Source organism: Myotis myotis, unplaced genomic scaffold, assembly GCF_014108235.1.
Source record: "Myotis myotis isolate mMyoMyo1 unplaced genomic scaffold, mMyoMyo1.p scaffold_m19_p_12, whole genome shotgun sequence".
NCBI lineage: Eukaryota > Metazoa > Chordata > Mammalia > Chiroptera > Vespertilionidae > Myotis > Myotis myotis.
In genome coordinates this window covers 70,576,089-70,719,589 of record NW_023416316.1, presented here as the reverse complement: position 1 = coordinate 70,719,589, position 143,501 = coordinate 70,576,089, and the positions used below count along the sequence as shown (strand labels likewise).

Here is a 143,501-nt window from a genome sequence, read left to right as displayed (position 1 = left end):
ATCAGTCAAATATCCCCCAAGGGCTCCCAGACTGCTAAAGGGTGCAGGCCAGGCTGAGAACCCCCACCTTCCAAGTGCACGAATGTCATGCACCAGGCCTCTAGTTAGATTTATAAAAAATTGAGTTGTATATACACCATAACTTGTTTTTTTATTTTCATTTTTTAGTGCATCTGATCTTCATCTTTCTTAGCCACTTCAGAACTTTCCCCCCTCCTCTTTTATATTTAGTTGTCACAAATTCTCCCTGTTTATGTTGTAAGTTTTTTTGGGATCTTACTTATAGTGTTGTGACTTTATGGTCTTTGTTTCAAGTAGAATAACTCCTTGAGTATTTCCTGCAATTGAGCTTTTCTGGTGATAAAATCCCTCAGTTTCTGTATGTCTGGGAACATCTTTATTTCTCCTTCATATTTAAAGGATAATTTTGCTAGATATATTATTTGTGGCTGGTAATTTCTCTCTTTCAGATGTTTGAATATTTGGTTCCACTTTCATCTGGCATGTAGAGTTTCTGCTGAGAAGTTGGATGAAATTCTGATGAGTTTTCCTTTGTAGGTCAACTTCCTTCTTTTCCGTGACTGCCTTGATAATTTTTTCTTTGTCATTATTTTTGACAGCTTTAATACCAAATGCCTTGGAGAGGGCCTCTTTGGATTGACATAACTAGGTATTCTGATTACTTCTTGGAATCAAGGATCTAGTCTTTCTATGGTTTTGGGAAGTTCTCGCCCACTATTTGTTTTAATAGACTCTCCATTCCATGCTCCCTCTCTTTCTCCTCCACAACGCCTATACTTCCAATATTGCCTTTCCTGATGGAGCCAGATAGCTCCTGTAGAGCTCTTTAATTTTTCTTTATGCTCAGGTCTCTCTCTTCTTCCCTCTGCATCATTTCTTGCTTCATATCTTGGATATCACTAATTATTTCCTCCATTTTGTTGCTTCTGTTTTCTATACTCAATAGTTTACTCTCCATCTCCTTAACTGCACTCTTCATTTTCAGAATTTCTGATCAGTTCTTTTTGAAACTTCTAATCTCTTTGGTAAAGCACCCTTTTTGTGTATTGATTTGTTTTCGGAGTGCACTGAATTCCCTGTTGGTATTTTCTCTCATCTTGTTGAGTGTTTTCAGAACTGCAATCCTGAAATCTCCATCATTTATATCACATGTTTCCATGTGATTCAGTTTTCTTCCTGGGGGTTTTTCATTTCCTTTCTTGTCATCTCCGTTACTGTGGTTCTTCATGGTACTTGCTGTCCTTTGCTTACACATTTATCTCTGAAGAGGTCTTTCTATTTTCCAACAGATGGCACTGGATTGGAAGATTTTTTTTACCTCTGTGGTCTTCCAGTCTTGAATCTCTGCAGCTTCCATAGGCAATACAGCTGCACTGCTTGGGGTGGTATTTATTTTGCCATCATCATAGTGGCAACCCCTGACCTTCATGGGGTCCTGACAACACCTGTTTTTACTTTCATTATGAGAATTTTTTGTTTTGTTGTTAATCCTTACCCAGGGATATTTTTCCATTGATTTTTAGAGAGAAGAGCAGGTGTGAGACAGAGGGAGAGAAACATCAATGTGAGAGAGACACACCAATTGATTGCCTCCCACACTCACCCCACCCAGGATACATGCCCTTGAGTGGAATCAATCTCATGATCCTTCATTCCAAGGGCCAATGCTCTAACCACTGAGATAAACATGCTAGGGCAAGAGTTTTTGTTTGGTTTGGTTTGGTTTTCATATTTTTCTTTTTTTTTCTGGTGGGTTTTTGGTGTTTGTTTTGATCATTCTATGAGGTGGGTGGTATCTCCTTGTGGTTTTAATTTGCATCTTTCTAATTATGTTGAGCACCTTTTATAGGCTTATTTCTCATCCACACAACTTCTTTGGTAAAATGTCTGTTCAAATTTGTTACCACTTATATGTTTAGTTATTTATTTTCATCTCATTGAGTTTGGAATTTTATATATTCTGGAACCAAGCCCATGAATATGTGATTTTTTAATATCTTCTCTCTATTTGTGGCTTGTCTTTTATTTTATTTACAGTATCTTTCACAGAGCAAATTTAAATCCAAATCTTCCTTTTTTTTTTAATGACTCATGCCTTTTGTGTTGTATCTAAGAACTCTTTCTGGACCAAGGGATATAATAAAGAAAACCTTTTGTGGGTGTTTTCCTAAAAAGTCTTAGTCTTACATTAGATCAATAATTTATTTTATATAAGATGTAGAATATGGGTCAAAGTCCACACTTTCTTTTGAATATGGATGTATGATGTCCTAGCCCCATTTGTGTATATATATATATATATATATATATATATATATATATATATATGCCTTCCTCCAATGAGTTGTCTTTGCCCTTTGTCAAAAGCAATTGGCCATATTTGTGTATATTCATTTCTGGGCTCTCTATTTAAATCCATTGATCTATTTGCAATAGATCTTCACCAACGGCATGCTGTCTTGATGGTGATAGCCTTATATTAAGTCTCAAAATCATGCAGTGTGAGTCCTCCAACTTTCTTTTTCTTCAAAATTGTTTTCGCTAATCTATTTCTTTTTTCTTTCCATACAAAATTAATATCCACTTATTCTTATCTACAAAAGATGGGACATTGATTGAGATTACATTGAATCCACACAGAAAGGAATACACTTTGGGGGGAAATTATATATTCAGAGGCTTTGCTCATTTGTCTATTTACTTTTCCCTTCACTAATTTGTAAAAGTCATATGTTTCTCTTAATAATGTTCTTTTACAAGGAAAAAAAAACCATCGTGGGACCGGCAGGCATGGAGGCCAATGCACTAAGCCCAGTGTACTGTTTCTCCCCTCAGGCTCAGAGAAGGATGGAAGCGGAGACTGGAGGAGAGACTGCGCATGCTGGACCGTCCTGAGGAGAAGCCGCAGGAGGCGAACACTGTGGGCTGACAGCCTCCTGCCTCCTCCACTTCACAGACAACAAGCCAAGGGCACTTTCTAGGAGATAAACGGATGCTTCCTTTCTGTCCACTTACTGAGCAGGACACTCAGTTTGCTCTCCCATTTACATGCGAGTCCTTCCTGTGCTCATGGAGGGTCCTACCCAAGGCGTCCTCCCTGCAGGAGCATGATTGCCAATGGGGTAGGAAGCTCCGGTGGTTTAATATAAAAGCTCCTGGAACTAGCACTCCCCCGCTTCACAGATCCACACAGTGCAGCTTATTTCCACATTTCCTTCTCCTTGTGAAAGCTGACTGCCTTCTCCAAGCTGAGGGAGGGCAATGATCTTGATGGGAATCTGGTTTCCTCAGTCTTTTGGGAAAACAGTCATATAATCTTTGCTTCCTGTCTCCCCTGTGTGTGAAGACAAAAATGAAACCACTTACAGAAATAAAGCAATTACTATAAAGAGAAGATATGGTTTGAAAATAAAAGGAACTAATTTATTTTCTCTTCGTATGATTTGAGTTGCTTTTTTTTCCATGAACATGCTTAATTAGAAATAAGCAGTGAAAACAAGATAATGCTCAGTACACATGTTTGCGGTGCCCTCGCTGGTGTGTGCCTTGTGCTAATTCCCCGTCTTGGTTAGTTCTCAGCTGCAATAGCAATGCCAGCTCCAGTTGTCCCCAGACATGTTCTGGAATTTCAAGCCACCCTCACTGCAGCTCCTCTCAGGCCCAGGTCATGGTCACAGGGCAGGAGGGATTCCAGCAGCCACTAGGGCTCCTCTGCCCAGGGATTCCGCATTAGGGGAAAGGAGCAGAGTGGGGAGCCCTGGGCGGCCACGGAACCCAGATGACCTGAGGTACAGGGGGTGAGGTGGCTGATACTCTGAGACAGGCTAGGGATGCCATCTGGGGGTATAAACTGCTCCCCCTGGAAAACTGGAAGAGCTCGTCATGGCTGAGAGAGCCATGGGTGGCAAGAGGGCTAGAGAGGTGGTTCTTGGTCACCACAGTTACCAGAGCCAGGATGCAACACTCAGGACCCTGCTATGGGCCCTTATCCAATCTGCATACAACAAAGAAACAGCAAACATTAAACAGCAGCTGGGGAAATGTGTGCAATGTTTTTTGTTTTTTTTTAAAAAGTGGCTAATAGTAAAATGGAATAGTAGCAAGGACAAAGCATCATTGGGAATATATATCAAGGTGCCTAACCACATCTGGGGGTCATGAAAAATCCCCGAGAAACTGCTGTTGAAGCTGAGGCCTGTAAAAGTGAGCAAGAGTCATCCAGGAAAATGGGCACGGAGGGATGCTCTTGGCAGAGAAGAGCTAGAGGAGCAGAGCTGCAGGGCAGGGCCTGGGGTCCTGGGGAAATGTGTGCCCATGACACAGAGGAGGAGGGGAGCTGCTCTGGAGGAGGGCGGGGAGCTGAGCAGGGGCTTCCGGAGCCCAGGCTGAGATTCTGGATGGACCCACAGGGGCACACGAAGCCTTGGCAGGTTTTAGGAAGAATGAGCTGATTAGCTTTGCATTTCTAATTTTTTCAGATTTTGTAATACACATACATACATGTATAGAATTTATAGAAGTTCATAAGTATGGTCCTATCATACATGCTGATGTGATTTTATTACAGTTGAATATTAACCTTTTCTCCTTTGTCTTGGCTGTCTCCCTCCCTTTCTTCTCTCTCTCTCTCTCTCTCTCTCTCTCTCTCTCTCTCTCTCTCTTAATATATACTAGAGGCCGGGTGCACAAATTGGTGCATGAGGGGTAGGAGGAACTGTGGGAGGTTGTCCAGCAGGCCCCAATCTGGTTGTGTAGATGTGCTTAGGTAGCAGCAAGCAAAGACCACAGACTGGACGCCCCAAACAGCCTGAACACCAGCTATGCTCTGAGGTGGAAATACAGTTCTTCTTCCCTGTCTGTGCTCCAGCAGCCTCACTCTCCCAGGATGGGAGTTGCTGACAGACAGGCCATCTGTCCTACCTCAGCCACACATTTTCTCAGGGCTCCAACCCCAAGCATGATAGGTAGCTGGCTCTGCCAATGGTGGCACACCACCATAGAAGTGCTAGGCAATCAGTGGTTGGGAGCCCAGAAACATGTGGGCTGAGCTAGAAGTGGCTAACAAGGGCAGGAGGGCGAGTGGCAGGGTGTGGTGGCAGAGATGATGGTGGTGGTGTTTACTTTACGTCTTTGCAGTTAGGCTGCTGCCTTGCCCCTTCTGCCCCCTCTGAGCTGCTACTCTCCCTTGACCAGCACCTGGGCACTCTCTTCCTACAGACTTCCGGGACCCAGATTCTCTGGTGACTAGAGTCTTAGCAGGAGAGAGAGACCATGGGAGGTTGGCTGTGGGAGCGCATTGACCACCAGGGGGCAGCTCCTGTATTGAGCATCTGCCCCATGATGGTTGGTATGAGTCATAGTGACCAGTCATTCCAGGCGTTCCGGTCTTTTGGTTGTAACAGTTGCTTAAGCTTTTATGTATAGAGATTTTAATTGATTTCAGAGAGGAAAGGAGAGGAAGAGAGAGATAGAAACATCAATGATGACAGAGAATTATTGATTGGCTGCCTCCTGCATGCCTCTCACTGGGGATCAAGCCTGCAATCCAGTATGTGCCCTTGACTGGAATCAAAACTGGGACCCTTCAGTCTGCAGGCCAACGCTCTATCCACTGAGCCAAACTAGCTAGGGCCCCTTTCTTCTCTATCATCAGCAACCCTGGCATCCCCTAATCCGTGGTCCGAAAACTGTGGCTCGCGAGCCACATGCGGCTCTTTGGCCCCTTGAATGTGGCTCTTCCTAAGCCTTAGGAGTACCCTAATTAAGTTAATAACAATGTACCTACCTATATAGTTTAAGTTTAAAAAATTTGACCCTCAAAAGAAATTTCAATCATTGTACTGTTGATATTTGGCTCTGTTAACTAATGAGTTTGCTGACCACTGCAACCCATGTTAATAGCCCAGTGTGGGTCCTCATGCAGGTTCCTCTGTGCTCACATACACACTCACACTAAAACACATCACATAAACTGTGCATCTAAAGGGCTTCGTGTGGGTGTGTGTGTGGAAGCATTTTACAAAGTAGGATCATCGTATCACACGCTCTGCATCTTGGTTTACTCACTCAGCTGCACCTCCTGCAGCGTCAGGACAGTGCAGCTGTACTTCACATTTCTCATGGATCGTGTGTCACTCTGCTGTGGGTGTTTCCTAATAATTCTTTTCCTAATAATTTCCTCAGCAATTCGTTCAGAGACAGACAGTCACCCAATGTCCAGGTGTTCGCTATTGGAATAATTCAGCAGTAAATAGTCTTGTTCACAGGTCCTTTATGCTAGTGGTTTTATGCTGGGAAGTAGATCCCCAGGAACGGAGGATGAGAACAAACAGCATTGCCTTTTCCACTTTTAAAATATTTCTGGAATGCTTTCCAGAAAGGATGGTGAAATTCCCACTGGAGCCAGCAGCTCAAGAGAGTTCCCTTCTCCCTGCCTCACTGCCAGCAGTAAGGGTGACAGCCATTCTCAATTTCTTCTAGTCAAGGGATGTAGACATCACTTCCTTTCTTTGACCTCCAGTGATGAGGTTTCTTTTCATTTGTTTGTTCATTCATTTAATTTCTTCATCTTTGAATTGCTCATGAAGCCCTAGTGCCCATTTATCTAAGGTTGTCTTTCTATGTCAGTGTGTACAAACTCTTTACACATTGTAAAGTTTAACCCCTGGATTGCCATTTGCATTAAAAATCTAGAGGCCTGGGAAGACCTGCCTAGACATCCATTGTAAGTCTGAAAAGCTCAAAGACATAAAGGAAAGACAGACATAGCTGCCTGTGTAAAAATGAAAAGCTTATATGTGGCCACAGGTACCATAAGCAGAATGGCTTTGGCAGACTTTCAGGCTTAAATGATCACTTGTCAGCAGTTGGGAAAGTGGATTAGAGGGGAAATGGCCCGAGACGGGGAGAGATGAAGGAAGAGGCAGTTTCTGATAAAGATGAGCAGAGAGGCTAGGTCTTACAGGTTCCTAAAACAAGATGTTAATTTATTTTAACTGGCATTTAATTAACATGAGTTAAGTAAAATGAATAGGGCCCGACAGGTGTGGTCCAGTGGTTGAGCATCAATCTATGACCCAGAAGGTCACAGTTCAATTCTAGGTCAGGGCATATGCCCGAAGTTCTGGGTTGATCCCTACGGAGGGGGGAGAGGGGGTGCAGGGGTAGGGCATGCAGGAAGCATCCAATCAATGATTCTCTCTCATCATTGATGCTTCTAACTCTCCTTTTCTCTCCCTTCCTCTCTGAAGTCAATAAAAATATATTTAAAAAAGAATAGGAGCCTAAAGAGACCGCAGAGCTGGTCCTGTTACATGGGACCCGAGCTGTGGTTTCTTCATCTGTGGTTTCCTGTCTGTGGTGATGGGCATCCTGTCATCTCTCTTCCCCGTGGCTGAGATTAAGTAGCAGATGTAAGAGCTCCCAGAGCAGGACCTGGCCTGCAGCGAGGCCTCTGCATTCCTCAGCTCTGCCTCCTTCCAGCCCCGCTGCCACTCGATGGGCCCACTGGATGTGAGGGCTCGTTGGGGCAGCGGCTACCAGCCTGCCTGCTGACCACCGTCACCTGGAACAGTTTTTAAATGTATGCATCCCTGGCTCCACTCCCATGTTTCTAATTCCGTGGCCTGGTGTGAGGATCAGGAATGTTGTATTTGTATCAAGCTGCCCAGCAGATCTGGATGCTTAGCCAGACGTGGGACCTGCTCCCCCAGAGGGTGCAGGGGCCAGTGGAGAAGACAAACAATTAAAACTGATTGGTCGTCAGGCTGCACACCAGATCTCTAGGATTTAGTCATCAGAATGAATAAAATTGTGACATCTCCCCACTTCCCTGCCCCCAGCCCCTAGCAGCCACTATCCTATATAATAAAGAGGTAATATGCCAATTAACCCTCATGCCCTCACAGGATGGCTGCCTAGGACCAGGCCAGCAGGAGGGTTAGTGAGGGATGACCAAATGACTGAACAAGCAGGCTGCATGAGGCAACCAGGCCGGTGGGGGTGCCGTGAGGGGTGACCAGGCTGGCAGGGGGGCAGTTAGCGCTGATCAGGCTAGCATGCAGAGACAGTGAGGGGTGGTCAGGCCAGTAGGGGGGCACAGTTAGGTGTGAACAGGCAGGCAGGTGAGCTATTAGGAGCCAGTGGTCCAGGATTGTGAGAGGGATGTCTGACTGCCATTTAGGCCCAATCTTCAGGATCTGGCCTAAACTGAAAGTCAGACATCCCCCGAGGGGTCCTGGATTGGAGATGGTGCAGGCTGGGCTGAAGGGACCCCCTCACCCCCATGCATGAATTTCATGCCCCGGGCCTCTAGTAATTAATAATACTGTGTTATATACTCAAAATTTGCTAAGACAGTAGATCTTGGGTGTTCTTACCACACACAAAAAAAGTAATTAAGCTGATGGAAATGTTAAATAGCTTGATTTTGTTAAGCATTTCACAAAGAATACGTGTATCAAAACACCACATTATATACCTTAAATATATATGGTTTTTATTTGTCAATTATACTTTAATAAAGGGAAGAGACAGGGTCAGTGTGGTAAGAGGAGCACGCATGCTGCTATGGTGGTCAGGCCTGGGGGAGGGGGGTGTGGAGGTCTCCCAGACAGAGGGGAGCGGAGGGAGGAAGGAAAGGAGAGGGAGGTTGTGGTTAAATGGGGAAGCCCTTGAAATGCTGGCTAAGGACGTTGGACTTTATCACAGAAGCAATGGAGACTCAGCAGAGGTTTCTAAGCACGGCAGTAACTTGCTAAGATCTGGTCTTAGTGGCTGAGTGAGAGCACCCTGGCAGCCGGTGGGGAATGCTCTCTACAGATGTTAGGGATTGTCTTTGCTAAAACTGCGATTACCCAACCAGCCCAACTGGAAAATGTACTCCTTATGTGACCTCCACTCTGTTCAAGGTGAGGGACAGTGCACATAAGAGGGCGTCTAAATGCTGGAGTTTAGGGGGAAACGTGGCAAATATGCCTCATGCTGAGACTCGAGGTGAACACCTTTGTACTTCCAGCTTACATTTGAAAACTGATGCACACTTGTCCTTTAATAACCTTGTTGACATGTAGGCTGGAAAATGACAAAATCTTGGAATGTACCAACTGAGAAGTGAGCTCAGCTGCTCAGAAAGGCTTTACTGAACTTAAGCCACAGCTTTACTTATGTTTGACTGATGCATAGCAACAAAGGTCCTCTTGACTTGGGGACAAATGAGTCAGTAGCAGTGACAGAAGAAATGAAAGCAGAACACCTCTTACTTCACAAAACAATTCAATGGTAAAATTAAGAAGAACTCTTGCTTCCAGGACCACAGCCCAGACCCTCAGGCCGCTTCTGGTGCAGACAAGCTGAACATACACGTGCCCAGCCAGGAGAGCAGCAGGCAGAGGCTTTGCTTCAGGAGACAGGGAGAGGGGAGGGAGGGAGGGAGGGAAGGAGGGAGGGAGGGAGACACTGGTCAAAGAAGATGTTCTGTCCTAGCATTCAGAGAGATGGGCAGCACCCAAGGATTGGAGGCGAAATCAGAGAATGACTTGAAATGCTGGGCCACCTTACCCAGACACCATGAGCATGGGACTGCTGGGAAAGTTTAAGCCAGGCCCAAAACCAGGCCTCCCAGGTGACCGTGACAAGGACAGGAGGCAGTACATTAGGAACAAGGCATTCCAGGCCATCCCTTAACCCTGCTGGCCAATTGCTCCTTGAGAACATACAGATTCTAAAGATAGAAATGGGCTTGCCCATGCCCAGAATCTTACATTAGATTAGAGTTCTCTGAAAGTAATAAATAATTGTACTTTTTCCAATTGTAAAAATATACATGTGTGTGGTAAAAATTCAGGAAAGTAAAAAGCTTGTAAAAATTACCCAAAGTCCACCATGAAGCAATGAACACCATAATGCAATATTTAGAAAACTGTTGAGCAGCTCTTTATTCATGTAGAATAAAACTGATAACTTTTCAAAATTGTAATCTTAACACAAATTATTTTTATAACCTGTGTTTTTAATCACCACTATGTCTGGAAATCTCAAAATTAATGCTTACAGATTACATCATCGTTTTCATGGTTGCATAGTATTTGGGTGTCAATAACTTATTTAAGAAATTCTCTTTATAAAGACTTCAGTTTCTCACTATGATAAGCAACATTTCAAGAAACATCATGCATGCACACGTATATTTTGCATGTCTGTCCCATTATCTGCTTAGGATAAATTCTAAGAACTGGATCTGCTCTTAGAGGTGAGTAGACAACTCCTTGTCACAGCACCTCCCCTCTAACTGGAGCTATTGGCTTTGCCTGACTGGTGTCAACCCCCCTTCCCTTTCAGCAGACTGAAGTAGGTGCTTTAGGGAAGATGCTCACCTTTAACTCACCTTCCTGTGGTAAGGGAGTGCTAACTCCTGTGGTAAAGGGAGTGCTAACTGTTGTGGAGGGCGAGCGACAGAATGAGCAGAACTCCAGGCTGATTAAAATGTAGAGAGCCTTTATTGGCTGGCCAGTGTCTGCTCCTCCACTCGGGAAGCCCAAGAGAGAAGCAGCCCCGACCATCTGCCAAGTCCAATGTTTAAAGGGGACAACTACATCCATGTTCAGGTTCCCATAGCAAGCAAAGCCAAGTTACAAAAGCTAATGGCGTAGTTTTAGCCAAGCTACTCATCATCCTCCTGTCACTCATTTCTGGGTAACTTAAAGGTCAGGACTGGTCTTAATTGTGACATGTCTGTGCCTTGTAGGCCGTGGCTCAGGTGTGTGAGCTCAGTTCCTAGAAACTTTGCACAGGCTGTCAAGCTGCTGAGGTGGCTAGGTAATTAAGCAGGCCTAAAAATGTTCTACTCTGCAACACTAACGCCACCTCTAGGCCTGTCACACAACCTGCCCCATCAGAGATTGGATCATGGATGGCCCAGGGCCTGGACTGGAACTGTAGGGAAGGGACAGCAGTAATGATGGAGACTGGAACTGCTGTCGGTCACTGTGGCGAGAGTGTTGCCCAAGCATGAAGCCAACACACGGGGAGGGAAAGCTGAGAGAAGGGGGTGGGTGCTGAGAGTTCCTGAACTCAGACAGATCTGGAACAAGCATTATCCCCGGGATTTCTTGTCAGTGGAAATTGTGTTCTTTCTCAGAATCCCAAGAAAGGCACGCCAGGGACCCATGTATGGGCGATTGGGGCATGGTAAGATTTATTTTGGGTGGAAAGAGAGGGCTGCCCCTAGGTACCCAATGTCACATCTCCGTTCATCCCACTGTGGCAAAGTGCAGCCTAGTCTTCACCAGCCCCAGAGGAAAGACCAGTTCCCAGAGATTCTGTGCCACGCTAAAGCTCAGTCCTTTGCAGGAGGTGTGGTCTGCTGCAGGCCCCAGGCGGCTGCTAGACCCACATGGCTACTGCAAAGTGGCAAAGTAAGGGGGCAACTGCATGTCACCAGCAAGAGACAGAGAGAGAGAGAGAGAGAGAGAGAGAGAAGACACTTGTTAGTTTGATTATATTATCTCAGGCTTGGAATTGACCAGGTGCTCCTTCAAACTAACCAATCAACTTTCCAAACTTTTGTGGACGAAAGGGGCCACACGCTGACCTGACAAGCTCAGGGAAGGCCTGCGTGGCAGCCTAGCAGACTCAGAGACCTAAAATAACCACAAAGGATGGTCTGAAATTAAACTTTGACTAAAAGCAGTTATGGTGGGCAGTTATGTCCTAGGCCGGTATCTTCACTGACAAGATCAACTTTGATCCTTACTGAGCCCATTTGCCTTTTTGCCTCTAAGATAACATTCCTTTGAAATGTCTGGGTAACTTGTAACTTCCCTTTTTCTGGAGCCCATGGGGCACAACCAAATGTTCTGGGCGCCAGGACAGATACTACAAATTCCTTCATTATCATGTTAATTGATCCTGCACCCACCTAAGTAAGTGTCCATCATTTTACTTTTTATCCTATCACAGAGGTTTCCCCGCTTCGCTTAATCCCACCTCCTTAAATCTGTCACCAATGAATTTCATGTATAAATACGAATGTAACCCTGCCATTCTCCGGAGCACTATCTCAATTCATTGAGGTTCTGCTTCCCGGCATATGTCGACAGTTTGGCTCAAATAAACTCACAAAAATTCTTTACAGGTTTCAATGGTTTTTTACGTTAACACTTTCATGAGCTTGGGCTGGTCCCACCCTCCAACCAATCCATTTCCTAGGGTTCTGTGTCCCTTATCCAATCTGATCCTCTTCCCAAGCTAGACTGACAGGCCTCTGTGGTCACCATCTTGACTTGTGCTGAGATGTGCCCAGCAGAGGAATTTCTCCTGCTGTTTCTATCTTCCTGCCTCCCCCCCTCCTCCATGATCCTTCCTGAGGACCTGGGGGGATTAGGTCCTGGGGGCCAGGATGCCCTGGGGAGTGTGTGAAGCTGTTCCTTCCTAGTGAAGCAAGCCTATGCTCCCGAGGTGATTGTGCTGAATAGTATGACCCCCTTGCTCTCCTCCTTTACTAATACCTAGCTATCTGCACTCACACAGCCTGTGATTTCTTGAGCAGATGTACACATAATCTCCCTCCATTCTTTCTCCCTTAAATCACTGGAGTTGCCTTTTTCTTATAGTTAAAAAATGTCCTGAATAAGGAAAAAAGTCCTTTTCTGGGTGGGTCCCCAGTAAACAGGCAAGGACTCCAGGACCTAGACTAGGTGGCACCAGTGATCCCTTCTGGCCCTCAGGCCACAGTGACTGATCCCAGGCTGGATGGAGACAGAGTGCTGGGGGAGAGGCCCACCAGCAGCTGAGCTGGGAGGGGAAGCTCTTCCCACAGCTTCACAGAGGGCTCTCAGAGGCCTGGCTCACTCCCTTCTATTTTCTGGAATATTAACTCTATTCAAAAAGGCCTGGGCTAGGGGACTCATTGTGAACTAAGGGTGAGAAACTCCAGACTGAAGAACAGAAGCACTTCATTTTTAAGTGTTTACTGCTGACCTTCTCAGACTCATTATGTGCTGATGGGCGTCAGGACTCTCCAAAGCCCCCTGTGCTCTGGGCTGCTGGGCAACTCTGGAGCAAGCAGCTCTGGGCTGCCAGGTGAGAGGCTTGGGGCTGCACCTCTGGCCTCTCTGAACCTCAGGGCTGCTGTGAAGGTGACATAAGCAAAGTGTTTGCACAGCACTTGCACACAAAAGTCTGCAATAAACGTTAGCACAAAGTCTACAATGTACTTCCCCCCTTATGGCCTCACCTGAGGACTCTTATTTTCTTGACCAGAAAGCAAACTTCCTGCATTCTATTTGTACTTGTTTTCCCCCAAGTACAACCAGCAGTGAGCAAGTCATGCTCTGCTGTCAGGTGACCTGTCAGGAGGCTGGTTTAAAGGAGATGATAGTAGAAGGTGTAGTAAAGGAGCCATTTGGGAGTCAAGGTCACCGTTGGCTTCTAAACTGACTGAAGTGTCCACTGAGCTTCTTCATGTGTAAACTGTGGTCACAGTGCATCTTGGGAAGTGGGGCGGGAGGCGACCTCCTGCCAAGGTTGCTCTTTGTGGCTGTTTGTTCAGGGCTGAGTTTCAGTATTTCTTTTCTGTGTGTGTGTGTGTGTGTGTGTGTGTGTGTTTGCGCGTGCACACACACACACCTTTGGAATTCACAGTCTCAGAAATGTTGGCATTCAAAATAAAGTTTTTGACTAGAATGGTACACACTGAAGTAACTGGAATAAATGGAAATGTGCACACATTCTACTTACTGGGCTGGGAGAAGAGGAGGCTGGTGGGCAAGAGAGTGGGCTGTTTATCATACCATTGCATCTCTGGATGCTTCCCATGGTGATGCTCTTAACAGTCCCTATCAGGCACTCCTGCCTGTGAACTGGTGCCACGGGGTCAATAATTTAAACATAGTTTGTTCTTGGCCAGTAGGAAAACGTGTTACAATTCCTCCCAGGGAGAAAATGCTCAGCCCTTCAGATACCTCCGTGATGCCCAGGATGTCACCCCAGGGCCATAAATACAGGCTGAGCCCTGCAAGGCCCATGTCCCCCCAGGGAGGGGGTGTAGCCTCTCAGAAGCCTGGGGCTGGGGGACTGTCCTTTACTTCACCCCAACTGCGACCAAGTTTCTTCAGTCTTTCCTCACCACCAGTTCCTCCTACTATGTGACAATCAGACCAAGGAGGTGAAAGGTCTTTAAAAATGCTTAATGTGAATGCACATTCATATAATATTGGTAAAGCCTGGGTGAGACCTATAAAGGTTTTATTTTTTGTTTGTTTATGTTTGAAGATTTTTATTGATTTCAGAGGAAGGGAGAGGGGGAGAGAGACAGAAACATCAATCATGAGAGAGAATCATGGATAGGCTGACTCCTGCATGCCCCACACCTGACCACGCAACCTGGGCATGTGCCCTGATCGAAATCGAACCATGACCTCCTGTTTTGTAAGTTGATGCTCAACCACTGAGCCACACCACCAGGCCTATAAAAGTTTTTTAAAAACCCATTTGCTTGCCTTGTCTGGTGTGGCTCAGCTGGTTGAGTGTCATCCTGTGCACTGAAAGGTTTCTGATTCAGTTTGCAGCTGGGGCACATGCCACGGTTCACTGTTCAGTCCCAGGTAAGGAGCAAACAGGAGGTGGCTGATGGAGGTTTTGCTCTCACATTAATGTTTCTGTCTCTCTCCCTTCCTCTCTCTGTAAAAATCAATTTAAAAGTATAAATCTATAATAATAAAAGCATAATATGCAAATCTACTAAACTACTGAGCAGCAGAATGACTGTCTGGACAACCTTCCAGATGACCATGCTATGACACGCACTCGCGCAGGCCAATCACGGGGGGTGCAATGCAATTGGTGGGGGGACCTGCCATCGATTGCCTCAAAGAGGAAGGACCAGGCTACTGGCCAGCAGCGCTGCAATGGGTGGGCGTGGCCTCCTTCTGCAGGGCAATTGATCTGGGAGCCTGGAGATAGATTGCCCCAGAGAGGCAGTCTCAGGCCACTGGCCAGCGACCCTGTGGTGGGTGTTTGGGGCCAGCCAGCGGTTGCCCTGCAGAGGGAGGCCCAGACCAGCCAAGCGATCCCACCCATGCCTGTCTCCCACAGAGGGAGACGACCAGTGGCAGGGAAGGGGGGGGCAACACCGCACAGATGACAAGCAGTGGCAGTGGTGGGGGTGGGGTCAGCTGCCAGCAGCTGGGGGAGGGAAAGCCCCAATAGGCCCTGATCCCTGGCCAGACCTAGGGGCCCTACCTGAGGGGTCCCAGATTGTGAGAGGGCGTAGGCCGGGCTGAGGGACACCCCACCCCCCTGCATTAATTTCATCTAATAAGTAAATAAAGAATAACACATTTACTTATGTAAAAGAAAGTGAGCATATTGTTAAAATATTATAAACAAGTAAGACAGCTGGTGCACAGATAAGTCAAAACTTGTGCCAATGGTATTGCAGTGGGGGTTTGGGACCCCTGGCACACAGCAAAGACAGGAGGGGAGTTCCCCCTTGCTCGGGGCTGGTAGATGTGTGTGAAAGTGTCCTAGTCACCCCAGAGCACTAAATAGGCGTTGGGCAGTTGCATGTTTATATCAGTATATTAAAAACTCAAAGAGCATACACCCATGGTAAGAGAACAATTCAAAGTATACCGAACAACACCGTGCAGAGGGAAGCCCCCTGCTGTCCCCTCCCCTGAGGCCCCCACAGCACAGGAAGTTGGGTGAGCTGCCAGGGGAGGCTGAGTCCTGGAGACTGACCGAACTTCTTCCAAGGACCAGCATTTTACACATTGATCTTTCCTCCCCTGGCTCTCTCCCGTGACTCTGTCTGCTTTTCTCTACTAACTCTGTTCCACCTCTTCCTCTGGTTTACATAAAAGGAGGAGGAGAAGCAGCCTGAGCTTTCTAAGACCAAGCAATCAACTTTCTTTCTGTCAAGTTCACTTCTTTGCTGGCACCATGTCCCTTGGAGATTCTGCTGAGAGGCCCTGCAGCGCCACCTCCTGGACAGCATCTGTTCACCGGCCCTGGACACCTCAAGCTGATCCATGTCTTTCCAGGTGAAGCAGCACATGCCTCTCCTTCCTCCCACCCTTCATTCAACACACAAGGTCTGACAGCTGAGAATTGAGCCAGGACTCAAGAGAAACTAGACTGGGTGCAAAATCGCAGAATCAATGGCGACACCTTCAGGTCAGGCGAAAGCTGAACCTTCTCTGGTGGACCTCACACTAGAAGAGTGTTCAGGTCAGGACTGGGCACTGCCTTCCTTTACCCGGAATCAGAAGTGAAGAGCCTTCAGCTTTCTTATAAGATCATTTGAGAACAAACAGAATGGGAGGGCTGCCCCTCTGCGTGAGTGCCAAAGACTGGGCAATGCAGCTGCCGAGTGGGAGAATGTGTGTGTGCAACAAAGAAATCAGAGATTATAGTTATTCCAATATTAATATTCCCACCCCAGCTTTCTTTGGTTGGCACTTGTTGGATATGCCTTTTCTGTCCCTCTATTTCCCAGTGTCCTGTGTCTGACACACATAGACATAGGATGAAACGTTGTGAGTTGAGATTATTCTTGTCCTTTCTTCCTGCCAACTCAGCCAAGTGCAGTCAACTAAGTGCTCCCAAACGCAGCACAGGGCAGGACCCTGGGGTGCAATGGACGTGGGAATCCAGAAGATGTCGCTTGAATTCTCACGTTTGATTTTTCCCCTGTGGAGCCTACTGTTGGGGAGGACTTTGCCAAGTGGTTGAGTTTAGGTGTTAAAAGTTGGATAAAAGCTAAAAGAGACTAATAGAGCAAGTGTGGCCTGATAATATTTATCTTCCCAGACCTTTCGCAGGATTAAAGTCACAGTATTAATTTTTTTACGTTTTAATAACTTTATTTTTTTTAGAGTAGTTTTAAATTTACAGAGAAAATGAGAACTTAGGACAGAGTTCCCATGTACTTCACACCCAGTTTCTCCCTTAATTAGCATCTTATATTAGTATGATACATTTATTGTAATTAATTAATAAATATTGCCTATTTTAAGTAAATATTTAATAAATATCAGGGGCCAGTTAATGTGCAACTATCCTGTGTGGAACAGTGGCTGGGAGAGTAATTAACATAGAAACAGGAATCTACAAATGTGTTGCTTGCTGGGACTGTGAGCCTAGGGAATGAGTGCATGGGCTTTGGAGGAAGACGGACCTGGGAGCTGATCTCAAGTCTGCCACTTGCGAGGCAAGTCAGCTAAACTCCTTCCGCACCAGTTTCCTCGCCCTCAGGGTGGTGACAATCATTCTCTACAGGAGCTGTGGAAGGATCTCATGAGGAAAGGACACGGTCTATTTTAAAATTGGAATCTTGGTTCATCTGGAGCCACCATTGATGAGGATGCGGAGTCAGGCCTTGGAGTGAATAGGGGGCTGTGTCACATATGACAGCGAAGCTTGGAGACAGCTCACGTGAGGACAATAGGTGATACTGCTGTTGGTGGTGGGATGGAGCGTGAACTGATGCAGCCACTTTGGAAAGGGCTCAGCACCGTCTACTAGAGGGAAGATGAGCCCATGGCCCAGCACTTCCTGTGTGAGCGGGAGATGCATGCAGGGATGCGCATAACAGCATTGCTACAGTGGCCACACCCTGGAATTGGCTCAGACGTGAGCAATAGAGTGGATACTAGCCATGTGAGTGGCTGATCCCCAAAACTGCCTCCCTACATTTGTTTCTTAGGGCATCAGAGCTTCTGTGTTCATGATTATCCCCTTTTATCCCCTTCAAATGCTTCATCCTGGAATTAGTTTTTCCGAGAAGGGCACCAGGATCATTGGGCTCAACCTCATCCTGAATAACAGCCCAGGCGCTGGAGGCACTGAAACCCGTTGTTAGAAATAGGATTTCTTAGGCCGCCTGAGAGAATCTGACTACTTAGAAAAGGAGGAGTTACTGGCTGTTTCAACAACAACTAAAAACTTATCCATTTATGAGTCTTTCCCAAGACACATGTGCCACTAAAGACAAAATACATAGGATGATGTGAAGTTAAGGGAAAGAAGTCTTACCTGGGAGCTGTGATCCTCCTAAAATCCTGGGACACCGGGGTAGGGCAGGCCCACCTTCTCCCCAGCCATGAGTACAGCCTTTGTATGTGGCAACACAGTTCAATTCTGATGGGAACACCCAAAGTTAGCATCACACTCCACAGGTTAAAGAGCACGGTCCCCAACAAGGCTTTCCCCATGTGTCTGAGGTGACAGCCACAAGTTTGGGGATCTCCAGGACACCTGTACTTCTGATCAAATGGCGACAAGTCCAGGAGGTCCCTGGGACCCTTCTTGGATTCAGTCATTCACTACAATGCATTACAGAACTCAGGAAAGAATGATATTATACAGTTTTATTATAAAAAATTCAAATCAGGACCAGACAAATGAAGATGCCCATAGGACAAGGTCTAGAAGAGTCATGCACACAGAGCTTCCATGCCCTTCCCCATGAAACAAGGTGCCTCGCCCTCTCAGCACACCCATGTGATCACTACCAGGAAGCGCCACCAAACTTCAGTGTCCAGAGATTTTATTGGGGTTTCCTTATGCATCTATGATGGATGGAATCACTGGCCACAGGGTTGAATTCAATCTCCAGCTCCCCTGCCCTCCCTGCAAGCTAGGCTGGCTCAAAACCTCAACCCTCTCATCACATGGCCGGTCTTCCTGGTGACCAGCCTCCATTCTGATCATCTTGTCTGGGGCAGGGGCTCATGAATAACCAATATACTCCTATCGACCCAGGAAATTCTTAGGATTTAGTCTCCCTCCTGGAAAACAGGGACAAAAGCCAGTCAACTTTTTTGTTATACAATTGGAGGCCCAGTGCACTAATCTATGCACGGGTGGGGTCCCTCAGCCTGGCTGGGGTTGGCCAGGGGGGCCTTGGGAGGTTGGCCTGACTTGGGGAGGGGCTGAGAAAGGTTGGCCAGCCAGAGGGAGGGGCCAGAGGAGGTTGGCTCTGGGAGCGCACTGACCACCCGGGGGCAGCTCCTGCATTGAGCATTGAGTGTGTGTCATAATAACCGGTCCTTTGGTCACTTATGTTTTTATATATATAGATACCCATCATACTCTGGGTTACCATGTTGTAGGAGAGGAAAAGCAGAGATCTCAAAGGGTGCGCTTTTGTCCAAGAGAAGAGTTAAACCAGCCCTGATATAAAATGGGTCTTTAAACCAAGCGCTCACAATCAAAATGTTCTGTTTAAAGCAAAATGCTGTTAATCGCACGTCTAAAGGGACTGCCAACCTTCAGATGGTGGGCTTCCGCGGAAGGTCAAAGCAGTTTAGAGGCTGTGGAACTGACCAGCACCTCCCAACTGACCCAAGAGTTTGTACAAATCTGAGTAACAGAGTAGCCATTTACAATAAGGAATATTCTGATTAGGTGATTCAAAGTCATGGTGCCAGCTGGTTGGTACCTTCCTCCACCAGTATCAGAGCCGAACTCCAGAGCCAAACTAATAAGAGGTTGGTGCTTGGTGACTGCGGGCTCAGAGCAGTGAAACGCCGCACACATTCGCACACTTTGACCACTTCCCACAGCTGAATCCACCCTCGGCTTTCACAGTGCAATGCTTTCCTGAGATTTGCTTATGACATTTACTTACTCAGATTTAGACTGACTTACATCGAATTCCATTTTCTTGAAGACACATCAAGGTCATCAAGGTTGACCTTTTTAGATTAACAAATTTCCCTCAGTCCATTTACCCTCAAGCCAGAGGGTTTATTTCATACTGTTCTCCCCTGTTAAACTGGTGATGACCAGCCACTTGCTGGGCATTAAATTTCAGAGGTTGGCCCAGAATTTGGCCTGTATACCTTCATCCACTGTGAGAGAATTCAGTCAGTGAGCAGGATTGAAAATAGCCATTCGGTCCATTACTCTCCTGGACCGCCCTTGTTCCAGCCTCACCCTCACCCCACACACTCCCCTCCACTTTCAGCCACCCGCTGAGACAGAGGGTGCTCCTCCTGCAGGAGGCCCATGGGGGACAGGTGCCCCTGAGGCCCAGCCTTTCCCTCTCGGGTCAGGACACAGTCCGGCCTTGGGAGCAGAAGTGGTGGGAGGGGTCCCTGGGATTGGAGAGCTGTGTGCTCCCAGGAGCAGGAAGAGGTCCCTGTCAATCAGGAGGAGGGACTGAGGGTCCCCAGTGGATGCAGAGCGCCCAGGACCTCCCGCATCCTCCCTTCCTCTCAGGTCCCCTCTCCAAGGAGCAGCGCAGACCCGAGTACAGACACAGCGGCCCCCAGAGCATTTTCAAACAAAATTATCTTTATTCATAACAGACCCACAATGCCCCACAGGTGCTACTCCTACCCCCACCCAGGCCCACCCCCACCCTAATGGTCCTGTCCTCCCTCCTACCCCCACTTCAGGCCCACCCCCACCCTAATGTTCCTGTCCTCCCTCCTACCCCCACCCCTGGCCCACCCCCGCCCTAAGGGTCCTGCCCTCCCTCCTATCCCCACCCAAGCCCACCCCCACCCTAAGGGTCCTGCCCTCCCTCCTACCCACACCCCAGGCCCACCCCCACCCTAAGGGTCCCGCCGTCCCTCCTGCCTCCCATCCTCCAATGTCAGTGGAACAGCAGGATCAGCCCTGCAATGAGAAGCAGCCCTTGGCTCCTCTGGGGGACAGCCAGGCCCCATGCAGTCTGGGCCCCTCGGGGCGCTGGCAGTGGGGGGCACACCCCAATGCTCCATCCTGGCTGCAGTGCCGCTTCCTCCCACTCCCTGGGTCAGACGGGTCACTCTTCCTCTTGCGAGGCTGTGAGGAGGGCACCAGCCCCAGAGCCAGTGCTGGCCGCCCACAGACCCCGAGGTCGGCCCCTGGGCGGGGGGTCTTCTTCTGAGACTTGGACGCGGCAGGTGCAGCTCGGCTGAGGCCTCGTCTCTGAAGGGGCTGGGACTGGGCCGCGCCCCGGGGCCCCCGACGTCCAGGGCAGGCCAGGCCCGAGGCGGGGACAGGACTCAGAGAGAGCGCGCAGGGCAGCAGGCGGCCGGGAGAGGCCCAGAGGAAGGCCAGGCTGCGGAGGTCCTCCTCCTCCTCACGGGGCCTGTCCGCTGGCCCGCGAGTCTCCCTGGCAGGAGAGGCCTCTCTGGGGACGCAGGCCTCCCTGGGGCCCAGTGCGCAGTCAGCAGGCCCGTGGCCCTGGGGAGCAGCGGGGGGGCATCGAGCCCGGAGTGGTGGGTGCTCCTGACGCCCCGCAGAGACAGCAAAGGCCTGGGGCCTGGGCCGGTGGGCGCCCGCTGGGCCGCGCCTTTGCTGGTCCTTGAAGTCAGTCTCTGGTGGGCAGGCTTTGTCACTGACCCCCAGCTGGGGGCCACGGTCACGCCTCTGGGCATCTTGGCTGGTTGCAGACTCAGAAGGACTTGAGCCCCACAGGGGAGCACCATGACTTGGGGGTGCCTGCACGTCCCCCTCCTTGGAGGCCAGGAGTTGCTTCTCTACCAGCTGGGAGGAAGAAGGGACAGTGACTGGCGCAGCACACGTGTGTGTGTGTGTGTGTGTGTGTGTGTGTGTGTGTGTGTATGTGTGTGTGGAGGAGGAGCGTGGGTGATGGGACAATGGCACTGGGGGGAGGAAGGGGAGGTGACACTGTGACTGGAATCCATGACAGTCATGTGTCTCTCCTCTGTCCCCTGTGCCATATTCCCAGCTTTGTGGCCCCTCCCCTTCTGGGCTCCCACCCCCTCCTCTCTGTAGCCCTCTCCTTCTTGTCGTCCTGCCCTGCTCACACCCAGGGCTGGCCCCTCGGCCTGCGGTGCCTACAGGCAGGGGTGGTGTGGACACAGGCATGTGTGTCCTGGTTCTGGGCTGCTCCCTGCCCTGGTTTACCTGGGTGCGCCCTCCCTGGCTCCCTGAGGGCCCCCAACCCGATCTACCTGGATCTCTCCCTCCCTCCCTCCCTGACTCACTAGGGCCTGTCCCTCCTCTAACTCCCCTGGCGTCCCTGGGTCCTATGGCTCACTTGGGGACCCCCTCCCATCGCCCTAATGTCCGCCCTCCCCTGGCTCACCTGGGCAGCAGTGAGCCCTTCCTCCTGCTCCAACTCCTCAGCTAGGGCCAAGGGATCCTGCTGTGCGTCTGGGGACATTATTTGTTCCATGAATTGGGGGTGAATGACCGCCTCCACCTGGGACAGAAGGAAGCGGCTGTGAGCCCCTTGGCAGGGAGCAAACTGGGAGTCAGCGGGGCCTGGAGCACAAGTGGGAAAGCCAAGACCCACCCGTCCTCCTGCTCAGGGGGGTGTTTTACTCCATCATGGTCATCAGGTGCACACACACACACACACACACACATGCACACACAGAAACACATACATGCACATACACACACAGGGGCATACCCACAGGAACACAGCACACACACCACACCCACACAAAGCGCACACATGCACACAGACACACACACTCTCACACGCCCAGCTCAGGAACAAAGAGCAGAGCCCAATCCCATCAGCCTGGGAGAACCCGGGTCTGGGTGCCGCAGCGCCTCCCTCTGGGACCGTATAGACCCGGAGCTGCCAGCCAGCCCACCTGGGTGACAAAGTCTTCCTGGGAGCACAGCTGGTCCAGGTAGCTCAGGAGACCCTCGTCCTGCAGCCACTCCTTTTCTTCATCTTCCCGTCCTCCACCTGGCGCCCCCACGGGCAGCTCATCCATGATGTCCATGTCCTCTTGCTCGGCCTCAGGGGGCATCCCATTGCGGGACTCAGTCTCCCAGGGCGGCTGGGGTGTGTGGGCGCACTGGGCGCTGGGTACAGCCTTCCTGGTAGTGCGCGCTGGGCAGAGAGGGAAGAGGAGGGAGCGTGAGGGGATAAAGCTCCCACCTCCAGGGCATGCAATGCTGAGGGCAGTGTTTGGGGCATTAATATGGGTGCGGCTGGGTCGGGGCCACCTGAACCCTGTGACTATGTGAGGGGAGAGGCCAGAGGGGAGCACCCAAGAGAGTCATGTGTGAGGACGTGTGGAGCCACCGAATCTCCAAGGGTCCCCACAGCCAACCCCTTCTCAGCCGACTTCATGTGGGGCCTTTGACAGGGAGCGGGGAGAGGGGATGAGAAAGTGGACCAGGTCCAGAACCCATGGGGACAAAGGGTCAGAGGCCCGACTCTCAGGGCTGTTTCCCTTGAAAGACCAAAGCCTCCCTGACGGAGAAGGGCCCATGTGGGTGGGGACAGTGGCCTGCCCTAGGCCCTGTTGTTGTTGCCTTTGGCCATGGGCTCCCGTGGGAGTGTGCTGGCCTACCTGGCTGCCTGCCCACCACTGGGCCTGGGGGCCCCCGAGGATCAGGTTTCAGTGGGGCAGGAGGGGGCTGGGTGTGCGCCCCCTTCTTCCACTGCAACTTCTCAAACTGCATCTGCTCCTCCACCTCAAACTCCATGAACCTGGGGGTGAGGAGGGCATAGCTGTGCTGAGAAGGCGGCCGCCAGGAGCCCAGAAAGGCAACAGCGGGTGGAGGGATGGGAGAGCCAGTGCCTTGGGGCTGTCAGGCCCGGACACTGGGGAGACAGGAGGCTGGCTGAGCACATTCCTGCACAGCCCCTCTGGCTGGAGTCTGCCCACTGGGCAGGGCACCTTCCCCAGCCTGTCCTGAGCCTTCATGTCCAGCCCAGGACAGGTCAGCGTCAGAGGAGGGGGGAGCTCCCGGGAGGTGGGACAGAAGCACCCATGCTCTGAAGCTGAGGGAGAGGCTTCCCCAGGAGAGAAGGGCCTCTGGGCTGCGGGGACCCCATGCTGAGTGACATCCTCCCACCACCCTCCTCTCTGATGGGACCTCACAGCTGGACCCTGCCCCGCAGTCAGCCCCCTCCCCCAGCTGTGGGGACCAAGGACCCTGACTCACTTTTCTGCCATCTCAGAATAGACCCTCCGTTCAAAGTTGCTCTTGTGCTGCCATTCCTGCATGGCCTGCCCTATTCCCTCCTCCAGCGTCATGGTGGGCTTCAGGCGGGACAGGGACCGGAGCGCTGGCCTGTAATGCCTCAGGGTCAGTCATGGCTGCAGCCTGGCCTCCACCCGCCTGCCCACCCCAGCTCAGTGGCGCCAGGTTCCCACCCCCACCCAGCAGGACTGAGCAATGGCAGGTGAGGGAGGGGGTGTCTGTGTGCAAAGACAAGCCTTCCAGCTGCTGTTGTCAGGGCTTCACATTCAAACCCGCTCATGAACCGGGACTGGAGGCTGACCCTGCACTCGCACCCATCGCTGGGACCCCACCCTCAGACCTTCCTGCCAGCGTCCCAGGATCAGCCGCCTGCGGGTCCCTCCCAGCTCCTCTGATGTGAAAGCTCCAGGCACCCCCTGCCCTGCCCAGTGGACTCACATGAGGAAGCAGCAAAGAGCTCCCGCATCAGGACTCTGGGGTAGGTGCCCCCGGGCCAGGGCCTTGAAGTACTGCCAACGACGGAAGTCCTCGTACACACTCTTGGGGTTACAGGCATCATCCAGCGAGGCCTTGGACTGGGAGGCGGCCAGGCCACCCTCCATGGAAGCCCCGTGTGGCCGTGGTCCAGGGTCCACTTGGGGGACGATGGGGGCCAGCTGGGCAGCTGGTGGTGGAGCTTGAGGAGGAAGGCCGGGACACCAGCCTCCATCGCTGGCCTGGGTGCCCCCAAAAGCTGAGGTGGGCATAATCGTCTCCACCACAGTGGCTTCCAAGAAGAGGGGTACAGGACACACAGCACCCCCACAGATGGTCCCTGGAGCACTCCCATTGAGGGGGGCCTGAGTCAGGACAATGGTCTGAGTCTGGGAGGGCTGTGGTCGTCCCCCTTCTGACCTGACCTGGTCCATGATGTTGCAAGCCCCAGGCCCAACGGGGCCTTGACCCTCATCTCCTGCCATCAGAGATGTCCTGGGCAAAGCGGGCAGCACCAGGGGGCGGCCAGGAGGGAATGACAGGGTCCTGAGGGGCGGCAGGTGCTGCTCCCAAGGTGGTCGGTGGGCAGGGCCAGTAGTGGGCGGGGTAAAGGGCTGTCCCATGAAAGGAGTCATGGAGGCACCTGGCATCAGGGTCACATCCTCTCCAGGCACTGCAGATGCTGTTGAGACAAAGGAAAGGGTGAAGGGAGGAGGAGAACCAGCAAACAGCACTGAGGCACTCTGGGCCCCCTGTAGCCACTGGGGAGTCAGAGCAGTGAGTCTCCCAGGGGAGGGCCATTGGGATGGGCAAACTGCGGAGGTGGCACATGTCCTCAGGTCATTGTCACACTGTGACCTCCAGTTGGGAATTACTCCACTGGAGAGCCTGCTCCCCATCTCCAAGGCTCCCTGACCACGGTCTGCGAGAAGAAACCACCCCAGCCAGTGCTGATCCTGAGAGCCGCCCTCAGGATTCCCTGGCACCGACCCTGCCGGCCTCACAGGCATGGCCCTGGGCAGCAGTCTGCTCTGGGGGCAACGACCCAGGCAGACCCACTCCGGTAGTAACCTTCTCCAAGGTAAGCTCTAGGCACCCAAAGGGCCTCTGAGAACAGGCCGTGTCTAAAATATTAGGGCCCCATCTGCTCCTCAGTCTTCCTTTTACTCAATATAAATCACCCCCTTTCTGTCCTGGGCTTGCACAACAACACAGAAACCCTTGAGTAATGTCTCTCCACAACAAGACACAGGGACCCTGATCTGACCCTTGAACGCACTGACCAGCATGCACATGTGTGTCACAACCAACAGTGAACACTCAACATGGGCCAGGTCCTGCCACTCGGCCCCAGCGCTCAGACTAATGGCCCCTCAGGAGCTTGTCATTGCACAGCCAGCAATGGCTGCAGAGAGTGAGAGAAGGGCCACGGAATGGGGCAAAGTGGGGCTGTTGGTAGGGGTTTCCAGAAACTTCCTAGCTGCTGTCCTCTTAGATGGGTCATGGGACTGCAGACTGTGTGAGGTCCTTCCCCTTCCAGCTCCCAACAGTGGAAAGTGAAGGCCCAGTAGGAAGCAGGTGTGAGCCGGTGACTGTGGGACACAGTTGTCTGAACACATCTCCGCTCAGAGGAACTCAAGCAGACCTAGTCCAGGAGAGCACGCTGTACGCCACGTGCCCCTAATTCCTCAGGACAGGCGGCCTCGGACGTTTACTACTGACACAGACCATGGTCTTCCTGCCCCTGTGCACTCCCCTTCCCCCTTTATAAAGGAATCTGCCTTCACAGAAGTTCCACGGACACCACCCAGGCTCCACATCTGTTTTCTGTCCCTGAAGCAGGGACGTGGACTCTGAGCAAACCCCTCATCTCAAAGGTAAAGGGCAGGGCAGAGGGTGCACCATGAGATACAGGACAAGAGGCAGTCTGTCTGAAGACCTGGGTGGCCACAGGGGGGGATGATTCGGGACAGCTCAGGGAGGCAGGCCCTATCTTGGTGGAAGTTACCCGGCCGCCCTGCCCCTGTGGAATCCAAGCCAACAAGCAGCTACCTGGGCTGAGGAGGAGTGAGCTCTGGGCTGGAAGCAGGGGAGAAGCTCTGGGCTGCAGCAGTTGGAGGACCTTCCAGCCCAGCCCTCGGGGAGGACATTTCATTGTGGACTTGGCCACAGACAGCCCCACTGGACAGCTTTCTGGCTAAGACCCTCCCACAGCCCCCATTAGCTCTAGTGAACTCAGGTCAAGTCCCTTAGAAAGATACTGCGGGGCAAGCTCCAGGTGCCCGAAGAACAGCACACAGGACTAGGCTTTCCTGTTACCCTCCCTGTGCCACCCCCAGGACATCGCCCACTACTCCCCCCACACACGTGGGAGTGGCTTGTCTCCCCTCTGGGAAGAACTCACGTGCCAGCTGCCGTCCTTTCTCCACACCAGGCATTTCCCTGAGCCACCCTGACCCACCTCTAGGAGCCCTCCTGCCAGTGCCCTCACAGGTTCCCATGGGCTCCCAGCCTCCCCGGGTGACAGGTCCTTGGAGGTCCAGTGCTCTCTCCCTCCCCTACTTCAGTCAAACCATGTTTCCCCAGTGTCACAGTTTAACCCCAAGTTTTGAGGGACAGCTCAGTGTTTAAAACATCCCCCTCCAATCTATAGTCTTACCTCCTACTGAAGCCATCCCCGCAGGCTCATTCACTGACCACTGCTGCCTAGTAGCCTCCACAATGAGAAAAGTCAAGTGGAGAATCCAGAGAGTGAGCTGCTCCAACAGCTGCTCAGCATCCAGTGGAGGGAAGGTTTGGATTTGAACTGTAGAATGTAGGGCTCCAGACCTTCTGCAGCGGGGGAGGGGCCGAGGACCAATGGGCTGGGGTGGGGGTGGGGGGGCATTCCATGGAGGGCTCTGATAGGTAGGCGAGAACCAGCAGTTCCTTTCAAATTTAAACTCACAAATTTAAAGACACACTAGCAGTAATGACCTTCTCTAAGTTCTAGGCACCCAAAGTCACCTGATGTGCCCTTTATTTCAGTTCTTGATCCATCACCCTAGTTCTGGGTCCTCAACCTGCTTCCCATCTGGTCTTGGTTGACTTCAACACAGACTACACTTTCTGAACAAAATCCAGAACATGCAGCCTGAAGAAATAATGGGAACTTATGGCCACATGGAACCCAGTGTTTGAAATTAGGACTGACCCAGCAGAGGCAGCATGCTCGGTGGCTGTGTGCACATCATTCCTTAGGAAGCAGTTCCATGGCCCCAAGTTCCACCCAGTGCTGGGAGCCCTGCAGATGCAGCTGGCCCAGCCTTACAAACCATCCCCTTTGCTCCAGTCCATCAGGGCAAGGCCCTGTAGCCTACAGGGCAAGACCAGAAATCACCACTTTTTGTTTCTCAGAGTTTTATGTTGTTCACTGTCTAATTTTTTACCCTTTGAGTGATTTTAATGTACTGTTTTTAAGCAAGTAATGCCTTTGCATAGTTCACAAATTGTGCAAAATGGAGAATGTAGTGAAGAGTCTTTCTCCTGCCTCCTTCTCCTCTTGCAAATGACCGGAAAGATGATGCTATAATTTCAGTTTCTTTGGAAAGTATGACAAACTCAAGTCAGTAAGTTGATTCTGCTACTATATATATGTTTTATTGCCAAGTGAAATTCTGCAATATAATACAAAAAAGGAGGGCGGGCAGGGTGTCATTGTTCCCATGCTACCTGCCATGTCAATGGAAACTGGCCCAGACAGTCACGTTTTGATCAATGTTTGAATAACAACCTTGCAAGGGAAACATCTGTGAAGCAACCTTTATTGAAAACCTCCACGTACTGAATAAAGACAGGAGGAACGAAGTCAGGGGCAAGCTCTCTTAGAGTGTGTCCAGGTCTAAAGTTCTTGGCCGGAATTGTGCAATGCAGTGCCCGGACTTCTGGGAGGAAGGACCTACTCTCTCTAGAAACCACGGACCTGCAGTCCAAGGGCATGAAGGCACTGGCCCCTCCGAGGACAGTGCTTTAGGCCGGCCTTTCCCAAACTCTGTCCCGAGGGGCAGCCAAGTGCATGGCCTGCACGTTTGCAACTTTAAAGTCGCAAGTGCTCCCTGCACACGCGCTGGGAGGTTCCTGGGAGGAGGACCTGCAGGAGGCCTCACAGGGCCCCTCCCTCCCCTCCTTCCTCTCCTGCAGGGACAGCCTGGGCCCTTCCCAGGGTGCCTCGCGCCAGGATGCAGGAGCACGCCCACTGGGGGCGGGACTCTGTCCTGCAACTGCTCCCAGCGTCCGTTGGGGCGGTTGGCTCCCACAGGCGCGCGCATGCGCTAAAGGCAGGCGGGTCCCCAACGGCAGCCCAGGCTGCACGCGGGGCCTGGCATGGCGGCCTCCGGAGTCCGTTAGGCAAACGGGGAGGTAAGGGGCGCGCGGCAACCTCTCCCCTCAGGCGCCCCCTCTTCTCTGTGGTCTCCCTGTGGGCTCTGTGTCCCGGGTCTGTGCTCACGCCCGGACACTGCTCACTTCCGGTGGTGTTTATACGGGATGGGTGGGTCAGCGAGTGGCGGGTCTAATGTGTGTGAGCTATTAAGTTCTCGGGCTCATTCGTTGTCTCCTGAATTCTGAATAACACAAGAGCTAGGAGGCAGCCGATCAATGAGATCAATGATTCTCTTCCATCATTGATGTTTCTATCTCTCTCTCCCCCCCCCCTCTGAAATCAACAAAAATTGATTTTAAAAAAATATTAAATTAGAACTACCATATAATCCAAAAACCCCATATCTGGGTATATATAAAAGGAAATGAAATCACTGTCTTAAAGTGGTATCTTCACCCCTTGTTCTTTGCTGCCTTGTTCACAATAGCCAGGAAATAGAAACAAGTGTCCATCAACAGATGGATAAAGAAAATGTATTTATAATACAATGGCATTTTATTCATCCATTAAAAAAGGAAGAAATCCTTCCACTCTGACAGCTGGTTGGGCCTTAAAGGCATTATGCTAAGTGAAATAAGTCAGACAGAGACATATACCATATTATCTGACATATGTAAATTCTAAAACACAAATATTAGATCATAGATACAGAGAACAGATTGACAGAGCCAGAAGGTGGGGGAAGGGGGCACAAAATGGGTGGAGAGGGTCAAAAGACACAAACTTCCAATTATAAAATTAAGACATGGGGCTGCAATGTACAGCTTGGTGATTATCGTTAATACTGTATTTGTATATTTGAAAGCTGCTAAGGGAGTAGATCTTAAAAGTTCTCATCACAAGAAAAAAAGACTTTTGTACCTATCTATGGGGACTGATATTAACTAGACATTGTGGTGATCATTTGCAATATATACAAGTAATGAATCATTATGTTGTACAATTGAAACTAATATAACGTTATATGCCAATTACACCTCAATAAAAACAAAAACAATTGATAGTGCTATCCTGGTAGAAGAAAAATGTGTCCTCTTATTTATTTAGGAACATTCTACATTATTCAAGTTTTCTGCTGCTGATTTAAAAGGGTTATACATGTTTCTGCTCCTAATGGGATTAAAGGAAATAACATAATCACAGCATAGGCAAAACTCATAGCTAAAACCCAAAGAGAGGGACATAAAAGCTGTAGTCTGACCATTCTAGAATTTTGTGACCAAGTATAAATGGGGCTCAAACCATATGGGGAGAGTCACTAAGTCCCAAGTCCCTAAGGCATATTTGAAGACAGTTTATAGTGAGCCATTCTTCATAAGAATTTATATGATTCATAGAACTATGAACTCATACTGATTAATAGAATTACAAATTCATAATGATTTTTAGAACTGTGAGTTCATCTGATTCACAGAGCCATAATTTCATATTGACATCTCCAATTCTAGTCCAGCACCACAGAGCACATTATAGCTTTCCTTTTTTATTTAGTTCCTTTCTACAACAGACAGACGCTGACTCGCAAAATCACAATATATTTAGTTCCTGTTCAGCCCTAGAATACACATTAAAAAGCAGGGGGTACCACCAATCTTTTTTATTTTAATAATTTTTAAGCACATGAAAAATTTACGTATTTCTAAATGTAAGAACTATTAAAGAATATACTCAAAGAAGTGTCCCTCTTCCTGTGCCTTCTGCCCTGTTTCCATTTTCCCACCCTTGCATCTTGCCCATTGGCCCTTTCCATCTCTATTGTCTCTTTTGTTTTTCATGTATTCTATTTATTAAGGGTTTTTTGCACATGTGAATAAATACATATATATTTCTGTTTCCTTTCCTTATCTGAAAAATAGATCCTTCATGAGGAAGTTCTTTAAGTCCAATCCAATACTTAGACAAATGATAAAACTCAAGTATTTAGCAACTTGAAGTGAACTCATACAGGAATGAATAATAGCTTCTAAAACTAAACTGAATTGTTGAATCTACTTTCTATTTCTCTCTATCCATAAACAATCTGAACCTGATTATGAATATCTAAAGGCACTTACCATTCAACCTAAGTGACTTATCATTCAACCTCAGTGTAAGCACAAAAAGGCACCAGGCACCCTGCTGGCCATTCTGATCTATCAAAATGCTCATCTGTTTCTAATCTCACTATATATGTAAGCTTAAAAATTTATTATCAGTCGATATGAAGATTTGGGTTAACTGAACCTCTGATGCCATTCAGCTCCAAGATTCTATGTGTTGTTCCCATGGTGCCATGGTTCTGACATTCCAAGCTGCAGGAGAATCGTTTTACTGAGGCATTTACAGGCAGCCTCCTCCTCATGCCTTGAACCTCCTCTGCCAAAGTTTGAACATGGGTGGAATGGGCTACACAATGAAGAAAAGCACCATGAAAATAGGAGACCCCGGATACCTGCGGAAGGCCCTTGTGAACAACCTTGGAGAGGAAAAGAGGACTAGGCTCCATGTTCAAAAACTCCAGAAGGCATTACTTATCCGGTTTAGGGAGATCGATAAAGAAAAAATAGCTCTGAAGATTTTTTTGGGAAAACTTCACAAGACAACTGGCTATTTTCCTCGACAACCTTTCTGGTGACCAGTGCCACTGACAGTGAAAAGTTTATGGACAAGGTTCAATACAAAGCTCATCTGCATCTCCTTCTGTTATCTCCATGTAAACTAAGAAAGCAGGACAACACATCACTGGGACAGTTCAGAAAAGGAAAAAAGACTATACAATTGAAGATAAAAATGGAACATCTACAGGAGAATCCAAAGAGAGAATAAGGCATTGTTTTTTGTTGTTTTTTTTTCAGATGTTCCCGTGTCTTTATAACTTGAAGGGATAATATGCAGTACATATATTATTTCCATTCGAACTTTCCTTGAGACAAGAATAAAGTTTTTCTTGTGCAGAGATATTTCTGATATCATGAAATACATATATTTGTCTTAATCCTGCTTTTGTCTCATATCATTTTCAACTATTTTTTACAATTTTAATAGCATGGATAAAAATTGAGCCAAAAATTAGAATGAAAATAATAGTAGGAAAGCATAGAATCATGATTCTGTAAGGGAAGGTTGCTGAGATGGTAGGCCAGGCTGAGAAAAGGGACTATTTGGATAACAAAATAGCCCAGTCAGAGGAAGGCTGAAGGTCAAGAGTAAAGTTGCATAAGAGTTGATCAAGATGTCCTAAAACCGTTCCTGCATGGAGTGTTCTGTTGATGCAAAGAGGTGCCTGATCTGCTGGGACAGTGTTGGTTGTTACTGGTCCTTTGGAGACTTTGTTGGATGAGTGTTTGGTTTAAGTATGACTAGAGTAACTGAATGGCTCTGCCTGTGAATGTTCCTCTTGTCATGTCTGTGATTTGGAAGTTATAAAGTTCATCAAGGCACATGAGTTGAAACAGGGCCCTCTGTGTATTTTATAGAGGAAGGATAGACTGGAGTTGGCCCATGCATGTAAGGAGGTTGGGGCTGCCATCTAGCTAGTTGATAAGAGGGAAGACAGAGCCAGCAGTTTTGGGTGAGAGTGGGGTTGGTGGTATTGAAGAGATGATATATTAGGTTGAGGGTTCAAGAGAGATAGTGAGGACTTGGGAGATTTTTAAGAGGGACGGAGTAGACTTGCATACACAATAAGAGGAGGAGAAGGGTTGGGGAGGTCGTTGTAGACTAACAGCTACGGGTGTAATTCCAACCAGATGGCATAAGGCAAAGGCACATTAAAAAATCAAAAATGACAAGGGAGAGCCTGAAGAATAAATGGTGAGTAAGAGCCTCCCGGTCTATCATGAGACTAAATTCTAGTTGAGTTAATCCCGAGTTCACTTCTAGCCAGCAGGTTATTTGGTCCCAAGTAAAGTCTATGAAATCTCCCTGGAGATAAAATCCCACAAGAAAGTCAGTAACTGTGTTTCAGCACTGAGACAAAGAGAAGGGACTTCTTTGAGTAAGGGTAAGATAAGACCATAGAATTGTTCCATGGTATGTCATTGGGTAGGGAAGGGGCTGGTTGGGGCAGGGGGCAGAGAGAGCAGCACAAACAGAACAGTGAGGGGCAATGGCAGAAGCCTGGCTCATAGGGGATTAGGGTAAGAGTCTGGGGCTTACCGTTCCTCAAGAAGTTTTGTAAGTTTGAGGTGAGTTGGTCTGAGGCTGACGCTCTGATACAAGCTACTTGGCAGTGGAGCCTGGGGTGTAGGGGCTCGCTTCAACTTGGAGGAGTGGATCCAGGATGCATATCCCTGTCAGTTTGGTCAGGAGTACCTGGTGTGGGCCTGTCCACTTGGACTTCAGCATTCTTATGCTATGGAATGCCTGGAGCAGTGGTCGGCAAACTCATTAGTCAACAGAGCCAAATATCAACAGTACAATGATTGAAATTTCTTTTGAGAGCCAAATTTTTTAAACTTAAACTATATAGGTAGGTACATTGTTATTAACTTAATTAGGGTACTCCTAAGCTGGCCTTTGCTAAAAACGTCCTCAGCCTGATTCACAGGCAGAGCCATTCAGTTACTCCAGTCATACTTAAACCAAACACTCATCCAACAAAGTCTCCAACCTTCCCTTACAGACTCCTTCCCACTCTCCCATCCACACTCACCTTGTATACTTGTTTCGGATAGATGAGCGTGGTTGGGAGAGTTGGGAGGGGTCGACCTCAGAACGTACCTCAAAACCATGCACCTCCCCAGCACTGCATATCCCGCAGCTCGCCTGCGCCTCATCTCCCCTCGCCTGACCGACCGACACCCCCCACTTCTTCTAACGCCACTTCTTCAAAATAGACTCGCCCAGGCCGAAAACTGACTTCTGCGCATGGGCCACGATGTTTCAGTCGCACTGTACATGCGCGCCTGCACGTGGTATTTTGTGGAAGAGCCACACACAAGGGGCCAAAGAGCCGCGCTTGGGAGCCACGGTTTGCTGACCACTGGCCTGGAGGAATACCCAATCTCTCGGCTCTAGTGGAGGATTAAGGGTGGAGTCCGGGGTAGGCCTGGGGAGAACTGTGTTGGCATGCTGCCAAAGGAGGTTGAGGGTGGGGAGGTAATCTCCCAAAGGGCTAGAGGCTGTTGGGAAGTTTTCAAATAGGAAGGTCTGCCATACATAAGTTCCAAAGGGCTAAGGAATGTGGGGGATCGAATGTGAATTAGGGCTAAGGGGAGTAGGGTGATCCAGGTTTCTTGGACCTCAAGACTTAGTTTAGAGAGGTGTTGTTTCAGGATTGAGTTCATTTTCCCAACCTTGCCAGAGGATTGAGGATGGTAAGGGATGTGTAGGTTCCAACAGATCTGAAGGGCAGTGGCAACCCCTTGGGTGGCTTTAGATATGAAGGCTGGACCAGGATCCGGCTGTAGGGAGGTGGGCAGGCCAAAGTGCGGAACGAGATGTTCAGCAAGGGCCTTAACTACCTCGATGGCCTTTTCTGAGGTGGCAGGAAAGGCCTCTACCCAACCAGAGAAAGTGTTTGCAAAGGTTAGTAGGTATTTGAAATGCCTTACAGGCATGTGTGTGAAGTCAACCTGCCAGTCTTGACCGGGAATCTGTCCTTTGGCTTGGTGAGTGGAAACGATGGGGGCATTTTGAGGGCACTCTGGGGAGAGGTCTGAAAGCAAGTAGAACATTGACTGATTATGTTTTTGAGGTGTGTGGCCACCTGGTGACTAATGATCAGGGGTTGAAGGAACTTAAGGAAGGGCCTCCATCCTACGTGGAGGGAGTTGTGTACTGGGGTTAGGATTTGGGCTGTCTATTGTTGTGGGAGGATCAGTTTTCCTGCGACGGTGAGCCAGGACCCTTCCCAAACATCTCCTGCCTGTGTGAGTTGGGAGATTTCTTCAGTAAGAGGCGTGTAAAGCAGGGATAGCTAAGAGCTGGGATTCCACACGTTGGTGTGTGGCTGCCATTCTTGCCTTCCTGTCTGCCTTGTTGTTCCCTAGGGCAATGAGTGCTCTGTCAGACTGATGCTCCTTGCAGTGGGTTACTGCTGCCACTTTAGGGAGTCTTGCGCCTGAAGGAGCTTAAGAATGAGGTTGGCGTTGGTGATCGGGGATCCTCTCCTCCCAGACTGTTGCGTGTGAGTAGAGGATGTGAAAGGCATAGCAGGAGTTGGTCTAGATGTTGATAGTCTGCTCAGTTGCTAGAGTTAATGCTCAAGTAAGGGTTATGCCTTCTGCAAGGAGGTGCTGGGGGGCAGGGCAGAGTCCCTGATTCTATAGTGTGGGTATTGGAGCCAACTGCATAACTAGCCATGCATCGATGGCTGTGTGTACTGGCACTGCCATCTATGAACCAGGTGTCTGCCACCTCGGGGAGAGGTGTATTGCTGATGTGTGGGAAATAAGGCTGCCAGAATTTAGGAGATCTGGGCATGAGTGTTGTTCATTGTCATCAGAAGGTGCAAGTGGGAGTAAAGTAGCCGGGTTTAGGGAGGTGCTGCAACATAAGGTGATATGGGGAGCTTCTATGAGGGTGAGGTGGAGGGCCTGGAGTCTGGAGGGGTAAAAAAGAGAGTGGCTTGGGTGGAGATAAGTTCTGAGGGTGCATGTGGGGAATAGACAATAATTAGCTGTGAGAAGGTAAGTTTCTCTCTTTTCTGGGCCAGAAGGGTCACCGCTCCTAGAGCCCAGAGGCAGGCAGGCCAGTCCCTAAGAGTGGGGTCTAACTGTTCAGAAAAATAGGCAACAAACTTGAGGTGCAGCCCCGAATTCTGGTCCAGGAAGCCAACTGTGATGTCCTTCCTTTCATCTGATGAAGGGCTTGGATGGCTGAAGTGTTAAGCTGGGCGCCGAGGTGAGAGCAGTTTTCAGAGCATTAAAGGGGTAAGAATGCTGGCTTTAGGATCCAAAGGCTCAATGAGAGGCTCCTTCGCCATGTCATAGAGAGGCTTTACGAGACGACTAATGCTGGGAACCCAGAGATGAAAGTACCCAGCAAGCCCAAGAAAGAGAATTTCTTGTCTAGAGGAGGGGACAGTCATGGAGGAGTTAAGACGTTTACAGTCTAAGGCAGTGGTCGGCAAACTCATTAGTCAACCGAGCCAAATATCAACAGTACGACGATTGAAATTGCTTTAGAGAGCCACATTTTTTAAACTTAGACTATATAGGTAGGTACATTCAACTTTAAATTCACGGTTTTCGTCTTCCATTTTTCTTTGCTTCTTCTTTGTAGCCATGTCAAACAGGGCACCTAAAAAAATGTTTCATTTTATAATAATAAAGCCACCAACACAAAAGAATTACAATTCTTAAATTGATGACAAAAATACCTGTAGAATTTGCAGCTGGTTGGGAAAATACAGGTAACTTTATGCTTTGAGTAGGTACTTTTGTCACCCGCGCGTGATTTGCGGGCGAGACTAGCACTAACCACTGCACGTGAGACTGCTGACTGACTGGCTCACTCAACTCGTGCATGAATCGCACGCACCTCCCCCACGCTGTGTATCCCCGGCCCGCCTGCGCCGCGTCTCCCATCGCCTGCCCGACCGACACCCTCCACTTCTTCTAACGCCACTTCTTCAAAATAGACTCGCCCAGGCCGAAAACCGACTTCTGCAACATGGGCCACGAAGTTTCAATCGCACTGTACGTGCGCACCCGCACATGGTATTTTGTGGAAGAGCCACACTCAAGGGGACAAAGAGCCGCATGTGGCTCGCGAGCCGTGGTTTGCCAACCACTGGTCTAAGGTAATGGCTTAACTTTGTGGGGTAAAACCGAGGTAGGTGACTGTGCTTCAGGACACCTGGGCTTTCTGAGGGGATGTGCCGATGTTGGGGTCGCCAAAGGAAGAACATATGAGGCTGAAAGTGGTAAAGAATTATAAATTAGATCATCTGGAAACCAGATGGGCTGAGCCCAAAATGGCATCAGTGGGCAAGAGTAGAGGGAACGGGATATTTATGTCTCTTGTGTAGGTCAGAGTAACTGGTCAGGCCAGGTGCAGAGGGGAGGTCAGGTGCAGGCAGTCCACTGAAAACTGGGTGAGGCAGTTTACTGGAAACTAAAAGCCGTTCATCATGTCTTGTGAAACCTGTAATGAGAATAATAGGAAAACTGCAGGGAGGCGAGAGCCCCAGGAAGGGCATAATGGAGCACAGGGGGAAGGTGGAGAATGTGCCGAGCAGGTACCAACAGGCTTTGAGCTAGCGGTTTCAGACTGTTGTGAAGAAGGAAGCAGCATTCGGGTCAATACACAGGGGCATACAGCATAGAGGAGCACCTTCGGCTTGTTTCTACAGAGATCTGTCTCCTCTCCCCCCCCCCCCTCCCCCAGTTCCATGTTGTTTTATAATCTCTGTGTTACTTTGTAATGCTTGTGTTTGGAGCCAGTGATAAAGCATTCCAAAGACCCTAAATTCTACAAGGGCGCAAAGTAGAATTTCAAATCCCATTTGCAGCCACTTGGCCCACTTAGAGGAGGAAAGCCAGGAAAATAGATCAGAAAATGAGAAGATTTTGATTTAGTCAATCTATTTAGTCAGTAGACATTGACATTATGGCCCCTTTCATAACAGTCTCTGTCTATCGGTAAAACTTGGTGAGTGTTATTGAGCCGCATGCCACAATATGCGTAAGTAAGTGTATATAACTCCCCCACTGCTATTTCACAGCTAATAAGCAATCTATGGCTATACAGTTATGTAACATCATGGTCCCCAAAGTACATTGGGATTCACCCCAGTTCCAGTTCCTAGACCATTTTTTAAATTTCTGTGGATAATTCCTTGGATACAGTTATCTGTGTTTCTTTGCTCATAGTGAGGTGTCCTGCATGTAGGCTGTTCCTACTGTCCCTAGAATAAGTGGTCCCAGAAGGATTAGTACCAGGAGGACTTCTGGAAGAGCTCACTGTGGCATTGGAGAGCTGCGGCAGCACGGTGTGTGGAAACAAGTATGGTTGGGGGTTAGAGACTGTCCACTGCTGAGACAAAGTCTACTGGAATTTTGAGCCAAATCCAGGTGCAGGAAATATGTTGCAGGGTTGATTGGGGGAAAGCTTGTGATAGTGGAGGCAATTTGATTCTCTTTCAGGGCTACCAGGCTCCTTCTGTTGCCTGTACACTCTGTTCCTAGGAAAAGTAAGTTTGTGCGTCTTTAGTACAATTCCAAGTGGGAATAGGAGTATACAATGTTATAGTCAAACAGCTTGGATGCTGTCCACCTCACACTCAGTACCTGGGTCAACTAAATGGGTCATGTTCTCACTCCACCATTGCCCATACATTTGTGTGACGAGCCTCACATAAATTCGTTGGATTGTCGATGCTCTTGTTGGATGTCAGTGGTGAGGGGAATATGCTTGTCTTGATGAGTGAGATTACTGGAGACTTTGGCCAGGGGAGAGGTTTAATGCTATGTGTACTAAAATCAGGTTGTTGGAATCAAGCCCAGCATGCAGATAGATGATTATTGTTTTGGCTAAGGCTATACGTAGATTTGGCTTGGTAGGCATTTGTAGGTTCCTTCTTGCTCAGATTGGTGTGTCTTAGTGATTGAATTTCCCTCCAATTGTCAAGAGTAAGTAACATCAATGTGTTCCCATGGGCATGGGATAGGTTTCACAAGGACTTTGGTGGTTTGAAAAAAGTAAGTTAATTTAGCCATGCACCAGATTAGATCCTGAACTACAAGGCACTCACACACGGGATCCTTGAAGGTAGTCAAGTTGTTTAAAAAATAGACATCAATTATACTTTACATTTGGCCCATTTCTGTTCCTGTTTATTACAATGTTGCTATGTTTCACTGTGCATTGCTCCATTGTCTCCATACTAGGGGAGACTTTTCTAGTAGGGAACTCATTTATACAGCTTTCACAGCCTCAGGAATGGCCCCTTGGGCGGTGGTGACTACACCAATAAACTTCACTACTGGTCTTTTCATTATTGTTTCTATTTTCTGTAAAGTGAGATATGTAGATTTTTTTTCAAGTTGAGATATAATTGACATATAACATTGTATTAGTTTTAGGTGCACAACATAATGATTTGAAATATGTATATACAATTCACCCTTGAACAACATGAGTTTGAATTACATGGGTGCACTTATATGTGAATTTTTAAAATCTCTAATTTCTTAGAGATGCCTAAGTCCAGGTAATAGTATGTTATATGCATTGCCTTCCTTGTATATATTGATTAGCATCCAGTGAGGTGGTCCATGGTAATGTGCCATTGGCCACTTTGTTAACACAATCTCTGCCTCTATAAATGAGGCTCACACTAGAGGGAGAGAGATCACTGTAATGAATAGAGAGGCCAAGAGTTTTTAAAGCGTGCATTGTTGGAAGGGGTCACATTTATCATCTCAGGGATTAGTGGGAGACATAATGTTATTTCTGTATTCCCATAAGGGTTGTTGGCATTCTCTCTGAATTAGTGTTTTTCATCTGATTGCACCAATAATAAGCATCCTGGTTGTGATATTGGGTACACACTATCTCTAGATACTTCTTATATGAGACTTGATAGGTAGTGCCCCATTGCTCTGTTCAATGGCACTTCAAATCAGGGTTTTATCTGATTTGAAGTAAAAGTTGGCCTAAGGGCTTAGAAGGGACCTGTGAGTCACAAGTGGTATGTAGAGTCTGGCTTAGTCAGAAAGGGTGTTGCCAGCAGTAGCAGAGATAGGAGGAGGAGTGTTAACTTCTGTGCTGATTGACCAACCCAAAGAGCCAAAGGAGTAGTCCCCATCGTCCCCAGTCTGGCCTGTCTTGTGCATCTCTCTGTGATGTGCTTTCTGTGATGTGGACATGGAATGGGTGTGAGTAGAAACTTCTCAGGTAAGGAAGTGGCATAGCAGCAGAGTTGGAGTTAAAGTCAGAGATCAGAAGTCACCAGCAACCAGGGTAGGTGAACTGATTGCTCCCTGAGAGCCACCCAAATGCTGTTACCCAGTATGATGGTGATTAGTGCCACTTCCCGGGTGTCAGGAGCAAGTCCATGTTGGTCCCACCAAGTATGTGGGTGGCCTCTCCCTGTTGTGGTGGTGGTTTGCTTGGCTCCCACTGACAATGAGCCGACTCAGGCTGAGGATGGCCCCAAGCCAGTGGTCCACCTCAAGTCCTTATCAGGATGGAGGGGGAAGTGGCAGGCTCTGAATTTCCTGTGAGGGAGAATGGAATGGTGAGGGCACCAAGTGGATGCAATGTCAGGGCTACCATGTCCACAAAAGCTGCTCATTCTGTTGTGTTGGGTGTGGGTGTATACAAGCAGAAGAGGTTGAAGTATGTCTATTGGCAGTCTCTCAGTTGTTGTGAAATTAAATATGGTGTAGTTATGCCATAGGTTGGATCAGGGAGTGTGGATTTAATGAGCTGTATGATCAGGACAATGGGTAGCATTTTGACCACTTGGGGGAACATTGCCCTCAATATGCTTTCAATAGGGCCTGTTTTAAAAGCCCATTAATGTATTCCTGTGATACGTGCTGACGTTATTTTGTAATATTATCTTATAGTGCCCATTTTTGTATTTGCTCTGAGGTAACATGGCAGCCTTGGTCTTACTCTCAAAGGCTTTGGAAGCTGTTCTGTTCACTCTTCAATGACAGTAGAGGTAGGTGCCTTGCATGAGTAAGCCAGTAGAAGGCCTGTGTAGGTAACTACCATTGTTAAGGAAAATTCAGTTCTTTCTGCTGCTGCTAAGAGAGCCGCAATGAAGTCAATTTGCAGGTTCCAATGTGACCCTTCTCTGCAAATTTCTTTTCCCATTATGAAAGGCCCAAAATCTAGATTTCTGGTATGTGGAACAGTCCCGAATGGCTTTAAATGTCTGTCTGCTTGCTCAGCTCCTCTATTAACAATCTATTTTTGTCACCCCATGATGCCCAGATTTCCCATGTGTCCTTTGGTAGAAGGTGACACACAGCTCTGGGACTCTACCTTCTTCAGAAGGCTTACCTACTTGGGTGGATGGGTTAGTTTATCAGCTTTGATGTTGTATCATGCCTCTTCCATGTCTTGCTTTGTAGGAGCTAAAATATATGATGCACCCAGATGGGTAACTTGGGAGCCAATCTGGTTAATTTTTCCCATATCTCTTTATTCCAAAGGTCTTGGCCTTGTAATTTCTAGCCCTGATTTTATCAAAGTTCCAATCAAGTAGTTAGCCCATTAGCCACCAACCAGGAACATGTCTGTGAACATGTGAACCTTAGGAGAATGTCTGCTAAGGGCATGCTCGACTACTTGGAGTAATGCATATACGCAAATTAGAGTGTTTGAATAGGGGTCATGGGCTGTAATTCTCCGTTGACTGGCTCCCTTCTATCCCCTGCTCACTTCACTGGTAAAGAAAGACCATTGGTTTTTATTATTTTGAAAGTGCTAGCCATCCTTCTTCCAGCCCCCACGGGAAAGGGGCTGAGGCATTTGTGGAGGTCTCAGCGAGTTAAACAGGGTGGCAGGGTATGTGGCTGTTTGCTCATGGAGTGACACTGCAATAGGGCTGAATTTAACTAAATATTGTAGATGCCATTTCCATTTTAACAAGGAGGCCTCTGTTGCTGATCCAGTTCTATAGGGAGCTTTACCATTACTCAGGACATAATAGGAACTGTAAGGTAATTGACTTAGTGCCAGTAAGGGTTTCAGTTTTGATAACTGAAAAGAAGAAAAGTGACAGATAGAAAGGAGTCAGCAAATACTAGAGGAAGGAATGTACTAGTATTAGTGCCAGAATCCAAACATCCCACCAAATGTTAGTTGGATCCCTTTACTGATGTGGGAAGTTAGGGTGCTAAGAGCTTGTCTTTTACCAGATTGGGAATAATTCACCCTTCTGAATTGCAAATGTAACCCAACATTTTAACAGATTGGAAGGGGCCTTGAACCCTAGGGGGCAATTGTCCATCCCCTCTCAGTGAGGTGTTCAGTCATGCTGTAAATGGCCTGTGAAAGTCTTAGTCCAATGAGGACTAATGCGAAAAGCTGAGTTTCTGGTGGAATTTTGGAGTAGGCAGCCAGGTCCCTGCTGAAAATCCCTTCTGTAGATGCAGGGCTGTTTAAGTCACTCAAAGGGTGACCAGGTAAAGGTGTACTGTTGAGCCTCAAAGGTGAAGGCAAATTGTGGTGTCCTCTCCTGAAAAACTTTTACTGAATAGATCATGTTAGCCAAGTTTATAGCTCCAAACCATTTACCTATATTGTTATGAATGTCATCATTAAGGCAATGAAATCTGGTAGAGGTGCTCTAATGAAGAGAACAGCCTTGTTTAACTTTCTGTGTCTGTAACTAGCTTCCCCTCGTAGTAGTGGCTTTAAGCACAAGCCACACCAGGAAACTAAAAAGTGAGATAGTGGGATCAATGCGCCTTCTTACCGAAATCATCTGTGACAGGCCCTAATCCTTCAGTGCCTTCCGTTAGCCAGTCCTGTAACATATTTACCACTGTCCTGGTAGGAAAAGGTTAACCCGTTCCCACCAGTTGGCACCCACCAATAGCGTAAACACCTTGGGCTTATTCCCTGAGGTTACCTGCATTCAAGTCATGGGAAAAGTTTCAGGGAAACAAGAAGGACAGAGACGTCTTTTAGCAAAACTGGGCCAATTTTAATAGTTAAGTTGGTAATTACCTATTATCAATTCTCACCCCAAGCCTGACAGCTCCTTGAGGGGGTCCATTTAAAGCAAGAGTGCTTCCTGGGATTAGGGAGGCTTGGGCATCCATGTCCAGCAGAGCCAGCCCAAACCACAGTTAATGTAAAAGGGTAGGTGTTTGCCAGAAGGGTCGTGGTTCTATGACAGCTAAACCCCTATGTAGGGTGGGTACCTGCCACTGGTGGAGACACAGAAGGTGAAGATAAACCTAGTAAGTTTTGTGATGCTTCACCAATTTCCCACAGGTCATCCAACCTGACACCCGTCCCTTAGGTTCTACTATAACCTCTCTAATTCATCCTGTGGTTCACATATAAGCAGGGGCATGGTTGTGTGCAGTTTTTTTTTTTTTGGTCTGGAAGGAGGGCAGCCTCACTGTTCACTGCAGTTTTCATAGACCAGGTGGGATATTGTTGTAGAATTCATAGGCAGCAAATTGACTCTGAATCTGTCTTTCAAGAATTTCTATGAAGTCCAGAGTATGTATGGCCTCTTGAATTGTTTCAGGATTCACTGTTATTGTCTGTAAAGAGGACTTACATTCGTGAGACATCCCCTGAGAAACAGCTGGGTGGACTCAGAACTCAATTTATCCTCCCCTGACTCGCCAAATCATCATTATGCACACCACCTTCTTCCTGATAAACACACTCCAAAATCCCCAAATGGCAAAGATCATTGGCCATAACTAACAGTTTTCCATTGACAGTTTGCCTAAAGTAGGGCAGGTAGCCCCTCAAGCCATAAAAATCCACCTCCACAAAATACATACAGATCAGAGTCCAAGGCCTCCTTTGGGAGTCATTCCCACTTTCCACACTAATTGTGTGGGATCCTTTCGTAGGGACAGCATTTTTTCCATCCTGTATCATGGAAGCCCCATTGGGTGGAGGTTGCTCCCACCAGATACATTCCAGGCAGCCGGGTGGCACTTTTTCTTTTGATTCCTGGATGAGGTCTTTAAGGAGAGACCTAGCCTTAGGGCAAAAGAGAAGATGTGTCTCCTCCTCTGAACAAGAGAGTGCGCCCCTGATCCTTCCCTTCTGTCTTTTTTGTCTGTATTATTCTGCAGGTGGTAACCAGCAAAGCAGAGGGTAAATTACCCCAGTCATTATTGGGAGGACACTGTGCTGCCTTTTCCCTTGAGGGCGCTAGTCAGTCTCCCCAGGGTGCCCCCTCCATTGGGTTTGCTCTGCGAGTTTAGGCTCCTGTCTCCTCTTCAGGGAGGTTCTCAGGTACCCTGGTGAGAAGCAGCAGCAATCGAGTCCCAATATGCATCTTGTGGTTTGGAACACCTGTTCAGCAAGATAACCTTGTCATTCAGGGTCCTGGGAAGAAAAGGAATCTTAACTTCTTGCTTTTCATCATTTTAAGTCATGCGTTAGCCAGCTCAGCCTAAGCACTGGGGAGGAGCTAGAATGATGACATCACAACAATCAAGTGTCACAACAGCAGAGGCATGTGAGCTACTTGCGAAGGTGTCTCCCCACCTGGCATCCCGGCAGCTGTCACTATGGGCTCCTTTACTCACCATAGCAGCCCCAGGGATGAGGACCGCCTCTCATCTCGAGTACCCCAAATCACCAGCCCATTCAGAAAACTCCTCCTGACATGGAGCCAGCAGGTAGCCAAATCTCAGTCCACAAGGGCACATTGCTCTCCTTTTTCTATTCAATTCCACAAGTTTTACAGTATCTACTTCCTCCCCCTGAGGGATCCAGGCAGATGGGATGACCATCTGTCCCAGATGACTCTGTGTCTCTGGTCCCCAAAGTCAGTTCTAATGGTGTGGGTGCACTCAAATACTGATGCTCCCTTTTGGCCAGGCTAATGAGACACAGAGGAGACTGTGAACATGTAGAGTGCAGGAGAGAAAAGAGCGAAGCCATCCCTGATGGTGCAGAGGCATTTCAAGTTTTGGGTCCCCACCACTTAAGACCATCCAGGATCAAATTGCCAATTGATTGTCCTACTGACTGAGTATATCCCATACCAATTCCTTGATCATAACCAAAATCCTATTTTCAGTGCCTCTTCTGATGAGTTTGAGGATTTGGGGAGGAGATCATCAAGGAAAAGACTGGGCTGTGGGATGGCAGTGGCACATAACCGCTTTATTTGGGCAGCACCATGACAGGCTGCCTGAGAGAGGAAGTCCCTTACAACAGGAGGCCTTTCAGAGAGAGCAGCACAGTACCACACCCAGAAGGGGAAGAGGACAAGGGAACTCCTGAGGGGGGCGTGGGGAGAAGTGGGAGAGGCGTGTAGGTGCTGTTGCTCTGCGGTAGCATGGAGAGTCTCTGGGCCAGAGCACTCCAAAGAGCAGCAGCAGCAGCTTGGGGTCTTCTATTCCCCGGGATTCATGGTTTAATATGCACTTCCTTGAATAGTAATGATTTTAATAAATTTTCATATATGGCCCTCTTTATTTATGAAGCACCACTTACTTTCTATAATTTGCCTGCTTTCCTCAATGAAGAGAACTTTTCAAAAATATTATTTATTGTTGAGGGTATTACAGATGTCCACCATCCCACCCATTTGCCCCCCACCCCCCCACACACACACAACGGCCCCCGCTCCACCCCAGTATTGTCTGTGCCAGTAGGCTATCCTTATATGCATATACGTTCTTTGGTTAATCTCTTCCTGTTCCCCCACTCCCTCCCCTCTGAGATCTGTCAGTGTATTGCCTGCATGCATGCTTCTGGAACTATTTTGTTCATCAGTTTATTTTGTTCATTAGATTCCACATATAAGTGAGATCATGTGATATTTATTTTTCTGTCTGGCTTATTTAGTTTAACATAGTAATCTCCATGTCCAGCCATGCTGTCCCAAATGATAAGAGATCCTTCTTTTTTAGAGCCACATAGCATTCCATTGAGTACCCAGCTTTTTTGTTTTATTTTTTTTTCTTTATTGATTAAGGTATTACATATGTGTCTTTATCCCCCCCCCCATTGCCCACCCGCCCCACTCATGCCCTCAACCCCCCATTGAAGCCAGTCAGAGAAAGATAAATATCACATGATCTCACGCATTTATGGAATATAATGAACAACATAAACTGATGAACAAAAACAGATCCAGAGTTCCACAGATTTTTTTACCCACTCATCTACTGATGGACACTTGGACTGTTTCCAGATCTTAGCTATTGTAACTAATACCGCTCTGAACATAGGGGTGCATATATTTTTTCTGACTGGTGTTTTGGTATTCTTAGGACATATTCCCAGAAGTGGGATCACTGGGTCAAATGGCAGATACATTTTTTTTGAGGAACCTCCATATTGTTTTCCACAGTGGCTGCACCAGTCTGCATTCCCACCAGCAGTGAACTAGGGTTCCCTTTTCTCCACATCCTCACCAGCACTTGTTTGTTGATTTACTGATGGTAGCCAATCTGGCATGTGTGAGGTGATACCTCTTTGTAGTTTTAATTTGCATCTCTCTGATGATTAGTAATGTTGAGCATTTTTCATGTTTATTGGAAATCTAACTGTATGTCTTCTTTTGAGGAATGTCTATCAGGTCCTTTGCCCATTTTTCAATTGGATTATTTGTCTTCCTTTTGTTGAGTTGTATGAATACTTTAGATATTTTGTAAATTAACCTCTTATCAGATGAATCATTGGTTAATATGTTCTCCCATACAGTGGGTTCTCTTTTCATTTTATTGATGGTTTGTTTTTTTATTTTTTGGCTGTGCAGAAACTTTTTATTTTGATGTGGTCCCATTTGTTTATTTTTTCCTTTGTTTCTCTTGCCCTAGGAGATATATCAGCAAAAATACTACTGTGTGATATGTCTCAGATTTTCCTATTTGTGTTTTCTTCTAGGATTTTTATGATTTCATTAGTTATATTTAAGTCTTTTATGCATTTTGAGTTTATTCTTATGTATGGCATAAGTTGATGGTCTAGTTTCCTTCCTTTTTTCCATATACTTGTCCAATTTTCCCAACATCATTTATTGAAGCAACTATCTTTACTCCATTATATGCTATTAGCATTTTTGTCAAATATTAGTTGACCATATGGCATGGGTTGATTTCTGTTTTTGTTTTTTGTTTTTGTTTTTTAATTGGTCTATATGCCTGGTCTAGTGTCAGTACCAGGCTGTTTTGATTACAATGGCTTTGTAGTATGTTTGGTATTTGGTATTGCGATTCCCCAACTTTGTTCATCTTTCTCAGGATTGCGGAGGCTAATCAGGTCTTTGGGTTTTGTTTTTGTTTGTTTTTTTTTGTTTTTTTGGTTCCATATAAGTTTTTTGAGTATTCTAAATCTGTGAAATATGCTGTTGGTATGTTAATGGGGATTGCTTTGAATCTGTAGATTGCTTTGGGTAGTGTGGACATTTTCATTATGTTCATTCTTGTAATCCATGAACATGATATATGCTTCCACTTGTTTGTGCCTTCCTCTGTTTCTTTTTGCCATGTCATAGTTTTCTGAGTACAGGATTTTTACCTTCTTGGTTAGGTTTATTGCTAGTTATCTTATTTTTTGTTGTTGTTGTTGCAATGGTAAATGGGGTTATTTTTAAAGTTTCTCTTTCTGAGAGTTCATTTTTGGTATATAAATATGCCATCAAGCCTGGCCAAACTGCCTCAGTTGGTTCAGCATTGTCCTGTGCACTGAAAGGTTGCCAGTTCAATTCTCAAACAGGGCACATAGCTGGGTTGTGGGTTGGGACTCTGGTTTGGATGCACATGGAGCGCAGCAAAACAATGTTTCTCTCGTATCAATGTCTCTCTCTCTCTCTCTTTCCCTCCCTATCTCCTTTTCTATATTTAAGCATGTATCGAGGTAAGGATTAAATTTTTTTAAAGAAAACAAAAATACTATTTATTTCTGGATGCTAATTTTGCATCCTGCTATCTTGTCAAATTCATTTGTTACATTGAAGTTTTTTTGGTGGGATCTTTAGGGTTTTCTATCTACATTATTATGTCATCTGAAAATAATGACAGTTTTGCTTCTTCCTTTCCAACTTGGATGCCTTTTATTTCCTCTTCTTATCTGATTGCTGTGGCTAGGGCTAGAGTGCTATGTTGAATATGAGTGGCGAAGGTGGACATCCCTGTTTTGTTCCTGATCTTAAGGAAAATACTTTTAGTTTATGCCTATTGAGTATTATGTTGGCTGTAGGTTTATCACCTGTGGCCTTTATTATTTTGAAGTATGACCCCTCACTCCCACTCTGTTAACTTTATCCTAAATGGGTGCTGTATTTTGTTGAATGCTTTTATGCAATTATTGATATGATCAGGTGATTTTTGTCCTTCATTTTCTGTGATGTAACATGTTTATTGATTTGTGAATATTGTATCACCTTGTATCTTTGGAATAAATCCAATTTTTTAATGTACTGCTGGATCCGATTTACTAATATTTCCTTGACGATTTTAGCATCTATTTTCATGAGAAATATTGGCCTATATTTTTCTTTCTTTGTAGTGTCTCTCTCTGGCTTTGGAATTAGGATAATGCTGGTCTCGTAGAAAGAGCGTGGAAGGCTCCTGCTCTTGAGTTTCTTGGAATACTTCGAGGACAATAGATGTTAGTTCTCCTGTGCATGCATGGTGAAATTTACCTGTGAAGCCCTCGAGTCCAGGATGTTCGTTTGCTGTGAGGTGTGTGTGTGTGTGTGTGTGTGTGTGTGTGTGTGTGTTTACTACTTTAATTTCATTAGTGGTTATCGGCCTGTTCAGGTTTTCTGATTCTTCCTGACTGTTTTAGAAGATTGTATGTTTCTAGGAATTTGTCCATTTTGCCCACGTTGTCCATTTTGTTGGCAGAAAGTTGTTCATAGTATTTTCTTACAATCCTTTGTATTTCTGTGATGTCAGTTGTTATGTTGCCGCTTTCATTTCTGATTTTTTTTGGGTCCTCTTTGTTTCTTGAGAGTCTGGCTAAAGGTTCATCAATTTTGTTTACCTTTTCAAAGAACCAGCTTTTGGTTTCATTAATCTTTTGTACTGTTTTTTGTTTGTTTGTTTTTTAGTTTCTATGTCATTTATTTCCACTCTGAACTTTATTGTTTCCTTCTTTCTACTTACTCTAAGCTTTTCTTGTGGTTTTCTTTCTTATTCTTTAAGTTGTAGAGTTACATTATTTTTATAGGAAATGTATTTATTATTAATCATCTCAACTCGGTCTTTTTTAGGGCTGGTCCATCGTATTCTGTCTCTTTAAAGATATTAAATAATCAAAAATGCGAGCAATTTTATGTAACAGCACAGACACTTTTGTAAGATAAGAAGAAATTCCTAACAATGAAACAGTGTCTCCAGATCTTGCTATTAAAACAAAGCAAGCATTTCCAGTGACAAGATGTCACAGGATAAAGCCCAAGAGGACAGTCTACCAGAGCACATGCTGGAAAAGGGATCAAGACATTCAGGATCCACCCCTCACTCTGAGTTTGCTGTGAAAGGGACTTAGATACTTCCACTTCTGCCTGGAATGCGTCCTTTGGGCCTAGGACTCACATTATCTAACTTCCCCAAAGCCGACAGCTTTTCAACTTCTTGTCCACATAACCATGACCAGAGGTTCCAAGGAGAAGACAGAGCAGGAAGCATTTAGCTTTGACTTTTGAGCAGATGTAACACCAGTCTTCATCCTCTGCCGAAGACAGGCCCGTGTCCAACGGCTCTAAGACTTTACACTTGGCCTTCTCTCTCCTACGACTTGTGAGTCCCATGTTCTCCACTTCACTATTGTTCCTTTTCCTTGTCCCCTGCTTCTTCTTGGTATCACTAATATTATTTTCCATTTCTTTGCCATCTGATTCTTCAGAGCTTCTGTACTTATCTGGATCTGGAAGTGTGTTTGGATCAAATCCATCATTGTCATCATCACTCCAATCCAGAAAGGCTTCTTCTTCATCTTTGGCCTTTGCTTGCCTCTTCTGGCTTCCCTTTCTTTCAATCTTTTCTCCTGATGGTTTGCCTTAATTTTCTTTCTATATTCTTCTTTGTCAAATTTGTCCTCTTCTTGAAGCCTTTCCTTTGCTTTATCCAAATTGATACCACCAGTGTCATCCTCTTCCTCAGTATCCTTCGTGACAGATTTCTGAATCTGTGGTGACTGCTGAACCAACTCCCCTTCATCAGTAAACGTTATTTTCTTACTCACTTTAAAATTTTTCTTTATTACTTTTTTTGCTTCTGCGACTTTGGTCACTTTTTTCTTGACACTTGATTTAGAATATTCTTTCTTCTGTAATGCTTTATTCTCTTTAAGGTCCAACCCAAACACATTGTGTCGCTTCACCTTAAAGAAATCAGCACCACGTTCATCTTCTTCCTCCTCATTATCATCATCTCTGTCCAAGAACTGCATGCGAGCTTCGTTCTGCTTCTGTGGCTCATCAGTGCTAAGGCCAGAATGAGGCTGATACCCGTTTGCTTTTCCCAGTTTCTCTTCCACTTCTTCTTCACCTTGCTTTTCTTCTTCCTCTTCTTCACTAATGCCATTAGCCAGTCCATCTTCTGTCCCTTCTGGTCTTTTCCCACCTTTCTGAAGGATGGACATTTTCTCACTGAAGTAGGCTCTAAATTCTTCCACTTCATCATTGGTGAGGGAGGGGGCCCTTGGCTCACTTACTTTTTTTATCTTGGCTCACTATCAATTCTTTGGTTGGTTGTTTCTGCATTTTCTGAAGAAATCTTACCCATGGTGCCACAGCAAGACCAAGAGACAGGGCATATTCAAGTATAGGTAACTTGCTCACATCAAATATTTCTTTATCCCTCATCAGATATTCTGAACGCATATAGGAAACAAAACACCTTTGAGCTCTTTCTTTTAAATCTTGATCTAAAAATGATTCCATTTTTTTCTGGACATCAATAAGTTTTTCTGGATTGATTCTGATTTCCTTCACAGGCACTTTCCTCTGGAGGAGCTGCTGCACCATCCCTTTCTCTTCTGAGGGCAGCAAAATCTGTAAAGCTTCCCCATCCCCTTTATACCTGGCATTTCTACCTGCATGGTGAGTACGTGTGTTGGCATCTTCAGGACAATCAAACTGAAGAACCCAATTCACAGCTGGGAAATCCAGTCCCTTGGCTGCAACATCAGTAGCAAAGAGTACTGCAGCTCTCTTGCAAACAAATTCATTATAGATTTCCATTCTGCTCATCTGCTGCTGTCGACCATGCAGAGCAAGAATAGAAATACCAGAACATAGCTGGCAAGACACTCGCTATAGATACTGAACCTCTTTACAACTGGAGAAAAATACAATACTTTTCTTCTTCAGGTTGCTTCTCAAGAATGCATAGAGTACACTTATTTTTGGCTGCAACTAACAAACTATGTAGTTTGGGGAAAGCAAACGGGTATCAGCCTCATTCTGGCCTTAGCACTGATGAGCCACAGAAGCAGAACGAAGCTCACATGCAGTTCTTGGACAGAGATGATGATAATGAGGAGGAAGAAGATGAACTTGGTGCTGATTTCTTTAAGGTGAAGCAACACCAAAGTGGTAGGGGTGCTGTATTTTGCTTTCTCATGAACCCAAACATATTCAGGGTTTTTCAAAATAAAATGTGCAAGGTCCTTTACAGATTTGGTTTGTGTTGCTGAGAAAAGCAAGGTCTGACGTTTCTTGGGAACATTCTCAATAATAGCATTCATGGTATCAGCAAAGCCCATATCCAAGATTCTATCTGCTTCATCAAGAACTAACATTTGGAGATTAGCAGTATGAAAACATTGTTTCATCCATGTGTTGAAGAAGCCAATCTGGTGTGTAAACCAGTATATTTATGTTATTGATCCTCTCAGCTTCATGTTTCAGATCCTTCCCACCAATAATGAGACCAGCAGAAAAGCCATGATTCTTTCCTACTTTTCAGAGAACCTCAAAGGTCTGATAAGCCATCTCTCTCATAGGTGATATAATCTGAACCTCCTGGCCATCTGTGAGGTCCACTGTAGACCATATAAGGCTTCCAGCACTGGAACAAGGAAAGCCAAAGTCTTGCCAGATCCAGTTTTGGCATCTCCGAGAACATCTTTACCTTGCAAAGCCAACCCGATGGTCTGCGTCTGTATCTCAGTTACCAAATGGTACTGGGTTTCTTGCAAACCTTTAAATGTTTTTTTAGACAAGGGGAGATCTGAAAATCTTGTAATTTCATTTACATTTATCTTCCCATAGTTCAGCATAAGGTGGCTGATAATCTCGCGCTTGACCTGCCACTCGGGCTTCTCCAGCTGCTTCCTCAACTGCTTTTCTTTACTCTGCTTGTGACTGTTTCTTCTTCCAGCGATTGAAGCTCCGCACCAGATCGGCCAGGCTCCTGGACCCCAAAAGTTGGTAGTTTTGCCCATCGCGGCAGCGACAACCCAGACTACCGCACATGAGACTCTAGATTATTTATTTGAACTTTTTGTTGTTTCCTGAGGTAGGCCTGTAATGCTATAAACTTCCCTCTCAGAACTGCTTTCGCTGTGTCACATAGATTATGAGTTGTGTGTTCATTTTCATTTATTTCCAGGAAATTTTTTTATTTCTTCCTTGATCTCAGTGGTAACCCATTCATTGTTTAATAACATGCTACTTAGCCTCCTTGTGTTTGAATGTTTTTTAGTGTTTTTATTGTAGTGGATTTCTAGTTTCACGCCATTATCTGAGAAGATGCTTGATATGATTTCATTCTTCTTGAATTTGTTAAGACTTATTTTGTGTCCTAACATGTGGTCTATCTTTGAGAAGGTTCCATATGCACTTGAGAGGAATGTATATTCTGCTGCTTGGGGATGAAATGTTCTGTAAATATCAATTAAATCCATCTGGTCTAGTGCCGTGGTCGGCAAACTGCGGCTCGCGAGCCACATGCGGCTCTTTGGCCCCTTGAGTGTGGCTCTTCCACAAAATACCACATGCAGGTGCGCACATACAGTGCGATTGAAACTTCGTGGCCCATGCGCAGAAGTCAGTTTTCTGCCTGGGCAAGTCTATTTTGAAGAAGTACTGTTAATATTTGGCTCTGTTGACTAATGAGTTTGCCAATCACTGATCTAGTGTGTCACTTAAGGTCTCTGTTTCCTTCTTAATGTTTTGTTTGGAAGATCTATCCAGTGGTGTCAGTGTGATGTTAAAGTCCCCTACTAAGACTGTATTAATGTCAACTTCTCCCTTATGATACACCAAGATTTTATATATATACTAGAGGCCCAGTGCATGACATTTGTGCACTGAGGCAGGGGGATGGAGGGCTTGGCCTGGCCTGCACCCTCGAGGGGTCCTTAGTGCTTCTGTGGAGGCGGGAGAGGTTCCCACCACCACCACTGCGCCTGCCAGCTGTGAGCCCTGCTTCTGGCTGAGTGGTGCTCCCCCTGTGGGAGTGCACTGACCACAAGGGGGAAGCTCCTGCATTGAGTGTCTGCTCCCTGGGGTCAGTGCACAGCATAGCAACCATTGTTCCACTGTTCAGTCAATTTGCATATTAGGGTTTTATTATATAGGATACTTTTAGGTGCTCTAATACGGGGTGTATAGATGTTTACAAGGGTTATATTTTCTTGTTGTATCAATCCCTTTAGTATTATGTAGTGACTTTCTTTGTCTCTTTTATGGCCTTTATTTTGAAGTCTATTTTGTCAGTTATGAGTATTGCTACCCCAGCATTCTTTTTGTTTCCATCTGCATGTAATATAGTGTTCCAGCCCTTCACTTTCAGTCTGTATATATCTTTTGTTTCAAAATAGGTCTCTTGTGGACAGCATATATTTGGGTTATGTTTTCTTATCCATTCTACTACCCTATCTTTTGATTGGAGAATTTAATCCATTTATATTTAAGGTTATTATTGATAGGTACTTATTTATTGCCATTTTTTCTTTATACCGATGTTCCTCTCTCTTGATTTCTTCTTCTTTAATCAGTCCCTTTAACATTTCTTGCAATGCTTGTTTGGTGGTAATGTACTCCTTTAGCATTTTTTTTTTTTGTCTGGGAAGCTCTTTATTTCGCCTTCAGTTTTAAATGATAGCCTTGCTGGATAGAGTAGTCTTGGATTCAGGTCCTTGCTTTTCATTACTTTGAATATTTAATGTCAATCCTTTCTGGCCTGAAGTGTTTCTGTTGAGAAGTCTGCTGACAGTCTAATGGGAACTCCCTTGTAGGTAACTTTCTCTTCTCTTTTGCTGCCTTTAAGCTTCTATCTTTTTTCTTTAACATTTGTCATTTTAGTTATGTGTGTTGGTGTGTGTCTCTTTGGAGTCATCTTGATTTGGACTCTGTGTTTCCTCAACTTTTGTGAGCTTTTCCTCCACCAGGTTAGGGAAGTCTTCTTTTATTATTTCTTTAAATAGGTTCTCTATTCCTTGCTCACTCTCTTCTCCTTATGGTACCCCTATGATGTGGGGTGGGTTGTTACATTTCATTTTGTCCCAAAGTTCCCTTTAACTATCCTCCTGCTTTTAATGATTTTTTTTTTCTGTTTGTTGCTTGAATTGGGTGTTTTTTCTACTTTGTCTTTCAAGTCACTGATTTGATCCTCTGCAACATTCAATCTACTTTTAATTCCTTCCAGTGTATTCCTGATGTCAGATATTGTATTCTTCATTTTCCATTGATTCTTGTTCGTGGTTTCTATTTCATTTTTCATATTGTTGTAGTTTCCACTAAATTCATTGTAATTTTCACTAAAGCCCTTAACCATCTTTATAACCATTACTTTGAACTCTATATTGATAAATTGCTTGCCTCCATTTCATTTAGCTTTTTTTCTGGAGATTTTCTCCTTTTCCTTCATTTGGGGTTGTTTATCTCCCATTTTAGCTGCCTTCCAGTCTTCATGAGATGGCCTTATGTAATAAGTGTCCTGTGGGACACTTTGGCACAGTCTCTTTGATCTCCTGAGTTGGATGCTCTAGGAATGTCCCTTGTGTGGTTTATGTGAGCCCTCCTGTTGTAATTGGGTCGTGATTGCTCTTGGCCCATTCATGTGTGGGATCAACCTTCAGGCTGGCTTAGTGTGAGACTCAACTCTGACCATGGCATACAAGTTGTTGTACAGGTGTATTTCTAGGTTTCCTGGGTCTCCTTGTATCCTCCCTATCATTCAAACCACCTGTGCCAATTACACCACGACAGAAAGCAGCAGAGCCACCAGAGACTGTTAAAGGCGAAAACACATGATCATCAGCCCAGGTAGGAGCTGAGATAGGGCATCTCATTGAAAAGACTTTTGAATATATTTTTAAATTTAGAAAAAATATATTCTACATTTTAAATATTTCTTGTTTATGTCTTGCAAATATTTTCTAACACACCTTTATTTTTTCAAAATTCAAATGTTGCTTTTCATGTGAAGACCTTTTAAATTTTAATTAAATTGCAAATATGTTCCTTCATGGATAGTTCTTTCATGACTGATTTAAGCAGTATTTTTCTCTATGCTCATTTTTCTAAATGTTTTATTGTTTACTTTGTACAGGTCATGGAATTAATAATTGCATATAATTTGAGGAAGGATTCCATTATTTTCCTCATATGGATACTCAAATATTGCAGTACTATTTATTTTTTACAATGGTCCTTTCTTCCCTTTGTCCTTCAGTGCTGCTTTCCTGTTCAATCATGTCTTTATATTCATGGGTCTGTTTTCTAGGCTCTTTCTCTTTCTCATACCACCACCAATATAGCCCTGTCTTAACTTTCTTTATAGTAAGTATTGATATCATGCTTTAATTTCATTATTTGACTATACCTTACCTATTCTTAGCCCTTTGCATTTCCATATGTTTTAGAATCATATTGTCAAGGTCAAGAAAAAAAAGTATAGCTTTAAATTATATATATAATATTGACATATATATATATATATATATATATATATATATATATATATATATATATAATTATTGACGTATCTTTAACAATGAGTCTTCTGACCCAGGAACATGATGTTTTATTTAATAGACCTAAATAAAGATTTATAATTTTACCTGAAAAGGTTGTATGCACACTTTGTTTCATTTATTCCTAGGTACTTGTATCACTTTTTTTTTAAGGTATGTTAATTTATTTTATTTTCTTGTTGCTGTTTTACATTAAATCTTTAGTGTTGACAATATTACATATGTCCCCTTCCTTCCCCATTGACCCCTTCTAGCCCACTCATATCCCCTACCCCAGGTCTTCACAACACTGTCTGTGTCCATGGGTTATGCATATATGCATACAAGTTTGTTGGTTGATCACTTCCCACCCACCCACCCTCCCCCACCTTCCCTCTGAGATTCCACAGTCTATTCCATTCTTCAATGTCTCTGGATCTTTTATTCATCAGTTTATTACGTTCATTAGATTCTACATATGAGTGAGATCATGTGATACTTGTCTTTCTCTGACTGGCTTATTTTACTTAGGATATCACTCTCCAAGTCCTCCATGCTGTCTCAAAGGATAAGAGATCCTTCCTTTTTATTGCTGCATAATATTCAATGGTGTAAATTTATCACAGCATTTTTATCCACTCGTCTACTGATGGGCACATGGGCTATTTCCAAATCTTAGCTATTGTCAATTGTGCTGTTATGAACATAGGAGTGCATACATTCTTTCTGATTGGTGTTTTGGATTTCTTAGGATATATTCTAGAAGTGGGATCACTGGGTCAAATGGAAGTTGCATTTTTAATTTTTTTGAGGAAACTCCATACTGTTTTCCATAATGGTGCACCAGTCTGCATCCCCACCAGCAGTGTGCTAGGGTTCCCTTTTCTCCACATCCTTGTCAGCACCTGTCATTTGTTCATTTGTTGATGGTAGCCATTCTAACAGATGTGAGGTGATACCTCATTTGCCATTTTCATTTGCAACTCTAATGATCAGTGACTTTGAGCATTTTTTTCGTGTATCTTGTCTATATATAAATGTTGGAGAAGTGTCTACTCAGGGTCTTTGCCAATTTTTCAATTGGACTGTTTATCTTCCCTTGGTTAAGTTGTATGAGTTCCTTATATATTTTGGATATTAAACCTTTATCATATTTATTATTACCAGATAGGTTCTCCCATACGGTGGGCTCCCTTTTCATCTTGTTGATGGTTTCTTTTGCTGTGCAGAGCTTGTTATTTTGATGTAGGTCCATTTGTTTATTTTCTCCTTAGTTTCCTTTGTCCTAGGAGATGTGTCTATAACCATATTACTGCAAGAGATGTTTGATATTTTGCTGCCTATGGTTTCTTCTAGGATTTTTATGGTTTCACAACATACATTTAAGTCTTTTATCCATATTGATCTTATTCTTGTATATTTTGTTGGGTTTTTTCAACATCTTGTAGTTTTCCGAGTACAAGTCTTTGACCTTCTAGTTTCTTTCTTTCTTTTTTTTTTTTTTGCACATTATCTGTCCAGTTTTCCCAACACCATTTATTGAAGAGATTATCTTGACTCCATTGTATATTCTCACCTTCACTGTCAAATATTAATGGAGCATAATGGTTTGGGTCGATTTCTGGGTTCTCTGTTCTATTCATTGATCTATATACCTGTCCTTGTGGCAGTACCAGGATGCTTAGATTATGGTGGCTTTGTAGTATAACTTAATATCTGGTATTGTGGTTCCTCCAACTTTGTTGTTATTTCCCAAGATTGCTGCAGCTATTTGGGGTCGTTTTTGCTTCCATATAAATTTTTGGAGTCTTTGTTCTAGATCTGTGAAATATGCTGTTGGTATTTTAATAGGGATTGCACTGAATCTGTAGATTGCTTTTAGTAGTATGGAACTTTTAATGCTGTCATTTCTACCTATCCATGAACACTGTGTATTCTTCCACTTGTTTATATCTTCCTTGATTTCTTTTTTTCAATGTCCTCTAGCTTTCCGTATACAAGTCTTTCACCTCCTTAAGTTTATTCCTAAGTACCTTAATTTTTTTGTTGCAAGGGTCAATGGAATTATTTGCTTGGATTCTCTTTCTGAGAATTCATTATCCTATATAATAAAGAGCTAATATGCAAATAGTCATCAAACTGGGTTGTTTTATTCCTGATTATAATGGGAAATATTTCAATGTTGTACAAGTAAGAATAGTTTGTGGTAACTTTTATGTAGACACATTTCTCAAAATAACAGTTCCTCATTGGTCTGAGCAGCGTGGATGGAGGGAGAAGTGGTAGCAGCCAGGCAGCCCAGGTTCATGAAATCACTAGCATGCATCAGCCCTGCCGCAGTGATGCCCAAAAGGATGGTCTGCTCCACCCCGGGAGCAGCCAAGGAGGGCAGCCACGGAGGAGTCGTCTAGGTTGTCAGCCAAACCTGCTCCTGGAAAAGTGAAAACAAAGCACCAGAAAAAGCGCCAGGAAAGGATAAATCTGCAGACAAAAAAGTGCAAATGAAAGGGAAAAGGGAAGCAAAGGGTCAGCAGGCTGAAGTGGCAGACCAGAAACCTGAAGATTTACCTGCAGAAAATGGAGAAACTAATAAGGAGAGTCCAGCCTCAGTTCAAGCAGGAGAAAAGGAAGCCACGTCTGATTAATATCCTATTGCATGTCTTATCAGTGGTCCCTGTCTCCCTGCTTATACAATCCAGAGGAATATTTTTATCAACTATTTTGTAAATGTAATTTTTTTGGTAGCTCTAGAAACATTCTCAAGAAGGAGGGACTTCCACATCATCACATTTTTAAAAGTGTAAATGCTTTATTAAGAGGTGAAATCATTTGCTGGTTGTTTATTTTTTTGGTACAACCAGAAAATAGTGGGATATTGAATATGGAAGGCTTTGATTGTCTTGGGTTTCAGCTTAACATTCCATAGACAGGGGAGGTTTTTATATACTAGTAGAGGCCCGGTGCACAAAAATTTGTGCACTTGGGGGGAGGGGGAAGATGTCCCTCAGCCCGGCCTGTGCCCTCTTGCAGTCGGGGACCCCTCAGGGGATGACCACCTGCTGGCTTAGGCCCGCTCCCCAGTGGATTGGGCCTAAGCTGGCAATCAGACATCCCACTGGCAGCCTGGGAGCCCTCGGGGGATGTCCACTTGCCAGCGGGGAGCAGGCCTAAGCTGCAGTCGAACATCCTTAGTGCTGCTGAGGAGGCAGGAGAGGCTCCCACCACCACTGCTGTACTGCCGGCTTCTGGCATGACAATATTTTGTTTATATTACTGGTTTTGCTTTACTGACATTTTTAAATATTTGCACTTATGTTCATAATTGACAATGGCCTGTAATTTTCTTTGAATGTCTTTGTCAGATTTTAATAATTTGTGCTAGCCTTATAAAATGTTAGAGTGTTCATTTATTTCTATTCTTTGGAAATTTTATAAGATTTGGAATTATCTTTTTATTAAATATTTACCAGAACTCACCAGTCAAGCCTAAAGTTTTCTTTTAGGCAAAACTTTTTATAAGTGTATAGTTCAATGGATTTTGACAAAAGATATACATCATATGCCACCTCCACAAATATAGGCCATTTCCATCAACCCCCAAATTCTCTTACACACCTTCATGTTCAATCTCCTCTCCTTATTCCCAGGCCCAAAAAATTGCTGATTTGGTTTCAATTTCTACAGTTTTGCATTTTCAATAATGTCCTTTAAGTGGATTCATTCAGTATGTAGCCTTTGTGATTTGGCTTCTTTCACTTAGCATAACACCTTTGAGATTCACCTGTGCTTTCACATGTATCAGGATTTTGTTCCTGTTTATTGCTGAGTAGTTTTCTACTGTGTAGATAAACCACAATTTGTTTTTCCACTCACAAGTTGATAAACATTTGGTTTGTTCCTAGTTTCTGGCTATTATCAATAAAGTTCCTATAAACGTTCCTGCATAGCCTTTCTGTGGATATGGTCGTCACCGTGCCACCATATTTGCCAAGTTTGATTTGGGCATCAAGTCTGATAATGCCACCCAAACACCACGAAAAGACTTGCTTTCTAGGGAGAGCAGGATAGCTACCAAGCAGATACAAAAATGGCTTGAAAGATTAAGGAAGGGAAACTGCTTGAGGTTTTTATGGTGGTTGGGGTTTGGGGCCAGAGTGAGGGCTCCTGAACATGGGCAGAGGCCTCTTGGTTTGATTTTCCCATCACCACTAAGGAAGGAGGGACCTGGACTGAGGTCTTGTCTGCTTGCCCATATGTGAGGCAGAAGAGGAAGAGAGACTTATAAACTGTCAGTCAGTAAACATTTTTTTTTGAGTTTTTCTTTCATATGGTACACATATAATTTTATTACTTAGGTAAATATGTAGAAATAGGAACACTGGTTTGTATGATAAGTGCATGTTTAACTTCATAAGAAACTGCCAAGCCTGGCTGGTATGGCCTAATGGTTGAGCACTGACCTATGAACCAGGAGGTCATGGTTTGATTCCTGGTCAGGGCACATGCCCAGGTTGCAGGCTCAATCACCAGTAGGGGACATGCAGGAGGCAACCAATCAATGATTCTCTCTCATCATTGATGTTTCCCTCTCTCCCTCTCCCTTCCTCTCTCTGAAATCAATAAAATATATATATATATATATATTTAAAAAAGAAAAAAGAAACTGCCAAACTATTTTCCAAAGTGTCTGCACCATTTTGCATTCCCACTAGCAATGTATGTGAGTTCCGGTTGCTCTTCATCAGCATTTGTTACTTTTTGTCTTTAAACTTTTAGCCATACTTGTAGTTATGATTTTAATTTGCATTCTCCAATTACTAATGATACTGAACATTTTTCATATGCTTATTTGCCATCAACGTATCTTCTATTAACTTTGGCGGAAACTCAACTTTAATTCTATTTTTAATGAATATAGAACTATTCAGTTTTCCTTTTCTTTCTGGTGGGTAATTCCTTCCTAGGAATTTATGTCAACCAAACAGAATTTATTGGCATATAATGCCCTCTGCTTTTCTGCTTAGTATTGTCCTCTTTCACATTCCCACTGTTGGCTTTTTGTGTGATCTTTTTTTGGTTTGTTAGTCTTCTAGGGAGTTGTCAACTTTATTAGTCTTGTCAAAAAGCCAAATTTTAACCTTTGCTGTTCCTTTTTATCATGCATTTTTCTATTTTATAAACTTAATGTCTTTATATTTCAATTATAAATTAATTTCCTGCTCTTTTTCCTGACATTTTAAGATGGAAGGAGGCTCATTAATTTTCAGCTTTTTTTACTTTCCCAATATAGGCATTCAGATTTATAAAATTTCACCTAATACTAGTTTAGCTGCATTCTGCAGGTTTTGAGTCTTAACATATTTTCATCATTTAGCTAAAAAATTATCAAATTTCTTTTTCAACATAGTCTTTGATGTGGTTATTTTTTAGTTCTTAATTTCAAAAACTAAAACATTCTAGTTCTATTTCTGATACTTATTTCTAACAAAATTTTATTGTGGTCAGAGAATTCTTTGGCTAATACTAATTCTTCAACATTTATTGAGACTTTATTTCCCAGTATATTTTTTCTTTTATGATCTCTGCATACTTGCAAAGAAAATATATTGTGTAGCTATAGGTGTGATGTCTATATTGGGAAGGAAACGTTGTGCACCTTCCTAGATAGGTATAATTCTGCTTTTTTTTCTCTCTCTCTTGGTCAATAACCCATCCGAGATTCATTTCCCCACTAGCACTTGAATGGAATATAATAACATATCATTTTAAAAAAATAAATGACAGAACCAAGATGGCGGCATAGGTTAACACCGGAGTTTGCTGCCTTGAACAACTACTTCAAAAGTGAAACTAAAAAACGGAAGGGACATCACCCAGAACCACAGGAACGCTGGCTGAGTGGAAGTCCTACAACTAGGAGGAAAGAGAAACGCATACGGACACTCAGAGGAGGCGCAGTGCTGAAGTCAAATTCTGAGGTGCGGAGTGCGCGGAGCGGGCTGGCGGCGGAGGGCGCGGTTGGCGTTTTCAATCGGGAGGGAGTCGCAGACTCTGAGCTCCAGATACAGGCGAGTCTTTAGGGACCCAGACTCAAACGGGAGAAGCGGGACTGTCTGGCTTCGGTCAGAGCGAGTGCAGCTGTCTCTCCGAGGTTTGCAGCGGGTGCTGGGACTCAGAGAGGCAGAGAACCGGGGGACAGGACTGAGAGCCGCCATAACTGCTCTCTCCGGCCCACCCTGTTGATCCTGTGCGACCTGCCCCACCCAAACCCTGCACAGAGGCCTTTGCCGGATAGCCTCAGGCAAAGGCTAGATTAGCACCTCCCTAGAGGACAGAAGTTCTCTCACTGCACACAGCTGATTCTCATAGCCACTTGGCCTGGAGGTCAAACCATCCCTGGTATTAGCTACAACAATCAAGATTTAACTATAAGACTGCGAACAAAGACCACTAGGGGGTGCACCAAGGAAGCATAACAAAATGCGGAGACAAAGAAACAGGACAAAATTGTCAATGGAAGATATAGAGTTCAGAACCACACTTTTAAGGTCTCTCAAGAACTGTTTAGAAGCCGCTGATAAACTTAATGAGATCTACAAGAAAACTAATGAGACCCTCGATGTTATATTGGGGAACCAACTAGAAATTAAGCATACACGGACTGAAATAACGAATATTATACAGACTCCCAACAGCAGACCAGAGGAGCGCAAGAATCAAGTCAATGATTTGAAATGCGAGGAAGCAAAAAACACCCAACCGGAAAAGCAAAATGAAAAAAGAATCCAAAAATGCGAGGATAGTGTAAGGAGCCTCTGGGACAGCTTCAAGCCTACCAACATCAGAATTATAGGGGTGCCAGAAGATGAGAGAGAGCAAGATATTGAAAACCTATTTGAAGAAATAATGACAGAAAACTTCCCCCACCTGGTGAAAGAAATGGACTTACAGGTCCAAGAAGCGCGGAGAACCCCAAACAAAAGGAATCCAAAGAGGACCACACCAAGACACATCATAATTAAAATGCCAAGAGCAAAAGACAAAGAGAGAATCTTAAAAACAGCAAGAGAAAGAAACTCAGTTACCTACAAGGGAATACCCATACGACTGTCAGCTGATTTCTCAACAGAAACTTTGCAGGCCAGAAGGGAGTGGCAAGAAATATTCAAAGAGATGAATACCAAGAACCTACAATCAAGATTACTTTATCCAGCAAAGCTATCATTCAGAATTGAAGGTCAGATAAAGAGCTTCACAGATAAGGAAAAGCTAAAGGAGTTCATCACCACCAAACCAGGATTATATGAAATGCTGAAAGGTATCCTTTAAGAAGAGGAAGAGGAAGAAAAAGGTAAAGATACAAATTATGAACAACAAATACACATCTATCAATAAGTGAACCTAAGAATCAAGTGAATAAATAATCTGATGAACAGAATGAACTGGTGATTATAATAGAATCAGGGACATAGAAAGGGATGGACTGACTATTCTTGGGGGGGAAAGGGGTGTGGGAGATGCGGGAAGAGACTGGACAAAAATCGTGCACCTATGGATGAGGACAGTGGGTGGGGAGTGAGGGCGGAGGGTGGGGCGGGAACTGGGAGGAGGGGAGTTATGGGGGGGGGGAAGAGGAACAAATGTAATAATCTGAACAATAAAGATTTAATTAAAAAAATAAATAAATCACTTTTCAGCTCAAAAAAAAAAAATTAAAAAAAAAAAAATAAATGATAGTCATCCTCCAATTTAAGGTATTTGCTGAAAGCCAAAGAACCTTATCTCCTGCCACCACCGGGAAGAGTACTGAAAGTCTGCCAGAGTCACTCTAATGATGAGTGGCAGAGCTTCAAAGAAGACTAATATGCAGCTCAGCAGGTCTGGTGTAAAAATCAGCCCAGATACAGAAAGAGTAAGACCTTAGGATTTGGGGCTCGGGGATCTGAATGGAGAATCTAAGAATATTGACTCCCTCCTTACCCCATCTCCAATCTCCCCGAGTCCTTTCCGATGGCAAAAACAGTCCCTCCATATTACCAGGAGAGAATTCGTTTCACCCAAGGGGGATGCCTTACGAAATCATCATCATCATCATTATTCCTCATTGCCTCCAGGCTGACACCAAGAGACAGGCACCAGCACAGCCCGGATAGGGAACTGCAAACCCTGCTTTGGGAAGAAATGCCTACACAGCAAAAGAATTATAGGACCTGGGAGCATGTGTAAAAGTGGATCTCGGTGTTAGGTGAAGGTAGAATTTAAGAGTGGAGAGGAGACCATTTACTGACATGGGCACTCTCACCTTTGACGCAGGATTATTACTTGGGTAAAAACACTTGAAAACCATCCTGGCAAATTAAGGACCCAGCAGGGTTGGAGTGGTGGTCAAGGTGCTTTGACGTGCAGAGATCTGAGGTGGTGGTTTGTTGGGAGCCATTAGAGATATTGGCTTAGACAAAGCCATCTTAAAAACTATAAGTTTCTGGTTCCTCCAAAAACTCCTAATTACCAGAAACCACCTGTGTCTTGCAAATTGGCCAGCAGTTAAAGATAAACTACCCTCACACAGCCGCTAAATCACATATCTCCACTGATAAGCACACAGCCATCCAGAGCCTGCTAAATCACACATCTCCGCTAATAAGCACAGCCATCCTAAATCACTAGTAATAGGTTACTGCCCATAGACCCCTTTACCCACCCCCCTTCCCTAAAACAGTATATATCCTGCCGCTGTGAGAATAAAGTTTGAGGCTTGATCAGAACTTGTCTTGCCTCCATTCTCTCGTGTCCCTTGTTTGTTTCATTCTCCTAGGGTGTCTCTTCGTTCCCACGTTGTTGTCCCGCGGGTCGGGACAGTCTGGCGCCCAACGTGGCAACTTGGGGACCCCCTGCGAGAACGTCTGCTTGAAGCGCCTGGCCAGGCACCCCATAGAGTCGCCGCGCAGTATTGACTCGTGAGTGAAGACTCGGCATCTTGATCGCCACGGTTTCACCCGCCCGTGAGACAGATCGTTGTGAAGGTAAGCAGACGAAACTTTCCAAGCAAGAATTTCAAAATACCTCTTGAGAGCCTTCACCCTCTTTGGCACCCCCTTTGGCTGGCCTTTTTTAGTTTTCTTGATCTCCCTCCAGTCCACTAATAAGCACTTCACCTCGCCGTTCGGGGAAGAGTGAAGGGTACCCGACACCGGCAGTGAAAACTCTGAATCACTGGGAAAAGTAATTTTTCTCTGGCCCGACCTGTGTCACCCTCTCTGGCAAACTCTGAGCTCGCTATGTCTTAGTGGTTGCTATCCTGGTATGGGGCTTATACATCCCGACCTATGACACGCGAGCAGAGGCCATAAGGTGAAAGGAGAGCGGTTACATAAGGATCACCAGAGATTTAAGAAATTCCCAGCTGACCTGGCACGGGGTTTATACGTCCCAGAGGCTTACGTGGAGGAGGAAATCTTGAGAACTATCCAGCCAAAATAATGGGCAACTCATTGAACTCTCATGAGGTATTTCTAGGTGGGCTCAGGGAGTCCCTCAGGACACGGGGAGTAAGGGTTAAGAGAAAGATTTAAGAATTTCTCAGAGGGCTCAGGGAGTCCCTCAAGGCTCGAGGATTTCGGGTTAAAAAGAAAGATTTAAAGAATTTTTTCACTTTCGTCACTAACCTTTGCTCATGGTTTATTATAGACTTTTGATTAGCATGTTTAAAGTATTAAAATTTTAGAAGGTAATCTTTTATAGTTTTGCATGTTATTATAGAACATAACCCTTGGTTTCTTGAAAAAGGTACATTAAATCTTAAAAGTTTGCCAAAAAAGTTAATCAGAACTTGCCAAAAATTGTTTCCCCTTGTAGAACACGGCATTTCATTTCCTAGAGGCTTTAGAAGAGGTCAAGGAGGATGGATCTCCTCCCCCTTGCACCCTCCGCTCCTTAAGAGGAGCAGAAAGAAAAAAAAAAAAAAATGGGAGAAATGGCCTTCATGGCTCCCTCCACCTCCCTGTCCTAATCCTGAAATGTTTAATTTGCCGTTAATAAAATCACCTGTGCAAAAAGGCCAAATTATAAAGAAATTGGAATATTAAAAGGTACTCCTTAAAATCAGGCTGAAAAAATAGTAGCATGGTCATCTTAATGTGTTTTCTTATCTTAATTTGTATTTGAAATCTAAAATCTGTAATAAGAAATGAAACCCCGCTGTTGAATCCGCCTCTGGTGTGAAGAGATTCAAAGGAAGCAAGAGAGAGCAGAGTTATAAGCTCTCCCACAATGAGATTACTTAATGTTTTATTTAAAAATTACCGGAGAACATCTTACGACAAGCAAACTTTGGCTAAGATAACCTTGGGTGCTAGCCATGACTTTAGAAAGCAAAATAGGAAAAAATTTAAAATGTCTTTTTCTATAAGCATGACTTTGGGGAAAATATGCCATCTGAGTCATTTGCTAAAACTTCCCCCAAAGCAGGATGTGGGGGAAGGGAAGAAGGAACACGTGGCGATCCAGTGTGGACGCCCCCTCCCCAAGTATTCTAAAATTAAAGTCCTTCTTGTAACTGAAAAGCTTTTACAAATTTAAAAATGCATCCGGGATTTCTGTGCACATGTAAAGGTAAAAGGCCAGTTTAAAAACGAGTGCGCATAGTTTTGAGCTGAACTTGACCTTTTGCTGAGTACAGAATAAAAACCCGAGACTGTTTTGGTCTTAAAAATGGCAAAGATGAACCTGAGAAAGAAATGCAGATAGGCTTCCCAAGGCGATTTAAAGTAGCTCTTTTGAAATTTCCCGCCCTAAGGCAAGTACCACCAGGAAGTTGATAGTCAAGTTTACATATGAATAGCTATGGCTGGAAACTTAAAACTTTTAAGTTCAAATCATCTAAAAGTATTGAAATTTATAATACTGAAATGTTACTCTGAGTATGCCTAGTATGAAGTCTAGATGATAGAAGTTAATCTATTAATTGAAAATGCCTTATATTTTGTTTGAAATATATCCTTAAATGTAAAAGTATTGATTTGAAGAATGCTAAATATTTAATGCTTTAAATTTAATTGATATCTCTTAATAATTATAAGAAGTATATAATTTTTAAATTATATATATATTTGGTGGTCTCTCAAGTTGGATTTCAAAACTATAACTAAGGAATGACTTTGAGAAATTTCACGGGCCCTGAAATGTTTTTCAAAAGTCTATTCTCTCTTTTTAAATTTAGCTAAATTTAATATACTTGAAATCATATGGAAAGCTTTATCAAATAAAAATTAATAAATATATATTTTAAGTTTTTGCCTCTGAGAAAGGGCAAAACAAGTTATTTTGTTTAATATTTCTTAAAATACAGCAGTGAGATTTTAAGATGTAATTTGAAATACAAAAGCTCCTCACTACTGCATTTTAAATTAGGCTGGAGGTGGGGCAGTGTTTGCACCTCGGGTATCAGACATAAAGCTTTACTGAATTTACTAATCTTTGTAAGCAATTGAATCCTAGTAAAGTAAAATTCTTCTAAAAACATTACTGAAGGCTTCTCATGATCCCTCTGTATATGCAAATACGCCGAAAGGGAACGCTGTTTAAAAACATTATTTTAAATTTAATAAAAAGAAGAAATTTTAATATTTTGAAATATCTTCCACTAATATTTACAGAATAATCTAATGATTTGCTGTTAAAATACCAGATCTGAAAATAAGTACAGTCACCATAAATGTTTAATGACTTAGACTTGGAATACATGGCCTTGCGGCCCTATCAGTCAACATCCAAGAAATAACCTTGAGGGTTACTTGGTGTAAAAAAGGAAAGATTTCTATTTTTTAAGGTAAAGTTCTCTAAGTGTAATCCAGCAGGAGGAAGACAAACCAGACAACCAACAGCCCAGAGACCACCTGGGGCACAGTAAAGTGAAGTATGGTAATAATTAATTTGGGTAAATACTGTAAGTTTCATATGTTTTAGAAGGCACATTTTTCCTTTATTACCCAAGGACTCTAGATAATGTGTTTACCCAGAACTATAATTTAGATAGCATGCTGTCTCTGCTTCTGTAAATTGCTTTTTTTGCTAACTAGGTTCCTCATTCCAAACCTTGAGTTTAAAATCAAGTTGTCATGACTTAGAGCAAAGAATATTCTTACATGGTATTATTCTACAAGTTTTATTCATAATTTTTGATGCTTTACAACAGTATATTGTGCATTTATCCCAAACAAACTTACAAATTAACATTTACTTTAGATATTTTGAGAATGTGAAGGGATTTATCCCCTCCTGGGGAAGGCACTTAAGCATTCTGTATTGACCTCTCTTGACCTTTTTTTAGGAACAGCATTGCATACCTATAACAAATTATCTAACCAGCTAATTGATGATGTCCAAGCTCTCTCAGGCACTATCAATGATCTCCAAGATCAGATAGATTCCTTAGCTGAAGTAGTACTACAAAATAGAAGAGGGTTAGATTTGCTCACAGCAGAACAGGGAGGAATATGCTTGGCCCTACAGGAACGCTGCTGCTTCTATGCCAACAAATCCGGGATCGTCCGAGACAAGATAAAGAAGTTACAAGAAGATCTAGTGAAAAGACGGAGAAAATTATTCGAGAACCCCCTTTGGAGCGGACTGAACGGACTCCTGCCCTACCTGCTTCCTGTTCTCTGCCCCCTTATAAGCCTTCTCCTAATCCTAGCTTTCGGCCCCTGGGCTTTTAGGAAATTAACAGACTTGTAAAACAGCAGGTTGATAGCGTCCTGGCCAAACCCATTCAGGTACACTACCATCGTCTAGCCATGTTAGACCGTGAATGTGATTATAATGACGGCTAAAACTCCCTCCCTGCGGGGACAGCATGACGCCAGAGGGATGCTTGCCTACTCCCCATAGAAGGAGAAAGGCATGGGCACCGACCTGAGTGCACGGCAAAGCACTGCAAGGGAAGGTCACAAAATTTTCGACCGTCTCTGGATTTCCCTGTGAGCACACCTGGTTTGCATAGAGGTTGGTATCCATACATAACTATCGGCTCTGCCTCTCCTCCCCAAAAGATACCAAGAGCCACTGACGGTGGGATCCCACCATCCCACGGGAGGAACCAGGTCCCTACTCCCCCAGTCGGTTAAAGCCCACCCTTAATAAAGAAAAAGGGAGGAATTGTTGGGAGCCATTAGAGATATTGGCTTAGACAAAGCCATCTTAAAAACTATAAGTTTCTGGTTCCTCCAAAAACTCCTAATTACCAGAAACCACCTGTGTCTTGCAAATTGGCCAGCAGTTAAAGATAAACTACCCTCACACAGCCGCTAAATCACATATCTCCACTGATAAGCACACAGCCATCCAGAGCCTGCTAAATCACACATCTCCGCTAATAAGCACAGCCATCCTAAATCACTAGTAATAGGTTACTGCCCATAGACCCCTTTACCCACCCCCCTTCCCTAAAACAGTATATATCCTGCCGCTGTGAGAATAAAGTTTGAGGCTTGATCAGAACTTGTCTTGCCTCCATTCTCTCGTGTCCCTTGTTTGTTTCATTCTCCTAGGGTGTCTCTTCGTTCCCACGTTGTTGTCCCGCGGGTCGGGACAGTGGTTGATGCATCACAATTCCCTAGTGATGATATAAATGCTATGGCCTTGTTTCTCTGCATTAGTTTTTTTTTTTTTTAAATATATTTTATTGATTTTTTTACCGAGAGGAAGGGAGAGAAATAGAGAGTTAGAAACATCGATGAGAGAGAATCATCGATCAGCTGCCTCCTGCCCATCTCCCACTGGGGATATGCCCGCAACCCAGGTACATGCCCTTGACCGGAATCGAACCTGGGACCTCTCAGTCCGCAGGCCGACGCTCTATCCACTGAGCCAAACCGGTTTCGGCTGCATTAGTTTTTTATATAAATAGAAAAAAAACCCCTGAGAATTAGTGAACTAGACCTCTTCTACCTCAATGGAAAGTTAAGATCCCACAACTCATTCCAAGCTCGAAACTTGTAGATACAGAGGACATTAATTAAAAGGAAGGTCAGTTTCCCTAATGCATAGATTTTCAATCTTTTTCATCTCATGGCAGACATAACTTATTACTAAAAGTCTGCGGCACACCAAAAAAAAAGATTTTTTGCCAATCTGACCACAAAAAAAAAGTATAATTTTGATTCTTTCACACTGGATGACTACTGCTGGGTTGGCCGTCTCTCTCTCTCTCTTTTTTTTTTAAATCTAAGGGAAAAGAGGTCAATGCCCCTGACTAAAAAGTCAGGTACTGCATGTTTTAAAAATTCTTGTGGCATAGCGGTTGAAAATTGCTGCCCTAGCCCTAGCTGGTTTGGTTCAGTGGATAGAGTTGGCCTGCAGACCAAAGGGTCCTGGGTTCAATTCCAGGCAAGGGCATATACCTCGGTTGCAGGCTCCTCCCTGGCCCGGGCTCTGGTCTGGGCTCATGAAGGAGGCAACCAATTGATGTGTTTCTCTCACATCGATATCTCTGTCTTTCCATCTCTCTTCCACTCTCTCTAAAAATCAATGGAAAAATATCCTTGAGTGAGGATTAAAAAATAAATAAATAAATCGTTACCCTAGGGCAGTGGTCGGCAAACTCTTTAGTCAACAGAGCCAAATATCAACAGTACGACTGAAATTCTTTTGAGAGCCAAGTGTTTTAAACTTAAACTATATAAGTAGGTACATTGTTATTAACCTACCTATATAGTTTAAGTACTGTTGATATTTGGCGCCTCCCTCACACCGCGTCTCCCATCGCCCGACCGACAGACACCCCCACTTCTTCTAACGCCACTTCTTCAAAATAGACTCGCCCAGGCCGAAAACCGACATCTGCGTATGGGCCACGAAGTTTCAATCGCACTGTATGTGCGCGCCCACATGTGGTATTTTGTGGAAGAGCCACACTCAAGGGGCCAAAGAGCCTCATGTGGCTCGCGAGCAGCGGTTTGCCGACCACTGCTCTTGGAAATTGTAACCCACACCACATTCTTTTGACATTGTTTCTATAAATGGTAACTCTGACTAATATGTAACTTGTAGATAACAGCATGTTTATATAAGAATCCTGGGAACTAACTTCAGAAGATGCAGACTCTGACCTTCAATCATCCCAGTTTCAGATTTGTTGATCTTCAGCCATAGAACCAGGATGACATAGACCCAGGATGATGAAGAGCAGGAAAACACACACCAGACTATCACTTGACCAGTTTTGAGATCCTTTTGGAATGGACTCTACTGGCCTGCATGTAGAGAACTCTTCACCCTCCTCCCTTGATTTCTTTGTTCTGCCTTCCCTCTTCCTCCTTTTGAAAACCTCTGCCTACACTGAGATGTGGAGATGGGCTTTGTGACAAGAGTCTCCCATCTTCTTAGGAGACCAGCACTTGAATAAACCTCCTTCCCTTTTCACCAGCATCTGTCTCACGAGTTTGGCTTTTGTGACAGCAGGCAGCCGAACTTGAGTAAAGCTCCCATAACTCCATCACAAGAGTATGCAGTAAGTATTTCTCCAATCCTTTCTCAAAGGAACCTATGGCCACTTGCCAGGGTAACCAGGGAAGGTTGAGTGCATGTCAGGATATTTCTTCTCAGGTGAAGGACAAGATGTTGTGCCTCAAATATCTCACTACTTAACCATTTGTACGCCATAAGCATCTATAGATGCAAGCGGCCGACCTTTTTTAAATTAAATTCAAAATATCGTGGCAGTTAACTGGTTAAAAAAAGTTTTGGTGGGTCTCTTGGAAATTCAAATTTGGAGGAAATGAGTACCAAACTTAGAAATACTGCTCTGATTCATTTATTGGATAACCTTGGGCTCTCAGTGATTACAGGTCCTAGTTCCTAGAGATAGGAGAAGTGACAATTCTCTCAGGAGTCAGAAATTTAGGTGGAAGCTGTGATGACCACCTGCCTACTCTCTTTGTCAATGGCCCAAGAGGCAAAGAAAGGAGTGACTATCATGACTGGGGGTATAACTGACAATCATGAAGTAGGTTAGTGTGTCTAGTACCTAGAAGTAACAAGGGTTTCCCTAAACTGATATACCATCAATGAATTTCAATGAACACAGAAACAACCACAAACATCACACTGGGGGTGGAGGTCGGGGTCACCCCACCAAGCAAACAGCCCAGACTGCCTAAAGTACTACCAGAGTAAAGGGAATCCAACAGGAGGGATTCTATCTCATTTCACACTCTCTTGCTGCAGACTTCCAGATCAGTACTGGCCACCAACTGGGACTCTGATCACACTTGTAAAGAGTGAGGAGGCCTCACTCTTTATATAATGGAGGGTGGGAGGGGTACAAAGCCTGGACTGAGCTGGGACACAGAACATGTATACCTTCTCAAATTCCCTCAGCCACTTCCTTTCTCCCATGGTTGGCACCCCATCTGCATCAGGCATTCCCCACTTTGGAAGATGACTGAAGTACATATTGCAGCTACCTACGTGGCTGATGCACAGCATCTGAGCTAAGACCTCAAAACTACACTCTCAGAGTCAAGGAGATTAGGATGTAACCCTACCCTCTCCCCGGCCAAATTGCAGGGAATGACAGAAGGCAACCTTTGTGTGGACCAGAACAGATGAGCTGAGAACTGTGACTCTGATCCTGCCCTGGATGGGTTGTACTACTGGAACACATACCTTGGACTGGCCAAAGACCTTCAGACTGTGAACGGGGTGGGAGGCAGCCTCCATCATGAGGATCCTGTATCCCCCCATAGCCACAGGCACTTGGCATCATCTAGATTTCTATATTCCCTCCCCTTTTTGGCCAGCCTAATTGTGTAGCAGTAAAGTGATATGTCTTTATTTTGTGTGATTACTAATGTTTTGAGCATGTTATCCTATAATTTAGGGTTTGGTTTGATTTCTTCTCCTATAAATTACATTTCCTATTAGCTCATTTTTGGAGCTGCTGTCAATGGCATGTCTTTTAATGTTGGTGTCACTTGTACAAAGGATTTAAATTATGACATAGACTAATACATTTATTTGGTTAGGGGTTTTATTTTATATATTTAATTCTGCTTTAAAAATTTTCTCTATAATCTTAAAATTTTGTTTAGGTCCTTTACACACAAACTTATTTGTTTGCATGATGGGAGGACGGAATCTCATTTTATTCCATCTGGATAGCTAGCCTTACCAAATCACTTACTGCAGCATAATTTTTCCATTCTGATTTGAAATGTCACATATATTATATAACAAATTTCCAAATACACATAGATCTGTTTCTTAATCGTCTACTCTGTCTTTTCATGCACTGGTACCACTTCGTCTCAGTGCTGAAGTTTAATTTTGTCTTCATAACTCACAGGGCAGGTCTCTCCATCCTCTAGCCTTATAAAATGTACATATACATTTTGTAATCATTTTTTACTTTCTATTTTAAAACTGCTTCAACTTTATTGGTATTGCTTTCAATTTGTGGCCCCTTTAAAATAGTAACTCTATCTATATATTCTTTAGAAAAGCTTTGTGTGTTTCCTCCATAAAGTTTTTTGTTAAACATAATTTCAAGATGCCCTGGCTGGCATGGCTCAGTGGTTAGAGTGTTGGCCTGTGGACCAAAGGGTAGCGGGTTTGATTCCTAGGTTGCAGGTTTGTTCCCCAGCCCCAGTCAAGGTGCATGTGGGAGGTGACCAATCAATGTGTCTTTCTTACACTGCTGGTTCTCTCTCTCCCCATCCCTCCCTTAACAAAAAAAAAAAAAGAAAGAAAAAGAAAAAAATTAGTGGGAAAAATATCCTCAGGTAAGGATTAAAAAAAAGATCATTTCAAGATATAATTTCTGCTGTTATTGTGATGGCATACTTTTCCTATCATATTTTCTAATTGTTGGTACCCTAATTTTAATATGTACATAACTAATTCACCAATCATGAGGAATTTTGCTTTATTAATTCTAATTATTTTCTTAAGATAATATTTTTTTTTAGAAATTAAGGTTAATATACCTCTTTCTAATATTTTTAGAACTCAGTTTTGTTTTTAAAAAAGTATTACATTTATTAGCACCTCCAAGGTAATAATTATGGTGGTGATGTCACTCTTACATTGTTCCTAACGTCAGTGGAAATGTTTCTAATTATTAAGCATGATTGCTGTTTCTTCTAGATTTCCTTTATCAAGAAAATTATCTTCTGCCCCTATTTCACTGAGATTTTATTTCTACTTAATCCATCTATCTTAAAATGTTTTCAATCTTCTGTGTGTATGTATCAAAGCCACTCTTTTTTAAAAAAAGGAATTATTGAATTACAATTAGCAATTACTATTTTAGAATTTGTAAAGACTTCACTTGTAGTCAATTGCTAGAGAGAATATTTTAATGTTTTATATCCACTTAATACAGAATATCTTGGGCTACATCAGGAGCTCATGAAAGGATTTGAGGAAGACTCACAGAGACCCACCAGCTTGCTGTTCCTCTTGCTTACAATTAAGAACTCTGAAAGATACGCCACTACACCAGTCAGGGCTTCCGAGGGGACCAAGTCCAGGGGCACCACCATCAAAAAATACGAAAGTCTCCCTACAATTACATGATGCAATGCCATGAAACTCATCTACATGATAGCGATTTATTTTTTTAATGTGTCTAAAGCACACTGCACAAGATTAAGAAGATAAAATACATTTACTTACACATCTGAACAACAAAAATGATTCTGTGACACCCCCAGCACTGTAAGCAGGGGCTTTCTAGTCCCCCGTTGGGCATTCTCTCCTTTCTGCCACTTACTATCTGAATAGCGCTGGGCAGATTGCTAGGCAGCTGCAACATGGGCCAACAACAGGTTACTGACTCTCCTGTTACGTTTCCTGTTCCTTGTCTGAAAAACAGAGAGAATCATTCTTGTTTTATCGGCTTGCTGTGATTATTTACATAAACTCAAATAGCACAGTGCCCGCTCCTAGGAGGCATTTGAAAATTACTACTTCCATTCCCAATGTTGATTAAAAAATCATTTTAGTCTGTATGTACACAAGCTATTCACCAGAGTGAGATGATCTTTAACCAATGCAGTCACCTAGGTCTCGTCGCAGTTGGAAGTAGTATGACCTCAGAATACTCGTGCCAGCGCTTCTGGCTTCCACGCCCACAATGCTCATGCTGTCACTGTCCACCTGGGTAAATCCACTGCGAAGGAAAGGACACACTGCGTGTTAACCTGAGACGAGGACAAATGTGCTGGCAGTGGGGTCTTCACACACAACCTCATACCTCCTCCACCCAGCCCCGTTTGAGGACCTACATTCATTGGTAACAATTAGCAAATACGACCACTTCTGCAGTGGGAATATCAGCTTCGGACCCTCCTGAGAGGAGCTGCCTGAATCACAGTGATCCTGGCTATTCTGGAAACTTCTCCTGATATAGGAGGAGGGGCACCTGATCTAATCTTGGCAGGTCTGAGTCATTCCCCAGCATTTAGAACCATCAGTTCCTGATCAGTCTCGGTGAAGATGTGAACACAGCAGCTAATAAGGCCACCATTCTCTGTGATGTTACCTGTGTCTGCCTAGAACAGCGGTTCTCAACCTGTGGGTTGCAACCCCTTTGGCAGTTGAACGACCCTTTCAGAGGGGTCGCCTAAGACCATCCTGCATATTTACATTATGATTCATTACAGTAGCAACATTACAGTTATGAAGTAGCAACGAAAATAAATTTATGGTTGGGTCACAACATGAGGAACTGTATTTAAAGGGCCAGAAGGTTGAGAACCACTGGCGTAGACAAACGTACCATGTGCTGCTCTGAGGCGTGAGAGAAAAATGAAGCAGGTATATAGAAAACCAAACCAAACTAAACTAAGCAAAAACAAAATTAGAGAAGGAATTTCTTGTTTCTTACAGAGGCCTAGCTGTTGGGCTACAGGCTGCTTCTCGAGTCCTGCTGCTCTGGCCTTCGTGAAATACCTTTTAGCTTCAAGCCCATGCTGACTTACTAAGTTTTTCTTTAAGTAGCAACTAAAGTTCTAGTCAACTTAGAAATATCAAAAGTGGAATGCAGCAGTTTCCAGACTCTCAGAAAACTGCAGCATTGGCTGGTCTACCTAGGGGCTGAGCAGGTCCCCGATCTGGTCAGCCAGCCAGTGATCACTGTGATTTTTGGGCAAAGAAGGTTGAATTTGCATCTGCTTTCTCTCTTTAGAATCATCATTCCTCCTCTTAAGTCTTTCTTTCTCAATTGATTTTTAGTAAATTTGCAGAGTGGGGCAACCATCACCATGATACAGTTTTAGAACATTTCCATCACTCCAAAAAGATGTTGTGCCCTAGCCCAATTGGCTCAATGGTTAGAGCATCAACCTGCAGTCTGAAGGGTTCTAGGTTTGATTCTGATCAAGGGCATGTACCTCGGTTGCAGTCTTGATCCCCAGCCCCAGTCAGGGCACATGCAGGAACAACTAATTGATTTGTCTCACTCACATCGATGTTTCTCTCCCTCTGTCTTTCCCTCTCAGCTTCCACTCTCTCTAAAAAAAAAAAAAAAAAAAAAAAAAATCAATGGGAAAAAAAAATTCTCAGATGAGGATTAACAAAAAAAATAAATAAAAATAAAAATTTAAAATAAATTTTAAAAAAGATTTGTTGTACCTATCTGTAGTAAATCCCATCCTACTCTCAGCCCCGGGCAGCCACTAATTTATCTTCTGTTCCTACAGACTTGCCTCTCCTGGATGTTACATAAATGGAATCATAGAGTACTATCGTATACATCTGGCTTCTTTAGTGGAGCACAATGTTTCTGCATTTCACCCATGTCAAGTGTATGTCAATGCACCATTCCTTCTTATAGCTGAGTAATATTCCCTGTATGGATGTACCACAGTGGATTTATCCATATCGGCTGGCATTTGAACTGTCTGCACTTTTAGGGTTGAGTAAAGCTGCTAAGAACATCCCATGCAAGTCTTTGTGTAGATGTGTGTGTGTCTATTTCTCTTGAGTAGATGTGAAGATTCACATAAAGTCTGGGTGTAGATGAATTTATTTCCTTAGGTACATACGAACCTTCCTCTAACGTCTTTGTGTAGACACAGGTCTGTTTCTCTTGGGTAGATCCTAAGTGCTACTGGGTTGCTGGTAAATTTATGTCTAATACACATTTTCTTTGGAGAATCAGAATTCGTATTCAGAGACGACAACATTTTAGGAAACTGAAAAGTTCCTAGAAAGTTTTGGTTATTTCTTGCAGTAGTCACGAAGGTCCCAAAAAAGGAGATAAAATGTTGCACATCTTAGAACTTACAGGGAACAACAGCATTAAGCAAGATTTCTGGGTTTATGATTGCCAAATGAAGCTCCCCAAAAAAGAAATTACCACTCAACTAAGGATTTCTGGAGGTACGTGTTGTAAATCAGGGAAGGGGCATAATTTGAGGTCATGATCCATTCGTTCTGGAGTCCTGATTAAAACACGTTTTTGAGATGTGCCACTCACTTGCCACACTGAAAACAGTGTCACTTCAGCAGATGGACATGTTTACAATTTTATAATGCGTGTACTGCAGTGTTTAAAAGCACATGTGAAATGGGAGATTCCAAAGTTTCTACTTGCTTACCATGACGAGAGCAGTGCAATACAGCAAATGGATGTATGCAGCTTTGTGATGCACACAGTGCAGTGTTTAAAAAGACTTATAAAGAAGTTTCTAAACATGCTACTTGCTTGCTAAGTTAAGAACAGTATTGTGTCAGTGAGAGGATGTTCTAACTACTCAGTAGTGCTGTAAAGAATGCAATAGAGAATTCCGTAAAGACAGATAAAAAAGAATGAAACAGCCCATTCGTGAGGCCAACATCTAAGCACAAGCCCCTGAAGGTTGACCTGAACAAGGCAACAGCACAGGTGTTTGCATGCATCTCCCCAGAGGAGGGACGGTATCCCTGCCCCTGGAAGAGATCATCGTTATTATTGACAGAGGGGCTCACTTCACACAGGCGGGCCTCGGATCCACAGCAGACACAGCAGAGCGAGGCCATGACGCCGCTCCCAAGTACAGGGGAACCTAGTACAAATGTATCCCAGCGTAAACTAGCGGAAGTACAGTACGTCCCCACCTGCAAATGTGGACATGGAACGGCCTGGCTCCCAAACACTCCTGTTCGGCCCAGACCTCCGACTTCCAAGGAATTTAATGAGGAATTCTGAGTGAAGCAGTTGCTGGTGCCAATGCTTTCAGAATACAGAGCACTGAGTTGGCCTTACGTTTTGTTTAGAAAGTTGAGAGGGTTAAAAACTACCTACAGACCAATGATCTTAAAATTTAGTTGACTCCCTACTAATTCTTAATCTTCCCAGAAAATTGTATTTATTTACTGAAAAGAACTAAGATTCTCCTGTTTTAGGAATTTCCTCTAATAATTGTCCTCAAATACCTACTGATTTACAATTCAGAAAATATGTAGTTTTGTTACAGAAATCTGTAATTTTTTTAAATATTTGGTTTGGGGCACTGTATTTTTTCATTTAAGATTATAAGATGTTTCATGGGCACAGACAACAGTGTGGTGATTGCAGGGGCAAAAGGGTGAGTGGAGGTGGAAAAGGGTATGGGGGAATAAATGTTAATGGAGAAAATAAAATTTTAAAATAAATAAGTAGAAAATGGAGTGAGCAGCTGAAACTAGTAACATCCACCCCGAATTGGCGAAATTCCTCAGCTGGCGAGACGGTTTGCAGCCGGGAAGAGCAGAACTCCCCTGGAAAGGTAAAAAAACCAGGGATTTGGGCAGGAAAGTTCGCCAGACCTCTGAGCCCAGAGAGTCGGAGGGAGAGCGTGTGGCAGACAGCCGCGTCCCTTGGGACAGGCACAGCCCCTAACAGGGGAAAGGAGAACCGCGGGATTCCTGGCGCCGCCGGGGGAATGGAGAGCTGGGTCTGTGATCACGGAGGACTGAGCCTAAAGGGGGCAGCCTGAAGAGCTGACCAGACCATGCAGTCCCGGTAAGAGAAGAAGCTTACAGAAACCAAGCCTTCCCCGTTTCCGCGGCCGGCGTTTGTTTGTTTGTTTTCACTGAACCCTGTTCATGGGACATGTCGGATACAGACACTCACCTGTGCTGAAGAGAGGGAGAGTGTGCGGAGGAGTGGAATCTGGGGAGAGACTGAGGAGAGAAGGGGGGCAGGGAGAGGTGGCAGCGAATTGAGTGCTGAGCCACCCCTGAGCCCAGGGCTGAGGCAGCCATTCTCTCCGGAGAGTGAGACTCCTCCCCCCAGCCCCCAGGCAAGGAGCACAGCCACACCCAGATTCCACCCTGTAGGAGATCAAGGATTAAAATAACCTGATCAGTCCCTGGGAGTTAACAGGGTCTGGCCTATAGAGGGATTTTCAATCCCAGCAACAACACAGCACTGGTAACTCTTACGCAGCCAGCTCTGGGCAGTGAACTTCCACTGGACAGAGAGGCCCTATAGCCTCAGAGGCCAACCCCAGAACACTGCCACCCAGAGGCTGACCCACAAACTGACTCTTTGCTAAACACAAAATAAGGCAGTCTGGGAAACAAATGCGGCTTGCTTTAAAATAAGGACTGTGGTTTACAACACAGAGGAACAGTGTATCGCAGGGAAACTCAACACTCTCCTGAATACCTGGCAGGTCTAAGGCGAGCCACACTGAAGAATAGAAGAACCGAAGGACCTTCACTACTGCAATATTTTTTTTTTCTTTTTTCACCTTTTAACTAAGAAACCAAATTTTTTTTTTTTTTTTTTTTTTTCTTCTGCTTTTTTTTTTCTTTTTTTTTTTCTTCTTCTTTTTTCCATCACCTGATTTTACCCTTTTAATTACTACCTTCTTATTTTTAACCAGTATTATTACTGCTACCATTTTACCATTTTTTTTTTAAAGTGCCATTTTATTTTCTGTTTATTTTATTTTGGGATTAGTGTTCTCCATTCTATTTTCATCGTTATATTATTGGTTGTTTCTAGTTTGCATTCATCTCCAGGGAGCTGTTGCTGGAAGTTGTTGGGATTAATGGCTGTTCTATAGGAGTATTCTCCTCATATAAAAAAGTCTCTTCCCCTCTTCCACTTCATTCTCTCTTTTCGCTCTTTTTTTTTTCTTTTCTTTTCTTTTCTCGCTTTTATTTTCCCCCCTCCTTTTTCCCAATTTCATTTTTGCACTCCTTTTTTTGGTCCCTAATTTTCTTTTCTTTTTTCTCTTTTCTCTTTTTCTCTTCCTTCTTCCTTATCCCCTAATTCTCTTAATTCAGGTGGTCACCTTTATTTGGGGTTATTCATATCGTGAATATATTTGTGTATAGTGCCTGGTACGTGGTGCCTTGTTGTGTTGTATTTTGTGCCTTTAAATCAACGCAGCAGATCCAAGCAACAGCAACCTCCTGAGCACCACACCCTCTGCTGAGGAACAGCAGCTGTACGTGAAACCTTGCCCCACCAGCCAGAAGAGCCACCACAGCTGTGAACAGCACCCACCAGAGGAGCTGCTGCCAACTGAAGAGCAGCTGCTACCGCAACCGCCAGAAGAGCAACCACAGACCAAGGAGTCACTGCCACCAAGGGAGCAGCCACTGAACGACTCAACGTCTAGATATGTCAGCGAGATCAAACATGGGTAGACAAAGAAACCCCCAAAGAAAAGAGAAGGAGGACTCTCCAGAAAAGCAGCTAAGTAATACAGAGGCATGCAACATGACAGAAAAAGAATTCAGAATAAGGGTCCTAGAGTGCATAAACCGGATGGAGGAAAAAATCGACAACCTCTGCAAGAAGCTAGAAGAAACAGATGAAAAAATCAACAACTTAAGTAAGACCCAAGAAGAAATGAAGAGTGATATAGCTGCAATGAAAAACTCCATTGAAAGTATCAACAGTAGACTAGGAGAAGCGGAGGACCGAATTAGTGATTTAGAAGACAAGGAAGCAAAACACACCCAAAACGTACTGCAATTGGAGAAAAAAATGAAAAGACAGGAGGAGAGCCTAAGGGAGCTTTGGGACAACATGAAACGAAACAACATACGAATAATAGGGGTACCAGAACAACAGAAGGATGAACAAGGATTAGAAAACCTATTAGAAGAAATAATATCAGAAAACTTCCCTGAGGTGGGGAAGAAAAAAGTCACACAAGCCCAGAGAGTCCCAAACAAGTTGAACCCAAAAAGACCCACACCAAGACACATCATAATTACCATGGCAAATGTTCAGGACAAAGAGAGAATCTTACAGGCTGCAAGAGAGAGACGGAAAGTTACATACAAGGGATCTCCCATTAGATTGTCAAATGATTTCTCAACAGAAACACATCAGGCCAGAAAAGAATGGACGGAAATTTACAAAGTGATGCAAAGCAAAGGACTAAATCCAAGAATACTCTATCCAGCAAGGCTATCATTCAAACTTGAAGGGGAAATAAGAAGCTTCACAGACAAAAAAAGGCTAAGGGAGTTTATCACCACCAAGCCAGCAATGCAAGGAATGCTAAAGGGACTGGTATAAAAATAAGAAATAAAAAGCTCAGAAAGAAAACAGCCACACAAAAACAGAAATGGCTACAAACAAGTACCTTTCAATAATAACTTTAAACGTAAACGGACTAAATGCTCCAAACAAAAGACATCGAGTGGCTGAATGGATAAAAAAACATGACCCATACATCTGCTGTCTACAAGAAACCCACCTCATTAGAAGGGACTCACACAGACTGAAAGTGAAAGGATGGAAAAATATCTTTCAGGCAAATGGAAAGGAAAAGAAAGCTGGGGTAGCAATACTTATATCGGACAAAATAGACCTCAAAGTGAAGTCCATAACAAGAGATAAGGAAGGCCACTTCATAATACTAAAGGGATCAATACAACAAGAAGATATAACCCTGGTGAACATATATGCACCCAATGCAGGAGCACCCAAATTCATAAAAAAACTCCTGGAAGATATCAAAGGAGAGATCGACAACAATACAATCATAGTAGGGGACTTTAATACACCACTAACAGCACTGGATAAGTCCTATAGACAAACAATCAGCAAAGATACAGCAATCCTAAATGACTCACTAGATCAGATGGACTTAATAGACATCTTCAGAACACTTCACCCCAAAGCCAGGGAATATACGTTCTTCTCAAGTGCTCATGGGACATACTCAAAAATAGACCATATATTGGGTCACAAGCAAAGTATCCCCAAATTCAAGAAAATTGAAATCATAAAAAGCGTCTTCGCAGACCATGATGGCATAATATTAGAAATAAACTACAATAAAAACAACCCAAAATACTCAAACACCTGGAAGCTGAATAGCATGCTATTAAATATTGATTGGGTTACCAATGAAATCAAAGAAGAAATTAAAAACATCCTGGAAACTAATGACAATGAAAACACAACAATCCAAAACCTATGGGACACAATGAAAGCAGTCCTGAGAGGGAAGTTTATAGCTCTACAGGCCTATCTCAACAAACAAGAAAAAATGGTAGTAAATCATCTAACTCTACAACTCAAAGAATTAGAAAGAGAGCAACAAGAAAACCCCAGAGTGAGCAGAAGGAAGGAGATAATAAAGATTAGAGCAGAAATAAATGACATAGAGACCAAAAAAACAATACAGAAAATCAATGAAACCAAGAGCTGGTTCTTTGAAAGGATAAACAAGATTGACAAACCTCTAGCCAGACTCACCAAGAAGCAAAGAGAGAGGACCCAAATAAACAAAATCAGAAACGATAGAGGCGAAATAACAACAGACCCCACAGAAATACAAATGATTGTTAAAAAATACTATGGACAGCTCTACTCCAACAAACTAGACAACCTGGAGGAAATGGACAAATTCCTAGAAAAATACAACATTCCAAAACTCAATCAGGAAGAATCTAAAAATCTCAACAGGCCAATAACTATGGAAGAAATTGAAGCAGTCATCAAAAAGCTTCCAGCAAACAAAAGCCCAGGACCAGACGGCTTCACAGGGGAGTTTTACCAAACATTCAAGGAAGAACTAAAACCTATCCTCCTCAGACTACTACAAAAAATTCAAGAGGAAGGAACACTTCCAAGCTCATTCTATGAAGCCAGCATCACCCTAATACCAAAACCAGGTAAAGACAACACAATGAAAGAGAATTACAGGCCAATATCCCTCATGAACATAGATGCCAAAATCCTCAACAAAATCTTAGCAAATCGGATCCAGCAGTACATCAGAAAGATCATACACCATGACCAAGTAGGATTTATCCCAGGGATGCAAGGATGGTACAATATCCGCTAATCAATAAACGTGATACATCACATAAACAAATTGAAAGAAAAAAACCACATGGTCATATCAATTGATGCAGAAAAAGCATTTGACAAAATTCAACACCCATTTTTGATAAAAGCTCTCAGCAAGGTGGGAGTAGAAGGATCATACCTCAACATAATAAAAGCCATATATGACAGGCCCACAGCAAACATCATACTCAATGGACAAAAACTAACACCATTTCCCCTAAGAACAGGAACAAGACAGGGATGCCCCCTCTCACCACTCCTGTTCAACATAGTACTGGAAGTGTTAGCCATTGCAATTCGGCAAGAAGAAGAAATAAAAGGCATCCAAATTGGAAAAGAGGAAGTAAAACTGTCCTTATTTGCAGACGACATGATATTATACATACAAAACCCTAGAGACTCCATCAAAAAGCTACTGGACTTAATACATGAATTTGGCAATGTAGCAGGATACAAAATTAACCCCAAGAAATCCGAGGCATTTCTATACACCAATAGGGAACTTTCAGAAAGAGAGATTATAAAAACAATCCCGTTTACCATCGCACCAAAAAAATTAAGCTACCTAGGAATAAACTTAACTAAAGAGGTAAAAGACCTCTACTCAGAAAATTACAGGACGTTGAAAAAAGATATAGAGGAAGACATAAACAGATGGAAGAACATACCGTGTTCATGGATTGGTAGAATCAACATCATTAAAATGTCCATACTACCCAAAGCAATCTATAAATTCAACGCACTTCCCATTAAAATACCAACGGCATACTTCAGAGATCTAGAACGAACTCTCCAAAAATTCATCTGGAATAAAAAAAGACCCCGAATAGCTGCAGCAATCCTGAAAAAGACCAAAGTAGGTGGGATCTCAATACCAGATATCAAGATGTATTACAAAGCCACTGTTCTCAAAACTGCCTGGTACTGGCACAAGAATAGGCATATAGATCAATGGAATAGAATAGAGAGCCCAGAAATCGGCCCGAACCAATATGCTCAATTAATATTTGACAAAGGAGGCAAGAACATACAATGGAGCCAAAATAGTCTCTTCAATAAATGGTGTTGGGAAAATTGGACAGATATATGCAATAAAATGAAACTAGACCACCAACTTACACCATACACAAAAATAAACGCAAAATGGATAAAGGACTTAAATGTACGACAGGAAACCATAAAAATTCTAGAAGAATACAAAGGCAACAAAATCTCAGACATATGCCGAAGCAATTTCTTCACTGATACAGCTCCTAGGGCACTTGAAACTAAAGAGAAAATGAACAAATGGGACTACATCAAAATAAAAAGCTTCTGCACAGCAAAAGAAACCATCAACAAAACAACGAGAAAACCCACTGTGTGGGAAAACATATTTGCCAATGTCATATCTGATAAGGGCCTAATCTCCAAAATTTATAGGGAACTCATACAACTTAACAAAAGGAAGATAAACAATCCAATCAAAAAATGGGCAAAGGACCTAAATAGACACCTTTCAAAGGAGGACATTCAGAAAGCCAAGAGACATATGAAAACATGCTCAAAGTCACTAATCATCCGAGAGATGCAAATCAAAACAACAATGAGGTACCATCTCACACCTGTCAGACTGGCTATCATCAACAAATCAACAAACGACAAGTGCTGGAGAGGATGTGGAGAAAAAGGAACACTTGTGCACTGCTGGTGGGAATGCAGACTGGTGCAGCCACTATGGAAGACAGTATGGAGTTTCCTTAAAAAACTGAAAATGGAACTCCCATTTGACCCTGTGATCCCACTTCTAGGAATATATCCCAAGAAACCAGAAACACCAATCAGAAAGGATATATGCACCCCTATGTTCATAGCAGCACAATTCACCATAGCTAAGATCTGGAAACAACCTAAGTGCCCATCAGTAGATGAATGGATTAGAAAACTGTGGTACATCTACACGATGGAATACTATGCTGCTCTAAAAAGGAAGGAACTCTTACCATTTGCAACGTCATGGATGGAACTGGAGAGCATTATGCTAAGTGAAATAAGCCAGTCAATGAAGGAAAAATACCACATGATCTCACTCATTCATGGATAATAGAGACCATTATAAACTTTTGAACAATAATAGATACAGAGGCAGAGCTGCCTCGAACAGATTGTCAAACTGCAGCAGGAAGGCCGGGGAGGGTTGCGGGGCAGGAGGTAGGGGGGTAAGAGATCAACTAAAGGACTTGTATGCATGCATATAAGCATAACCAGTGGACACAAGACATTGGGGGGTAGGGGAGGCTAGGGGACTGTCTAGGGCGGGGGGATAAAATGGACACATATGTAATACCCTTTGTAATACTTTAAGCAATAATAAAAAAAAATAAAAATAAAAATAAAAAAAAAATAAAATAAAAAAAAAATAAAATAAATAAGTAAATACGTAGTTGTGAGAAGTTTGTCACAGGAGGCTGAATTTACTGCATACCTCATGACAAGAAAGTGACAACTCCCCCAGATGGAATATGAGATCTGGAAGCCCTGTCCTCTATGGCCCTCTAGCAAGAAGGCTCACAAGTGGTTCCAAACTATTAACCCAAAAGCACGATGCAGAACCGCATTCTTTCCCTTTCACAGGCTTCCCCCACGGACCCCCCCACACCAGGGTCTGGCAGAGTTCAGAATTGTGTGGGCTATGAAGGGAGGGTAAGGCTGGGCTGCAGGGCTGTCAGGCCCCACCCCGGACCTCCCGCATCCCCGTGGGACTTTGGGTACAATACCACACCTTTGCACGCCCACTGCACCTGGGCAATGTGGGTGATGCCACATAAACTGTGGGTGGCGGTTTCGTACATTTAAGGAGACCGAGTGGAGGGTGCAGAGCATCTTTTTTTAAGAAGAGGAAACAGATTCTGACCAGTGACTTTTGTTGGGTCCCCAAGTAGTGCGGGGCAGGCTAGGCTAGGACTCCAAGTCCCAGTCACATTCTCTCCAAGGGAATCCTTAAAAAGGTACTGTGGGGGATATATGCACCCCTATGTTCATAGCAGCACAATTTACAATAGCTAAGATTTGGAAACAGCCTAAGTGCCCATCAGTGAGAGGATTAAAAAACTGTGGTACATCTACACGATGGAATACTATGCTGCTGTAAAAAAAGAAGGAACTCTTACCATTTGCAACAACGTGGATGGAACTGGAGAGCATTATGCTAAGCGAAATAAGCCAGTCAGAGAAAGATAAATAGCACATGATCTCACTCATTTGTGGGATATAATGATCAACATAAACTGATGAACAAAAATAGATCCAGAGACAAATGGCAGGGGAGGAGGGGTTAGAGAGCAACCAAAGGACTTGTATGCATGCATATTAGCATAACCAATGGACAAAGACACTGGGGCGGGGGAGGGGGGTTTTGCCCAGGGTGGGAAGGGGGGGGGTCAATCAGGGGAAAAGGAGATATACATAAAACTTTATCAATAAAAAAAAAATTTAAAAATAAATAAAAAATTATATATATATAAAAAAAGCCACTGTGGGGAGGCCAGGAGAGGCCGTCTTACAGGTAAAGGAGGAATCGGATGCAATTACCTGGCCCAGCGGTGGGAGCCCCCGAGCAAGTGATAGCAGCTCTTGAGGACAGGAAATTTATTCCCCTTTTTCCACATGTAGACGCGCAAGGAGAGGTCGAAAGAAGAGGTGACGACTCGGCTCTGGTCCTTGAAATGAAAGCTACGTGAGGCGGGGATGTGGGCACCGGGGGCTGGGCTCCTCGATCCGGGCCGGGGGTGCGCACTCACCACACACAGGGACGTGATGGGCCGCTGATGGTCCTGGAAGGCTGCCAGCCGCAGGCCGTGGATGGTGAAGAGCACCAGCTCAGACCCCGACACCAGCAGCACCACTTGGGAGCCGTGCCCCTTCATTAGGTGAGGAGGCATCATGGTGTCTGGCAGGTTGAAACTTGCAATCTGCTGTACTTTTTGAAAGAAAAACACACTGATTGTCGTTTCTCGATAGCAGCTGGAGTCCGGGACAGCGTGCCTCACCTAAGATGACGCAGCACATTGAAAAGGGCACGGGCTTCACAGTTACAGCAGCGTTCACGGCTGAACCACGCGTTTACTCCCTCGGCCTCCCATGCATTGGCTCTACCACACCGAATCCGGTGCCTGGCTTACAGGGGACACAGTGCAGGTGGAAGTGACAGTACCTGGCACACAGCACCATCCAGAGAATGGGGAGAATGAACACCCTTCCTCATCTAGGACAGGGTGATATGAAAAAGGGCCACATGAGAACCAAGACATTTTGGTTTTTGTTTTTTTTAAAAAATCAACTTGATCACTTTCTAATGGAGTTTGGCACCAGGAAGAAAAAATTACCTCTTTTGAAAAAATTCATGTGCTTTCTTGTATCAGACAAGGGATTATTCCATATCCTGTTTTCCCTTTTTCCTCGGCTGCCAGGAAGCTCAGAATAAAAACTAAGGTCAAATGATGACATGAAAACAAATGAACATAAAACCAAAGGAAAACAGCGAAGGACCACAGGGAAGGCCTGTCTGGGAGACAGGGAAGGAGAAGGCTGTGGGTCTTATTTTCCTATGGACTAGGAGCTCCTTGGGGAAGAGATAGGTGTGGCTTTTATCCATCTTTGCCTGCACTGTGCTGAGAACAGTGCCTTGGATACAGCGGTGAAGAGAAGCAGGGATGAATGGAAGCAGGAAAATAAGTCAGGAGAGGGCAGCTGACAGTAGTTAATGTCTGAATTCAGGGCTACGCAGAGGGCCTGACATAGAGCAGGTGCTCAACCACCCACACAGTACATAACATCACAAACAAGGAAACATTCGCTGGGTCACTATATTCTTTGCGAGAAAAGAAAAAGTGTCCCAAAGGCAACATGAGGAATCTGTGCTTGAAGCATCCTATGCAACGCTGGTGACATGCAGGCCCACAGGTCCTGTTGGGGATCCTTACCCAGAACGCTCACTGCATCCCTGGACTTCTTAGCCCCTGGCTCGTAGGTGGTGACCACCCACTGCACGCCGCTGTCATCTCTGTGCACCACCACCAGCCTGGCCGGCTCATCGGGGGCCCAGCAGGCTTTGGAAGTCAGCCCGATGGGGAGAGCGGTGGAGACAGGAGGCTCGTCTTCCAGTGGACACAGCAAGGAGTGCGAGTGGAACACCTGGGGAACAGCACAGCCGGCCTCAGTGCGATGGCCTCAGTGTGATGACGGGGACGCCTCCGACCCCAGAGCACTCTCCGGCGGCTCTGCCCAGGGACCCACACCCACAGTGGCCTTCCGGGCATTAGGGAGCAGCTGTGCCACTCGCAGACCCTCCTTTCCAGGTGGCTCGGGCCAGGGAGCAGGTCAGTCCAAGCCCACGTCTGGCCAGAAGATGTCTAGGTGCACGAGTCCCAGTGAGGGCATGGGTGAGTGACTCCAGTAAACGGCTCTTCTGCTTCTGAGCAGCTGCACAGCACTGTCCTACTTCTGCCTCCAGTGTCTGCCTCCAGGATCCCTTCCTACTTCCAGGTAGTCTAGTCCCAAACACTTCTTGGTCCCTAGGACTGCTATGTCAAGAGGTCCCGCTCCTGGTGACCACTGCCAGCCCCTTCCTAAGCCTTTCTCCTCCACTGTCCCCCACCACCCTCTTCCTGAAGCCTCTCTCCTCCACTGTCCCCCACCACCCCCTTCCTGAAGCCTCTCTCCTCCACTGCCCCCGCCACCCCCTTCCTGAAACCTCTCTCCTCCACTGTCCCCCACCATCCCCTTCCTGAAGCCTCTCTCCTCCACTGTCCCCCACCACCCCCTTCCTGAAGCCTCTCTCCTCCACTGTCCCCCACCACCCCCTTCCTGAAGCCTCTCTCCTCCACTGCCCCCGCCACCCCCTTTCTGAAACCTCTCTCCTCCACTGCCCCGTCCAGACCTCTCACCTCCCCTGGCTACCAGGTCCCGGCACTGCCGCCTGATTGCCCTGCCTGCCCTAGCTCTCTTCCTGGCCTTCCTCATCCAGCCACCCAGCATGGCTCAGGCCTCTACAGGGGCTCCAACTCCGCTCTAATTTTCCAGGTCAGTTCCTGGCACTCAGGCTGGACGCCTCTGAGCCCATAAATCACCAAGACACTCCCTGGGTCCCAGGGATCTGGTGCTGGTGGTGGTGCTCAGTGCCACGGGCTGGCCATGCTGTGCCCGGTCCAGGTAATGATGCTGTCCCCCACTGCCAGCATCTCCTCATGCCTGACCTGACACCCTCTCATCCTCGCTCTCATGGAAGCTCTGTTCTCAAGCCGCTGAATGTCTATGACACTCCACCAAGGTGTCCCTAAGGCCCCAGCTCCTTCAGAACTAACTCTGTCCTCTAGCCAAGCCACGAACTCCTTCCGACCTGGGAGCAACACAGCAGCCTGGAAAGAGCAGCGGCTCTGGGGAGAGGCCGGCACCACCACTGCCCAGCTGGTGGCCCTGAGTGGCCGCAGGCGTGGTCCTGTGCGAGAAGCCATCCTCCCAGATGCATGTGCAAGACCGGGCACACAACCCACTCCCTATGCACACAAAGCCTGGCCCTTGGGACAAGGGACACAGCCCAGCACTGACCTTGGGGCTCAGGTCTGAGTCCTGGGCCAATGTGAACACCCACTGGCAGTCGGGAGAGCAGAGCAGGCTGGCGGGGTGGTTCGGGAACACACTCACCCTGGACAGCACCTGCAGCCCGGGCACCGTGAGCGTGTAGAGTGTTCCATCGGCACAGGCCGCCTGCAATGCGAAGTGCAGTGACCACCTGTGTCCTGTCCTCACCCAAGGACCAGGTGGCCACATAACTCCTTCCTCACTGGGGTGAAATGACAATTAAGTCAAAAGTAATGAATTACTCAAACAATATGAGAGCAAACCCTCTCCTCCCTCCACACAGAAGCCCTTGCTATCCTCATGCTCAAATGCGAGCTGCAGCCTGCCCTGCCTTTTCTGTTTCCAAATACTCTTTGGAAATCTCTTCTCATCAGAAGACTTTTTTCCAGGACTTTTTACTTTGTCCCTTTATGATGGAAATTTGGGTTGTTTACAAATTCTGTTACCATGAACGATCTTTGTGTGGCAATGCCAATATTTCCCCCTGAGAGGTCCCTACAACTGGAATTGTTAGGTCCAAAGAGTATCAGATTTAAAACTTCTAACAGGAAAAAGGCAAGCTTTATTAAAAGTGTTCAATCTATATTCTTACTTGCCATGTATAAAAATATTTATTTTTCATCACACTTATTATAATACCGATTTTTTTTTATGTGTTTGCTCATCCAGTAGGTCAAAAGCCTTGTTGTGATGCTACTTTCTTGGTTATGAGTTGGGTTTCACTCCTTTACACATTATTGGCCACTTGTACTTTTTTCTATGAGTTGACTATTCATGTCCTCACCTATTTTTCTACTAGATCTCTATGCTTCAAAAAATATGATATTAATGCCTTGTTAAATAAGCTACAGTGTTTTCTCCTGATTTTTTATGTCTCAATTTTATAATACTCTATAGTTCAGATGTTTTTAATTTTTTAGGTAAATCTGTGTATTTTTTTAGTTCCAGGTTTTGTCTTGCCTAGCAAGGCCAGGCACATCCCAGATTGATTTTAAAAACCAGTTAGTTATCCCTCGGATAATTTTATAACTGCCTTTTACATTTTTAAAACATATTTTTATTGATTTCAGAGAGGAAGGAATAGGGGGAGAGAGACAGAAACATCAATGATGAGAGAGAATCATTGATAGGCTGCCGCATGCCCCCTTCCTGGGGATCGATCCCACAACCCAGGCATGTGCCCTTGACCGGAATCAAACCCGGGACCCTTCAGTCCACAAGCCAATGCTCTATCCACTGAGCCAAACCAGCTAGGGCTAACTGCCTTTAAATTTAGTTTTAATTATTCTAAATGTATTTCCACAGATGGAGTGATATGGGAATGGCTTAGCTTCTCTCTCCTAATGGTCAAGGGCTCCATTTCTTGAATGGCTTGTCCTTCACCTACTGTTTTAAAAAAACGTTTTTCACAGACATTTGCACCTGGAACACAATCTGGACTTTCTTTTCCTGAAAACACTTGTTCTTACTGGCCAAGAAAATACAAACACTTCACAACGCATAGAAAACAGCAACAAACAAGGTCATGAAAAGAAAAAGTGAGAAGCAACACATTTAAGCTGATAAAACTATTCCACCAAAGGAAAACCAGGAATCAGGGATCTGTAGCCACATGGATGGAAGTTAAGTATCACAATACAAGCATATGAAGGGACATCTGGAATCAGAAATTCAACACTCAGAATGGAAACGGATAAAAAAAAATATTAAATAAGAGAAATTACTTCAGAAAAGATACTGATGAAAAAGTTATCTCGCCCTGGCCGGGTGGCCCTGTGCACCAAAAGATCGCCAGTTTGATTCCCGGTGAGGGCACATGCCCAGGTTGCACGTTTGGTTCCTGATCGGGGTGGCATATGGGAAGCAACCAATAGATGTTTTTCTCTCACATCAATGTTTCTCTCTCTCCCTTCCTCTCTCTCTAAAAAAAAAAAATCAGTAAAAACATTAGGAAAAAAGAAAGAAAAAGTTACTTCACAAATGAAGATAACAGCCCTAGTCAGTTTGGCCTGTGGACGGAAGGGTCCCGGGACCAATTCCAGGGAAGGGCTTGTACTTCGGTTGCAGGCTTGGTACCTGGCCCCAGTTGGGGTGCATGCGGGAGGATATGTTTTTATTGGTATTACAGAGACAGAAAGGGAGAGAGAGAGAAACACTGATCAGTTTGCCTCCTGTACTTGACCCAACTGGAGACTAAACTCACAACCAGTATGTGCCCTGACCAGGAATGGAACCCACCACCTTTGGTGTACGGGACACTCCAACCAACTGAGCCACCTGGCCAGGGCTAGTTGGTACTATTCTTATCCCTTAGTTAGCTTTAAGTGTGTGATGGCTGCTATGTCTGAAAGAGAAATAATGTGAGGCCTGGGGTACTGGTACCCTTTTCCAGAAAGGATTTTCGTTTACTCTGACCAGGTGATAGGAGGCTGAGCTGCAGGAGGCTGAGCTGCAGCAGGTGAAAAGACTGTTTACTCTCAGCCCAGCCTTACTGCCAGGTTGCAACACCTGATAATCCACCCAAAGCTCCAACTCTCCATGGCCCTTGGCTGGGAGACGGCTAGCACCCACAGAGGCTCCTGAGCGCCGGGCACTCACCAGCAGGAAGGGGCCCTCTGGATGGTCAGAGGCCTCCAATGCAGACGAGTGTGTAGGCAGGCAGAAGGAGGCTGACTCCCGCCCGCTCTCTGCTTCCCACACTTTGATGAGTCCCTGTGCGTCCACGGTGACAACCAGCTGCAGCTGAGGGTAAGTCACCAAATTCACCAGAGCATCAGGCTGTAGAGGGCTCGACCAGATCTCCATGCCCTGGGCAACAACAAAATTAATATAAGAACTTATATAGAGCAGTTTATTTCATAAACTCACATTCTTTTCATTCATCCCTCAACCAGCACACACTGGGACATGCAGGTGAAAGGACCCCATCCCCATCCTCACAGGACTAACCAACAGCAGGGCAGGGAATACCACGGAGGTGGCTGAGTGTGGGTGTGTAGAGACTTTGGGGGGGACTGGGTGGCATCACCAGGTGGGCCCAGGGTGGGGTCCTGCATGCACACAGGCCGGTATGTCTGCTGCACTTCCGGTGGTGACCTACAGCTCCGCTGAGGAAGGCTGGGCAGGGAGGCGGGATCCAGCACTACACACCCGGCTGGGACCTGGCCACGAATCCCTGCACACAGAGCCTCCACACGGAGCAACTCGTCCAGACCTGGGTAGTCAGTTTCACCGATAAGCTAATCGGGCTTGTGGATATGAATGGCTTGTGTTGCATATCTGCAGCTGCCCTGGCCAGGACACCCACTTCCCTACAGTGAACCCAGCAGTACCACCACAGGCCAGCCCTGGCCCAGGCCCATGCCCACGCCCAGAGGAAAACCAGTGGCCCAAGCTGGGTCGAATCCATGGTCTCTTCCCGGGATTCTGAGAACTGGATTGGAGAGGTCAAGAGCCCAAGTGCCAGAGGGCCCACGGTACATTAAGACAGGGCATCCGAGAACCAACCCACTAGCCACTGTTCTGAGTCTCCAGAGCTCACACACAGGTTTCTTTCCAATTTGGGGTTATTCTGACCTTTTTTCTATTATGTTATCTCTGTATCATGGTCTCTATCTCTTTTCCCACACCTGGTATCTCAGTATTCTTCCACTAGTTTCTTTCTTCCCCACAGGCCGACAAATCAACAGTTGATTTCTGTTGCTCAGCTAACATGCCATCAGTGGGGCAGAACTTGGCCTGTGGACGGACTGAGGGTGAGCTTCGGAGGACACAGGGTGTTTACCAGTGGTTAGTGGCAGGAAGTGGGCGAAGGAGCAGTTAAACTCCCCTTCCTATTTCAGAATGGGAAGCAGTGGCCAGCGGAACAGGGCAGAAAGATGCTGACCAGCGATGGTCTGGGGACTCCACTCGATGTGGCCCAGGAAAGAGGCGTGGGGGCTGGGGGTGTTGGAAGCTGCTAGTGGCACCAGATACTTCAAAGCTAGAAAAAGACAACTCAAACCCTAGAATTCTCCAGGTAACAGCAAATAAAACATGGAGACAAATATTGTGAATACATAGAAAACTAAAAAAAAAATTTTAAAGAATAATTACAGACTGCAGGAAAAGCAAAATGTTAGTTTACCTCAAGGCTTGGCTGTGAAAAGCATTGACATAATTGTGGGGGAGCACGGAAGACTTGGTTGGAAAATCTGTAAGGAGGAAATTCTGACCGAGGAGCGTTGGCTGAAGGCACCAACCCGTTTATTGGAATTCCCTAGGGGGTTTGGCTGAAGGTGATTGCCCCTAATTGTTCCTCGACCTTTCCCAACAAGTCTGTGTACATTTAGACCCTTGGGTGTTTACCGGAATATTTATGCCTAATCTTTAGACGTCCTTGCTTAAAGGACACTGCAGACACATGTGTCCTCCCACGAATGCTTACCCTACTAATTGTATCTAAAAGTTAAACACAAAGGCTGGTGGTGGTGCACAGAGATGACAACAAATACTCAAGGTAATGCATAGCAAAGACCTACAAACAAGACTATTCTACCCAGCAAAGCTATTACTTAGAATTAAAGAGCAGATAAAGATCTTCTCAGACAAGAAAAAGCTAAAGGTGTTCATCCCACCAAACTAGTATTAAATGAAATGCTGAAGGGTATTCCTTAAGAAGATGAAGAGGAAGAAGAAGAAAGTAGAGGAAGAAGAGAAGAAGGAAGAGGGGGAGGAGGAGGAGGAGGAGGAGGAGGAGGAGGAGGAGGAGAATGATGATAAAAAACGTGAACAATAAAAAGGCAATAAATACATATCTATCAACAATTGAAGCTAGAAATCAAAGGAACAAGGAATCTAGGGAACAAATAAAATGATGAATAAAACAGAACCAGAGGCACTGAAACATGGAGCAGACTGACGAACTCAGAGGGAAGGGGAAAGGGGGGCAGGAAGAGATTAACCAAAGAACATATATGCATATATGCATTACCTATGGACACAGAAAATAGGGTGGTGAAGGCCTAGGGCAAGGAGGGAACCAGGTGGAAGGGGAAAATGGGGGGGGGGGGTGGAAATATATGTAATGTTCTCAACAATAAATATTTTAAGAAAAAGGAAAAAAAAGTATTTTCTAAAAGCATGACGATAATTTAAAGAAACTTTGGGACAACATGAAACAAAACAACATTCAGATCATAGTGTACCCATAGGGAGAAGAGAGTGAGCAAGAGAAAGAGAACCTGTTGGAATAAATAATGACAAAACACTCCCCTAAGCTGGGGAAGGAAAAAGCCACACATGTTCAGGAAACACAAATGGTACCAATCAAGAGGAATCAAAAGACACCCACTCTAAGACACATCATAATTAAAATGGCAAACATTAAGGACAAAAAGAGAATCTTAAGGGCCACAAGAGAGAGAGAGTAAATGCCCTACAAGGGAGCTCCCATAAGGCTATCAGGAGATTTCTCAACAGAAACACTACAGGCCAGAAGGGAATGGCATGAAGTGTTCAAAGTAATGAAAAGAAGGAATCTGAAATCAAGACTACTGAAATCCAGGAAGGCTATCATACAAAATAGATGGGGAAATAAAGAGAATTTCAGACAAAAAAAAAGGCTAACGGGGTTTATCATCATCAAACCAGCACTACAGGAAATGTTAAAGGCACTACTGTAATAAGAAGAAACATATATAGAGAGAAACATAGGCCTAAAGAATAAAAATGGCAATGAATAAGTACCTATCAATAGTAACCTTAAATGTAAATGGATTAAATGTTCCAATCAAAAGACATAGGGTAGATCAATAGATAAGAAAACATGACTGAAATATGCTATCTACAAAAGACGTACCTCAGAACAAAAGACTTCTCACAGGATAAAAGTGAAGGGAGGAAAAAAATATTCCATGCAGATGGAAATGAAAAAAAAAAAGGGGGTAGCAATACTTATATCTGACAAAATAGACTTTAAAGCAATAGCCTTAACAAGAGACCCCAAAAAAGTCCATTACATAATACTAAATGGATCAATCCATCAAGAAATAATAACCCTAGTAAACATTTATGCACCCAATATAGGATCACCTAAATATATAAAAAAAGCTCTTGGCGAACTTTAAGGGAGAGATCAACAGCAATACAGTCATAGTAGGTGATTTTAACACTCCATTGACATCACTGGATAGGTCTTCCAGACAAAAAAACACACACAAGGAAACAGAGACCTTAAACAACACACTACATCAGATGGATTTAACTGACATTTATAGAACATTCCACCTCAAAGCAGCAGAATATACATTCTTCTCAAGTGCACATGGGTCATTCTCAAAGATAGACCACATGTTAGGACACAAAATAAGTTTCTACAAGTTTAAGAGAGCTGAAATCAGATCAAATATCTTCTTAAACCACAGTGGCATGAAATTAGAAATCAACCACAATATAAAACACTAAAAAAAATTCAAACACACAGAGAATAAATAGTATGTTTTTAAACAATAAAGGGTTACCAATGAAATAAAAAAGAAATAAAAAACTTCCTGGAAATAAATGAATTTGAACACTCAGCAACCCCCAAATCTATGGGACACAGCAAAAGCAATTCTGAGAGGGAAGTTCATAGTATTACAGGCATACCTCACTAAACAAGAAAAAGCTCTAATAAACAATCTAACACTACAACTAAAAGAATTAGAAACAGAACAACAAGAAAAGCCCAGAGTAAGCAGAAGGAAGGAAAAAAATTAGAGCAGAAATAAATGGCAGAGACAAAAAAACAAAACAAAAAAATCAATAAAACCATGAACTGGTTCTTTCAAAAGATAAACAACATTGGTAAAGCTTTAGCTGGACTCATCAAGAAACTAAGAGAGAGGACCCAAGTAAATAAAATCAGTAATAAAAGTGGAGAAGCAAGCACTGACACTACAGACATACAAAGGATTGTAAGAAAATACTATGAACAAACTATATGCCAAGTTGGACAATGTGGATGAAATGAACAAATTCCTAGAAAAATACAATCTCTCAAAACTGAATCAGGAAAAATCCGAAAACCTGAATAGGCCAATAACAACTGATGAAAGAGAAGCAGTAATCAAAAACTCCCAGCAAACAAAAGCCCGGGTCCGGAATTCTTCACAGAGGAGTTTTACCAAACATTCAAATAAGAACTATCACCTATACTCCTCAAACTATTCCAAAATATCCAAGAAAAAGGAACACTTCCAGGCTCTTTTTATGAGGCCAGCATTACCCTAATCCCAAAACCAGATAAAGACACTACAAAGAAAATTACAGGCCAATACCCCTGATGAACACAGATGCTAAAATCCTCAACAAAATATTAGCAAATCGGATCCAGTAATATATTAAAAAGATCATACACCATGAACAAGTGGAATTTATTCCAGGGATGCAAGCCTGGTACAATATTCACAAATCAACAAACATGATACAACACACAAACAAATTAAAAGACAAAAATCACATGATCATATCAATAGATGCAAAAAAAGCATCTGACAAAACCCAACACCCATTTTTTGATAAAAACTCTCAGCAAAGTGGGAATAGAGGGCTCATGCCTCAACATTATAAAGGCCATATATGACAAACCTACAGCCAACATCATAGTCAATGAGCAAAAACTGAAAGCATAGCCCCTAAGAACAGGAATAAGACAGGGATGTCCACTTTTACCACTCTTATTCAACCTAGTACTGGGAGTCCTAGCCACAGCAATCAGACAAGCAGAAATAAAAGGCATCAAAATTAGAAAGGAGGAAGTAAAACTATCATTATTCACAGATGACATGATACTGTACAAAGAAAAACCCTAAAGACTCCACCAAAAAACTACTAGATCTAATAAATGAATTTGACAATATAGCAGGATGCAAAATCAACACCCGAAAATCGATGGCTTTCTTTTACACCAATAATGAATTTTCAGGAAGAGAAACTAAACAGACGATCCCATTTCCCATTGCAACAAACAAATTAAGATACTTAGGAATAAACTTAACCAAAGAGGCAACAGACCTATACTCAGAAAACTACAGGACGCTGAAAAAAGAGATAGAAAAAGATATAAACAAGTGGAAGATTATATTGTGTTCATGGATTGGTAGAATCAAAATCATTAAAATGTCCATACTACCCAAGGCAATCTATAGATTTAATGCAATCCCTTTTAAAATACCAATGGCATATTTCACAGAGCTAGAACAAATACTTCAAAAACTTATATGAAATTAAAAAAGACCCCAAATAGCTGCAGCAATCTTGAGAAAGAAATCCAATGTTGGAGGGATCACAATACCAGATTTCAAGTTATACTACAAAGCCACCATAATCAAAACAGCTTGGTACAGGCACAAGAACAGGCATATAGATCAAAACAGAACAGAGAACCCAGAAATCAACCCAAGCAATTATGCTCAATTAATATTTGACAAAAGAGGCAAGAGCATACAATGGGGTAAAGGTAGTCTCTTCTATAAACGGTGCTGGGAAAACTGGACAGGTACATGCAAAAGAATGAAACTAGACTACCAACTTATACCATACACAAGAATAAACTTAAAATGGATTAAAGACTTAAATATAAATTGGGAAAACATAAAAATCCTAGAAGAAAACAAAGCAACAAAATATCTGAAATCTCATGTAGCAGAATTTTCACAGATACATCTCCTGGGGCAAGAGAAACAAAGGAAAAAATAAACAAATGGGACTGCATCAAACTAAAAAACTTCTGCACAGCTAAAGAAAGCTGTCAAGTTGAAAAGAGAACCCACTGCACGGGAGAACATTTTTGCCGATGATACATCTGGTTAGAGGTTAATCTCCAAAAAAAACCCCAAACATATATATAAAGTACTCATACAACTCAACAAAGGAAGACCAACAACCCAATTAAAAAGTGGGCAGAGGACATAAATAAACACTTATCTAAAGAGGACATACAACAAAAGTCCTGGAGACATATGAATAAGTGCTCAACATCACTAATCATCAGAGATGCAAATTAAAGCAGCAATGAGGTACCACCTCACACCTGCCAGAATAGCTACCATCAACAAATCAACAAACAACGAGTGCTGGTAAGGATGTGGAGAAAAAGGAACCCAAGTACACTGCTGGTGGGAATGCAGACTGGTACAGCCACAATAGAAAACAGTGTGGAGTTTCCTCAAAAAAAAAAAAATTAAAAATGGAACTGCCATTTGACCCAGTGATCCCACTGCTAGGAATATATCCTAAGAATCCCAAATACGATCAGAAAGAATATATTCAAAAGCAAAACAAATGATAACTAACTCATTCCAAAACAGCTCTAGCCCTCCTGCCCACGTTCCCACACCCTCTCTGATTTTCCTTTCCAAGTCCCTCCCGCTTCCTGGAGTCCCTTACAGGACCTGGTTTGGAATCCTGCAGCCATCTGGAATCCTGGGCTGGTGTCTAGTTGGTGATCACACATCAACAGCCACTAGTGGCCTCAGACCTGAGTGGGCCATTTCAAAAGCACCACCTGCCATCACCAAAGAAACATACCTCACACCCGTTCTTACGGTTTCTACTGTAAAGTCTGGGCAGAGCAGGGACCCAAGGCTGGCACAGGGGTATGAGAATGCAACTCCCCCTAGCCAGCTACTCATGCAGACTGAAAAGGAAGGCTCAGGTCACGGTCAGGTCGCTCTCTTACGGGCCAGAAGAGGAATGATCTGTGGGGAGTTCGGTAGAGCCTCCAAGGGTCCTGCTTGGAGACTGCCCTCCGCTCTGTGCACTATGTTCAAGTGCAAGGAACCTGTCACTTCCAGCAGAACTGAGCCACAGAAAGATAACCACCCACCTCACCATGTGGTACTAGGGTGCCGTTGCCTGTCTAGGGCTTCTGGAAATGTGAAGTAATCTACAGTTTTCCAGGAAAGGACCCATTATAAGAGGCCTGGTTACATCCATGTATGGCCGGGCAGAACCCTGAATTTACAGGGAACCACACACTCAGAGACACTCCCTCTCCCAGGCTGTCTGTACGTGTATAAAATTAGGATGATAATACCGAGTAGTCTGCTCAGCTGCTGTGAGAATCAAATGAGAAAATGGATAGAAAAGCTTTTAAACTAAGAGCACCAGCAACGTGTGAAATACTAATCAAGTTTCAAGGTTTTAACACTAAGCTTGCACTGGGGGTGACTAAAAGCTGCAGTTCCCTGGGCTCAACCACCCAGGGGCCAGCACTGAGCACAGCAGTGCCCCTCCTCTTCCCCCCCCCCCCCCCCCATCGCCCTCCACACACACACTTGTGCAAACAGCCCTGTGCAGAGGAAGTTAGAAGCAGGTCATTTGCGATCACTCATACGCGTTTCAAGCATGACCTGGCATGGCGTCTGAGCCCCTTGCCGCTCAGATTTCTCATCTGTACAATGGGGCTCCCACTCCTCACCTCAGAGGTCACCTGTGATGCCTAATGACACCGAAGACACTCAGTGCTCCTCATGGCCCCCTCCAGGCCACTCACCGCATGTAGATTCCAGGCACGCACAGTGCCATCTGAGGACGCAGTGCACACCACAGACTTCTCCCGCCTGTCAAAGCAGTACTCGTTGGGTGAGATGTAGGCCAGCTTAGCTATCTCTCCTGAAAGAGAACAGACTTGCCTCAAATGGACACTCCTGCCTGGAGTGTGAGCACAACCTGGGAAGGGCAGGCGAGACAATCACTCCCCTTTCTGTCCCTGCAGCACAACAGGCGCAGATTGGGAGACAGCGGTGGACAGAAAGGGCTAGGGCTTTAGACTTACAACTTGGGTTTCATGCCCAGGACTGCCCACAGCCTACCAGCCCCAAAACGATGAAATAGATGCAATGAGCCCTCCTCACAGGGTTACAGTGACTGTCAATGACAACATCGATGTCGAACCCAGCATGGAACATACCCGTCAAGTGGCATTTTCCAACTCACTGGCTAAAACACAAAATGCCATGGGACCGGACCAGGGAGAGTGAGTGGTGGGAAAGCGGGCAGCTACCACACTCCCAACACCATACCTTTGTGCCCGGCAAGGGCTTTGCAAACGAAGTCCTTCTCTGGCCGCCCAGATTCCACTCGGAAGTCCAGCTCGGATCGGCAGAGGTAGTACTGTTTCCATGTCTGTGTGCCCCGCGTCACCTGGGAGTCTTTACAGGAGGACCAGCGTCTCAGACACAACTGCCTGAAAACAGACCATGTCCAAGGCAGGGCAGAACAGTCATCAGCAGGTACTGTGGTACCAACAGGCCAGCTTCGCCATCTATCAGACTGAACACCTCACTATGCCTGTGTAGACCGCATTTCCTCTACTGTTAAAGGGGGACATGAAGAGATAACGCAATGAGTGCTTTGGGTGTATCCAGTCAATCTGCAGAAGTAGGTCTGATTGCCATTCTGCACGAGGACAGAGAGGCAGAGAGAAGTAAACACTTGCCTATGGTTATGCAGCCATAACCATTCCAAGGCTCTGCATATTTTGAAGTATCTAACTCTTACTACTGAATTGTGTATCTTTCCCTTCAATTCTGTCAGCCCTTCGTGTATTTTGCTGCTGTTAGTAGGTGTATATATGTTCATAAATTTTATTTTTTATTGATTTCTGAGAGGAAGGGAGAGGGAGAGAAAGATAGAAACATCAATGATGAGAGAGAATCATTGATTGGCTGCCTCCTGCACACCCCACACTGGAGATGGAGCCCACAATCTGGGCATGTGCCCTGACTAGGAATTGAACCGTGACCTCCTGGTTCATGGGTCGATGCTCAACTGCTGAGCCACGCCAGTTGGGCTGTTTATAAATTTTAGATCTTGATGGATTAACCTGTACTTTTTATCTTAAAGTCTATTTTGTCTGATATTAGCCTGGCCATTCCAGCTCTCTTTTGGTTACTGTTTGCATAGTACATCTGTTTCCATTCTTTTATTTTCAACCTGAGCCTCTGAATCTAAACTGTGTCTATTATAGTTTAGATTCCTATAGTTTCGCTGCCTTTTTATTGGAGTGCTCAATCCATATACATTCACTGTAACTAAAAAGATAGCATTTACATGTCATTTACTTATTTCTATGCATTTTTCCTTCTCATACTCTATCATTGTCTTCTTTTATATTCAGTATTTTTTAGTGTCCTATTTTAATTCCCTGTTGTTTCTCACACCATAGTTTTTTGAATTCATAATGGTTGCTTTGGCGATTACTATTAAAATATTTATCTTTTATTTTTTTACTTTAAACAAAATTATTTTTTTTCTTTTTGTTAATTCTTACCTGAGGATACTTTTCCCATTGATTTTTAGAGAGAGTGGAAGGGAGGGAGGAGGAGAAAGAGAAAGAGAAAAGACATATATTATTGTAACCTTAAAAGTAAATGGAGTATCCCTAGCTAGCTTGGCTCAGTGGACCGAAGAGTCCTGGGTTTGAGTCCAGTCAAGGGCATGTACCTTGGTTACAGGTCTGTGTCTCTCTCACATCAATGTTTCTGTCTTTCCCTCTCTCTTCCACTCTCCCTAAAAACTAATGTAAAGATATCCTCAGGTGAAGATCAACAACAATTAAAAAAAGTAAATGGAGTAAATGCTTTCATCAAAAGAGATAGGGGCAGCTGAATGGATACATAAATACGACCCAACTATATGCTGTCTACAAGAGATGCACCTCAGAACAACAGTCTCACATAGGATCAGAGTGAAGGGATGGAAAAAAAAATTTCCATGCAAGTAGAAAAAAAAAGCTGGGGTAGCAAAACTTGTATCTCACAAAATAGACTTCAAAATGAAGGCCACCACAAGAAACAACAGAGGTCACTGCATAATATTAAAGGGATCGATCAAATAAGAGGCTGGAATCTTGTTACATTCATACCATGGAATACCAGAAGAACAAACACTCCAAAATTTATATGGAACCAAAAAAGACCCCAAATAGCTGAAGCAATCTTAAGAAAGAAGAACAAAGTTGGAGGGATCAAAATACCAGATATCAAGTTATACTACAAAGCCACTGTAATCAAAATAGCCTGGTACTGGCACAAGAACAGGCATATAGATCAATGGAACAGACCAAAGATCCCAGAAATCAACCCAAGCTATTACACTCAATTAATATTTGACGAAGGAGGCGAGAACATACAATGGAGTCAAAACAGTCTCTTCAATAAATGATGTTGAGAAAATTGGACAGATACATGTAAGAAAATGAAACTAGGCCACTAACTTAGACCATACACAAGAATAAACTCAAAATGGATAAAGGACTTAAATGTACGACATGAAACCATAAAAAAAAAAAAAAAAAAAACAACCTTAGAAGAAACTATGGGCAGCAACATCTCAAACATCTCTTCCTCAAAAAACTGAAAATGGAACTCCCATTTGGCCCTGTGATCCCACTTCTAGGAATATATCCCAGGAAACCAGAAACACCAATCAGAAAGGATATATGCACCCCTATGTTCATAGCAGCACAATTCACCATAGCTAAGATTTGGAAACAGCCTAAGTGCCCATCAGCAGATGAATGGATTAGAAAACTGTGGTACATCTACACGATGGAATACTATGCTGCTCTAAAAAGGAAGGAACTCTTACCATTTGCAACAGCATGGATGGAACTGGAGAGCATTATGCTAAGTGAAATAAGCCAGTCAATGAAGGAAAAACACCACATGATCTCACTCATTCATGGATAATAGAGACCATTATAAACTTTTGAACAATAATAGATACAGAGGCAGAGCTGCCTCAAACAGATTGTCAAACTGCAGCGGGAAGGCCGGGGAGGGTTGGGGGGCAGGAGGTAGGGGGGTAAAAGATCAACTAAAGGACTTGTATACATGCATATAAGCATAACCAATGGACATAAGACACTGGGGGATAGGGGAGGCTAGGGGACTGTCTAGGGCGGGGGGATAAAATGGACACATATGTAATACCCTTTGTAATATTTTAAGCAATAAAAAAAAAAAAAAAAAAAAAACCCAGATCCAGAGATACAGAAGCATGGAACAGACTGTGGAATCCCAGAGGGAAGGTGGGGGAGGGTGGGTGGGCAGAGAACCACCAAAGACTTTATATGCATACTAGGAGCCCAGCGCGCGATTAGAAATTGTGTGGTGCCCCCCACCCTCCGGTCTGGTCCTGCCTCCCTCTCTGGCCCTTAAAGCAGCTGCTGCTGATCAGGCCCTCCGCTAGCACAGGTGCCCAGAGGCCCCTGCCGACCCACCCCTGATGATGCATGTGCACAACCTCCTGTCCGGTCAACCCGTTATGGCATCCTGGTTAATTAGCATATCTCTCTATTATATATATATAGTTTATATAGATATAGATATAGATATAAATATAGATATAAATATATAGATAGATATGCATAACCCATGGACACAAACAATAGGGTGGTGAAGGCCTGGGATGGGAAGAGAGGGGAGGAGGAGGGGCAGGCTAGAAGGGGTCAATGGGGGGAAAAAGGGTTATATGTAATACTTTCAACAATAAGGATTGAATATGGAAAAAAAAAAAAAAAAGCCGAGTCAACTGTGCTTAAATTAGCTGATTTATAGTCTCTGTCTACTGGGTCCAATGTCTAGGCTTCCTTGGGGACAGTTTCTCTTGTGTCCTTTGTTAATGCATGTTAGCCATACTTTATTTCTTTGCATGACTTATAACTTTGGTTGAAAACTGAAGATTTTAAATGACATACGTATTGTGGAACTCTATAAATCCGATGCCCCCTTCCCCAGGTGTGTTATTTATGCTGTTTGTTATTATTATTTGTTTAGTGATGTTTCTTAACTAATTCTGCAAAGTCTATAGCAGGGGTGGGCAAACTTTTTGACTTGAGGGCCACAATGGGTTCTTAAACTGGACTGGAGGGCCGGAACAAAAGCATGGATGGAGTGTTTGTGTGAACTAATATAAATTCAAAGTAAACATCATTACATAAAAGGGTACGGTCTTTTTTTTTTTTTTAGTTTTATTCATTTCAAACGGGCCGGATCTGGCCCGCGGGCCGTAGTTTGCCCACGGCTGCTCTATAGTCTTTGTTACATCTGGTCACTTAAGTCCCTGCTCAGTTAAATTACTGCTCACTAATGATTGGACAGAGATTTTCTAATCATCTAGAACAGGGGTGGGGAATGTCTGGCCCAAGGGTTGTATAAGGCCTATGATGTCATTTGGTATGGCCCTGCCAAGGCATTCGGGGTGAGTTAAATGTTTGACTAAATACAGCATGCTAATTTTTAAGTTGATAATTCTGTAGGCCTAAGGATGATGTTATAAATATCCAAATGGCCCTTAGCAGAAAAAAAGGTTCCCCACCCCTTGTCTAGAACCACTAAGTCTCCCAGGCATTGCCAAAGGCTCTGTGTGTATGTCGGGGCATATGTTCAACACACAGCCGGGCAACTGACTGCTCTGCCTTATCCTTCATTCCTTCAAAGAATCTCAAGGTCAGCCAGAGGTGCGAGCCTAGAGCCTTAGTCAGGTCTCTCCTGAGTTAGCGCAAAGCCCTGCTTGTGCACAAGACCTAGATTTCTAGGAATAGGCCCAAGCTTTCCAAAACCCCTAAGGATATCACATTCCCAGCTTTTTGTTTTAAGTTTTTTGGTTAGCCTAACTGTCATACATCAGCTCTGACAGCCACAAAGGTAACCAACTGTCTACAACTGTTTTTGACAAATACACCAAGGTAAAGGCTTTTCAAGTGGGTGAACTTCAAGTCAGGCAAAGTAAAGAGAGCCTACGAGGTCTTCCACGAAACACCAGATTGAGGTCAAAGAGTGAGGCTCTGCTCCATTCTCCCCTTCAGTGAGTGCCAGGCTCCTGGTTTCACTGTGACTGGGAGCTACTGATATTCAAGATTCACACAGAGTTGGAGGGAGCTGTGGGAATAGGGTAAGTGAAAGCTTGCTGTTCTTACTGAGAATATGCCATTTTTTTCTTTAATAAACACTTCCCAGACTATTATAAGTCTCTGGTTAATTTCCAGAGTTATATTAAACGTTGATTTTTTTGTATTCATATCTCAATCTAAACAGTGTGAAAAGAAAAGCTAGACCAAGAAGATAATGTGTTTAAGAAAAAAGAAAGATGACACATTTCTTTGTGGAAGTGAAGTCTATTTCTACATAGTTAAGGCCATTACACATCAAACCATAGAAGGACCCATGGCCAATATTCAAGAGCAATGAGAAAATAAAATGATTTGACAATAAAAAAGGCTGTAAATAAGGTTAAAGTGTGACTATAAGTAAAGTATGTGATATGCCTCTGAAATAAAATGATGTAGCAAGTGAAACAAAAAAAATACCATGGCTCCAAAACCTTTCACAGGTGGCAATTAATAACAAAACAACCTACTGTACACAACAGAAATTATGTACCTTAAACAAAATAAAATATTTGCAATTTTACTTATAACCGAAAAGCTAACACTTAGTGTGAAGAAATGGCAGAATTTTAAAGGTCCTGAAGTATTTAAGTCATTTGCAGCACTTTCAATGTAAATTAGAAAGTACAGATTCAAAACACATGACCAGTTAACCACATTTATTCACTGTGTCCATAGGACATTTTATAGGCACAACACCAGAAATGACACGTGCATATCATGATGCTCCTGCCATGCTGTTGTCCCAGCCCCAGAAACATAAACCCAGGGCTTTTTTTACTAACATAAAACAATAACATCCCAAGAAACAACTTTATGCTTTAAAAAAAAAAAAAAAAAAAAAGGTTAGCACCAAACACTATGAAATAGTAATGAACCAAAATCCTGCCTGTGACTTGGCTAGCAGACAGCTGAACCACCTACTTGAGAAACCTGGAAGCACAACATGGTAACATGTGACATATACGTGGAGGTCAGGGAATGAACTGCTGATGAGTTTTTTTAGGTTTTTTTTTTTTTAACTATTGGCCAAAATATATTTAGTTATTTCACTCAAGTGGAAATTCCCACTCCAGCTGATCAGCAAAGATGGAAAAAAAAGACTAGGGTTTAGGGTTGGGATCCTACCCATTTTAACAGGTGAACATTGTTCTGCCAGGGCTTACAAATAGCTGCACTAATCCTCAAGTCAATTCACTTATTCCTAGTGACGCAATGTCTTTGAGAATCACATCTAAGGCATACTATTGTCTACTTACCTACAGATCAATCAATTTCCAGAACTAAATGTTATATCTACAATTGTTGAGATAAAGACTGGAATCCGAGGGGGTGGAAAAAAAAAAAAAAAAGACTGGAATCCACTAAAAGTTCTCTTACTTCAAAAGTGACTAAAGAGATTGACATCATTTTTCTAATATTAGCAATAAAAACTAAATGGAAAGCAACAAAAATAACAATGCTATATGATACTGAAAATGAAATACGGTAAGACTGGCATTGCAGAATTATAAAATACCTCAATGAAAAGTTATCCTAAAAATAAAAACAATCAAGTAAAGATTCCCTCCATGTTTGGAAGCGCCTTCATGTGTGAACAGTTATGTTCCCACAACTCCTAGCTGACAGGCAAGGATACAGTCTGTCCTATATTCAGCCAGAGGTAGAAGATCTAACATTTTTATCTTGGGGCAAAAGAAAAGATGTCAGGTTCTAAAGGAGAAATGAATAGGAAAGAAAAATTTAATAATTTAATGATTAAAATATTTTCAACTTTGTTTGCATTTTATTTAAGTGCTAATATCATACATGCCTAGATAGCTATGTTGTTATATCAGAGATTAATGAAAATAAAAGTGATTTAGTTGTGTTCAACCAGTTGTGTTCATTTGCTGTATATTTCCTCCCCTGAGTTTGGTACCCCTGCCTTCTATCAACCTCCAACTCAATTAATAAAATCTCTTATACTTCAGAACATTATAAAGAAAAGAGTCTTGTGCCCCAATCAGGGAGCAGTTTCCTGCTGGGAGGGGCTATCACTTATTGAATACCCAACAGAGGCAGAAACATAGTGAGTACTCAAAAAACTTACCCAGTGTAAGTCTTTTTGAGCTAATGACCGAAATATACCTAGTTATGTCCCTCAAATGGAAATTCCTGCCCCAGCTTATCAGCAGAGATGACAACAAAGACTAGGGTTGGGTTCTTACCCATTTTAACAGGTGAACATTGTATACCCACCTCCCCTTTTCAGATATGTGGCTCTTCTTTCATTCACTCACCTCCACAATTCCTTGGTCCCTGAAACCTCATTCCAGACCTATAACAAGAGAAGAGAGAAAAGAATAGCTGTTCAGTCACCATGCAGCAATGGTTCTCAACCTTCTGGCCCTTTAAATACAGTTCCTCATGTTGTGACCCAACCATAAAATTATTTTCATTGCTACTTCATAACTGTAATGTTGCTACTGTTATGAGTAGTAATGTAAATATCTGATATGCAGGATGGTCTTAGGCGACCCCTGTGAAAGGTCGTTCGACCGCCAAAGGAGTCGCGACCCACAGGTTGAGAACCGCTGCCATGCAGTTAGCATTTAGCCTGCCAGGCCCTATGGAGGGGAGAGCTAATCAGACCCAGTGCCTGCACTCATAAAAACTCCTCCTGAGACATATGGAAATAAAAACCACCACATAAGTGAGGAAGGAGAGAATGACCAACTCAATGCAGCTACGGGGTTCAGAAATGATTACTGACCAAGTCCCAAAGGATGGGTCATTGCACTTTAAGAGAATGGCTGAAGCATTCCAGGGAGAGACAGAACCACCTGTGCAAAGATTCAGACGCATGACAGACAGTGAGTAATTTGCCTTAATTAGAACATAAGTTCTGGGGCAAGGAGCTGGAGACTGGCTTACACCAATTCCTGGAGTCATAATGGCAAAAACAGTGTGAAGCTACTTGAGAATTGTGAACGGAGGAGTGGTGCGTCCAACCGTGTTTTAGGACAATCACTCTGGCTGCTGTGAGAAGGAAGGGTTGGAAACGAGGGCACAGGTTGTAAGGTTGCTGCGATGGAGTAAATTGAGGCCCTGGCCCCAGGGATGTCCCAGATGCCAAGATGGTGGAATGGAACAGCTGCCAAAGGGAGGCCTCTTATGGGCCCTGGTCTACAAACTGCCCTCAGCAGAAGCATCTAGAGGAGGCTCAGGTGGCACGTGGAAGGCCCACGCCTGCATCCTGGATTCTGGAGCCTACACAGCTTCGGTGGGAACCACTGCGGAGATTTCTGTGGCCCAGCCCCACTGAGGGTCTTATCCCTGGAAGACACGATGGCCATGCTACCTGAGCCCAGGCTCCCATTTCTACGCCCCTCGCTCACCTAAATCAAAGTTTCTCAGCCCTTAAGAAGTCTTTTGGGCCCTATCCGGTAGCAGGTTCAATCCCAGATCGGGGCACATACGGGAGGTAACCAATGTTTCTCTTACATTGATGTTTCTCTCTTCCCCTTCCTCTCTGTCTAAAATCAATAAAAACATATCCCCGGGTGAGGATTAAAGTAGTCTTTTTGGCAGGAACGTAACGTTTATATTTTACAAAATCAAACCAGCCAAGAAAATTTATCCATTTTCCTTGTCTATAGTTTCCAGTTCAAAACACTACTGAGATCTTATTTCTCACATATAGAATTATAATATGTACTATAACCTGCAAAGTAAGTCCTACCCACCTTTACGGATCCCTCTGACCCTGGCCTTAACTAAACACCCTGAGGCAGCGATGACTGACCTCACTTTTACCTAATGGGGAATCTAGAACCTAGAACGTTCATGCTACAAAAAGGTCTAAGCATATCCCTTTCTCACTCTGCCACTTTGCCATCCAGAACCTGCTGCTGTGGAAGCAGCCAGGCATCCAATTCCATCGTGTGGGACCACTGGATGTCCTTGAACAACGCATTCACGGAGATACTCACCTTAGTAGTAAACATGGGGATGAAAACCCACTATTTTACTTAACACATTTAAAATTATAAGTACAGAACTCAGGTCATGATCTGTTTGTTAATCTTTTTGTAAAAATAATAGATTATTTTAAAATTTACTCAACAAATACTTATTGGGAGTGTGATAGGCAGTTAGACAGATATGAGCAGAGCAAGGACTAAGGACCAGGTACAGAAGGTCATCAGAAGAGAAAGCCCCAGGTGCCTAGCAACTGACAACTGGAGGGCGCACCCTCATCCCCAGGGTGACTTTTCCTCCCCTAGCAGGTCACTGGTCCTGTGGTTTGGACCCCCTGATCTTTCATATCTCTGGTCATTCCGTTTGGACCCCTGCCCCTGACCTTTCCTCCCTAGACATAACATCTAGGCCTCAGTTGTATTTCAGCTCCACGCCCAGAAAAGCAACAAAACCAGGTAATCAACACCAGGGCTGACCTCAGGACCAGCTGCATTGCATACTGACCACCTGCCCTGGTGCCCACCAACCCATCAGTGGAGACCCTGACCCTGAAAGGACACACATGAAAAGCTGCTGAGTATCCCACTGAGTGATTCCCCCGGAATCTGCCCTAACACCTCCACGCTTAAAACCTTACGAGGAGGACCCAGTGCACGCTCCCTCCAGGGAGCACATCGGAGCCTTTCTTTCCCTTTCCCCTGCCCCCCAGGGGTCACCCTTACCTTCCTCACTTCTAAGCTTCAAGGGCCCGTCCTTTGCCTCTACCTACTGATTACTTACTCTAGCTCTGTCATTGTCTAAATAAATGTTCTTATAGTTTGAGTCTTGGCTGTGAACTCTTCCCTAGCCAGAACTCAAGCACCGAGGTTGCCAAGTCCAGGTCCAGTCTAACGCCCGGTGCCATTCTCACCACCACCACCAAGAGTCTGTGATGCAAAAGACAAAACCCCTGTTCTTAGGAATGCGTAGCGGGGAAAGCAGTCATCAAATGCACCCTAAAAACAGCGCTTGGAGTTGTGCCGAGTCCCAGGAAGAGGGGATGAGGGCAGGAGTCACCAGGGATGAGGCCCAGGCGAGACTAGCGCACTCAACGGGAACTCGGCACGGCCAGGGCGGAGTGCGGGCTCCGGGGCTGCGGAGAAACAGGACGAGGTCGCCCCCTAGAGGAGGGGCAAGGGGCGTGGCTTTCCAGGCAGAGCCAGCGAGGCAAATTCCAGAAAGAAAACGCTCCCTACATTAATCTCTGGAGTGAATCCAGATGGAAGCGCGCGGGCGTTCCTAGGCAAGGACGGGGCCTTTCGGGGCGACCCTTCCAGCGGCCGCGGCAGCAGCCACCTTGCGGGCCGAGAGCGCCCTCTGCCGGTCACAGCTTCAAGCCGCCGAAAGCCCCAACCCGGACGGGGAAACGGGCCAGAGAAGGGCCGGCCTCGGGCACTCAGTGGCCATGTCCCCAGCCCGGGCGCGCTACCTTGTCCACCTGGGCGGCACGGAGCAGGTCTCGGGCCTCCAGGAAGGAGAAGACGTGCAGCAGCTCGTGTACGCCCAGCGACGGCCCCATCGCTTCCGCAGTCCCCGGCCCGCCCCGCCTTCTCCGCGCTTCCGCCCCGCGGGCCAATCCGCGCCCGGCCCGCCTCTGCGTCCCTGCGCCGCCGGGGTGTCCCTGCCCCGGGCAGAACCCGCCCTGCTAGCGCGCATGCGCCTCATTAAGCCAATCCCGGGCCCGTCCGCCGCTCCTCGGCCCCTCCTCCCGCAGTGCGGTGGCCCCACCTACTCCGCCTCTGCCTGGCCTTGGGTTTGCCCCTGACGTCACTGTGGATCTCGCCTTTGCCCTGACCCGTACCCTGACACTCCCCAGACCCTCGCCCATCCCCTCCCGCTGACATTCACCCGCATCACTGGACCTTACAGTGTTCCCGAACCGGCACCTCTGGACCCCGCGCTGTGGTGCTGGCCCTGCCCCTTGGTCTCACCCCTTACCAATATGTGTGTCCAGGCTCCACCTCCACCTCACCCCTGCCCTCTAAACCTAACCTTTGACTTGGACCTCTCACCAGGTTCATACTGGCCGTCACCCTGCCCCTGGTCCTGCCATGTGCCCTTATCCTGACCCTCTTCCTCAACCTTGCCCTGCTCGTCACCTAGTCCTTATTAGCACCTGTCACCCACCCTTAGCCCTCGTTCCTTCACCTAACCCTGATCCTGACACCCTCACCATGAACGTCATCCCGAACCTGACCCTCACGTTCACAATGACCCTCGGCCTCCCTCTTACGTTGGCGCTGGCACGTGCCCAGACCCTCGCCCTAACTGAACCTCATGCCTTCCTTACCACGGTCCCTAGCCTGGTCTCACCCTTGCCTTGGGCCCTGACCCTGACCCTGAACCTCACCCTGGACTTGGTCCTGGCCCTGGCCATGTGCAGATCAGTTAGTGTAAGGGTGAGGGTCGTGATCAAGTTCAAGTCAGGGCAGGTCAGAGTCACAGGATGAATGTAAGATGAGGGACAGAGTAATAAAGGCCAGAATCAGAGTGAGGGTGAGTGTCTAGTTCAGGGTAAAATTCTGTATCAGGCTACAGATCTGGATGAGAAAGAGGTCAGTGTCAGAATCAGGTTCATGGTCAAAATCAGTGTAAGGGAAATTTTAGGGCCAGGGTTATGTTCAAGATCAATGTGAGAATCATGATCAAGGTCAGGACCAGGGTCAGGTGGAGTGTCCATTAGAGGATCAGTGAGAGGATGAAGGTCAGGGGCTATTGTTAGGGTGAGGTAAGATTGAGAGTTGCACTCGGGTTGACAGTGAATGTCCAATTCTGCGTAGGATTCGGAACAAGGTCAGGGTGAGGCTGATATTCAGGATTAGTTGGGGTCAGTGTCAGGTTATGGGTCCAGATCAAGGTTAGGATAGTCAGTTCAGGGTGAGCATGATGTTCATTGTCAAGGTCAATTAAGTCAATGTGGGGTTTGTTTTCTTTTGCTGCTGGAGTGAAGACCTCCCACCTTCACTTCTCTCTCTTGTATATACACCCACCTGGATAATCTAAGACACTCTTCCCTTGTCAAGGTCTGTACACTTGATCACACCTGCAAAGCCCTATTGCTATGTAAGGCAACATTTTCATGGGTTAGAACATGGGCATCTTTGAGGACTGAGCATTCTTCAACCTACCAGTTATTGTCAGGTTTAAGGTCAAGGATGGGTCAAGATGTGGGCATTGACCACGCTGAGGATGATGGTCACCGTAATGATGGTCAAGTTTGATTTCAGGTCAGGTTCACAGCCAAGTGTGAGTCCAGGTTCTGCTCAAAGGTCAGTGTTAGGATGAGGATCAAGGTCAGGGTGAAATTGAGGTTTGGGTTAATGTCAATGTCAGGACCAGGGTCCTGGTAAGGTTTGACATGCAGACTAGTTTCAGGTTCAAGGTCAGGCTCTATGGTTAGGGTGGAGGACTATGATGGTCCTTGTTAGAGAATTCAATCTAGGGGCAGGGATAGAGTGAAGTTGAGACTCATAATCAGATTAAGGGTACCAAGAGTCTCATTCGTGATAGTGTTGAGTCATGACCAGTGTAACAAATAGTCATTGTCAAGGGAAAGTCAAGGTCAGGATAAGTATGACAGCCATGTTAAGCATCAGGATCAGGGTCATGATGAGCATCAAAGTATGAATGCCAATCAGAGAGGGTCAATGTTATTGTGAGAGTGATGGGGGAGTTCATGAAAAAGGTTAAGTTCTATGTCAAGTGGGGTCAGTTATGGTGAGGGTCATGGTCAATGCCAAGATCAAGGCCAGGTTTAGGTGGGTAAGGGTCTGACAAAGAATTGGGTGAGGGTGAGTGTATATGTCAGTCAGGGTGATGAATAAGGGTCAGGTTTAACGTAAGGCTTAAGGACAGAGTGAAGGTCATGAAAATTGAGCTAGACATTCTGACACAGATGTGGCTGGAGAAACAGGCAGAGGTCCAATCCTGAAAACATCTTTAAAGACAGATGAGACGGCCACTTTCCTCTCCAGAAAGCAACAACTGGGGTTTGTGTTTTATATTCCCTCTAAAAGCAGTGACTGGCGATGTTAGTCACCTCTGTCCTCAGTGCTTACAGAAGTTTATTCACATGGGGCACAAAATGAATATTTTAAGAATAAGAGTACTAAGAATATAGTTCTTTAATCTGCCTGTTTTTATCTATCCTTGAACCAATATCACTGTCTCAATTATTACAGCCCTATGCCAAGTCTTGGTATCTAATAGGTAAGCCCTTTCATCATCATTCTTCTCATTTCTGCTTCCTCCTTTCAACACTTATATTTCCATATATATTTTACAACTGTCTTATCAAATTATTAAATAAGAAAAACAAGAGCTGGATAGAATTGTATTGTGATTTATTGAATTAACAAGTGAGTTTCAGGAATGCCTGTCTCCTTCTCGAAGGAAGAAGATGGCACAACTGATTCTGGCTCACCCTTCTCCAAAGGCAGAGATGTCTGTAAACCAGATTAAGGTGTTTGGCTCACAACCTGAGCCATACTTGGGCCTGGACTTCCGCCACATCACCTCCAAAGGGAAGCTCCATCATATAAAGCCCCTAGGGAGCCCCCAAGATTAGAGTAGCCATGAATGGGTCACTTTCCCAGAGACCACAGAGAAGCAAGGACCAGGAGAAAATGCCACCTCGGCCACTTCCCTTGACAGGAATGGAAGAAAGGCAGACACCAGGCAGAACTACTTGGGCTTTTTTATAATAAATCTCAAAAACTGAAGTAGTGTTTAACATCCTTGAGAACAAAAGCAAACCCACCCCCTTCCCACTCGGGGTTCTGAATTGAGGACATCCTCCTCTGTGCTCACAGAAGGCTCTTCCAGGACGTGTCCTGGCCAGAAAGGCAGTGCCTGGAGCAGCAGCACCACGGCCAGCACGGAGGTGGGCGCACTGCCCCTTCCTGTAAGTCAGCAGCCCTCAGCCTCGGGCCTCCTCCTCTGCTGGGGCTGGACATCCTCACTGCCGGGCTGGGACAGGACCAGGCACGAGTGAGCCCAGTGCGGTCGTAGTGGCCGTGGGCTGAGTCAGGCTGGAGCAGAGGAACAGGAGGCCCTGGGACACAGGCCGGCGGGGCCTGGTCCAGCAGCTCAGCTCTCCGGGAGGAAGGGCCGAATCAGCTCTGGGTTCAACAGCAGCTCCTCGAGGGGCTGGTCCACATGGAAGTCATGGACGTTGGAAGGCCCTGGGTGGGCCTTGGGGGCCAGTCCCCCCGGGCGCTGGGGAATTGGCAGCTCCGAAGGGTGGGCAGGCAGGGGGGCTGTGAAGAAGTACTGGTGCAGGAGGGCCTGGGGGTGACAAGAAGGAACAGCATATGGAAACCCACCCCTTCCCTGTCCCAGCCTCAGCTCACTTCCTGAGCCGGGGAGACAGGTGCTGCCCTGCACAGCTCCTTCCTTCCCCTGCTTGGCTGACTCGCTTCTGAGTGCTGACTGGGCACGGCTCCAGAGGCCAGGGGTGCCGCAGCGCACAGACCTCCACGTGCCGGGAGTGGGGGACAGTAAACAACACAGAGAAGTAAGGGAGTCAGTGTGCCAAATGACCAGGGCCGAAGCGGCGCAGGCTGCAGTGCTGAGAGGAGGCCCTGGAAGGTGGCACTTGAACAAAGACAAGAGAGATGAGTACGTGAGGCCCAGGGACAGAAGTGCACAGACCCTAGGACATGGGGGGAGCCCTGGGGCCAGAGCGGGGTGACCGAGAGGGACAGGAACAAGCAGTCAGAGGTGACAGCCCCAAGCCCGTGACTCCTGTGGGCCACTAGGACCTGGGCTGTCCTCTGGGGGAGCTACAACAGGAGGGCCCTGCAGAGGGTGCTGGCCTGTCTGGACAAGGTCAGGACCTCTGCCAGGTGGGAGCAGACACTGAATGGGCAGGAGGAGACTCTGGGAACAATGGGGAGGGGTTTAGATGGAGCGGGAAGTGCTAAGTTGGTCTCAGGATGCTCTGAAGGCACGGTGGATGTGGTGCTCACCAGGCGCATGCATGAACACACACTGCTAGTGCCAAGGGGGCGAGGGGAGTGGTACAAGCCACAGAGACCCTGACGCCATAGGCCCATGGTCCCCCTTCCTTCCCTGCCTCCCTGCCACAACCCGTCCTGCTGGGTCCTTCTCTCCGGGCCTCCGCTCATCATCTCTCATAGGAAACACCTCCCGTGCCTTAACCCATCCTCCAGGAAGCCTGACGCCCACTGCCTGGGCGGCCTGCCTCACCACAAGGTAGAGACCCCACAGGGATGGGGCCATGACCACTTGTTCGCTCTGGCCCAAGCCCAGGACAGTGCCTGGAATATGCCAACGCTGAGTAAATACCTGCTGGAGGAATGAAGGCATGACGAAGCGAGTCACCAGTAACCGGAGGGGCTGTCTTCTGTGAGGTGGGCACGCCCTTCCAACGGGCCACCCTTCCTGCCTGCAGCCCCTCCGGGGTCTGCTCGAGAGGCTCGGTGCCTCCGAGCCCCCATCACACCTTCTCAGGGGCCTTGGCCTCCTGAGTCCCATGAGCGTGAGTGAGGAGGGTCAGGGCCACGGGTCACCCTACCTGAGAGGCTGCAATGCGCTGGCGCGGAGGGTAGAGGAGGAACTGCCCCAGCAGGTCCAAGGCCTGGGGAGAGGCGTCGGGCAGCACCTCTCCTAGGGGCACAGGCGCCTGCTCCTCGAAGGAGATCTTGTTGTAGTCAGGCAGCTCCGTGATCTCCTGAGGGGAACGGGGCGCCTCAGGGCCAGCACTGCCCGCCAGCTCCCTCCGACAGTCCTCGCTCCCTGTTGCCCACCTGCTCAGGCTACTGGCTGCGGCCCCAGCCACGTGTCCCACCCTCACCCCATCGCCCATGTCTTCACTCACTCACTCAGTCCCTCGTGCCTCCACCCTTTCCAGAACCTGCTCCACCCCCAGCTTGGAGAGACTGCAGGTGCTGGGGGCAGGCAGGATGGGACAGCGGACAGCAGGGAGGGGGGAGCCCCCAAGCTGGGCGAGGACAGTGGTCTGGGATTTCAGGGAGGCATGGGGCCAAAAGAGCGAAATTACAGAGAGGAGAGTCACCAGCTACCAGGGGGAATGAAGGACACCTCCCCGTTCCCCTTCCCCACCGAAGGCCCCTGCTAACCGGCCAGATTTGAGGGCTAGGGGTGCCCAAGATGCGAAGTACACAGCAAAGCTGTTCGATGTCGTTCTCCCCTGGGAAAAGCGGGGACCCGTTCAACAGCTCCCCCAGTATGCAGCCAACGGCCCTGCAGATACAGAAGCCAAACAGATCACAGACTCACACCACGGGCACCGGTCTCCCCACACCAGCTCCATCGCCTCACACCATGAACACCGGTCTACGCATACCAGCTCTATCACTCCCCACCACGGACACACATCTCCTCACACCAGCACCCACCTCTTGGCGCAAAGTAGCTTAGAGGGCTCACAGCCAAGACCAAGCCTCCAAACAATCAAAGACCTCCAGCCTACAACACAGAGCACAGCCCCCTCTCCAAGAATCTCTCAGCCTCAAATCTACAACACACAATAACCACTCAACAGTTCTGCACCTTCTGAGAGCTCCCCACCCCGGGACACACAGCCACCTCCTCACATTCTGCGGCAGGCCTCCAACCAGCCCCCCAATCTCAAACTCTTAGGCATGTATACACACGCTGTCTCAAGTGAAGGCTCAGAGCCTTACCGCCCAAGAACCCGGGCCTCAGGATCGTTCAGGGCAGTTGCATCCTCTGCACAATAGCTAGATGCACCACACCCCAGGAAACTTCCCTCTGGGACAACCACTCCGATCCCACCAAACCCCCATCCAGCTCCAAAAAGTCCTGGAGAGGAACACTGGTCCCGAACTCCTCAGAGATACCCTAACTGGGGAAGAGAGCCCAAGGCAACCCAGAGCTCACAGCCCGAAAATACTGCTAAGCGGCTGAGAGATCCCAATGCCCAGGAGGAAAGGGTGACTCCTGGACCCACGTCCCCCCCTTGCCCAGCCCAGTCTCACCACAGGTCGACCCCCTGGTCATACTGGCGGGCACCATACAGGAGCTCGGGGGCTCGGTACCACCTGCAAGAGAAAGGTGGGTGGTCACAGCCAAGTCTCCAGTCTGACCGGAGGCTGCCCCAGAAGGTCACTCTGGCCCCCGTGCCCGCCTCATGAGCAATGTCTGGAGAGGCCCAGAAGCCTCTTTTCCCCGGGGGAGGCATGGGGCCTGTCCATCGCTAGGTCCTGCCTGGGAACCGCCCTCCCTACCTGGTGGCCACCTGGTGTGTATAGAGGCGGCTGCCGTCTGGGGAAAAGACCCGGGCCAGGCCGAAGTCCGCTATCTTGAGCTGGCCCGAGGCGCTGATGAGCAGGTTGGCTGGTTTCAGGTCCTGAGAGCACCAAAGGAGGCATCAGTTCTTCAGGGCCCCAAGAGAACCTTGGGGGCTGGCAGGCTGAGCACCTGGGTCAGCCCAAGTCCCCACCCCCTGCAGGACCACACCCCAGAGGGCTTACCCACAGGCCCCACCCCTTCAGTCCCCCTCTCTGGTCTTGTCTTCTTCAAGGGCTGGTCCACCCCCAATCCAAGGGGCCCTCAGGCCCCACCCAGCCCCTGCTGGGACTGACCCGATGCACGATGTTGTTGGCGTGGCAGAAGGAGACACCTTTAAGGAGCATCTGCAGGTAGCTCTTGACCTGTGCCTGGGCAAGCGGCCTCTGGGTGTGGCGCACCACCTCCGCCAGATCTGACAGCATGAACTCGAAGGCCAGCACAAAGCCTGCCCCGTGCGGGAATACGGCCTTCAGCTGCACCACCTGCAGGCAGGGCATCCAGTCAGCCCCCAGACGCATAGGGCTCAGACTCCCTCTGGAACCCCCAGCCCTTGCCACAGCAGAGGACAAGACAGACAGAAGAGGTGACATAAGATCTGAACGGGGACCAGGGAGCTGGGTGCCCTCTTGTTGTTCCTGTCTCCTGAGAGAAAACAGGCTCCCACTCTAACACTCCACTCACACTCAGGGAAAAGGAGGTCTAAGGCCACTTAGGGCAACGTCTGGTTCCCCCACCCAGCCCACAAACTGGAAAATCAACACACACACACACACACACACACACTCACACACACACAGTCAAGTCTCATCTGGTTTCCTCTAGGGCAGCGGTTCTCAACCTGTGGGTCGCGACCCCTTTGGGGGTCGAACGACCCTTTCACAGGGGTCGCCTAAGACCATCGGAAAACATATATAATTACATATTGTTTTTGTGATTAATCACTATGCTTTAATTATGTTCAATTTGTAACAATGAAATTAGAGGTCACCACAACATGAGGAACTGTATTAAAGGGTTTCGGCATTAGGAAGGTTGAGAACCACTGCTCTAGGGCTATTAAATCCCAGCACCAAGAAAAGGCAACCACTGCTCCCCAGAACTGTGACAGCTGGAGACACGTCATATGTACTGAGGGCCCACAGGCCACAGGTGTTGGGCTGCACAGGAACGAGCAAGAAAAGGGGACCTTAAGGAGCTGCCAGCACTGGGGAACGACTACTGACAAATGGTTCTAATGAGGACAGAAGAGAAAGAACGGGGTGGGGATGATTATACAGGGAGCTGAACAGGAGCTCTGGGCAGGAGTCAGCAAGCACAAAACCCCGAGGCAAGAACAGAGGAGGCTGGAGGGAGGGACATGTACATGTGGGAAGGCTCTGCTCTCTTCCGCCCCAAAGCCCAGAATGGTGCTGGTCCTGGGAGCATCATTTAAGCTGTGTTGAATGAATGGAAAGAGAGGCTGGAGGCGGGTGGGAGCAGATGGTGACAGTGCTTTCACTGTGAAGACAAGCCACTGGGAACGGACAACTCCACCTACATGCTTTTGACTGTGGGGCAGGGCAGCAGTGGGAAGGCTGCTGTAGCTGTTCTGGCGAAAGGCGACAGTGGCCGGGCCAGCGTGAAATCTACAGTGTTTTAAAGACAGAACCTCAGGCCTGCTGATCACAGGATGCAGGGCCTTGTCACCAGCCTCCTGGTGGCCACACAGGGGCTGTCAGCAAGCCCTTTACTCCCTCAAAAAACGAGAATGGTCTTACTGCTATTTTTCTGATTTTGAGGCGAGGACATAGTCATTTTACAGAGTGAAACACACACATACATTCAGATAATACACAAAATTACTTTAAAAAAATTTTTAAATATATTTTTATTAATTTCAGAGAGGAAGGGAGAGAGAGAGAAACATCAACGATGGGAGAGAATCATTGATCAGGTGCCTCCTGCACGCCCCCTACTGGGAATTGAGCCTACAACCCGGGCATGTGCCCTTGACCAGAATCGAACCTGGGACCTTTCAGTCTGCAAACTGACGCTCTATCCACTGAGCCAAACCAGCTAAGGCCAAAATTACTTTTTAATAAACAAAAAAAGGAAAATCCCACCTACAATAATCAACCTTAAGAGTATATCCCCCCAGACTTTACAACAGATACGGCATACAGACACACATTCACATATACACAGATATGTTTTCATACAAAACCGGGATGACAAACAGTTTTAGAGCGTGCCCTTGTCACCCAATATATCATGAAGAGCTTCAGAGATTAAGGAACAAATCAGGGGCTCCCTTATCCAAGGTCAACCCATCCTTGTCACTCCCCGGGAAGTTGAGCACATTATCCACTCCTGACGTGGACAAGAGAGAGAGCCAAAGAGAATGAGGCTGGGATATGAGGTGTCCCTCTTTATGTGCCCACAGACCCTCCCAGTCCTGTCACAGCACCAACCACGCCAGCTGGGCCCTGTAGCTCCTGTCCATCTCCCTTACCACACTAACTTCTCAAGAGCCTGGTGAGGGCCCGTTTCTCCCGTGTTGCCAGTGCCCAGCACCGGGTGGGGCCTACAAAAGGCCCCAAAGTTAAAACATCCAGACTCCTCAATCAGACCTGGTCCCAAGCCTCCACAGACAAGCTGAGCCCCATTTGCTGGTGGCTGGCCCTGCTCCCTGGTCTGAGAGAGGTCGATCCCAAAACCTCCCTTGCCGATTAACCGAGAAAACTCAGAAGGACAATGGAGGTCAAGCAGTTAACCCAGCCTGCAGAACACAGCAGGAGCTCAATAGGTGGCAGTGATCATTACCACTAGAAACCACTGAAGAGTTCTGAGAAATAAGGCATACGTTCGTGAATGGATGGATGAGTACAGAAAGAAGTGGATGAACAAGAAAGTGAATGAGTGAGGAATGAAGTAGTTTGGTAAATGAGAGTGAATACGTGGGCAAGAAGGGAAGTGAGGGTGGGGAAGCACATGAGCCAGTAGAGTGGGTGCAGGTCCCCCCCCCCCGAGTGGGAGTGAGTAGAGGGCGGGAGGAGGTGCCCGGCCCCCAGCCTCACTCACATACTGATTGTCCTCGATCTCCTGCAGGGCCTTGATCTCCCGCAGGGCCTGGTTGGGGATGCCATCCTCCAGCCGCCGCAGGGCCACCTTCTTGAGGGCAACGATCTCTCCAGTCTGTGCAGGACGGAACGCAGACACTGCCACCCCATGGCCCCTGGGAAAGGCTGGCGAGGGGGTGGAAAACGCACCCTCTGGGTGGGACGCAGAGGCCCGAGGCCCTCGTGAGGATGGAGGGTGCCCCCATCCCGTCAGGAGGGAAGTCACAGTTCAGAAGCATCCTCAGCACGCTCCTGGGGACACGTGTGGGATGCGGCGGGCCGCAATCTGGACGCCTCCATCCCCACCCCTTAAAGGGGTTAAAGTGATGAGCACACGCGGCGAAGAGGAGAGAGACCGGGAGGCCGGCGCAATGGCCCACGCCTGGGTTCGGAAAACAGGTGCACCTCACAGAGAAAGGAACGGGACCCAAGGAGGAAGGCCCGGGAGGCCCCCGGGGCGCAGCTCACCTCTATGTGCTTGGCCTTGAAGACGATGCCGTGTGCGCCCTCCCCGATGCGCCCCAGAATGCAGTACTGGTCCATCGCCCGCCCTCCGGTGCCCGGACCGGGCTGCCTAGAGACTGGGCGGCCCCCAAGCGCCGCGGGCCGGCGGCCAAGTGCAGCTGGGGACGCGCGCGGGCCTCATCTGAACTTTCCCCGAGGCCCCCGCCCCCACGCCGCAGGGCGCTTCATCGGGTGGAGGGCACCCGCGAGCGGACAACGCCAGCCCCCGAGCGCCGAGCAACAACCGCAACAGACCCCAGCCCGCCGCTGGGAGTCACGTAAGGAGATACGCAAGCACGCCGGGAGGGCGGGGCCGCGGGGCCTGGAGGGCGGGGCTTCAGGCTGAAGGGCGGGGCCGCAGGGCCGGGAGGGCGGGGCCTCGAGCTGAAGGGCGGGGCCTCGAGCTGAAGGGCGGGGCCGCGAGGGTTAGGAGACTCCCAGCAGTGACGGTGAAGGGAGAGGGCCCGGGCTGAGTGGTAGAGGGACCCTCAGTGAGGCCTCCCTTCTGGAAGGTCAAATGGCAACATACAGAGATAACTTTTTAAAAGTGCAAACTCCAAAAAGAGAAAAAAAGGACAAACTCTGACTCAGAAAATCTATGACTAAGGGCTTCTCATGAGGAAACATTTGAAGGAATTTGCAACTTGAATGATTTTAACAATTGCATATCATCAAAGGAGGTTGACCAAAAAAACACACAACAGAAGTAGCTCTTAAATTTCTGGAAAGATGCTCAATCTCACACACAAGATAAATGCAAAATAATGTATAACTTTTCACCTATCGGATGGCCAAAGATTGCAGATCTAACAGCCTGGCCAGGCTATGGGAAAACAGGAGCTTTCCTACAGTGCTGGTGGGAGTGTAATCCCTTAGCCTCAGCAAGCCCACTCCTAGAAATTCCCCCAGTAGATATATAGCACATATGTGAAATGACATGTGCAAAATTATTAAGTGAAGCATTGCCTGAATAGCAAAATATTGGAAACATTACAAATGTCCATCAATAGGAGACTGACTAAATTGTGATACACCTATCAAATGAAATATTAAGCAGCTTTAAAAATGATTGAGGAAACTTTTAAGGTACAGTAATGGGAAAATTTCTAAACTATATTAAGTTAAAAAGGCAAGATGTAAAACAGCATAGCATGCCACTAGCTGTGTCCAAGAAAAGGAGAAAAGAATATAAATAAAAGCATATGTAGCCCTAGCTGGTTTGGCTCAGTGGATAGAGCATTGGCCTGTGGACTGTAGGGTCCTGGGTTCGATTCTGGTCAAGGGCATATGTCCGGGGTTGCAGGCTCAGTCCCGAGTAGGGGACATACAGGAGGCAGCCAATCAATGATTTTCTCTCATCATTAATGTTTCTATCTCTCCCTCCCTCTCCCTTCCTCTCTGAAATCAATAAAAATATATAAAAATAAAAAATAAATTAAAAAAGCATAAATAAAAAAAAAATGTGTGTTCATACATTCCAAGATATTTGTAAAGATACCAAGTTTTCATGATTATAGTTACCTGGTGGGACTAGAAGCATTGGTGACAGAGTGGGAGGCAGACTTTTCACTGGGCCTCTTTGTATTCTTTGAGTTTTGAGCTGTATAATTTACTAATTCTTCTCTTTTAATTCCACTCTTTTAATAATTTCAGAAGAAGGTCTTGATGTCCACAGAAGGATATCCACCCCGTTTGATGGTAGTAGAGGCCAGATAAGAACCCAAATCTACTTTTGGCCAACTCTGGAAATCAGATTATCTTCCATCTTCAGGATTTGTTGTTGTACATTTGCTTTTTGGTTTAGTGTATTTCCCAATCTAATTGTGCAATGTCTGTTTTCTTTCTTATGTGTGGTCTCTGAAATCTCTGCTCAGTTAGCTTAGGTGTCAGCTAACAACTGGGGAGAGGTTTTCAGTGGGCAGGCTCCTTTCTTCAGCCAGCACAGCCAGTGTCCAGGGGTTCTTTCTGACAGAGGTGGTCTGTATGAACATGAAGGAATGTGAGTGAATAGCAAACCTCATGCCCTGATGTGAATTTGAATCCCCAGACAGAAGTCATGGCAGAGGAGTCAACACAGAAATACTTCAGCATTAGGCCTCTGCCTTCCCTCACTCAGCCTCTAGCTACATGTAGTCAGAAATTTCTTTGCTTATCTGTTCCTCTCTGGCTCCACTGATGTGATTGGTTCCCAGTGCTGTGACCAGTTCAGGAGCCCAAGACTCATCCAATACCTTCTTGTCCTTCAGCAGTAATGTCAATAGACTGCTCATATCTGGACTTTATTTTCGCTTACTTTATATAGCTTTCCTCTCTCTCCTCCTCTTATTTACTATAGGAATACTAGAGGCCCAGTGCACAAAAATTTGTGCACTTGTGGGGGGCCCTCAGCCCGGCCTATGCCCTCTTGCAGTCTGGGACCCCTCGGAGGATGTCCACCTGCTGGGCTCTCTGGGGGATCGGGCCCAAGCTGGCAGTCAGACATCCCTCTGGCAGCCTGGCAGCCCTCAGGGGATGTCCACTTACCAGCAGGGAGTAGACCTAAGCTGCAGTCAGACATCCTTAGTGCTGCTGAGGAGGCGGGAGAGGCTCCCACCACCACCGCTCTGCTGGCAGCCATCAGCCTGGCTTGTGGCTGAGCAGAGCTCCTCCTGTGGGAGTGCACTGACCACCAGGGGACAGCTCCTGCATTGAGCATCTGCCCCCTGGTGGTCAGTGTGTGTCATAGTGACCAGTCATTCCCAGTCGTTCTGGTGTTAGGGTCAATTTGCATATTACCCTTTTATTATATAGGATAGAGGCCTGATGCACGGGTGGTGGCCAGCTGGTTTGCTCTGAAGGGTGTCCTGGATCAGAGTGGGGGTCCCGTTGCAGTGCCTGGCCAGCCTGGGTGAGGGGCTGATGGCTGTTGGCAGGCTGGCCAAGCCCCCCAGCGATGGAAGCTCCCAGCCTCTCCTTTTTTTCTTTTTCTCTTTTTATTCTGGGATTTATTTACCTTCTATTATTGAAACTTTGTAGCCTTGAGTGGAGCTCAGAGCCGGCCAGGGCAGGCAGGAAGCTTGGCTTCCTCCATCAACAGGGGCAATCCAAGCCTCCTGCTCACTCCAGCTCTGTGGCCATGGCCGGCTGAAAGCAGGTATCTGGGGTTTATTTATCTTCTATAATTGAAACTTCGTTGCTTTGAGTGGAGCTCAGAGACAGCTGCGGCAGGCGGGAAGTTGGCTTCCTCCATCATTGGGGCAACCAAGCCTTCTTCTCGTTGCAGCTCTGTGGCTGCCAGCCGCCATCTTGGTTGAGTTAATTTGCATATAGTCACTCTGATTGGCTGGTGGGTGTGGCTTAGGGCATAGCAAAGGTATGGTCAATTAGCACCTTTGTCTTTTATTAGTGTAGACTAGAGGCCCAGTGCACAAAATTTGTGTGTACTGGGGAGGGGGGGGGGGTCTCTCAGCCTGGCCTGTACCCTCTCGCAGTCTGGAAGCCCTGCAATCGATCACCCCACAGAAGGAGGCCCTGCTCACCCACCATAGCCTGCCAGTCAGTGGCCTGGGCCTTCCTCTTTGGGGTGATCGTGGGGCCCCCTTATTGATCATCCCGCTGGCTGGTGGCCTGGGCCTCCCTCTACGGGGTGATCCTGGGGCAATGGCAGGGCCCTCCCAACCAATTGTATCGCACCCGCTTGGGCTGGCCTGGCACCAGTGGGTGTCATAGCATGGTCGTGCAGATGGTCCTTCAACTGTTTGGCTGTTCGGTTGATTTGCATATTATGCTTTTATTATTATAGATTATTATAGATAGATAGCCAAGATATAAAAGCAAATTAGGTATCCATCAATAGGTGACTGGATAAAAAAGATGGGGTAGATATATACAATGAACTATTACTCAGCAATAAAAAAGAATGAAATCCTGCCATTTGTGACATGGATTGTACGTAGAGGAACATGGATGGACCTAGAGGGTATTATGCTCAGTGAACTAAGTCAGACAGAGAAAGACAAATACCAATGGTTTCACTTATATGCAGAATCTAAAACACATACGCACACACACACACACACACACACACACAGAACAAAGTAACAAACAAAGTAAAACAGAAACTCATAGAAACAGAGCTCAGACTGAGGTTGCCAGACCCTGCTGGTGGGGGGGATGGGTGAAAAAAGACTAAGGGGATTATAGCCAGTAATACTGTGGTAAATTTACAAGGTGACAGGCGGGTACTTGAGTTACCTACCTTACGACGTGGTCATACCGTAGGGTATGTAAATGTTGAATCACTATATTGTACACCTGAAACTAAAGTGTTGTCTACCAACCATATTTAAATCTCCAAATTGAGAAAAGCCAATTGATGGCAGCTTCCCACCCTGCGGTATTACTCCTTCCTCTCCTGTAACCCCTGGCAATTCTCAATCCAGTGTTCTTTTTACTTATGTGGGTTTACACGCTGCTAAAAACCCTGGGGCTTGACCAAATTATCCGGATTTAAGAGGAGGAGGCTCTGAGATACCGCATAAACCTCATCCTAAATCTTGACTCACCATCGTCTACATGCAGCTGCTTCCTATAAGTTCATTGAAGAAACAGCTGGGGGTCCCATAGTCGCTCAGTAAGATAGCTGAGCCTCAGCCCACCTCTGCAGCTGGGGCGTTGGCTGCCCTGGCCGGTAACCGGGTCAGTAATTCATGTCTGGCCTTCCTCGTTGATGACCTGTGGTCTACACCTTGGCGGATGAGTCCTGCCGCTGAGCCTCGGCCAGGTGCGTTCACCTCTCCTCTGCTGGGCTGAGCATCCTGTCCGGAGGAGGGACTATTTATTACTAGGGCGGGTCTTACGGAGGCTTTAAAGGGGCCTAACTGGGCGGGTGCTGCACTTCCCTACCAGACTCCCCCGGGGAGGGAGGCAGTTCTCACCTGGGTCCTGGCTGGTGGGTGAGCCCAGCCCTGACATGTTCTCCAGCAGTAAGTTTTTGAGGAGGCTGCGGGGCTGGGGGTGGTGGGAGCGGGGCAGTCTCTCTGGGCCATGCCCTGTGGGTTCAGGAGGGCGGGTCCGACCAGGGGTGGGTTGAAGGTCACTGTGACATGAGGCGTTGACACTTGGACAGGGGAGGCTAAGCACCCTAAAAGGCTGCCCGAGAGCAGGTGCGCAGGGAGGCAGAGGGCGCCCAGGTAGGGGCTGCAGTGATTGTCAAAGTGGGGAAACGTCCCACTCTGCAGGTTGGGAGGGGGCGGGGGGCGGCAGCCTCTGGGAGCTCAGAGGAGGGCTGGCGGGGGGGGGGGGGGGGGGGGCGCGGGAGGGGGGGGGAGCAAACGCAGCTCCGCCTGGGCCTCGTATGTTGCCACTTTTCTCCACTGAGAAATTCCATCTTGAACGGAATCAATGAGTCAGTGGTGAGCCCCACTCTGATGGACTCCAGGGGCCCCAAGCTAACACTGAGGTCTGGGGAGCTTGCCCAGGTCACAAGAGAAAGTACAAACGTTAGTGTACAGAACGCACCCCCTCTTCCCCCTCTCCCCCAAACACACACACTCCCGCTGTTAGTTTTCTTCCCACATGGAGATTCCTTATGTTCTGGCTTTGGGGACCTGGGTTTTGGTGGACTTTGGTTCCTAGTACAAGTGGAGGTTTGGCAGGCCAGCTCTGCACATGGCCGTCTCCGGAGGTGCACTTCAGTTGTGATAATAGTTTATATGGCATGCCTCCTCCCTCCCCCACTCAAGAATTGTTGGGAACTGAGGCGAGTTGGGAGCACGTTCTGCGGAGTACAGGGCACCAGAGACCTCTGCCTGCAAACAAATTCCTTGGCGTGGGAGGCTGCCGCCCCAGGCTGCCGGGGACAGGGGGCAAGTCTTCGTAGACCTAAATGTGACGTGGAGACTAGTGGAGACTAATGTCTCTTCTGCTGTGTGTGTGTGTGTGTGTGTGTCCGTGTGTGTGTCCGTCCCAGGGCCCCAAAGAGGCTCAAGGCGCAAGAAGACCAAGTACAACAAAAACCAGGAGAACCAAGATGGCAGCATAGGTTAACGCCGGAGTTTGCTGCCTTGAACAACTACTTCAAAAGTGAAACTAAAAGACGGAACGGACATCACCCAGAACCACAGGAACGCTGGCTAAGTGGAAGTCCTACAACTAGGAGGAAAGAGAAACGCATATGGACACTCAGAGGAGGCGCAGTGCTGAAGTCAAATTCTGAGGTGCGGAGTGCACGGAGCAGGCTGGCGGCGGAGGGCGCGGTTGGCGTTTTCAATCGGGAGGGAGTCGCAGACTCTGAGCTCCAGATACAGGCGAGTCTTTAGGGACCCAGACTCAAACGGGAGAAGCGGGACTGTCTGGCATCGGTCAGAGCGAGTGCAGCTTTCTCTCCGAGGTTTGCAGCGGGTGCTGGGACTCAGAGAGGCAGAGAACCGGGGGACAGGACTGAGAGCCGCCATAACTGCTCTCTCCGGCCCACCCTGTTGATCCTGTGCGACCCGCCCCGCCCAAGCCCTGCACAGAGGCATTTGCTGGATAGCCTCAGGCAAAGGCTAGATTAGCACCTCCCTAGAGGACAGAAGTTCTCTCACTGCAGACACAGCTGATTCTCACAGCCACTTGGCCTGGAGGTCAAACCCTCCCTGGTATTAGCTACAACAATCAAGGCTTACCTACAAGACTGCGCACAAAGACCACTAGGGGGTGCACCAAGAAAGCATAACAAAATGCGGAGACAAAGAAACAGGACAAAATTGTCAATGGAAGATATAGAGTTCAGAACCATACTTTTAAGGGCTCTCAAGAACTGTTTAGAAGCCGCCAATAAACTTAATGAGATCTACAAGAAAACTAATGAGACCCTCGATGCTATGTTGGGGAACCAACTAGAAATTAAGCATACACGGACTGAAATAACGAATATTATACAACTCCCGACAGCAGACCAGAGGAGCGCAAGAATCAAGTCAATGATTTGAAATGCGAGGAAGCAAAAAACACCCAACCGGAAAAGCAAAATGAAAAAAGAATCCAAAAATGCGAGGATAGTGTAAGGAGCCTCTGGGACAGCTTCAAGCATACCAACATCAGAATTATAGGGGTGCCAGAAGATGAGAGACAGCAAGATATTGAAAACCTATTTGAAGAAATAATGACAGAAAACTTCCCCCACCTGGTGAAAGAAATGGACTTACAGGTCCAAGAAGCGCGGAGAACCCCAAACAAAAGGGATCCAAGGAGGACCACACCAAGACACATCATAATTAAAATGCCAAGAGCAAAAGACAAAGAGAGAATCTTAAAAACAGCAAGAGAAAGAAACTCAGTTACCTACAAGGGAATACCCATACGACTGTCAGCTGATTTCTCAACAGAAACTTTGCAGGCCAGAAGGGAGTGGCAAGAAATATTCAAAGTGATGAATACCAAGAACCTACAACCAAGATTACTTTATCCAGCAAAGCTATCATTCAGAATTGAAGGTCAGATAAAGAGCTTCACAGATAAGGAAAAGCTAAAGGAGTTCACCACCACCAAACCAGGATTATATGAAATGCTGAAAGGTATCCTTTAAGAAGAGGAAGAGGAAGAAAAAGGTAAAGATACAAATTATGAACAACAAATATGCACCTATCAACAAGTGAATCTAAGAATCAAGTGAATAAATAATCTGATGAACAGAATGAACTGTTGATTATAATAGAATCAGGGACATAGAAAGGGAATGGACTGACTATTCTTGGGGGGGAAAGGGGTGTGGGAGATGCGGGAAGAGACTGGACAAAAATCGTGCACCTATGGATGAGGACAGTGGGTGGGGAGTGAGGGCGGATGGTGGGGCGGGAACTGGGAGGAGGGGAGTTATGGGGGGGAAAAAGAGGAACAAATGTAATAATCTGAACAATAAAGATTTAATTTTTTTTTTTTTAAAAAAATCAACTCAAGGTTCTTATCGAGGCCTTTGAAAAGGAACCATACCCGGATCCCACTGAGAGAGAATAACTAGCCAAGCGAATCCAGATTCCTGGGTCAAGAATCCTGGTAAAGTGTCAATTTGTGCTCCTTGAGGGAGGGAGAGGCGGGTGAACCAGCAGGGAGGGAGAGCCTGTTTAAAAGGCAAGCTTTAAGCAAACACCTGAATTAACCCTTGTACTGCCCCTCTGAGGTGGGTGTTAGTCTCAGGCACAGGGGTGGCAAAATAAAGATCAGAGAGGCTAGTGGCTTAGATTACAGCTGGGGCTAGGGGTAGAAGCTAACTGGGCTGTGTCTGTCAATTATTTACCATGTTAGAAATTGAAACTGAGACATTTAAAACTATTCACTAATTTTTAAAAAATTATCTTTATTGTTGAAAGTTTTACAGATATCACCCTTTTCCCCCCATTGACCCCACTCCTGCCCCCTCCCCAGGCCTTCCCTACCCTCTTGTCTGTGTCCATGGGTTATGCATAATGCACAGAAGTTCTTTGGTTAATCCCACACCCCTGAAATTCGCCAGCCTGTTGCATGTTCCAGTGCCCCTGGATCTATACTACTTTTTAAATAACCATAATAAAACATGACATGTCAACCTGTTTTTTAAATAAAAGTAACCATATTTTCACAGCCAAAAAATGTAGTGAGAGGAATGGCAGTGGAGATGAGGGTCTGGCGAAGTTTGCTGCTGGAAAAGCAGGTTTGCAAAGGTCCTGAGGGAGGAAAGCAGGATCGACTCTGGTGATAAACTAGCACCCAGTACCCTGCTGGCTGCTGGGCCCATCAGGTGGGGATGGAAGCCCCAGATGCTCAGGGAGCCTGTGGGGCTGGGAACCCTGTTGTTTCCGGCGGGAAGGGCGTCCTACGTATTGGTTTGGGGAGCATACGTAGCAGCTAGTCGGGAACTGGAAGGAGGCTATTTCAAGGGCAGGGAGAGGGGGCCAGTGCTGACATGCACCCATGTGTTTGTGCGGATGGACAAGTGAGCTCACTCAACACCTGGGAGCGAGGTGGGCACTCTGGGGAGATTTGTCCGGAAGGTCGGTTAGGCCACACTGAGAAGGGTTTGAATCAGCCAAGGATTTTACTTTTATTTTAAGCTCTAAGGCAGTGGTTCTCAACCTTGGCTGCACATTAGAATCACCTGGGAATCTTTTTAAAATCCTGATTTCTGGGCCTCATCCTTCAGAAATTCTGTTTCTTTGGTACTAATATTGTGGCCCCACCCCATCACAAAGAAACAGAATTTCCAGAGGATGAGGCCCAGAAATCAGGATTTTAAAAAGATTCCCAGGTGATTCTAATGTGCAGCCAAGGTTGAGAACCACTGGTCTAGCGGAACTTTGACTTGACAAGTGTTTAATCTCAGATACAGGCTTCTCGGTGATAATTTTGGTACTGGGCTTAATTAGAAAATATCTTCTCTCTTTTGCTCCCTTTGGCCACCCTCCCCCTCCCTGCCCCCCCCCCCCCCCCCCCAGGTCTGGTTTCAGAACCACGGAGCTCAAATACCAAAGCACTTCCAGAGGAGGCCCTGTGGGAAGGCAGCCTCGGCCCCCGGATCCTGTCAGGGTGGATTCTACGCCCCTCACCACTGCTCTGGCCTCCAGAGCCTTCTCCCCAACTGTGACTCCAACAGAACTCTCCAGAGCGATGCCGGCCAATTCTCCTGGGGGGTGGGGGGGTCTTCCTAGTCAAGCCGTCTTCTCAGGACACATGAAGGGGGAGACTTGTGACCTGGAAACTCCAGCTAGAGCACTGGGGAAGCCTGGAAGCTTCCATCACTCTCTGTCCTCAGGCTTCAGCCTTGCAGCCCTGAGTCTACCTCCTGATCCCCTCCAACAGCCCTTCTCACAGGTGGAGGCTGGTGGCACAGGGATTCATCAGGGGGAGCCCAAGCTAATCATGGCACAGGGGGCTGGGCCCTGCATGGGTGTGGGCAGCCTCCTCCCTCTGAATGGCAGCCATGGGGGGGCTGGCAACCTACACCTGCTCTGGAGCCTCTGTCCCAGCACCCTAGGGCCCAGGAACGGCCACCCCTGCCCCTACCCCCTTCAGCCCGGGAACACTGGCCGGATCTTGCTGATGCAAGTCCTCTCCTTCCTATCAAGGCAGAGGAGGTACCTGCTGGGCGTCTGGAGTAGTTTCCATCCCTCCCTTGGAGTCAGGACCTTAGTGGGAGGCCCTTGGGCACCCCGGCCCACACCCCCTGCAGGAGCACTTGAAGCTGCCACCACAGCAAGCAGTGGGAATGGGCCAAGCGAGTGAGGTCACCAGAGACAGGAAATCGGCTGTGGTTCCTCTGCACATTTCATACTGCACAGCGGAAGGGGGGAGACTTGTGGACTGTGTGTGTGTGTGTTGGGGGGGAGCCTTGTGTACTGTGGGCTGTGGTATGGAGCGCTCTCACAGGCATCTCTCAGGGCAAAAGACCTAAGGGCTTTTCTTAGATGGGAGAAAAGGGGCTTTAAAAATCTGTCTGTCCTGCCTTTTATTGACTTGTAAATATGGACCACTTATAATGTTCTGTAAACCCTTGGAGGGAGGGGTGGGGGCCGGGGGAGGGTTGCTGTGTGGAACTGTACCTGGCCATCAATAAAACATGACATTCAAGCTCGGTCGTTTCTGTGCATCTCCATGGTCCTCCCGCGGTGTGCGGTGGCCACTGCCCTCGGCCTGGCCTTCGCAGTGCTCCGTAACCAGGTCCGCCGCCTCTCCCTGCGTCTGGCCACATGTGGCTTCTCTCTGAACAGTGAGCTGCCTGCTGCTGGGCAGTTTCCAGAAAACCAGCCCTCTTCTCCCCACGCCCCCTGCAGTGCCTGAGGCAAACCCAGGTGGGAAATGAACAGGTCTGAGGAGAGATGGGGACAATGAATGAAATGCATCTTCTCTCTCCAGGGCCAGTCTGCAGGGGGAGGGGGCCTGTCCAACACCCACCGATCCATGCCTAGAGAAGGGGGCAGGAGGGAGAGGGTGGGGAGCATGCCAGCTCCCAGGCTGACTGCTTGGCAGGAGGCCTGATGGTGATTCCTCATGTTTGGGGACATCAGAAAGGCCCCTTTCATTCACTGGAGAGACCGTATCTCCCGAGGTTACAGAGAAGCGGAAGTGAGCTTTCCCCGATACGCAAGGATCTGTGTGAGTCAGAGACAAACTCGGGGAGGCTTACGTTCCCCTGAACAGTCTCAGTTTAAGAAAAACCGGGAGCTGAGCACAGGCTGCTTGGTAGAAACGATCTGTCAATCAGTTCGCCTTCTTTGCTACCTGCCACTCTGTGAAGAAAAGACCCGTGCATTCACGCGTATGTGGGGCGATGCAGCTGCCTCCGGGTGCCACCACATCCATTCGCCTGTCCCCCTTGGTCAGGTGAGGCCTGGGAGGCCCCCTGGTCCCTGCCTCAGCCCCAAGAGTCTAAAATAGGGTCTACAGTGGCACCACGGGCCTTGATCCAAACCACTTGGGTGTTGATCAATACAGAACTTTCTAACCTACAATCTCAGGGCACCCCGCCCCTCTTTTCCTTCCCTGATGACAGTCTCAACTGAGTGGGGTGTAATTGGTGTTGCTCTCCTGAGAGGATGTTCTGGACTTCCCACGCTAGAAGGGAGGTGGGCGGGGCCGTGTGGAGGGGCACGCTGCTGGCTGGCTCAGGTGGAGCAGAGTGAAGGCTGAAAGCTGACCTCAAGGGCGAGGTTTCTCCTCTGACTAGGTCTTCCTGCCTCTAACACTTTCCAATGTGTGCAATCCACACTGGAATGGGTTCACAAGTACTAATTGGCCCTTCTATGTACCGATCGTGGTGGGGACTAAAGAGAAGACCCTTCACCAACCATACACCTGCTTGTGCTAAGGTGCTCAGATGTTGTTCTTTTTTTTTTTTTTTTAATTCTTTATTGTTTAAAGTATTGCATAGTCTCCTTCCCCCCCCCCCCCCCCGCCCTCGCCCACACACACATTATGGGATGTTCTTTCTCTGAAGTGAGACCTGGTTCAACCAGCTTCCTAAGTGCTATTCCAGGTTGCAAAATTACACTCATGTATTCAATCATGAAATGTTCACAAGAGGCTCACTATAAATTTTATATAGATTGTTAAAAATATATTTTATTGATTTTTTTTACAGAGAGAAAGGGAGAGAGATAGTTAGTAACATCGATGAGAGAGAAACATCCATCAGCTGCCTCCTGCACACCTCCTCCTGGGGATGTGCCTGAAACCAAAGTACATGCCCTTGACCAGAATCAGACCTGGGACCTTTCAGTCCACAGGCCGAAGCTCTATCCACTGAGCCAAACCGGTTAGGACTTATATAGATTTTTAAAGCATAAATATCGTACAGTACTCTATCCCTCTTCACATGGCTACAACATTTGATAATCAAATGTCATTTCAGATGATGATTTGCTGGATCATTTAGATGCTAATCCTAGTTTTTCATGTTTAAGGTTGGGATCAAAATATAGGGACTGCCCTGGCAGGTGTAGCTCTGTGGTTAGAGCTCAGCCCCAGCATTGGGTTTGATTTCTGGTCAAGGGCATGTATCTGGGTTGCAGGTTCAATACCTGGCTACAGGGAGGGAACTAATGGATGTGTTTCTTTCACATCAATGTTTCTCTCTCTTTCTCACTCTCTCTTTCCCCTTCTCTGCACCCCTCCCTACCTCCCTCTCTCTAAAAAAAATCAATGGAAAAATATCCTCCAGTGAGGATTAACAAATATTGATGTCACACCTTCCAGAAGTGCTCTACCAATTACCGCTAGTTTTTAGCCAAATTGGTATGGAATACGTTTCTGTTATAGCAGACTGCAACCTCTAAATCAGGCCTTCCATATGATTTTCTGTAAAAATCATAATACATTTTAACATAAAAGGTCAGAGATGGAGAAAAAGTAGTCACTACATATGTTTATTCAACAAACATTTATTGAAAACTTGCTGCTGTGTAATAGACACCATTCTAGATACCTGGATAGCAACGTCAAACTAAATTCCCGCCCAGCAGGCGTGGCTCAGTGGTTAAGCATCAACTTAGGAACCAGGAGGTCAGTGTTGGATTCCTGGTGGGGGCGCATGCCAGGGTTGCGGCAGGATCCCCAGTGTGGAGTGTGCAGGAGGCAGCCGATCGATGATCCTCACTCATCATTGTTAGGTCGGAGGGAGCCCAGGGGTCGGATACAGGCAGACGTGTGATGAGATAATGGACTCCCCCTGGCATTTCTAACAGATCAGCGTGCCAGACACAGATACCAGCTTCTTCTTCCTGAATCAACACGACCCCCACACAGATACTGACTCCTTCCTGAATGCCCCTGCCGACCCCTGCAGCGGAAACTTCCTCAGCAGAATCCCTCAGCTCATGTCCCCGCCCCCCACCCAACCGCAGTATAAAAAAGCGCCCCCCTCCCTGTTGGCGCGGATCCACGTGCCCTGTCTTTGGGGTTCCTGGGTTGCTCAGGGACGTAATAATAAACTTTTCCTTTTCTTTCTTTTCTGATTCACTGGACTCTCTTTATTTCCTATGCCGCCTCCTGAGCCACCTAACCTAACAATCATTGATGTTTCTATCTCTCTGTCCCTCTCCCTTCTTCTCTTGAAAACCAGTAAAAATATATTTCTTAAAAAGATGAAATTCCCTAAACCCCCGTGGAGTTTTTGATTACTTGTTGTGGATACCTATTAGGGTCCCTTCAAGAAATAAGTGCTCACAAATATCAGATTAAAACATGCCCTTTTAATTCCTAATGTTCAAAAGAAGATGATTAGTAAATTTACATTATACATGCCCCAAAATTCATTGCAGGGCTGAGAGCAAAGAAGTCCATGTACTTGCAAAGATGTTAAGTCCTAAAAGCAAAGGAAACTTCAACTAATTTTTTTACCCTCACCTGAGGATATTCTGTCCCATTGATTTTCAAGAGAGTGGAAGGGGCCCTAACTGGTTGGGCTCAGTGGATAGAGCATCGGCCTGCGGACTGAAGGGTCCCAGGATTGATTCTGGTCAAGGGCATGTACCTTAGTTGCGGGGAGGTCCCCAGTAGGGAGTGTGCAGGAGGCAGCTGATAGATGTTTCTCTCTCATTGATGTTTCTAACTCTCTATCCCTCTCCCTTCCTCTGTGTTAAAAATCAATAAAATATATTTAAAAAAAAGAGAGAGTGGGAGGGAAGAAGGGAGGGAGGAGGGAAGGAGGGGCAGAGAGGGAGAGAGAGAAACACCAAAGTAATAGAGACACATCGATTGTTTGCATCCTCCCCCACTCCCCGACCCCCGAGTCTGACCCGGGCCTAGAATCTAAGGTCAAACCCACAACCCAAGAGCATGGCCTGACTGGGTGTTGAATCCGTGACCTTCCCGTGCATGGGACATCACTCTAACCCACTGAGCCACAGCTCCGGCCTCAACTGTTTCTTTCATGAGCCAGTCCATGCAAAGGGTGAAATGCAAGGACAAGTCGGGAGATGCATGTGATGGGGTCCGCTGGGCACTTGAAAGGCTCTGACCGCTGTGTTGGCTTCAAAGGACACGGAAGGCCTGGGAGATGCTTCCCTGCGTCCCCTCCATTGCCCCACCAGGTCAGGGGCTCCCTCCCAAGAAGGCTCCTGGGAAAAGACTCCCTGTTTGCTCACTCACAAGGCAGGGTATTGGGGTGCAATCCCTGCTAGCTGCGGGCTCTGCTCTGGATGTGGGGGTGCGGCCCCAGTCAGGCCAGGGCTCAGGTCCACTCCTCAGGAACCTTCTCCCCTCGCCGGGGAGGCGGGCGGCCAGGGCAGCCATGGAGGGAGGCCCTGACTCCGGGCCAGGCCGCACAGAGAAGCTGGGGAGCCGGGAGGAGGGGCCACATGCCCGCAGGATCTGGGGGCTCCCGCACTGGCTGTGACAGGCTCGGGCCTCCTGGGCCCTGGGGAAGGCGCCTAAGCGCCCGCAGAGCCCGAGGCAGGCAGGGCAGGTGTGGCGCGGGGACCAGGTCTGGAACAGGCTCCTGGTGCAGGGCCAGCGGGTGCCCAGCACCTGCCCCACAGCTGGAGGCCCAGGTGCTGGAGAGTCAGGAAGGGCGTGGCTAGTGCTGAGGCCCCGCCCCCTGCCCTTTGACCTCTGCTCCCGCGCTGGCCTGGCACGTGCACAGTGTCCAGTCTCCGTTGACGTTTCCATGGAGACATCAGAGCTCCTGGCCCACGTTGGCTCAGTGCGTGCGAGAGCCCCAGCGGAGGAGGAAGCGAAGGAGCAGCGCTCCCGGTCTCCACTCTGACCTCGGCTCATTGGCGCACAACCTGCTCTCCATGGGCAATTTGCTTTCCAGGTTTCTTGCTTTAACCCGCGGCCGCCGCCTGGCCTTGCCTAGTGGCCGCCGCCCGGTGGCTTTCGGGGTGCGCAGGGGGGATGCCCCGCCTGGCCGCGCCCACCCCGCGGCTCCTGCACCTGCCCTGCTCCCCGGGAACCGGGTCTGCACCCGGGGTCCTGCACCTGCCCTGGGCCCTGGTTACCGGGTCCTCCGCTGGGGTCCTGCACCTGCCCTGGGCTCTGGTCACAGGGTCCTCCCCCGAGGTCCTGCACCTGCCCTGGGCCCTGGTTACCGGGTCCTCCCCTGGGGTCCTGCACCTGCCCTGGGCTCTGGTCACAGAGTCCTCCCCCGAGGTCCTGCACCTGCCCTGGGCCCAGGTCACCGGGTCCGCACCCGGAGTCCTGCACCTGCCCTGGGCTCTGGTCACAGGGTCCTCCCCCGGGGTCCTGCACCTGCCCTGGGCCCTGGGTTCGGGCTCTTACCCCGGGGTCCTGCACCAGCAGCAGCTGGCTGTCTCACAGCGGTCGGAAGGCCGTGTCCTATCCCCCAGACCGGAGGATTCCCTCTGGGGCTCCGCCCCTCGGTGGGGTGGGAGGACCCCCCAGAGGAGCCCCAGCTGTGTTCCCCTAATCCCAGGACGGTCTACATCCCTCCTCCCAGGGGCAGACTCGATCTCCCCAGGAAGGAAGTCCAGGTTGTGAAGCCAAAACCAGCCAGGACCATCCCACTTCCTCCTGCGAAGGACATGGAAGTGAAGGTCCAAGAAAGGTCCCCAAAAGGGAGGGCAGAGAACCAAGACCATCAGGTACAGAACAAGGGACAGCGTGACCAGCACAGCCCCTACTACTCTGGGGCCCCCCCACTGACATCTAGGGCCCCGGAGGCCACGGGGATCCTCCCTGCCGGCAAGAGCGGTCCTGGGCCTCTGGGCCTCCCTGCCCAGCACCCACAGGGCAGCGTGAGTGGGAGCACCCCGCTGCCTTCCAGGAGCTGCTCCTCCGAAGGCAGGGTGGGCGCAGGCTCAGGCAGCCCTGAGGGAGGTGCCCTGCCTGCTCTGCAGCCAAACCCAAGCCCCCTTGGCTTCCTGCAGCCACAGAGCCCCGCAGAGGGAGTGCTGCGGGGAGCCCCCCCGCCCAGCGTCCCAGTGTCACCACCTTTGTGTGAGGAGGTGGAGGCTCCAAAGCCATCCAGCAGCCATCCTCCACCTGCCTCTGCCCCCAGGAAGTCCCGCAAGAGAACCATGCCCCTGCCCCTCCAGCTCCCGCTGCCCCCACTGCGGTGGGATCGAGGGGAGCTGCCCCCGCCTCCTAAGCTGCCCTGCCTTGCAGGTGCCTTCATCCTGGGCGCTGACTCAGAGGCCAGGGCTGGCTTCAGTGCCACTCAGTCTGCCCCTTCTCCCTCCCGTCCTGGCTCAGCGATGGCACACCCCCTGCCCCTGGCCACTCACCCTGGCCAGGGCGCTGCTCCCATCACAGCCGGGGCACCTGAAGGTCTCACCTCTCAGCCGCCCTCGGATGATGAGGACAGTGAAATGGACACCACTCCCCCTTGCTATGCTTGCACGATCGTCACTTACCCTGAGTCCAGTCTGAGGTTCCCGCCAGTTTACCAAGTCCAGTACAGTGTGGGGCATAGGGACCCTGCAGGCCCCCCCCTATCCGACCAGCACTGAAGGACCCCTGCCCTCCTCAGACCATCCCATTGGCCCTACCCATCCCTCAGCCCACCTGAGGGACTCCTCCAGGTCCCAGAAGGGACCCTCTCCCCCCAGTGCTCCTGTTAGCGCCGAACTACACACTATGGCGTTGGCGTTGCCACCGAGATGCTAGACACCGGGAGCAGCAGCTCAGTTTGCCGGTACATCCGCAGGCCGACCTGTGGTTATGGTCCTGCGGCTCCCATGGATGGTGCCAGCTCTGGGGTCAGTATGTCCACCCCAGGCCGCACTCATCCACAGCATCTGAAGCATCCGCGTTAGAGATGGACTGAGGAAGGCACACAGCCCTGCTTCTGCGTCCCCCTTTGGCCATAAGACCAGGGACCCACCTGGCCACAGCCTGGCCGCTGAGGAGGAGGAGCAGGCATCACCCCAGTGCGTGGATGCGCTGCTGGTTCCACCTGCAATCCCACCCCCTGGAGCCCACCTGTCATTACACAGGCGGTGTGGTGACAGGGAGGGCACCAGTCTCCTGACGGAGGCGCTAGTGTTCACTTGCCATCAGTGCACTGCGGCCTCCTGGACAGGGCACCTCCTGCACTCGCAACAGCCACCACCATGGAGAATGAAGGTACGTCTGAGGCATGTCTGTGTCCACCTTTCCTCAGGCCACTGGCCTTTCCTGGCCGCATGGCCTCCATGATCCATGCAAGTCCCCCTTGTAGTTGCACTTTCTTTCCAAGCCCCGGGAACCACCTGTGCAGAATGCAGGTGATGCGATGGGAGGGCCCAACATCCCTCCCCTGATGGGAGGACCTGTTACTCCCACTTCCCATCAGAACAACTGGGGCCCACCTGGCCAGCACACAGGTGGTGCCTTCACAGGGAGGTGTGTCACCTGTGATGGGCGGCCACCGTGTCACCACCTGCCATCAGATCCCTTGCAGCCCAGCTATCCAGTGATGGGGACAGCACACCTGCAAAGGCTGGATAGGCTTATGGGGCCCCATTCATACTGAGCCTTGGGCACCCCTGACCCACACAGCAGTGCTATGGGGGAGAGCACCAGGCATCTCCACAGAGAAATGTGTGCTCTCAGTCAAACACCTGCCTCCATCCCCCAAGGTCAGGTGCCCCTCTCCCTTTGGAGGAGCCAGGACTGTGTGTGGAGGCTCCTGCTCAGAGCAACGGTGCCTGTGCTCGAGCAGGGCAAACGCTAGCTTTGCAGTTGGGGCATCTGCCCAGGGATTCCTAAGAGCCACCAACCAGTTCTATCACAAATCTCAACCAATTAGGACACCTTCCTCCGCAAACTGTGTGTAGCCATGGACTTTGCTCCACTGGGAAGAGGCTTCACTTCTTCAAGTGAAACTTAACCTGCTGGTCCTACATCAAGTCAGAGGGCCACACCGCAGGGGTCTGTGTGCTTGGGGCAGGCGGCGTTTGAGGGGGAGGGACAAATGAGCCCACGTGAGAACTACCTGCAACTGAAATCCCTTCAGTAGCCTACCCCTAGTTCAAACCCTTGTTCTGGCATGTGAAACCTCAAAATCTGCTCCCCTACCCTCTCTTCTCCCCTCCCTGCATTGCGTCTTCTGTATCAGCACATAGAACAGTGGTTCTCAACCTTGGCCGCACATTTAGAATCACCTGGGAATCTTTTTAAAATCCTGATTTCTGGGCCTCATCCTCCGGAAATTCTGTTTCTTTGTTACTAATGTTGTGGCCCCACCCCATAACAAAGAAACAGAATTTCTGGAGGATGAGGCCCAGAAATTAGGATTTTAGAAAGATTCCCAGGTGATTCTAATGTGCAGCCAAGGTTGAGAACCACTGACATAGAACTTCCTGCTGTGTTTCCAAATAGCCATTCTGTGCTCAGGCTGTTCTGTCCTTCTAGATACCTCTGCCCCGACTTCCTTCCCCAACTGCAGCTTGATAATCCTTGCCCATCATTTAAGACTTTTCTCAGGCATCTTGTTATTCAAAAGTCTCCTTTGTCTCTTGTCCCATCTGGACTAGGTGCAACTCTTTTATATCCTTGGAATCCTCCATGCACGTCTCTGCCCTCATACTTATCAGATTGTATTATAATTCACAGTTGATACAGCTTGGGTTCTCACTAGAACATGAGGTCTTGGATGATGTTTCATTCAATTTGAATCTTTTGCAACAGATTTATCTTCTATCTCACATTAGGCACTTCATTAAAGAGTTGATGCATGTATGAATAAATGAATAAATTTAAGCTGCATCCATTGGAATAAAGTTTTGATGGGATCAGAGATAATACAAAGTATAAACTTCCCAAATGAAGCAATAGATTTATGGTATCTTCCCACAGCTTTTTCTTTTTTAAATATATTTTTTATTGATTTCATAGAAGAAGGGAGAGGGAGAGAGAAGTTGAAACATCAATGATGAGAGAGAATCATTGATTGGCTGCCTCCTGCACGCCCCCAACAGGAATTGACCCCCCAACCTGGGCATGTGCCCTGACTGAGAATTGAACTGTTACCTCCTGGGACACCTAGTGAGCCACGCCATTGGCCGGGCCCATATCTTTTTCTCAGTCCTTGCATGTGAGCAGTAGCACGCACGGAGGAGATCTGATTTAAGAAACAATCCCCTCATAAGTCTGTACAGAAAGGAGGAACTGCAGGTTCTATACAGGCATTAAACCAGAGCCTTTGGTCATATAGGCAGCATGCTCTTTAACCAAAGCAATGAAACAATACTGGAGAAATGTTATCACAAGTCCCATCACAAGTAGGAAGATATGGGTGATACCTGTGTCTCAGGCGTCACCTCTGAATGTCTGACCCTTTTATCAAATAGGAAACAGAGCCCAGAGTCAGGCCCCAAGTCAATAACAGTGTGTGGGCAGGAATCTGGGGGCATGCGCGATGGCGGTGCTCCGGTCAGAAACCCGCATTACCTACTGTGCCAGTGCTTCCTTCTGTGGGAGCCTGGCTGCTCAGTTATGGAGAAGAGGAAAGGTGAGGAGCACAGGGAGGTCACGGGGACTCTACGGCACTGTCAGAGCTCTGCTAGGACAGTTTCCTGTCCTCAGACCCAGGAGTCACTGCCAGGGCCTTTTGTTCTGTATCGGCGACATGATCGCTGATAGCCAGCCTGCAGCCACCAAGTAAGGAAATCTCCTCTGCTTCTCTCTCGTCGTTCCACAGGTAGTTTCCTGCCTTTCAGTGAGGCTACTTCACAGCAAAAACTACAGAAACGTCCTGCAGTTCATCAGCCTGCATTGCCTTCAGTCTGAACCCTGACTCTTCAATCACAGCGGACTCATTTGGAATCACACACATTTAAAGGTCATGACATTCACCACAGATTTACCTAAAGCCCTTTCTTCCTTTTTTGAAGGGGTGGCTTGTCATGGGGTGGGCGGAGATCTTCATGGTTTCTGCTGCTTGATCAATTTCATATGTGGGTTTCTGATATGATTACCAAATATTTGATACCAGGGTGCTATCTACATAAGGTCCAATGACATAAGGTTATGAGAGTGGTGCGTGGTTTCAGGTAGGGGTGCAATGAAGTCAGCACAGAGCAGTGTTGGTTAGAGGACTGTTCATTCTGTGGAACAAGTGAGTGGGCATTCACTTCACTCTAAGCCATAATCTTTATAGAAAGCCCTGTTTGGCTTTTCTTAACAATCAAACCTGGTAGGTCTTATGACCATATAAAGTGGGTGGGGAGGCGTGAAAGGGATAGTTCAAGGATGTGCTGGTGATTACGTTTTTATGAATAAGACTCTGAGCAGATGGAAATGAAACCACATCCTTTAATGGCAGGGAGGAGAGAAGGTCTGAAGGAATCTGCACTATCACCTGCACACCTGCCATGTGGAAGCTGGGCGGGCTGAGACGGACTTTCTGTTGATTTAGATGAGTGTGATGGCTCAGGAAAGCTGTGCTGACCTCTGCACTTGGTGTGATTGCTCTGTGACTGTACAGCCAGGGAGCATGGGGGAGTGTCCCCCACTAGCCAAGTTGGCAGGTGGAGATTCTTACACTGAGCATGGAGGATGACTAGAAAGATGAATGGAGAGGGCTCCAGGGCACTAAAAGCTAGAAAGATAACTGGATAGAAAAAAGCCCTCCCCCCTCTCTCCCTGTAGACCCCCAGCCTTGAGCAGAAAGGGGTGATGGTCTTTGAGACAGAAGTCCACCATTTCCCCAACTCATGGCACCTGAATTAACCTCTTTCCTTTTGCAGCAGTACTTGTCTCAGGAGTCTGGCTGTCACTGGGTCAGGCAGCTGAACCTGCATTTTGGTTTCAGTTCGATAGGCCTCTTTTTATAGTGTCTCATAGTTAAACCCAGAACCTAAATCTATCCATAGCTATTCTATAAATTGGTTCAAAGATGTCTTCATTTTTCCTAATTTTGAAAATATTTTCATGTAATGGATTAACTATAATATAAAATTAAGCTTTTGCGAGGCAATTTATGAAACTAACTCCTTACTCTTTTCTTTTTTTGGGGAGCACTAAATAAAAAGAAATGGAGAAAGAAATATACAACATGTAATGTCCCCAAACAATCACCTATCAACATTGATGAAGATCTTACACAAGTACATGTGAATCAGAAGAAACTTAAATCCCAGAGCTGGGATAAAACATCTTTGGAAAACGCATTCATTCATAACACTGGTTGGGAAACAGGTAAAATGTTTGCATTTTGTTTGGGATTTTAATAGGTTTGTTGGGCATAAAGTGTGGTTCAATTAGTTTCATTTGTTTTTCCTTTGTACTATGAACTGGACAGAAACTTGATGCAAAGGAAACCAAATAGAATATAGAAAATTGGAAGTTTAGACAACATTTTAAAAATGTGTACAAAAAATTAAATGATTAAAGTTGTAACGTCATGTTCCCAAATGATATAACAATAATGATACCTCCACTAGAAGATGTAATAAATATGTCATACACAGTTAATGTAATCTAATCATTCCATCACTTGTTAATCACTTACTCAAACAGCATTTGCTTTTCTTGAATAGTGCTTTGATCTAGTCTGTATTCAGTAATTGGGTATTTAAAAAAAAGCAATGGACTATAATTAAGTTTTAAGAAAAGAGATTACTAGCCCTTGAATATAAAGTTTAAAATTACTGTATATATAATCCTTAGAAAGCATTCTCCAAGTGTTTTGCCTTGACACTATGTTTTAAAAAACATGAAAAATATAATACCATAAAAAATCTAATAAATGATAAATAAAATAATGTTTAAAAATGAACAGCTTTGCTTTTCTAATATATTTTAAAGGAAATTGTATGTATATCAATACGTTAGGTAAAAACAAATATACTCATGGGGAAAAGATTAGAAAATATATTCAAAATTATAATAGTAGCTATGTTGAGGTGGTTTATTATTAGTGAATATTTCTCTATTTTCCATATTGGGTAACACAATTATGTGAATGTAGCAATTTAGGTTTAAATCCCATTAGGGTAGGAATTTTTCTACATCACTGACTGATACATATTAAATACCCAATAAAAATGT

At 46.3% G+C, this 143,501-nt stretch overlaps 4 protein-coding genes and 2 pseudogenes across 10 annotated transcripts in view; 2 read left to right on the top strand and 4 right to left on the bottom strand.

The window, feature by feature from the left end:
- Positions 1 to 2,950, top strand: part of LOC118667218 (protein FAM240B-like) — a 12,440-nt gene extending 9,490 nt beyond the window's left edge. The window contains exon 2 of the mRNA XM_036330110.1: positions 2,857 to 2,950. Coding sequence (XP_036186003.1) covers positions 2,857 to 2,950 — 94 coding nt within the window. The remainder of the gene's footprint in view (positions 1 to 2,856) is intronic.
- Positions 2,951 to 20,643: 17,693 nt separating this feature from the next.
- Positions 20,644 to 27,086, bottom strand: LOC118666856 (NUT family member 2G-like). Its single transcript, XM_036329142.1, has 7 exons — positions 27,071 to 27,086; positions 24,376 to 25,093; positions 23,899 to 24,027; positions 23,301 to 23,440; positions 22,590 to 22,834; positions 22,070 to 22,186; positions 20,644 to 21,504 (listed from the first exon to the last, which is right to left on the bottom strand). Exons 1-7 carry the CDS (start codon positions 27,084 to 27,086, stop codon positions 20,644 to 20,646), a joined length of 2,226 nt encoding a protein of 741 aa, XP_036185035.1.
- Positions 27,087 to 48,870: 21,784 nt separating this feature from the next.
- Positions 48,871 to 51,829, bottom strand: LOC118666820 (annotated as a pseudogene).
- Positions 51,830 to 57,687: 5,858 nt separating this feature from the next.
- LOC118667621 lies at positions 57,688 to 57,990 on the top strand (annotated as a pseudogene).
- An 11,838-nt stretch (positions 57,991 to 69,828) lies between these two features.
- On the bottom strand, positions 69,829 to 110,746 carry LOC118667619 (F-box/WD repeat-containing protein 12-like). 7 transcript variants are annotated; one of them, XR_004971344.1, is made up of 12 exons: positions 110,606 to 110,746; positions 107,457 to 107,494; positions 100,304 to 100,467; positions 99,775 to 99,893; positions 91,857 to 92,066; positions 89,226 to 89,384; positions 87,602 to 87,812; positions 86,420 to 86,598; positions 86,211 to 86,338; positions 74,407 to 74,516; positions 74,118 to 74,208; positions 69,829 to 69,861 (listed from the first exon to the last, which is right to left on the bottom strand). XR_004971344.1 is itself a non-coding variant. In XM_036331331.1 (11 exons), exons 1-10 carry the CDS (start codon positions 110,693 to 110,695, stop codon positions 74,390 to 74,392), a joined length of 1,425 nt encoding a protein of 474 aa, XP_036187224.1. In that variant the 5' UTR covers positions 110,696 to 110,746; the 3' UTR covers positions 73,938 to 74,208; positions 74,374 to 74,389. The 7 variants fall into 7 exon arrangements, 3 of the variants coding, with proteins under 3 accessions (XP_036187224.1, XP_036187223.1, XP_036187225.1); XR_004971343.1 differs by having other exon boundaries at positions 69,832 to 69,861; positions 74,021 to 74,208; XR_004971342.1 differs by lacking the exon at positions 69,829 to 69,861 and adding an exon at positions 73,688 to 73,907 and having other exon boundaries at positions 74,021 to 74,208.
- A 2,756-nt stretch (positions 110,747 to 113,502) lies between these two features.
- On the bottom strand, positions 113,503 to 121,367 carry CDK20 (cyclin dependent kinase 20). The gene is made up of 8 exons (XM_036331329.1): positions 121,041 to 121,367; positions 120,535 to 120,648; positions 117,768 to 117,956; positions 117,411 to 117,532; positions 117,162 to 117,224; positions 116,280 to 116,403; positions 115,715 to 115,870; positions 113,503 to 114,462 (listed from the first exon to the last, which is right to left on the bottom strand). The coding sequence occupies exons 1-8, from the start codon at positions 121,113 to 121,115 to the stop codon at positions 114,265 to 114,267; spliced, it is 1,041 nt and encodes a 346-aa protein (XP_036187222.1). The 5' UTR covers positions 121,116 to 121,367; the 3' UTR covers positions 113,503 to 114,264.
- Positions 121,368 to 143,501: the final 22,134 nt, after the last annotated feature.

Coding starts and splice junctions, on each gene's coding strand:
- LOC118666856 (XM_036329142.1), bottom strand. Junction 22,835..23,300: donor AGTGGTGGGCAGGCAGCCAG/GTAGGCCAGCAC, acceptor CTCTCTGCCCAG/CGCGCACTACCAGGAAGGCT. Junction 21,505..22,069: donor AAGGGCTCACTGCTGCCCAG/GTGAGCCAGGGG, acceptor TCTTCCTCCCAG/CTGGTAGAGAAGCAACTCCT.
- LOC118667619 (XM_036331330.1), bottom strand. CDS start 110,695: ATGGGGCCGTCGCTGGGCGTACACGAGCTGCTGCACGTCTTCTCCTTC. Junction 89,385..91,856: donor CAGAGGGCCCCTTCCTGCTG/GTGAGTGCCCGG, acceptor TTCGCATTGCAG/GCGGCCTGTGCCGATGGAAC. Junction 86,599..87,601: donor GGATGCAGTGAGCGTTCTGG/GTAAGGATCCCC, acceptor TCTTTCAAAAAG/TACAGCAGATTGCAAGTTTC.
- CDK20 (XM_036331329.1), bottom strand. CDS start 121,115: ATGGACCAGTACTGCATTCTGGGGCGCATCGGGGAGGGCGCACACGGC. Junction 117,225..117,410: donor ACACACCAGGTGGCCACCAG/GTAGGGAGGGCG, acceptor TTTCTCTTGCAG/GTGGTACCGAGCCCCCGAGC. Junction 116,404..117,161: donor GACCAGGGGGTCGACCTGTG/GTGAGACTGGGC, acceptor CTGTATCTGCAG/GGCCGTTGGCTGCATACTGG.